This window comes from Rhyacophila brunnea, unplaced genomic scaffold (genome assembly GCF_057557595.1).
Source record: "Rhyacophila brunnea isolate RB1 unplaced genomic scaffold, BYU_Rbru_1.0 scaffold_1, whole genome shotgun sequence".
In the NCBI taxonomy this organism is placed as follows: Eukaryota; Metazoa; Arthropoda; class Insecta; order Trichoptera; family Rhyacophilidae; genus Rhyacophila; species Rhyacophila brunnea.
The window spans coordinates 24,881,380-25,025,558 of record NW_028232751.1 but is presented as its reverse complement, the minus strand read 5'-3'; the positions used below and the strand labels follow the sequence as shown (position 1 = coordinate 25,025,558).

Sequence of the window (144,179 nt, the reverse complement as noted above, 5' to 3'; positions counted from 1 at the left end):
CTTTTTTCAGAAATATAATTAAAGCTCGCGGGCTACAGAAATACTTGGCAGGCCGTAGTTTGCCCAGACCTGCTCTAATACCATGCAATTTTAAGACATCGCTCAACTTATCATTGTTATTCATATGTGTATCACTCACTTCGCAAAATACAACATATAGCATTATTATGAACCATAAGAATTGATGTCCCTCATATGTCATACTTGCGGAAAGTGACTCGGCCCCAAATGCGACTTTCAGGCATAGGTTTACACTAAGGTCATTGGTAGCCATTTTAATGGTGGTCTATGTTCCTGCACTGTTGTTTTGTGTACCATATTTACAATGGTTTCTGACAGGGCCGCCACTGATTTTATGTATCATCATTTAAAGTTAAATAAATGATCACACATTAATAAAAAAAAGTAAGTATTAGTGTTACTAGTAATATCTAGTTACGCAAATACGAGAATTGCAAATAAATACAATTTACTAAAATATTAGTAAATAAATATTTGTAATTCAAAATTGATTAGAAACAAGATTTAAGAATGTTTAATGTATTTTCAAAAAATTTGCTTTGAAAGTGTTTTAATTACCAACTATTAATATGTGGGTATCTAAAAACAGTAGGTTCAAAGAAAGAAATATTTTTGAATTCAAAGTTTTATAACGAGTTCAAGTTTGGATATATCTAATCAATGGTATTTTTTAGTGTTTGTTTGTTGAATTTTTTTTTTATATAATATGAGTTTCAAATAAATGTAATAAATAATAAAACCCCATTTGCTAAGGCTAGTCAAATAAAATGTAGTTTAGATCCTTTATTTTATAAGATTTAATTTTAAAACATTGTAACATTAGTAAATTGTATTTTCTCATAATTGTATCACTAAATGTCAGTAATAACCGCAACACTAAATCTTAAGATATAATAAAATTAATCAACACAACTGAATTTCAATGTACAAACAATGCTAAAATTACAATGTTAATAAATTTGGCCTACTTTAGACTCTTTGAAATAAGATATTGATATTAATTTTAGATGTTAATGGTACATATAATAATTGATGTAGACTCTCTTGTCTCTTTTAAACCAATTGAAATAACAGATTTCAAGAACCCTAAATTAGAGATTATAAATATAATATAATGCTCTTAATTTTAATCAATTAATTTTGTTTCTGCAATCACTGTACGCTTTTGTAAGATGTTCAAAATGGTATCCCTAATTATTAATATTGTTAAATCCAGTAAACACTCACAATATTTTTATGGTTACAAGGATAATTGAAGAATTATTAGGAGGATACAAGTTACAAGGATAATAATTGAAGAAAATAAGTCCCTAAAATTGATTACATCAGAGAATATTCTATATTATGAGTAGGTTCTGCTGACAAAATTCATACTTTTCTAATCTCACAGTCCTGAAGAATATTTAAGTTGAAAAAGAATGTTTAAGTTGTGAATGTTTTATTTTGTGAAAAACAATGGTTCTAAGACAATCTTTAATGTATCGTCTAAATTAATATGACGAAAATAGATAATGTCTATAACCCTTTAAATAAAAAAAATGTTATTAATTATAATAATCAACTAGTAAAATATAGAAAGGTGGACATAATGAATATTACCATATATTATGAGAAAAAACATGTATAATAATTGATTTATCATTAATAAAAAATTTCATGTATTTTTATGGTAATTTATTGAGAAACTACCAGATTTTTTTATTTGTATAGTTCATAAAAATGGGTAATTTAAAATTAAACCTCCACTTTATAGAGGCCCATATGATTTTATTGGGATTGAACATAGTCTAATTAAAAAAATATATTATAAAAGCTAATGATGACATCACAGAATTCCAGCATTTTTAACTGTAGGATTCAGGGATCAACAAATTGAGTGGTACCTATGATAGCAAACTCTAATAATTGGTACCTATTCTATAATATTCAATAAATGTGATCAAAAACGTTTCTATTTTAGAAGTAAATGCTGAATCAATCTATGTTTTTGTTTTAATTAATTTTTTTTTTTCGACCATGTCCGATTCTAATAGGATCATATGGGCCTCCACAGATTAGAGGTTTGTATTAACAGATTTTGTTTTTCTACGATAAATTGATGTCAGCCACTTGCTCAACCTATTAGGTCCATACCCTGACAGACACAAATTGAAAAAGAATATATGTACTTGCCAGACCCAGGATTCGATCCTGGGACCCACGGCGTTATAGTCTAACGCTTAAGCCACGCGTAGTTTATGTAGGTATGTAAAATTTATTGGTCCCTGGTGTGGTCCATATGGAATTCCACTCTCTATAGCAGTAATTCACAACGTCTTTTGAATGGCTGAACCCGCTTTGTAAAATTTCAGGGATTGTCTACTAACACATTGTCCAGCACCGCGATTTCCTAACTATCAACTCGAGTGGCACCAGATGACATGACGTAATTGTGACGTCAGCCAATACACGCTCGAGGCATGCCGCCCAGCGCACAGTGCTCACCGTAGATATTATTACGATGAAACACCTATATGTGTATGGTGACAATGAATAGCGCCACTGTCTGAGTAGCGTTATTTTCTCGAATGCTATTGTCACTCCGGCAGTACGTCACAATGATGTCATATGACGTCATGTCGACCGGGCAGCTGGCACTCGCAAGTTCTAACATAGGGCCCCAGAAGGGCAAATGACAAAATTTACATGTTAAACAGTATTCCTAAATAGCCGTAAACACACTCAAAATGGCGTCCCTTTATAAATTAATAGCGTAGCTTTAAATATTATACTGTGCTGTTTTAAAAGCTTTAAAAGGAATACAATTATTAATAAAGCATAGTAGGCGACAAGATCCATTACTGAAAACCGAAGTTCGTCATTTCTAGGAACTAGAAAAATTCCACTCCCTAGTATAACTCCTGCTACAGCAATAATATTTACAGCATGACATAATAAAATAACCATGCAATATTTTCAAAATGCTTCATTGCTTAAATAAGTATTAAACGTGTTTTTGTCTATTATCAAAAAGGTTTCATGTTTTCGTTTTTGAGAATTCTCGCATAACTCCTGATACAGCTCAAGCAACCTGAGGATTTTGTGGAACTCGGTTAGTAATCACTGCTCTACAGCACATATGGGCAAAATAAGATGTCTTGCAGTCCATATATTGAAATTTTGGTTTCCCTGCTGAATTCTAGGTACCTAAGTATTATAATTTAAAAAAAATACATATTTATCAAATCCAAATTATATAGAAATTACTTACTGATGAAAAAATATTAAAATCATGAACACTTATGTACCCTTAATCAAAATTATTTGATAGGCATAAAAAATGACGTAAGTAAAGTACTTTCATAATTGCTTTAATGGGTCTATTGCCTTCAGCGAGTTTTCTATAATAGAATGAAAATATCCAAAATGCTTATAAGCGACTGGGTTTCTATGTCTAGCGGCCATACATTTTGTTGTCATTCTTTCGTGGACACCCAATATTGGTTTCGAAGGGTGGAGGTAGGCTCTTAAGATCCGCCATAAATAGTGCACAATAAACTTTGTCAGTCATATGTACGTATTTGTTTTCATTGAAATTAGACTACAATTTACAGATGGTGTTGGTTAGTTTTTATAATTCAATTAAACACTGCTAAAACCAAGCCATAATAGATAACAGTTAAAAAATACTCATCGATCTATAAAAAATCTAAAATTATGCAATTAACTTTGAATATTGTATAGATAGAATAATATTTTTTTAATTTTATTATAGTTTGGTTAGGCAGGCCTTAATTTATTTATTTATTTAGAAAAAGAGTATTACGGCATTACAGCGATTGGAATCGAAATTAATGAATTGAAAAAAATGAACCCACAATATGTGTAATTCATATTATTAATCCAATGAAAACAAAATGGTGTGCATAATTTTGTCGTATCGCCCAAAGTATACTAGTGTGGTTTGGTTAAGCAGGATTCAATTGATTTCTAAAAACTAACCAACACCATCTGTAAATTATTGTAGTCTTAGTTCAATAAAAACAAATACAAATGACTTACAAAGCTTAATGTCCACTATTTACGACGGATTTTAACAGCCTACGTCCACACTTGGCTACTGTCCGATACCAACCACCAGGGTAGCTACAAAAATGACCTTGACCATTAGATACCTACGTGTCTGATGGATGTTTTCCTTATACTTAGTCAGTATGAATGAACTGTACCTAATCAATAAAATGTATCACTGCAGAGAGTAGTAATGAAGAGACCTCATAAATTTAACTGTAGGCAGATCGCGCGCTATTCCATGCATCCAGGCATATTCCATGGGGCGCAAATAAAGGAGAGGATGTGAACATCACAAAACTTCAGAGTAGCTCAAGTGGAAATAAAAAATTTTCACTTTCGATTCTAGTTCTAGTTGATTTAGGGTTCCTAGACATCCTATTTTACCTGGACATGTCCTTTTTTTTTAGGTCAATGTCTGTGTCCAGTATCTTTTTTCATTTTTATCGAATAATGAGTAATATGTCCTCTTTTTACACCACCTATGAACATTAAATGTTAAATTAGGTACAGTTCGGTTATGGGGAATACAGCGGAAAACACATTTTGAAAATACCCGATATACTGGATTATTTGTTAGGTTAACTAAAGAATTAAAGTTAACTAAAGAAAAAGGTTCCTAAAGAATTGTGGTAGGTAGGTACGTTATTACATTTTTTAAAATCAATATTTACTCGATATTTATTCTTGTTTGTTAATAAATGATAAATGAATAAAAATAAATCATATTATGATTTTGAGAAAAGGTACATGTTTGTAAAATTATTACCTACATTTCGGGATAAATTATCGAAATCTAGCAAATCATTTGCATACCACGATTTCAATTACAGTAGCAAAATACATCACAGAATCACTCAGAATTGAGAAATAACATGTACATATTGTGAGATCACCGGTAATCGAACCCAGAGACCCAAGGCATTGGACTTTGGGGCGGCTGCTGATTATGAAATATATCCTCTTTTTATCATCGTCAAATAATATGGGAACCATAAGTTGACGTGTAATCCGTATGATAGAATTTTAAGGATTCTCATTTCAGTGTACGTTCATTTCATCAACGAAAATGTTAAAATCGAGGGTTGTCGGTACAATCGGGTATCTTTAAATAATGTAATAAATTTATGAATAAAATACGTAAGTACTGCTTGTTTATCTGTCAAAAATTAACGTTTCAGACGTGTTGCCATCTTTTTCTCAAAAATTCTAATTGTCATAATTGAAAATATATTGGTTTTTTTCTGCGATAAAAAGATGTAAAGTTTTTATGTTTGTGAGTAGGTAGGTAAATTGGTTATGAAAATATTATTATTTATGTGACAGTAAACTGCTTGTAATTTTTAATTAGTAGGTAAATAAATGTTTTGTAATGTTCTGTTTTGTCTTGTTCTGTTTTGTCCGGTCACCGAAAGCACTTTAACAGACGAATTTTATAACTTATACAAGAAACTACGGGAACAACCAGACAAGTTTTTCGATTAAGAGTAACGTTATGAGAAAATATTTGATTAAATATATTCTAATTGATCTAAGTTTTTTACAAGCTGTCTTTCGTTCACCACGCCAAGACGGCCGTCTCTAAGGCCAATTCGGCCTATCAGAGAATGGCCTGAATGGCGGGCAGCAATTGGGGACTTAAGCCTAGAGCCCTTAAGGGTGCATACGGCGCAATTTTCATGAGAATTGCCGGTTACGCTTCCAGCATTTGGCGATCCCGAGTAAACTCCTTAACTCTCGTGAGACGCGCACTACTAAGCGGGCAGCGACTTACGCTGATCTCGCTTACCAAAGCCTACCGCACAACTTCTACTGACGCGCTTGCCGTACTCGCGGGGGTGCTACCCCTCGATCTGCACGTCCAAGTCAGAGGATCGATCACCCTCCTCTTGAGGGGGATCAGCACAACACTCGCCGGTGTCCATCTGACACAACCGCAGAGATCCGAGGACGTTCCTTACAGGAAGACTGTAAGTGACATTGTGTACAAGACCGCATTTGCGACATGGCAGGCGAGGTGGACCGCCTCCCCCAAGGGGCGGCACACTTACCGTTTTTTTCCAGACGTATTCTGCAGGCACCAAACTAGAAGACTCCAACCTTCGCACTGGATTAGCTAGTTCCTCACCGGCCATGGCAACTTCGCCGCCAGACTCCACGAGTTTGACTTGATAGTAGATGGGCCGGGTTGTACCTGCGGGCATGACCACCAAGATGTTGAACACATCCTCTGGGATTGCCCGCTTATGGAACTCACGAGCGGACTTGTTTCTCAGGGTCCGTCTTCACACGGGTCCAATTGGTCATGGGGATCTGATAGCAACCGAGGCCAACTTTGCGGCATTCGAGAAATTTGCAGCGTTGTACGGGGAGCGGGATAGTCCCGACTCTTCTGTAGACTCATCTATTTCAATTCGTGACACTCAGTATGCGGGTACACTAAGCGCTTAACGTCAGCGGACAGCAGAGCCAGTCCAAAAAACAAAAATTTTCTTTCTTAACTTTCTTCTTTAAGCACTCCGGTGCATGGTTGCAGCATCAGTCCCGTGCGGCTCCGTCTCGGGACGGAATGAGCACTTAAAATCACTTCTTTCAGACACGTTTAAAGCGTCATAGAAAGCGGCCGTGCATATCCACGGCTGTGCATATATGACGGGTGGTGGTGGGCACTATTTATATTCTTTTTGAGTCATTTTTTGCGATCCGACTATCTCTTTTCCGCATTTGCAAACACCACCAATGGTGAATACACACTGTCATGTAATACAATTAATTCCTGTGTATTTGGTAAATTTATATTTATGAATTTAAATTCCATCAAGTACCCTTGGTCGATTTTATATTTTGATTATATGTTGGATAATTTATATAAGTTAAAGTTTAAAAATGACTTTTCCGCTCATATGGTGTGAATGTAGGTGTAGAGTATACGCTTCATAACTTTGCACCCCAGCTCTAGGATGGAAATGATGTACCTACTTAATATATTCTAAAAATATTTTATTTTTATTATGTTTATATTTTTTTATTAATGAAAACAAACAGTTACGTAGATTACAAATATGTATAAAATAGACTAGAAAAAAGATATTGCAACCAGCAAAGTTCCCCAAATATATATACAGACAAAACAGAACACGACAAAACAGAACACGACAAAACAGAACATGATAAAACAGAACAAGACAAAACAGAACACGACAAAACAGAACATGACAAAACAGAACAAGACAAAACAGAACACGACAAAACAGAACACTACAAAACAGAACATGACAAAACAGAACACGACAAAACAGAACACTACAAAACAGAACATGACAAAACAGAACATGACAAAACAGAACATGACAAAACAGAACATGACAAAACAGAACACGACAAAACAGAACAGCCAGGGGAAAAATGAAACATTCATTTTTGTGGAATCTATTTATTAATTAAATTTTAAACGAAATATATATAAAATATATACAAATATTAATGGCAAAATATATTTGTTAACTTGCTACACTGATACCATTTTTCTCAGCTAACTTCATGTTCATTTACTAAAAGCCAAATAATATCACAGACATCACAGTGTGTATACTATAAGTCTATGGTATATTGGTATACTAAAGTATATTAGTCTATGGGTATACTAGTGTGTAAAAAGTAAACTGCCGCTTTGATATTGGTCTGCTCTTGTGTCAAAATTTTGATTATACATCTAAACTATGGGAGTCAGGTAAGTAAATGTTGAGTAGGTATATCGTAAAATATATAACTGAGATCACAATTACAATTAAATTATTGTATTTTTCGAAGGTATAGCCTATATTTTCTTTTTGGGCAATCTTACTAATAGTTCCAAAGCACTATGCTGGGCGACTTTTCAACAAAACTTTTTTTGACAAAGAACCACTGCGAAAACAAAGTCATAATAGATAATTGTCAAAAAATAATCGTATTATATATAATTGAATTTTATAATAAACATGTGTAATGTGTATTCTTAATTCAACGAAAACAAATATGTAAGTATGAATGAAAAAGTATGCACTATTTTGTCGAATCGCTCACAACAAACCATAATTATTATGGTTTGGTTTAGTTTAGTCAAGGTTTAATTGATTTTTAAAAACTAACTAAGACCCTATGTAAATTGTAGTCTTAGTTCAGTAAAAACAAATACGAATGACTGACGAAGTTTAATGTGCACTATTCATGTTGGAACTTGACAGCCTACTTCGGCACTGCTGCACATGCTTGTTCGAGTACATATAAAATTATGAGTATTGATACTTTGGGGCACTTGTAGAATTTCAAATGAATTTTGGTATGATATGATTCATATAAATCACGATGTAATAATTTATGAATATTGTTACAGGCCTTTGAAAAATATATGCGAGTCCAGAATGGCGACACATCTATCGGCAGTGTGAAGAATGTTGACAACACTCGTTCAAGAGATATGATGGAGTCTTTCTTCTTGGCCGAGACATTGAAGTATTTTTACCTGCTGTTCAGTGACAACTCTACACTCGACCTTACCAAATATGTTGTGAATTCAGAGGCTCATCCTTTTCCTATTCGAGAAGTATAGTCGGTAAGTTAACCAACTATTATGATCCTTTTAATACCTTTTGTAGTATTATTTTGGTTACAGATTACACATTTGAGGCGCCCAGTATCAAAGTGGGCGAAAGGTATGTTGATTTTTTTTACAGGAAGGGCGAAAAATTGTAGTTATACTTTTGACAATTAGGATTAGTCATGGAATGACTTCAGGACTTTGTTAGGAGTAGTTAGTAGGTAAACATACTAAAAGTCCCCGCCCCTGGAGGGCGATTCATGACTTTAGCACAAGTGACCAGTTGCACAACTATTACACAACTTGCTTCAACCGTAGCATTTTAAAAGTCGACCGCTGGGTGTCACTAGGCCAGGCTTTGGTAGTACACATGCTTTGACGGTAGAGGCGCTCGCAACTTTCCGTTTGACATAATAAACGTCAGATTTTCAATTCGTATCATACGTAATATTGGAGAAAGCTGTTAATAAATTGTTATACATTTACCATTTATTACTACATATTACCGCTAAAATTATTATTTCGTGTTTCAATTCTCATTTAAGGAGGTGTTTATTGTGATTTTGTAATAGTTTGTCTGTAAAATATTGTTGTATCTTGTATTGAATATTCTAATAATGGAGACGTTTCTTTCTTTTAATTATCTACGTACGTTTTATATCGCAACGTTGACGGGTAAATACTGATTAAATATGATGTTATTAACATATTTTAGGTTATTTTACGCCCCCAAAATGGAAGTCCCGCAGTCAGAATTCGGTAATCGAATGGATGCGTTCAAAATGACCGACAACTCGTTTGTAAAACGTTTTCGGTTATCGAAAAGATTAGCAGATCGACTTATTACCAGGTTGGAAGAATTGATGGCACCTCCACCCAGATCTTCGGCATTAAGCGTCGAAACTAAGGTGAGTGGTGAACTTTGATGTCTATTTATATAGGACATAGGTAATGAAAAAAATATTAAATGTTTGTCGCTTAACATTGTTTCTTGTGTATAGGTTTTAGCCACACTTCGGTTCTTGGCGACTGGAAATTATCAAACGGGTGTCGGCGATGAGCACACAGTTATGATAAGCCAAGCATCCGTCAGCAGAGCCGTTCAAGAAGTGACGATGGCCATTGATGACCATTTGTTGAACGAATGGGTGCTATTCCCTTCTGACAATTTGGAGCCTATGAAACAAGAGTGATATAAAATATTATATAAAATAATTAATAATCTACACGTAAATTATCATTTGTGCCAAATTTAAAAAAAATTTAATGTTTACTTGTTTTCAGATTTTACAACAAATACGGTTTCCCGGGTGTATCGGGGGCCATCGACTGCACACATGTGGCAATTGTTGCTCCACCTGCCAATGATCCTCTTCGCCCGGAGTATATCTACGTCAATAGAAAACTATATCACTCTATCAATGTGCAATTGGTAAGCTAACTATTCAAATTAATTAAAATATTATATACAGCAAAATATTGCATAAATTTGTCTAATCCTATTTAATCTCCTTTCTCGTTAGGTATGTGATGCAAAGTTGCGCATTCTTAACGTGAATGCACTGTTTCCGGGCAGCACCAACGACGCTCACATTTATAAAATGTCTGAAATTGGTACTGTCATGGAATTTGTCCATAGGCAAATCCTACGACATGGCTGCTCGGTAAGTAAAATAGGTACTCTATATTTATTGTAGAAGCCACAATAAAAAAAGATTTTTTGTGAGTTTGCTGACCCAATATTCAATTACCCATCTATTTGATCACCGGTTTTCACAAAACAGTCTCTTACGTTACCCTCCACATTAAGGGAGTTCATATGCTATGTTTGCACCGGAAAGTGAAAATCTCTAGATCTTCCTATTACATATTTCAGGAGACAGCGGCTACCCCCATCTGCCGTGGCTTATGACCCCGATATATAACCCGGCAACCCAAATCGAACGACACTACAATACAGTGCAAAGTTCAGCCAGATCTTGCGTGGAAAGGTGCAATGGAGTTCTCAAAGCAAGATGGAGGTGCTTGCTTAAACACCGAGTGCTTCATTACACCCCTGAAAAAGCGATTAGAATCATAAATAGTTGTGTTGTCTTGCATAATATGTGCATAGATCATTCAGTCGCTATGCCAGCACACACTATCTACGCAGACGACCATGAAGAGTCTCTGGGAATCCTGCCTGAGGAGATCCAAGGCGCATCAAGGAACCGCCTGCTGAATGAAGCGAGGACTATCAGAGGCCGGATAATGCACCACCTCATGCGCTAAGAATTGTACGTAAAATAATATTGTTTTTAATGAATCACTATACCAAACTTAATATCATTCAATGTTTCAATCAATATTACTTGCCAGATTCAACTTAATTGATACATCATAACTAGGCCCACGGTGGCCGCGCGGCATAAGCGTTGGACTATCACGCCGTGGGTCTCAGGTTCGAATCCTGGGTCTGGCAAGTACACATATTGTTTTTCAATTTGCGTATGAGTCAGGGTATGGACCTAATAGGCTGAGCAAGTAGCTGACATCCATTTCTCGTAAAAAAACAAATCTGTTAATACTCCTGTAATACTACTGTAGACGCCCATATGACCCTATTAGGATCGGACATGGTCGAAAAAAAAAAAAAACTAGGCTTTATTATTTTACTAATCATTATAAACTTACAGTTTACAGAGCTCGCTGATGTCCCAAGGCGTACAAAACCCACGTGATTCCGCAAGAAGATTGGCAAACTATGGGAGGAGGTGCCGTGTGGTGTTCATATGATGAACTTACGGAGTGTAAATGGTTAATGCATTTATGGTTTTAAAGTTATGTCATATTTTCAAACACAAAATTCATGGATACCGATGTAATTTTAGTCTTTGTGATTGATATATTATATTTAGATGAGAATACCTATTTTAGTATGTATAATGCCAAACATGTGTGTTCCCACGATTATTAACTAACTTTCAATTGTTAATGTTTATAATTATTAATTTGCATTTTATGTAAACATCGTATCGCAAACTCAGTGTAATGAGAGGCTGCATAGTGCACTCTCTTATCTCCTCGTTGCTCCTAAAGTCATACCATCGCACACCCAGTATCCATCGCAAACATCTGTTTTCAAAGCTCAGTATACGGTTGCTCTGAACCTTCGCAAGGACGTGCCATGATTCGGTACTGTAAAGCAGCACCGTCAGAATGGAAGCGTCGAAATAGTTATAATATATTATTATCTTTGAAAGATGGGGTTAAGTTGGACTGCAGAGGTAGTACCTTTGTTCTGAGTAAACCAGACACTGGTCCTCGCTGTCCTACAAGGCAAGTGGATGCGTAATATAGATGTAAAACAGATCATTAGCCTCTCCCTTACCGAGACCGTCTGTGCGTGGTGCCAGCACCACATCCTCCTAGAGGTGACCCTGGTATCGCAGAATACAGCGAATCTAGACTGGGAAGTCAATAAATATCCCTGGTATTGGACAGCAGCAATTACCAGTACTGATGTAAGGTGGAGAGGATGGACTTCGGTACAGCTTACATTTAGATAACTGAAGGCATGGTCGCAACGGCTTTAATGGCTTTGACACTGCGATGTGGAAAGCAACGGGAAACTACCACATTAACTATATCCCTAGGAATCATCATGGCTGGAAAATCAAATGAAGATGAAGAATATGAAGATTGCGACCTAGAATGTGCGATCTATGTTTAAAAGTGGAAAATTGCAAAACGTTATAATGGAAATGAATCGGTTAAAATCAGACATCCTTGGTATCAGCGAAGTGAAGTGGAAGGGAAACAGCAGATTTAAAACTGACAACGGTACCTTGTATTACTCGGGAAATGATGATAACCACCATCGAAATGGAGTGGGTATCATAGTGACCGATAAAATTAACAAATTAATAACATATGGAATGGCTTTTTTGATGATATCTCGAGAACTGATTGACTGATTTCGATGAATTATTTTTGTTCATCTCGGCCTCGAGAAGTTTCCTCGTGCATTGGAAAAGTATGAACTAATAATAAACTGCGTTCGGAGTAGTATATTCATTTACGCGATGCAATCAGCACCGAAGGAGATGCAGCTAATGTTGGTCGATTGTCTATTCTACCGGCGACGTACATGGGCAGCCCGCGTCATATGCATGAATATGCGCAAGATTCAATGACAATATTCGTCATTACGGTCGTCCAGATCTATTCATCACCTTTACGTGCAATCCGAAATGGATAGAAATTGTTCAACTGCTACTCCCCGGACAAACATCAAGTGATCGGCACGACATCACCGCACGTGTCTTCAAACAAAAAATCCTGTCGCTGATGAACTACATTGTTAAGCATCGCGTCTTTGGGAATACTCGATGCTGGATGTATTCGATTGAATGGCAAAAACGAGGCTTGCCGCATGCACACTTTCTTATTTGGTTAGTCGAAAGAATTCGACCAGACCAAATAGATGACATCATATGTGCCGAGATTCCTGATCCCGAAACCAATCCAGACCTGCATAATGTTGTAAGTACTAACATGATTCACGGACCGTGTGGCGCCATCAGCCCGGCAGCGTCGACGGCAAGTGTTCCAAGCGTTATCCACGAAATTTGACGGCGGAGACTATCACCGCCAACGATGGTTATCCACTGTATCGGCGTCGATCACCTGATGATAACGGTAGAACTATCACAACAAAAGTGAAAGGAAACGATATCGTGGTTGACAACACTTGGATTGTTCCGTATTCGCCACTTCTTTCCAAAACATTCAAGGCGCATTGCAACGTAGAGTTTTGCAATTCAGTGAAGTCCATCAAATACATCTGCAAATATGTCACCAATGGCAGCGATATTGTGGTTTTTGGCGTTCAAACTCCCAATACCAACGATGAAATCACGCACTATCAAGTTGGTCGATATATGAGCTGCAATGAAGTGATTTGGCGTATTTTCTCATTCCCCATTCCCCATTCATGAACGTCATCCCACTGCTGTACATTTGGCGAATGGTCAACGAGTTTATTTTAACGCATCGAATGTTGCTCAACATGCTGAAACACCTCCAGCGACAACATTGACCAGTTTCTTTTCGATTTGCCAAAGCGATAAACCGTTGCCATTAAACCTTCAAACGACTGAAAAACCGACATATTTACAACTGAAGGTTGGCTCGGTAATCATTATGCTTCGAAATCTGAACCAACCAAAACTATGTAATCTATTTCATTTTGATTTGATTTTGGCAAACTTATTGAACTTAATTCATTTTAACTTAATAAAAAACGGAATTTAATGCAGCTAATAAGTTAACACAAGATTATTGATTCTGAGGCGGTACGAAGTTCGCCGGGTCAGCTAGTGTTAATATAATACAGGTGTACGCTATAACTGCCGACAAAGATAATGATGTTATAGAAGAATAAAAACTTCAGTCATTACATCCTCTGACATAACAGACAAGTGGGACAGGATAAAAGATGTGTTCTCCTCCATATCTAATAATCAATTAGAATATAAAAGAACAGCTAAGAAGCAAAAATGGATGACAGATGAGATTCTGTCTTTAATGGACGAAAGAAGAAAATGGAAAAATAAAAATGAAACTCAATATAGGAGAATTCATAATACCATAAAAAGTAAAATTCGTACAGCTAAAGAAGAATGAATGTCCGACCAATGCAAAGAAATTGAAAATCTCCAACGAAAATATGATTCCTTTAATATGCACAAGAAGATAAAGGAAACATTGGGAATTACGAAAGGAACCTCATCAACTATCTTGAAAGACGAAAATGGGCGTATTATATTAGATATAAAAAAGAAGCTGACTCGTTGGAAGACATATATTGAAAATCTGTTTGATGATGATAGAGAACCTATTGGCTATACTCTTAATGAATGTGAACAAGCCCCATGCATAAATAGGGCCGAAAAAACCAATCGAACGTGTGACCAATAGTACCAAAATAAAACTTTCTAAATATATCTTTTTAAAAATGTATTTAAACGGATTCTGTTTCAATTCTGAGTGTGTGACGATATTCCCAATATACGCCGTTGTGTGTTCAACATATTTGTATGTTTAAAATAATTGATTTACATTAGTGAAATCCCGTTTAAAGCGGTACGTCCAAGGCGTTCTCGGAAAAGTGCGCGTCTTAAGACGTTCTTGGCAGCCATCTGGCTAAGCAAAATTGGATAAAAAATATCTATGTAAATAGCGAATCATAAATTCCATTGTAATCTTTATGGATAACTGGCTTCTAGGATTAAAGGTTAAATACAATCAACCACAAATTGTTAGGACAACTAGTTTATATGATTCATCAATGGTTTATGATTACGATTAAGGATGTAACAGTGAACCTTTTCTGTTATATTAACACATAGTTTTACTTGTTTGTTTGTAAAATGGCATCACATAGCGTCTTTGTCCAGCAGAATTTTGGAATTAATGTGGGAATATAAAAACAGTTTGTCGGATATTTCAACAATTATGAAAAAAGATGTTTGTATTTGTATAAAACCATTTATTTATCAAAAAATTTATTTATGAAAACCAAAATAGGTACATAAATGGTTAAATATTACAATTACAGGAATGTTCACATTATTTAAATCATGGCGATTTAATATCAGTGTACTTTATTAATACAAATAAAAAACAATTTTTTAGTACTAGTTCCACGACATACCAAACTATACACAGGCATTGTCTTAAACTTAAATGACCGCCCAATATGACTTGTTCAATGCGAACACGCGCCAATCTCTACTGGCAAATAATCTTTAGTTGACTTATCGTGTTTTGCCAGTATAGATATTGATTTACAAAAGCGTTATAGTTATTTATAGCGTTTTTCCAGTAATAATATATTCAATATCGACAATAACACGTAGTGATATCATAAAATTACAGAGGAATTATAATGAATTTGACGACGCTTGTTTTACCAGACGATAGAGCGTGTTGATATCTATCAAGTATCTTATCAGTTCCAGGTTGTTCTATGTCACTTCGAATCAATCAAAAAGCCATTTTGCTAAAAAATGTGATATAGAATAACCTGGAAATAAGGCAGCGAAGTATCTATCAGTAACTATAAATAAATACCACATGAGTTAAGACGCCTCAATAGCTCATCAAAAATAAAATAAGTAAAAAAACTGTGAAGTTATGAGGTTTTCATATCTTGACGACGATATGCATCAGACACATACTTAAAAATCAAAACTATGATTCTGTTACTCTATGTTAATATTAGAATATTTGAATATTCTTGTGAAATATGAAAGCAATAAAAAAAATGATTATTTCATATACTTCGGAATTTTATTTCATCCTGTCTCAAAAAATGATTTATGTACACAATCAATAGCACAATTCACTAAATTTAATATAGTTTTGCGTAAAATTTGCATTTTCAAGATACTTATTATAATATCAAACAAAATACACTATGCTGGCACACATAAACACTCTTTAAACAATTCCTTAGAAATATTTTATAGACTAATTATACATAGTAATTATACGCACAAAATATGAAATTTAATATAGGTTTGCATAAAATTTGCAAATTTTCAAGACACTTATTATAATAATAACAAACAATATAAGGCTGGAAAAATCACAGATGCAGACACACATAAATACTCATTAAACAATTCCATTTAAATAAATCACTGCATTGAAACAGACTAGACAAATTATTGGTTTTTCATAAGGATACTGACATGAATGTATACTTTGAAATGGATTTCTTTTGAGTATTTACATGAAAAAACTGTTTTGAGACAAATATAAAATAATGTTTCACAGTTGATTGTAAACAGGTGAAATCATACATCGTTTAAAATGTAACAAGGATCACTAATACTGATATACACGATGCTGTAAAATTTTATTTTATATTCGGCTCAACACGGTAATTATGATTCAGTGAAACCCCCGAAATAGCAACAACCACCCCAAAGAAGCGATTACGGTGCATAGCCGAGATTGTCAATTTTTGCACCTAGCATTAATATTAGTGCGCTCAACTCTGACTTGGCTGCACCGATCAGAGCCGCAGTCTCTGACTTGGCTGCACCGATCAGAGCCGCAGTCTCTGACTTGGCTGCAATGATCAGAGCCTGCGTGTCTGACCTGGTTGCAATGCCGAGAGCCACCATGTCAGACCTGAGCGCAGCAACGTTGATGGTCAGCAACTCTACGGCGGCATTCAACACGGGCACCGGACCCATTGTCTGCGTTGCCACAGAAGTTTGTGACAACGAGAGCCTGCGGGCTCTCACTGTTGCTGGGAAGACAGCACTGCCTTCACTTGTAGCAGCATGGGCTCTTGTGAAAGCAGCACTGTCTTCCAGTGCAACAGTTTGAGCCGTGAGCCGTGGTGTCGCAGAAATTGCACATTCGGGGGTTGTCATCATATCTGCATCTGATGATGATTCAGAATATGCTGTAGTAGGTACAGTAAGAGGGGTTGCGGTGAGTGCCACCTCCATGCTGCTGGTGCTGGGTTGGTTGATCCACCGCTGGGGCTCCGACGTTGACGCGACGTTGACACAGACGCGACCCAAAATTTTCTGTGGTACCTGTGAATTAAATGTTATCACCATAAGTAAACATGCGACGGGTGAACCCTTTTATACTGTTAATCAATATAGAATTTCATGAATGACCTACCCCCCCAGTGTAATTGCCCTGTCTACCTTGCTCCCCAGTAACTGTAAATGGCACTATTAGAGCCATAATTCGCTGATGGAGAGCAGACAGCCGGATTCTACAGGGCGGGCCGCCTCCTGTCTTCTTCTGGGAGATCAGGATTTTGGCCCGCGTGTCTTGCCATACCTGTAAACAATAATAATTAGAAATTTTCAATTTCAACAATATTACTAACGATCTAGTACTATTTACAGCAGTGACATTTGGGATGCTTTCAAAAGATGTGGTTTAATTTATGAAAACATTTCTTACTTGAACTTGCTATCTATAGCTACCTATGGTGGATTTATGTGGAGAGTAAGATATTTTGTAAAATAATATTGGATAGGTTGTTGACACAGTCTATTATATTTAAATAAATAATAATTTTTACCAATACTAGTAATAAATAGTAAATCACCTTTTTCCACCGTCTGTGGGATTTTGTAGCACCGCCCAAACAAGCATTTAATTGCTCCGACAGTTCTGTCCACAACCTCTCCATGTCGAGGCTGGTGAACTGCCCGGTGAGCCTTCCGGCGACGAGGTCTGGATGCACTACGGAAAATATGGTAATGTTATAGTATTCCATATCATTGCGGTTAAGCTGGTTTGAGTTACAGTAAGTTATGGTTTGGTTTTTAGTCTCATAAAACGAGGTCATTACACAATTATAAGTATGTCATAATAATGACACAGGCTATGTCTCGAACTGTGTTAATTCCACATGTTGGCATAACTTTAGTAGGCTACATTTCTTACGAGTATTGAATAAAAACGTGGTAGATACTGACATTCCATGAATTCTACCAATTGCTCCATCTGGTGGCTATTTGCCGCTGGCATTTTGTTAATTCTGTAAAGGAATAAATAAATACACTTTTAGTATGATTCCTACATATTATTTTATAAAATAAACAGTATATTTGAAATCAAATCTGACTTACCGACCCATCTGTTCTTATGAAAGTTTTTGAGCGCGAGAAATAGCTGTCAGATGTGGGCATAGACAAAAAAACTCTTAGGCAATCATAAATGTACGCCCGTTTTTGCCAATTATTAGGTTGCATTATTGGACACAGGAAGGAACAGTGTGCTTCTGTCGAAGCATCACTATCCAATTATGACTACTCTACTCACACTACTCACGTCGGCCATGCTTCAGTCATGAATCGCCCTCCTGGTAGTCAATTTTTGAATAAAGCACTATGAAGCCGTACTGAAAGTGAGAAGAAAACCTGCTTCACAACGAGATAGTGGCTTCCGTAGAAGCATACAGTGTTGCCAAGTCAAAATTTTAAATTTCAGTAGATTTTGACAAAAAATTCAGTAGATTTCATAAAATATCAGTAGATTTTGGAAAATCTAGGGAAAAGGATAAAAATAACTAATAATATTAATTAATTGTAAACAATGATGATATTAATGGGTAAAATGGCGCTCTTGGGTAGAGTTACAAAGCTTTCTTCGTCAATTTAGAAGTGTAACACATTAAAAAAGATCGTGCGTAAATCATTTCAAGTTTATTATTAAAATAATCATCAGTAAACTTACAATTATGGAGAAACACAACTATCAGTAGATTTCTTGAATTTCGAAAAAAAATCAAAAATTCAGTATATTGGCAAAAAATATCAGTAGATCTACTGAAATTTCAGTAGACATGGCAACACTGGAAGCATAGCGCTTCATCTGCTGTTCAACAATGCAATGAAATTATGCGTACAGTATTGCCAAATATTGGGTGTACATTTATGATCGCCTAAGAGTTTGCATTATATTTTTGTCTATGCCCACATGACAGCTAAATTTCGCGAGCGCAAAAACTTTTATAAGAACAGATACGTTGGTAAGTCAGATTTAATTTCAGATATACTGTTTCTTTTATAAAATAATATGTAGAAATCATACTAAAAGTGCATTTATTTATTCCTTTACAGAATTAACAAAATGCCAATGGCTAACAGGTATCAGATGGAGCTGTTGGTGGAATTCATGGAAAGTAAGTACATAAAGTTTTTATTCAATTTGGATATATTGTAAACATATCTCATATACTCGTAAGAAATGCACCCTACTAAAATTATGCCAACATGTGGAGTTAACAAAGTTCGCAGAGACGTAGCCTGTATCATTATTATGACATAATTATGTATATGGTTAAAAGTGTTTAATTTGTGATGGCGAATTATGTAATGACCTCATTTTTTGAGACTATAAACCAAACCATAACCTGACACAACCTACTGTAACTCAAACTGGCTTAACCGCAATGATGATATGGAATACTATAAAATTACCCTATTTTCCTTAGTGCATCCTGACCTCGTCGCAGGAAGGCTTACCGGGCAGTTCACCAGCCTCGACATGAAGAGGTTGTGGGCAGAAATTGCAGACCAGTTGAATTCTTGTGTGGGTGGTGCCACTAAAGCACACAAACAGTGGAAAAAGGTGATGTACTATTTATTACTAGAATCGGTAGAAATTATTATTGGTTTAAATATAATAGACTGTGTCAACAACCTACCCAATATTATTTTACAAAATATCTTACTCTCCACAAAAATCCACCATAGGTAGCTATAGATAGCAAGTTCAAGTAAGAAATATGTTTAACCTTTTCGTCGCGCCAATGGTCGCCCCAATGTATATCATTTGTCGGCGGCGTGATTTTTACAAATCATAAATTTTATCATAACTCGTTAAAAACTCTCATTAAAAATCCGAGAAGCGGTTCAACCGATAAATATACATTCCTAATAATTTTACGACATCTAAAAATAAACAAATACGACTTAAATGAGGCGACAGAGCTTGAACAAACACGTCCCATAGTAAAAAAACCATGCATATGTACATACCAGACGGCCATTGTCATACTTCAAGTGGCATGGACACTTGCGCCGATGACAAGTTTATTAGGGCACGATACGTGAGAACCCCACTTCAAACACAGAACACATAAATATTTTACAGAGCACATAAAAAATATTACGAAATCACTTTATTTATTATTGAGGGATTATTTCAAAACACTTAACATAAAATTTTATCGGACAAGAATTTAAAATTTAATAGTTTCATGGTAATCGTAAAAACAGGGCTGAGGGCACAAAGCTACATCACATTCTCGACACATAATATTTGTCATTTTTCTTTTTGTATTTTTAATGGTAGATTGGGAACATACCTGACACCGGCTAAATGCTTTGACTTTTTTCTCAGTTGGGGGAACTTGACGAGGCAAATGTTTTAAAAGTTCTGTTTTTAACATTCTTTTTGGATTATTACTGGAAGAAGGTACATTTAATGATGTTGAAGGTTTTGAGGCCCTACCATATTTTTCTATTAATTGACGAATTACTTTAATCTGAAAATCGGCCAAAGAAGTTTTTTTACCGGTTATGACTGTGTAAATAATACTAGCATTTAATAAAAATAAATCAATGATGTGGAAACCAACTTTTTTGTACTACTTAATTGTTTTTCGCATACACGACAGACTACTCAACATCATGTCAGCTTTATCGACAGAGCCCATGTTTTTGTTGTAATCGACAACGCACTTCGGTTTTATAATGGGTAGTCCCGTGGCTCTATTGGTTTAATGTGTGGGCACCATTGAGTCGTCGCGCATGGTAGTTATCATGTGTACCTCCCTTTTGTCATGCCATTTCAACACAAGCAAAGGGTGTCGGTTTAAAGATTTTATTTCACCCTTTTTTAATTTTTGAATTTTCGGCATTTGCTTCCGATTGCTGCGAACTGTCCCGTACGCATTTGTTTTTTGTTTAAACAAATGTTCAAATAATTCTGGGCTGCTGTACCAATTGTCGCAAAATAGTTTATGGCCTTTACCAAAATAGTCCCTCATCAATGTCGTCACAACAGCCCCAGACACACCCAACTTTTCACTATCGGTAATTTCCGTTTCGTCGCCACAATAAATTATAAAATCTAAAATATATCCAGTTTCAACATCACAAATAACTTAATCCCAAACCTATGTCTTTTTGAAGGTATAAACTGCTTAAATATAAGTCGTCCTTTAAATACTATTATACTTTCATCTATACAGAGGTTTTCATTCGGCAACATCGAGTCTTTGAACAAATTTCTGCAGTGGTCGAGAAGTGTTCTAATTTTGTAAAGTCTATCACCGGCAGGGGTTTCACTGTCAGAGTAGTGAAGCATTTGAAAAATTAGCTCATAACGATCTCTGACCATCGTTTGGCTAAAAATTTTTGCATTTAACAAAGGGTCGGTGCTCCAGTGTTCCTCTATTGTAAGACGGCGGTTTCTCATCATCAATAGGGTAACAGCGTAAAATATGTACAATTCGCTTATGGAAGTATCATACCAGTTATGAATTCGCGCGTTATGTGTGTTGGTCAGATGGTCGTGATAGCCGTTGGTAAAGTTCACTATTTTACCCATTATGTCTTCATTTAAAAAGTGTGTGAAAAACTCCATTTCACTTGAATTCTCATTCAAGCCTACACTCTGATTAACACCAGTGTTAAAACTGTCAAAGTCATACACAATTGGCACAAATGGTCCCACGGTCCACGATTGATGTGGAGCCTCTGGTGCTTCATGTCCAGAGGTGGAAGTGGAAGCCTCTCCCACATCATGGTCAACATCAGAAGAGTTGTCAATATTGTGTGGTTCTTCCAGCCCTCTTCTCCTTCATCATCAGTTTCCATTTCATAATCGGAATCCAAGTATTCAATGGATTCTTGGGCTTCCTCATCGGATACACTACCACGCGCGGACATTTTGATCGCAATGTACAAAAATTAACTTTAAATATTTCACTACACAATAAATTACCTACACGAACTTATTGTCACTATTACAAATGTATATAAAAATATATATGAAGAATCTGTGAACTCGAAATTATATTATTGAAATTTAAAATACTACTTGAATCACATATTACACTAATTTCAATGGATAAAATGCATAAAATTTCCAATATTATGATTAAAATAATAACACTTAATCACAGAATCGCGTATTCAAAGTAATTTTATAAAAACCAAAACTGAATGGTATCGATAACCGTACGAAACCAGACACACACTGTTGAAATACTATCACCGCACTATTCCAAACAAAGCCGAAGTCGGAAATGACATAACGCGCCTGCGCATATTGCGCAAACAACTAGCGGAGATATTTGAATCGACAAAACTGATTATTTGTATTTTGAAGGAAGTCGATATGGGTCGGGTCTTTGCTATATTACGAACTATTTCATAATGTTTGGATGACAGAAATCAACAGATGTCAGTAGAATAATAATGAAGCAAGTTCATAAAACAAATTTCGTCTCTGTTGCTTACCAAATAACGAAAATACAACAGTAGAAACTAACTGTCGCCTCTAGGCGACGCTCGCGGCTTACGTATACGGCGATCACCGGCATCTACATGACGCTCGCGAGGAATAGGTTAATAATCAATTCTTCAATTATCAGCTGTTTTCATAAATTAAACCACGTCTTTTGAAAGCATCCCAAATGTCACTGCCATGTATAGTAAATCATTAGTAATATTGTTGAAATTGAAAAATTTTAATTATTATTGTTTACAGGTATGGCAAGACACGAGGCGCAACACGCGGGCCAAAATCATGATCTCCCAGAGGAAGATGGGAGGCGGCTTGGCCCGCCCTCTAGAATCCGGCTGTCTGTTCTCCAAGAGCGAATTGAGCATAGTCATACACAAAGCAGCCAGTCCACACAAACCTCAAACAGAGATAGAAGCACTTTTATGTAAATTGTGTTTCTTTAAATCCACTAAGCCTCTGTATCTGTATACTGACGTTTTCTACGTCTGACCAGAAAACGTAGAAAACACCATCAGCCGTGTCATCACATTTACATACGGTGGAGTACTCTACATTTACATAAAATGGAGAGTAGTGATAGTACTTTGTATTCCAATTCATATCAATTAAACTGGAATTCTAACAAATAGCAATCCCGTTGCGCGATTGTAACATTTGGTGTGACACATCGACAGACAAACTTCGCCCATACATAGCAAAAATACTCCGGATAAAAATATTCAATACTATACATAACAACACATCACATTCAGGAATCAGGGCAACACGGAAATCCATTTTAAGCAAATACTCTTGGTCAAGCATGAATACAGACATATACTCCTGGGCAGAGGCATGCATAGGCTGTAAGACTGCGAAGATACATGGACCCCGATATCTACCTAAAGCAAAAGGATGTCGCCGATGAGAATTGTATAGATTATTAGGTATGATACTACTCGTACGTTGGTTGGGTACCAAGGGGGCTAGCAGACCATAATATGCCGCATACCTAGTTGCGGAAGTTACCAAAGGGCGGCACATTTGAGTACGAATCATTCCCCCATATTATCATACCAATATATTTATGGATTATCGATTCATTTCATTCGAAATAATTAGGTATGTTGCCGTCAGGACAAACGATGCATTTGGGCCATTTACAATTAGAAATGGTGACTGAAGTATTCACCTACCTACCGTTTAAGGATTTTTATCTCCCCAGTTATTCAATATAATAAGCTCGAGCATTTAATATTTTGCGTAAAAAATATCACCCAAGAAAATATAATTAAATTGTTAATGCATCAAAAAGACAAACTGATAACACTGCACATCCTTAGTCAAGAGAAATATGAGACAGGATATTCACATACATTTCAGAATATTTCGAATCTAAAGATTGAGGATTGCTCAAGGTTAACGGAGCCTGGAAAGACCGCATAGTTGAATTGAGGCGTAGAGTTACAAAACCCGCTCTAGAGACTTTTTTGAGTTTTGAGTAAATGACGAAAAACTGTTTTGGGTATATCATGATGATTTAAGTGTAATTTTAGATAATATATTTCTTCCGTTACATACGGAAAAGTATAATAAAATGTCAAATGCAATGTATAAGCTGTATTTATTCAAATAAATGCATTTTAATTATCCCAAGAGCGATGTTTGTCAGTCTCTACCTGACAGAGTGGCGTTCGACGCGGAATTTTTTAAAAAGAGCGGAGTTTGTCGCACAATGGTACATTGTCGACAGGAGATGATAGTTTAGTAGCGGTCCGTATTTATTTTAATTATGTAATATATTTTCGAATTTAATTTGTCTAGAAAATATTTTGTAGCCATTCTTACCTAATGGTAGCTGTATATTTTTCGTATTGTACCTATATATTTAGCTGTTATATTGGTATGTAATATTTTTTAAAAATAGTGGTATTTACTTTTCTTGAAAATATTTTTTTTAGATTTAAAAAAATAGTTATTTAGTTGAATATCGCCTACTTTTTACTATGTCAAATTGCCTTTGTGAAACATTTTAATATGTTAATGTCATGTACTTACTTTTATTCTATAATAAACAAAAAAAACCATTATCAAAAAATGTTACTTTTTCTGGAGACAATTAGTTATTACCTACATACCATGCAAATTATTTGTTTAATAGGTAACTAATCTTTTATCATTATATAAGTGCCCTAATAATTCTTAATAATTTTAATATTAATGACCATATTTTGAATCAGAAAGATATTTTTAAACCCTTAAAAGGTAATTATAAGATAATTTGAAATAACAATAACTATTTTTTTAATAATATCAATAGCATAAATAAAAAAACCCAGCGGACTTAAGTACCGGCCTTTACCTAGCTAATCCCTGTATTACCTGTGTCCCCAAATTCCATGTCTGTGGGAAACCCACCATTAACTACCAACCTATTTATTAAATTTAAAAATAAAATGATAATATTTTTAAGCTATATTATTCATAATCTACTTAGGTATATTAGATATTTTATATCATTTAATTCAGAAACCAAATCCGATAAATAAAAGTCGCGAAGTATGAGCTTACTTATTTTCCCACATAAATATTTATTACCTATATTCTGTTGTTCCTGCTACTTTTTATATACAAATAATAGTAAACGTGGAATTTCTGAAATTTATTGCAAAAACGTATTATAAAAGTAACGGTATTTCTACAAGATAGCACAGCATTGTTAACTATGTGTCGTTATTACAACTAAGCTAATCTAAAAATTAATAAACATATTTGAATTAAAATTCATTATCGTTCATATTAACGAATGATACAATTTTATGACGAAAAAAACTTGTCCCGTGGAGATAATGATAAGGAATGTCATTTTTTTATCAAGGAAGATGAAAAAACTAACCTAACGTAACATAACCTACTACATCTATCATTTGTATAGTACAAATTATCAAACAAAAAGCATTTCTCCGACAGAAAATAGTTTTCCTTTAATTATATTTTTGACACAAACCAAATAATGATAAAAACGTGTAAGAACCTTATGATATTTTATTATATCACACAGAATATTAAATATAAATGACAACAAAAAATATACGTAAAACTAGAAAATAATATGAGCCACCACTGGGTTATTCATGACAATACAGCAAAATATAGTCAATTTTTAAATACGTTTCTTGGCGTAACAGGCTACATTTCCAAGCAGCTGAATTTTTCAAACGCTTCCTTGATTGTTCTTGTTGAGATTCCGTCACACTAACTATTGAAACATTCATTATTAAAAGTAAAAAATAGTAAAATAATTGAAGCAAAATTATGACGCGCACGAGAAAACGGTTTGACGGTTTGTATGGAGATTAAAGGTTTCGTGAAGAGTCATTATTTAAATCGCGGCGTCTGATTGGCCGGTAACGCAGAGAGGGTTTTACCAGAACAAATTTATTTTAAGAGCGGGTTTAGTCAGTCTCCTCGATATTTATTTTGATTTTTTGGAAGGAATTTAAAACTCTCACCTAGAGCAGAAGATAGATCTTACGAAAGAGCTCCTGCGTACATTCATAACTATTTTTTTTGAAAAATCGCCCAGAGCGGGTTTTGTAACTCTACGCCTCAATTCAACTGTATGTCTGACAGGGTCGCAAGCGTGATAATCAAAATTAATGGCTAGGTACCGAATTCAGATTTTGCAAGCATATTCTCCGACACAGAGCCATCCTGATGAAAAAGTGTTTTACGAGGAAATAACATCTTTGAAAAATAAAAGTAAATGCCACTTCAACATCATAATGGGAGATTTCAATGTACGTATTGGATCATACCAGAGATGACGTAGCGGTCAGACATGGCTCAAGGGATGGTAGAGGGGACATGCTTGTGTAGGTTGCTAAAACCAACAATCTTCACATCTAGTTAAAGCCGAGGAGGATGATAACCGAAGGTACCACTCCGACAATCAATAAGCCATGAGGACAACATCCTAGAGGACCTCCCAAAATACCTCCAGCAGAATTAAAACCCCTCCCTAATCCCAAGCCGAAATAAAAGCGGCCGACATCCACCCCTAGCGGGGAGTAGCGACCACATGGGCAGTGATTCAAATATCTCTTCCACAACATGGATGCCGGACAGTCTTTAAATAAGCTTGCGCGAGTAAAGGAAGTCTCTTTTCCCCTTCGACGATCTCCAGACCAGACCTGGTCTACAGCACCTTCATCCGAAGGTCCCGAGGCAAGCAGCTCCGCCCTACAAAACCCTAAGTACTCTGTGCATTTATTTTTAATCATTTCTACTTCAAATTCCATTTAATTGTCGGTAATATTTCGATCTTAATTATTTCTCTCGTTTCATTGTATGTTTCTTGTTTAATCGATATTGTATTAACGACCTAAGCCACCGCCATTGTACTGTAGATATAACGCGATATTGCTGTAATGATTAATCACTATTTGTGTCTTTAAAAATAAGAGTCCCCTGATATCTGTATACTGTTTATACTTTTTGAATGATAGATATTATATATATATGATTTTGTGTAACTTTTAAAGATATACAAGCATAAAATCTATAAAATTTTGGTGTTTTAACGGTCCAGGCTGTATTGTTCAAAACTGTTTTTTTAGAATATTCATTCTAGAATGTAGTTAACCCTTATTTTTGTAAGAAAAATCTTTATAATTGCATTTATTTTCTTAAAAAAAACCTTCTAAGTTACTCAAGTATGGGAATTTCAAAGTTCTGAAAATAATTCTAAAAATATATATATCTATGACAGAAAGATGAATAGAGCGCTGTAGACGATGACCGCCGATAAAAACAAAAAAACATCTACCATTCATTTTCTCAATTCAAAATGAGTAATGATGTTCATAATGAATGAATTACCTGTGACAGGATCTCGTTGTTTAATGTTTATGCAATATCCGTCTTGTCCCTTCCAGAAAATTAGCGGATATTGGAGAGCGTCGTATGAACGGTGTGTGTCAGCGATGAACTCCAGATTATTGTTTCTTCTTCGAATCACGATTTCTCGCGTCGATGTGCGGTCGCCAACCATGATTCCAGCAATGTCGTCAACAACAGGCACATTGAATCGACGCACGTGCTCTCCAGCTGGTGTTTTATCAGTATTGATGACAATAGCGTGATTGTCACTTAGCAATTCGTGCATGTGTGCTTTGAAGAATTTCAATAATTCATTGTGCTCATTCAACAGGGCGATGCGCCTGGCATTAGGCGAATTGAGGCTATTGTAGCCGCAACGTGCATCCACATGATTGATGTCCTCACCGCCCATGAAGTAGATTTGTAAAAATTTATGTGGTTCGTTTGACATTGGCAGCAATGAGCCTACTTTGTGGTATACTTGGCCTTTGATTTTGAACGTAGAATGGAATTGTTGACCATTTGCCGCAGTATTGTGAACTATTTCTGTTGCTCCGAACGAAGTCATTTGAAAGCATGAATTGAATGTGCGAATGGACTTCAGGAACAGGTTTGAATCTGGAACCGTGCCGATGAGCAAGCCGTTCAATGGTTCTGGTGGTATCTCAATTTCTGCTAGTTGCACTTTTCCTGATGCGCAACACATCCCGGCTGACTCATGTTTGAATTTGAGCGCATGACAATGGGGACATTCTTTGTCCATAGCACCAATCAGCACTTTCGGATGAGCGGAATATTCAATATCTGGCTCGTACTCGAATGCGAGACGAAGGAACGAAGCGGATGTAAATGTTCGATGTACTTGTTGGCGTTGTCGGCCATTTGCTCTGCGTGTGTTAACTACGAACCGGCGCGCTTGGCTCCGTTCCAATTGTCGTTGTTGATTTCGTTCAGCTCGTGCCTCTTGTGATTGGGATGCACGCAATTGCGACACGCTTACACGCACGTTTTTGTTATCTTGTTGGATTTGTTCGTCTGTTCTTTCTGCTCTACTATTTCGCATGTTTGTTGCTTTATTCGTTCGACGGCCCAAATGGCCCCCCTTGCGTCTTGCTGGCATTGTGCACTGTAATACACGCACATAAAAATAGATAAATCAAAATAAATCGTACAAAATTTTGCACGCACTGCGTTGTGATATGCTGAATGAAATGTCAAAATGACGCGACGCTTCTCTTGAATTCTTCTCGGATGTAGCGCCATGTGTCATTCAACAACATAAATAATTTCGTTCTGTTTGAAATACGAACGACGAATAAATTTGTTCATACAAAAATAATAAAATCGCGATTAAAAAATGGGAGGGTGGGGGTAGGAGAATGAAAATTTGGGGTTATAGGTATTTTTTATGCCAAATAATAAAAAAAATACAAAAAAAAAAATTGTCAAAAAAATAAAAGAAAATTTTTCTGGATAGAGATACCCTAATCATCTAGCGGTATGAAATATACTTGTTGACCTATTCTCATACCTAACAAATATACATAAAAAAATTCATAAAAATCGGTCGAGCCATTTCGGAGGAGTTCGACCACAAACATCGTGACACGAGATTTTTATATATATAGAGATAAATTAATATTTAGCTTCCTGGCACTAATTTTTACATGAAAAATCTATATATTATATTTTATATTATAATACAATGAAAAACATATTATGTAATTGAGAAAATAATGTTTAATAATTGAATGTAGAAAAATACACCTTACAGTCAGGATTTTAATAATTAAGTACATAATATTATCATGTGGTTGCTTTATGCAGATTGAAAATGGCATATTTATATGCCGGCTAATCGCAGCGACCTGCCGCATATCGACTTTGCATACAAAAAACGATAGGCGGCAGGCCGCCGCGGCTAGCCGCAAGTGCGTATGGGCACTAAGTCTTTAAAATTTTCCATGGTGTATCTTGTGCGTTATTATAATAGTGTCTTGAAAATTTGCAAATTTTATGCAAACCTATATTAAATTTCATATTTTGTGTGTATAATTACTATGTATAATTAGTCTATATAATATTTATAAGGAATTGTTTAATGAGTGTTTATGTGTGCCAGCATAGTGTATTTTGTTTGATATTATAATAAATATCTTGAAAATTTGCAAATTTTATGCAAAACTATATTAAATTTAATGATTTTGTGCTATTGATTGTATGATCGGTGTATACAAATCATTTTTTGAGATACAAGATGAAATAAAATTCCTAAAGTATATTGAATTATTTTTTTATTGCTTTCATATTTCACAAGAATGTTCAAATATTTAAAAAACATGAAATGGCAACGAAAGTACAAGACACATTAATTTGAAACGCTACACACAATAATAGTTTTGATAAAATCCAGTCGGTGGCCAAATCCTTCTCTGTTTCTGAAATCATTTTGATGCCGTGGCTGATCATACAAATTCCACATGAAGTAACCACACAAACACAACACCAGAATAAATACCTAACAAGGGAAATCATATTGAAAGATATTTTAACGTTAACATAGAGTATCAGAATCATAGTTTTGTGAAGTATGTGTCCGATGCATATCGTCGTTAACATATTTAAATCCATGAACTTCAAATTTTACGATATTGAGTTTTTTTACTTGTTTTATAGCCATTTTGATGAGCTACTAAGGCGTCTAACTCATATTTGTTAATCATTTATAGTTACTGAGATATTTACAAAAATCATGAACTCGTATTAAAGCTCTACTAAAAAACAAAATTAAAACTGCTGCCAAAAAATATGCGTATACACTGTAGATGTGCAAGCAGTTCAGTTGGTTCCATACACAAAAGCTGATGCTCTTTATTTTAAACAATGACTCAGCACATATCATTTTACTTTTTATCATTTGGGTAGTGGAATTATATTATTATTATATATATTACATATCGTCGCCGTAGATGTCAAGGGAGCCAGTCCACAAAATCATATTGCTGAGAAACAGGCACTTAAAGATTTTGTGTGACAAAGAAAACTAACATTTTTTTATTGAACTTTTTTGTTTTTAAAGATATAACGGTGAAATTTTCAACAGAGAATATACTTTGTGGTGTTATCTTTTTATTATTTTGTAAAAATAACTATAAAAAATAGTATCTTAGAAGTTATGTGTGTTATATCTCTTGACCACTGAATATTGAAATGTACAAAAAATGTAGTCAAAAGAGTTTTGTGGCTTAAATCCATTGACCACTGCATCTTTGATGATTTTAAAATGCTTTTGTGTACTTTACTCATTTTCGCCAAATTTGTGGCTTGGCTCCCTTGACATCTACGGCGACGATATGTATCAGTGGGGAAGGGTGACTTTTGGAAAGAGGTAGGCTGTGGAGACAGCACACTTGTCAGATATACTTACGGAAGAATAATAAGATAATCCGATCTAGGTATTTCAAAACCTATTTATCGATACCGAAATACCGGTTTCAAAAATCCAAAATACCGGTATTTTCTTCTTTCGGCTTCAGATGAGACAACTAAGATCAACACATCAGGTAAGTCAGTTCCTGACTGGCCTTGGTGACTTCGCAGTCAAGCTGCATGGTTTTCGTTTGATAGGACATGGGCCGGAATGCACATGTGGGCACGACCATCAAAACGCTGAACACGTCCTCTGGGACTGCCCGTTGATGGGATCCGACCGAGCGGAGCTGTTTGCCAGGGTCCGTCCACACACGCCGACTTGATTTCAACCAAGACCAACTTTCAGGCATTTCGCTGTGTCATATGGAGGACGGAATAATTCCGAGCCCTCCTTCATCACTTTCAACTCCTGACTCCTGACTCAAACATTAAAATTGTAAGAATGATTTTAAACATTGAAATTGAAAGTTAATAAACTATACCTTGGGCTTGGGCAAATAAAAACATGGCAAAAAATGATTTGTAATTCTCCAGCACCCTTTTTAGAAAAATTTCTTAGATTTTTATTTCGTACACTAAAATTTGAAAACACCAATGTCGGGTTTTTTTAGAAACCCAATCCCTAATGGAACGGTCAAAAAATTCTCAGTGTCTACAAATTCCGGAGTGGTGTAGGTCATAGTTGGGGAGTGCTGACAGGGTTCTAGCCTGGGGGCCCGGCATGTTAGGTTGACCAGATAATTGAGATAAACACAAATCATAAATTAGCTTTAATAATAAAAAAGTCGCCTGCGGTATTTTGCTTCATGGCCATGAACATTATAAATTATATAATTGTGCAATATATTTTCTGATTATTATGTGTCGATACTCGACAGCTCCATTATTAAAGTAGGTGTATTAACAAACATCGCTAATTTGAAGTATTTGTGATTTGAGTACCCTTAATTTGAACTAAAACACAATTTGAAAAACGTTAATGTAGTGTTTCACACTGCCTTTAATCTTAGCGGTAGGTAGGGGGCCCGCCAAATATCCTAGCCTGGGGGCCCGTTTCAGGGTGTGGGGGCTATAATGTAGGTACACCGAGTGCAATAGACAAAAGACTGATAAATGAGAAATTAGGCTGTTTTGAGTAGGTTTGTGTATAAGTTAAATGCAATAATAGTGTTTTTTGTCCATTTTCAATTAATATTTTGGATTCTCTATATTAAAAAACCAAAAATCGACGATAAACATTCGGCGAAAAGAACGACTACACCCACTACAATCGGTTGTGGTGTAAATCAAAAGAACTTTTTTTTCAGTGGAATTCGGCATAAATATTGTAGTTCTCTAGAAAAAGCGGGTAGCACAGCCGATAATATTTGAGTAATGTTTTAGCATACTCGGCACACATGTCCAGTATGGTCGCTGTTAGTCACTTCCAATCCGCCAGTCGCTGATGACACGCTCAACGGTTACCGCCACTATGCCTCCAATTTAATAAAAACTAAGAAACTCTACAAATATGCCGCCGTGTATTGTGAAAATATCTAAAAATAATTATATGAAGAAGAAAAAGAGCCTATGGGACTAATTTTCCCCTCAATATTAAATCCTGAGTGCGCCACTGCAGCTGTGCAATCTTTATCCAAGATAATATCTGTACCTCAGAGGCAAACGGATGCAAGTGCCAAATACCCAATTGTTCAGGAGAGCCAAAAAACAATTTTTATTTTAAAGGAATACTCATGACTTCCAAGAAAATATACATAGAATGGTCATTATTTTTTGTATTCTAATTCAATTAAAGTACTTCTGGAATATGTAAGAAAGGAATAAATATAATACAATTTTATATCTAAAAAAAATAAAATAAAAAACGTAGTGTGGATTTGCATCCTTCTGCCTCTAAAGATATTTTGTTAATGTGGATTTGTATCTTATTTACCTAGCAAAAATAAAACAATTTATAACTTTAAAAAAATTATAGGTATGCAACAAAGCAAAACACATTTTTTTTAAAATTTTATTATGTTATCATCAGCATGAATCTATTCACTGCTGGATGAAGGCCTCGCTAATCTCCAAGCTGATTCCACTTCTCTCGTTCCTGTGCGTTGCGTTGCCAAGTACTTACGCAGAACTTTATCATTTCATCGATCCAGCGGCCTCTAGGTCTACCTTGCGGACGTTTTGTACCTCTTGGATACCACTGGACATGGCCCCCACAAAGGGGGGGCTGATAGGGCTCTAGCCTGGAGACCCGGGCTTAGGAGGGGCCCGGTGTGGCGAGTCAACCAGATAAGTGAGATATACATACATCACAAATTCTCTCTGATAGTAAAAAAAGTCGCCCGCTGCGCTATTTTTCTTCTATAATGTTATTGAAAATAATGTGGTTGTACGATACAAATTTAATTGTGTATCAATACTCGACAACTCCATAATTCAAAAGGATATACCTATTAAAGTATACAAAAAAACACTACAATATAAACATTAATTTTACCGCGTACACCATTTCGAAAACGCTACTGTCGAGCGTCACACTGCCTTTATCGTTAGCGATAGGTAGGGGGCCCGCCAAAGATCCTTGCCTGGGGAGCTATGTATCCAGCCCATTTCCATTTGAGGTTTTTAACAAACTCAATCACATCATAAATACTTGTCTGTTCCCTTATCCACTCATTCCTTTTTTTGTCCTTTTACGTTATGCCCAGCATGCACCTTTTCATATCACGTTGTGCTACTCTAAGTTTTTGGATCTCTCTTTTACTTAGGTTCAATGTTTCACACGCTTGTGATTATGGGAAGCACACACTGGTTGAACACTTTGCGCTTTAGGCACAGTGGGAGGTCATTTTTGAAGAAATTATTCAGGCGGCCAAAAGCACTCCAGCCGAGCTTTACTCTGCGAACAATTTCATCAAATATACATCCATATATAGACACTTGTTGTGTCAGATAGATGTAGTTTTTCACCTGTTCGAGCTGAATGCCATTGATGAGGATCTCTAGGCCCGCAAAGCAGTTGCACATGACTTTCTTCTTTGATACATTTATTTTCAAGCCTACTTTGTTGCTCACTTCAGCGAGTTCCTGCATTCTGCTTTGGAGGTCTTCTGAGTCTTGCAAACTACCATGTATTGTCATCGGCAAAGCGCAGATGACTCACGTATTCTCCATTTATGGGGACCCTTGTCATTCATTCATGTCATTCAAGTTGCCTGAATAAGTCTTCAAGGGTAGCTGTAAATAGTTTAGGTGAGATTGTATCACCTTGTCGGACTCCTTTGCTGATAGGAAATGCGCGATGGTTTATGGAGATGTTGAAATGATGCATCGAGTATTGAAAATTTCTTTATGGAATCGAACGCTTTCTCATAGTCTATAAAACCCATGGATAGCGGCAGCTTGTATTCCTGTTACCGCTCTGATTTCTCTGATGACTTGGATATGGTCCACAGTGCTGTATCCTCCTCTAAAGCTTGTTCTCCTGACTGGTTCTCGTCTAGTACATATTGCAGATGGTTTGAGAGAATTTTATCTTGGTGGATTATTGGATTTGCATCCTTCTGCTTCTAAGGTAGGTATGACATTTGCATTTTTATGCTACGCCTTATAGCAACTAGGACTGTCATCTCTCTGCCTCTAATAAATAAAGCCTTTAGCATGACGATTCTTAAAAAAACTCATTTTCCCCAAAAATGGAGTTGCATCCGTCTGCCTCTGAGGTACAGAATTATTAAAGCTGTAGACGGTACAGGTTATTAGAATGGATGTGCATGTTATGTTGGTTGGACACAGATAAGATAGCTTTGCCAACATTTCTGATCATTTATTATAGGTGGAGTTAAAAAAATAATAAGGGATTTATACCCAAAAACCATGTTCTTCCATTGCGCAGGTCACCGCATGTAAAATGTTTAAAATAAATTTGTTTTTTCTACTCTTAAAATGATTTTTTATATTGTATAGAACTTGCTTCAATAAATAATATTATATTATACAATAATTATCAAAAAAAGTTTTTGAGCCAAAGGTGGTACACTTGCACCACCTTGAACCGCCTTGCACCACGCCGCTGGCGCCCATGGTGGTGTTAATCCCTCTCAAGAGAAGGGTGATCGAAGCTCGTACTTGGACGCACAGGTTGAGGGGCAGCACGAATGCCAGAACAGAAAGTGCGTCTGATGATGTCGCCATGTCGACATATTTTTCATAATTTTTGACAAGTTTTAAATGTATAATTATCATTTGAAATATTCTTAACATATTCCACATAACAAATTTAATTTTTATTGTTGATGAAAAAATACCAAATCTTATCAGAGTTACATTCGAAGTTGATCATTATTTTTGGAGAATCTGTATGATTTTTTTTCCTATTTTAAACATGACTTCACACTACTGGACGTTGATTGGTCTTCATTAATCTGAGTGTAGAACAGTGTAGGAGCACCAAGAGAATATTTCCCTCTAATAAAAAATGTTGGTTTACTGCCATCTCTGAAAGTTCTGGTCAAACATATATTGTTGGAAAATTCACTCCCTGATTCTTGAACACAAAACAGATAATAAATAAAATTCTCTTAGGCTATACATACAGTACATTTTCACGCAGGGTTTTGAATGTGTGAGTGTCCTAGGTACGAAAATGAACCACGCATTATAGACGTGCAATAGTGTGTGTAATACACCAATATTAAATAAACGTCAATGCATAAACCGAGAGCAGTAAAGTTGTCAGTATTCGACATATGACATATTCTTGACATGTGTTTAAATTTATCCCGTATTCTTCCTTACTCGAGATCGGTTGCCTACTTCTCCTTACCCGTTAGGTATTCCGGTTCCCATTATTTCTGAGTTCCCTGTTCTTGAAGCTAGCTTTGATTATGAGCTTTGCCGGTGTAGTGACAACGACCCTTTCATTAACGGCTTTAAAAAATAATGATATAACTGTATTTAATTTCAAGATTTAATTAGCCACCACCCCCTTCCCCCCGCGAACATAGTAGTTAATGTTAATAGTGAGTAAGTATATTATTATAACTTGTTTTTCAAATGGATCGCACAATTATTAAAATGTAAAGTACGCCAGTGTATGCAGGTACGACTTTCAAAATTTGTATTATTTGATGACACTAACACATAAAAATGTAATAAACGATATTAAAAGAAACGTTTTGACAGGTTGGGACAAAATTGTGGAAAAGTACTTACTAATTTCCATATAATACGTGATTTCTGAAATGCAATGTCTGGTTATGTGTATTTCTTTGAAAATAGATATGGAATGCATGAATGACTCAAAATTATTTGAAATATATATGGTGTGTGTGGATGTATGCCATTGTATATTAATTATATGCTGTATTTATCTTTCCTAATTGCCTTCATAAATAATTCACGTTTATATCAATTCTAAATATTTAAAAAAATGTTTGCATCGGGTAATACTGATTTGAATTCGGCCAGGCATATTATGAGACCGCTTCACAAAAACTGCGGAAAAATCTTTGTAACGTAAGGCGGTCTACACGTAATTATAATAAATATTTTAGGTTCTACAATCTAGTATGGATCTCTTGGTCACCTTGCGAAGAGGTTTCGTGACATTTTTTTAATGAGCGATGGATGCTAGCCACTTGCTCAACCTATTCACACATTTAAAAACAACAATTATCGTGAATTTTGTTAGATGCAGGATTTGAACCCAATACCCTCGTTTTACTAAGCGGATACATTACCACTCTACCATCACGGGCGATTCCCAACTGGGTTCAGCCAAATTCGCACACACCTTAACGGCCCACATGCCCAACGTAGGACAGGTACAACGTATGTTGTAGCCTAACCACTGGGAAATGCCAATAGAAATGGCGTATTTAAAAAAAAAACCCTATTCTTAGGTCAATAATTATTATAAAACAATCATTATTCGTAGGATGTTTTATCACATTTGAATGGTCAAAGACATAGCTTATAATCAATATCTTTAGAATTATCTTCAAATGTGGTAATCTTGCTTATTTTTTAAATAATAAAGTGACTAATTCTTGTCAAATTTGGGATCACAGATATTATAAATATAATTTTTTATCGTAAATATTTCACTATAATAATGTCACCATAAATTTTACTAATGGTTTTGTAATTGCGTTTGATTATTAAAAAACTTAAAAATTTTAACACCACTGCACATGGATGTACTGAAATATGACTATATTCTAAAATAGATGGAGAGGTTTAAAAGAATACTGTTTTATGTAATAAAAGTACCGTAGTCATCAAATGCTTAAAATAAATATAAAGGATAATAAGGCTTCAAAATTATGTAGATAGATTATCTACAACGTTTAAGGAATGTTCTGCCTAATGTATTGAAAAAACCATAAAATTTCCATTTTGACCTTCGTTGGGCATGTGGGCACTAAAAGTAATAAAGTAAAAAAAGTACATGACAAAATACCGGAATTTTCAGTATTAAGAAGGCACATTCGTTTACGTTTCTGAAAATGAATTATAAGTTATGTGATGCCAACTAAAATGCAAATATATTGAGGTGAAAATAATAAAACAAATTTCATCAAATATATTTATAATAAGTAATTGTCGCGATGAACTGTCATAATATTATTTCGAAATAGAAAACATCCGTGACAAAAATGTTCAATTATTCTATAATTATTGATGACTGTACAAGCGTTGAATTTAAGAAGCTTTTCCTGCAGCCAGACTTATTTGCACTTGATGCATTTTTGAGGGCTTAGTTAAAATTATCAATAAATTCAAATTTTTTGTAAAAAATCACTAGTTCTACAATTATGATCAATACATAGTTTTAAATGTAGGTATGTAGGTTTTTGCTATAAAATAATATTGTAAAAAGATTTTAATAGCTATATTTATTGATAAGCACCTACTTCTGTTTTTTTAATGTTTAAGAAATACTGGTATTCAATAAGAAATACCGAAAAACTGGTATTGACATTTTAATTCGGTATTGCAATCCCTAATATTGTACCTAACTAAGAAGTAAGAAGTACTTCTTTAGCGAGTTTATACTTAGGAGAGGAAGTTTTGTGGTAAGAATATAATTATGAAGGTAGAAATTGTGTGCGCTGTTCGTTTTGTTTCTGTAAAAACTTTAAAAGTAATAATATGTACGCTCAAGTCATTACAGTTACAGCTACAGTTATAGTTAAGTATCGGTTTATGTTTATAATCTGAATGTCTCGCGTATCCGGAATGTAGGAAAATAATATTTGTTTTGCTAGTCACATATGAGTGGTTCATAAGCCAAGTGAACCAAGTCCATTCTGGTTAGTTTGAGTAAACTAGGTTCAAACATAATATTTGAGTATAAATAGTGAAATTATTTGTGGCAAAATTTCTAGCCACTTTCTGGGCATAATAAATAATTTGTCTACGCTTGATTGAATAGTTCAAATCATAACAAAGATACTTCGGTTTGTAGGTAACTTAATTGAACAGTTACAGAAACTTTTCGAAAGTTGTATCAATTTGTTTCCAAAGATTTACGTACCTACGCTTCGAAACATTCATTGATATGCTCTACATAATATCTGTAATATATTATATTACTATTATTTTCAGACGTGGTTGGAAAACATTGTTCATATTATATAAATGTTTTTGGTCTGGATTATTTTTTTATTATCAAATTATTATATTTATATATCAATTTAATTATCAAGGTGGGTGTGGTGTGATTGTAGTTGAAAATTCAACTTAAAGTAAGATGCTGTAGGTGTAGAATGTAGATTCAATTTTTCTGGCCGTAATGAGCATTTCATAATACCGTCTGCGGAGGAGAAAATGTGGTGTGGCATGAGATTTGCTATTTGATAATGAAAATAAAATTGGCGTAGGGGAAATTTCAAAATTTGGTTTTAATATTACATAACAGTGGAATAATATATAATATATATATTATATACGTATATTTATACAAATAATCTGTAAATAAGTGATATCTTTTAGCTGCATTACATCTGATGTATGAATGTGGCTCTTTGTTTAATATCTCCAGCTGTCTTGTTGTTCAACAGTTTTGCAGGGCTATTCTAAATAATGAACACGGTAACACGTTTCCGTTATTTTTATTGCTTCAAAGTAACATGGATATCACTCAGAGTAATTCCATGAACAATGTGGTCATCTATAATAATTATACCCGCAGGCCAAGTGTATATAGCTAAAATCAAAGTACCTACGGTAGGTTTTATACGTTTATCCTGGATAGAGCAGCAAACGCATTTTGAAAATAGCCGATATACTGGATTATTATTTAGTTTGTGTTAGTTTAGGTTAGGTTAAGTTAGGTTAGGTTAGGTTATCCTAACAAATAATCCAGTATATCGGCTATTTTCAAAATGTGTTTGCCGCTGTATCCAGGATAACCGACCAGTACCGTACGGTGTGTTTGGGTATGGGGAATGTACCTAGAAAGTGGTATTTTGCTGTTGAAGCAACGAAAAGCTGTGAGTAGTTGGCGTCAAAAGTCAGTGGCACCTGCTGGATTTTTTAAAACCCGCCTCCTCCGCGTCCACTGTGGATTTTTTTTCCATCTTTTCGGAAGGAAAGCTTAGAAAGTCTTGACTTTGATTCTGAAGATTATGATCGAAGCTAAAAAGATGCTGTTCTTTTCACTTAATTATTACATTATTACCCTCCATAAAGGGTTATTCTTTGCTAGTACGAATAGTTTACTTGAAAAACTACTATTTCTTCGCTGACAATTTTATTACCTTGCAATTGGTCACCTTACCAATACTATTTTGTGTTGCGTCTCACCAATACCAACGAGCCCATTTTCTTGAATATTAATCAGGCAAATGTTTATGAAGAGGGCTACATACGCATTGGCCAGTCAGTGTTTGCTTTATCAACTTGGTATCAGTCTTTCAACGCGTATCAAAGGGCGCCAACATTTGCCTGATATGGCCCATTGTGATAAGAGCTTTAAAATTCAATTTTTCTAAGAATTTTACGATTATACTGCACAAGGACTTTGTGTTTAAAATGGTTTAAAATCAAATAATTAAGTAAATTTATTAACATTTTTTTCTTGCGATGATCGAAGTCATTCAGGACGCGAAGACCCATTGAGCTAAAGGTCTGATTGGGTCCTATCGCTCCAATCACCCTAACACCGGGATGTCAATCATAGCGGCAAAAAAACAACACTTTTACAAAATACAGTAGAACCTCGATAATTCGAATTTCGCCGTTTCTCGAATTTTTCGTCAATTTTAACCCCCAAAAATCATTTTTCATACAAAAAGTTCGTTATAAATCGAAATTTTCGTTATTTCGTAATTCGAAATGGAATTTGGTCCCAAAGGCCATTTTTATCCATATAAATCGAAATAAATAATAGTAGGTTTAAGTAGGCAAACACCTGCAAATTTACTGATGGGAGGCAAAACCCAAAGTTTAAGTTGTGGAAAAACCCATAAACCCCTAATATACTATGACACAAATTACTTATCCAAGCATCAATATTATTATTGCAGGGGATGTCAATCAAGGTACATTTACTTGTCATTCATGTAAATTCAGAATCCATTATTTTATTAATGTGAAAAAAATGTTGTTTGTGAAAATGTTTCATAAACAAGTTGTAACTTGTTTATGGAACATTAGTTAAATGTAAGTTGTAGCATATTTTATTTCTTCCTTCTTTGGAATCTAACTACTGGCAATTTTCAATTGAATATAAAGTTTAACTTAGCAGAATAAAGTATCTTATTATAAAGAGTGAGTAATATATTATATATATACTAGCTGACTCGGCAAACGTTGTTCTGCCATATAAATTATTTATAGTGAATATTTTGGTTGTGAAATAAAAAATAACGAATGTATCGTAAGTGTGTGGGGATGGGATCTATGACAGAAAGAGGAATGGAGCGCTGTAGACGATGACCGCCGATAAAAACAAAAAAACACCAACCATTCATTTTCTCAATTCAAAATGAGTAATGATGTTCATAATGAATGAATTACCTGTGATAGGATCTCGTTGTTTAATGTTTATGCAATATCCGTCTTGTCCCTTCCAGAAAATTAGCGGATATTAGAGAGCGTCGTATGAACGGCGTGTGTCAGTGATGAACTCCAGATTATTGTTTCTTCTTCGAATCACGATTTCTCGCATCGATGTGCGGTCGCCAACCATGATTCCAGCAATGTCGTTAACAACAGGCGCATTGAATCGACGCACGTGCTCTCCAGCTAGTGTTTTATCAGGATTGATGACAATAGCGTGACTGTCACTTTGCAATTCGTGCATGTGTGCTTTGAAGAATTTCAATAATTCATTGTGCTCATTCAATAGGGCGTCAAGTTCGCCGACGATGCGCTTGGCATTAGGCGAATTGAGGTTATTGTAGCCGCAACGTGCATCCACACGATTGATGTCCTCACCGCCCATGAAGTAGATTTGTAAAAATTTATGTGGTTCGTTTGGCATTGGCAGCAATGAGCCTACATTGCGGTATATTTGGCCTTTGATTTTGAACGTAGAATGGAATTGTTGACCATTGTCACACTTTTGTGAACTATTTCTGTTGCTCCGAACGAAGTCATTTGGAAGCATGAATTGAATGTGCGAATGGACTTCAGGAACAGGTTTGAATCTGGAACCGTGCCGATAAGCAAGCCGTTTAATGGTTCTGGTTGTATCTCAATTTCTGGTAGTTGCACTTTTCCTGACGCGCAACACATCCCGGCTGACTATGTTTGAATTTGAGCGCATGACAATGGACATTCTTTGTCCATTGCACCAATCAGCACTTTCGGATGAGCGGAATGTTCAATATCTGGCTCGTACTCGAATGCGAGACGAAGGAACGAAGCGGATGTAAATGCTCGATGTACTTGTTGGCGTTGTCAGTCATTTGCTCCGCGTGTATTAACTACGAACCGGCGCGCTTGGCTCCATTCCAATTGTCGTTGTTGATTTCGTTCAGCTCGTGCCTCTTGTGATTGAGATGCACGCAATTGCGACATGCTCACACGCACGTTTTGTTATCTTGTTGGATTTGTTCGTCTGTTCTTTCTGCTCTACTATTTCACATGTTTGTTGCTTTATTTGTTCGACGGCCCAAATGGCCCCCCTTGCGTCTTGCTGGCATTGTGCACTGTAATACACGCACACAAAAATAGATAAATTAAAATAAATCGTACAAAATTTTGCACGCACTGCGTTGTGATATGCCAAATGAAATGTCAAAGTGACGCAACGCTTCTCTTGAATTCTTCTCGGACGTAGCGCTATCTGTCATTCAACAACATAATTAATTTCGTTCTGTTTGAAATACGAACGACGGTTAAATTTGTTCATACAAAAATAATAAAATCGCGATTAAAAAATAGGAGGGTGGGGGTAGGAAGGTGAAAATTTGGGATTATAAGTATTTTTTGATGCCAAATAATAAAAAAATACAAAAAAAAATGTCAAAAAAATAAAAGAAAAATTTTTCTGGATAGAGATACCTTAATCACCTAGCGGTATGAAATATACTTGTTGACCTATTCTCATACCTAACAAATATACATAAAAAAAATCATAAAAATCGGTCGAGCCATTTCGGAGGAGTGCGACCACAAACATCGTGACACGAGATTTTTATGTATATAGAGATTTCAGAGTATATAAATTAATATCAAATAAATTTTTTGGTGATATATAATTAATAGAAAAATATTTATTACACAATGATAAACTGGGAGAAGACTAGACACGGTTTTTATTTAATTATAGCAATCATTATTATAATATATTTAGACCAGATTTTTTATGGCTGTTTTATTAAAGAAAGAAATAGCTTTCTATTCATTATTCAGTTTCTTTCTTCTTGTGCTAAACAATTTCTTAGCAAAGAAAATTCTGTAACGAATGACTTTTTCTTATAACTATTCATAAATAAAGGTCCAATTGACTCTAATTAAACATAGGAATGTTGTAGTAGTAATAAACAATATTATAAAAATGAAACATAACATCGACGAAAGATTACAAATTATAAATTTTGATAATGAAATAATAAATTCGTGAAAGTAGTAATTTGGTTGCTTATTGATCAAACAGAGATCATGACCAGGCAACAGTAATGAATATCAGAAACATATTAATTATGTCTTCAGTCTCTAAAATTTTATAGTCTCTTGTACATTATGACAACTACATATGTCTCCGTCGGCATATATTAGCTGAATCATGAACGTTTCTTTTTAAACCGATTACAAAATATAGAATGTTATACCATATTCCATCACAATTATTGAACTTAACTAAAAAATCGATAATTATTGATTGAACAAACCAGACGATAATAATAATTATTTACCATTCTTCGTTTATAGACACCTGCTTGTCATTGATTACCACTACGCCATCGTTTTTCGGTTGTTCAAAGCGCTGAGAAAATAATCTACAATTGACTTTCTTATAATTATAATATGTTTTAGTAATTTATTATTCTATTTACTAGCTTTGAAAAGAAACTGGATATTAATTTTTTTCATTTAGTAACTAAATGTGTTAATAATAATTATAATATTGTAAACTACATATTTTCCAATCAAAGATGTATAGAAGAACATAGGGAAATCGCAATATTCGTTGCTTATTCATTGGCCAATTGATATAATTTGGTCGATATACATATTTTATACAACTTTTGTAACATAAAATATACTTATTTATTCGAAGTATCAAAAAGCTCTACGTTTCAAAATATCCTGGGTTGTACCATGGTGACTATAAACAATATCCTTAAACAACACTAACTCCAACCAAACGTCCTATATTTTTGGTATAATAAATAATTTTGTTAATTGACAAATAGAAAACAAGCCACAATTTCAAAAATAGTCAAACATATTTTCTATACTTGCCTTTTAATCTAGTAGCAGACTAGGAGGGTGTTACAATGAAGATCCTTTCACTAACATGACCTAAATATTATGTGATGTATTTTTATATTATATACAGACTAAAGCCAGTTTCAGACGGGACACCGGTGTCGCGCTCGATATAATATAGGAGGCCATTGTATTCGAATAAAGGGTCCTTTACACTTTTCCGTCAGCCGTTACATTCTCAAGCCGCCGATACACTTGTTTTTATTTCTATTTTTACTATTAACATGTTGTAGTTCCAGTAAAATTCGGGTTTCTATAGAAGTTTTATTCGTTGATTGCATTAAAGTTAATTTTATTTTAACTTTTATTTGAATTATCTAAATATTTAATAGACTTGATCTATGGCGGTGTTCAACAGTAAATCATGGTATACGTAATACTTAAAGTGAACGACCTACATATTTAGTGATTCTATAATGATAAATTGACTATTTTTTAAATACCTACATAATATATTTCATAATTTTCCACTGAAAATAATAGGTTTACGAAAATAAGAGGTGTCTATTTACAAATACCTACATGTGTACTATTTAATATTTGTGGTAAACTAAGTTTTTGTGTTTCAATCGTAAACGGGTGGATTTAACGTTAGTTTCTTTTTTATATTGTATAGTAGTATAGTCATTTTAGAACAATATGACCATAAATGAAGATTTGACATATTGAAATAAGTTAATTTTTAAATTTATTGATTTCTGTAGATCAATATATTTATAATTTATTTTTGTATGATTTTGTTCGATAGATATAATAGATCATTACGTATACTATATATTATTTTTTGTTGGATTTGATCATATAATGTGGACATATCGGTTTTTTGAAATATACTACTTTGCATAATATGCTACTGATATGTTATGAAAAGGCAAGTACAGAAATTAAACGTTCAATATAATTGAAAAGATTTTACTCTTAAATGTGATTTTTAAAAATTGTTTGCTACCGTATAACTATAAATACATTTTTAATAATTGTAAGAATAAATTGCCATTGTCTGTTTGTATCCGATATTCACCGTTTTCATCTAAGCTCCATCTAAATCCAACTAATTCTAACCAAGCATTGCTTAATAATCATAACCTAGTGTGCTAACTTTTAGTATTGCTTTTTATTGCCGAAACATTTCCCGTGAGACCATGTCCTAAATATTAATTTTAGCATTTACATATCAATAATGTAAAATATGCTCACGCTCAGACTTTTAATTTTGAATAAGGGTTGACGTCGATCATAAGAGGTTATGCCACTTCGATGTCATCGGAGTCTTCTTCGGTTTCCCCGTCCCTGAAGCAGGCGGACTTCTGAGACATATGCTGTTTGAGGTAGCCCTTCAACGCGAAGGACTTGTGGCACCTCGGGCACTCAAAGTTCTTGTCCTGCGAGTGCATCTGCATGTGCCTGCGACAGTGCGACTGGTCTGCGAATGCTTTACCGCAGTGTGGACAACCGTAAGGTTTCTCCCCTGTGTGTGTTCTCAGGTGGCGCTGCAGTGGCCACATTCTCGAGAATAGTTTTCCACACACATCGCAGATGTGTGACGGTTTATGGGTTAGTTTAAACGTAGCTAACGCATGCCTAGATACGTACGCCTTTCCAAACGTGACACATATTTTTGCTTCCACCGAATCAAGGCTGCGATGTGTATGTTTGTGACTGGAAAGATTGCTGGATGTCGTGTATTGCTGGCCGCGTTCGCTACAGGAGTATCTGCGTGAGGGGCCTCCGCTTTCATTGCACATTTCGCCAGCCCCGGCTTGCATTTCATCGCTTTCCGAATCGTCTAAGGTAGCTTTCTTGGATTCCTTTTTAGAGATAGTTTGCAGTTGGTTGGTGTCGGTAATTTCATGGATTTCTGAGAGGTGTGGGTTGCAGTACGATATCGGGTTGAGTATTGTTAGAACGCTGGGGGCGTTGATGTTGGGGGTGCTCTGTGAGAGCGATAGTAGATTGTGTGCAGCTTCAGTTTCTTCTGGCGTGCGCTCGCCCATGTTTAAGCGAGACAGAGGTATGTTTTCGTGTTCCCTCTGCACTTGTGGTACGAACTCCTCCATGTTATCTGAAATGTAAAATATATTTTTTAAAGTAGCATTCAGACTTGTGTATTATACAGTAAAGCGTCAATTACATTGAGCTTTTTTACGAGCTGATTATTGGCAAATTTATAATCTGCCTGTAAATTCGCCCAGTGTAATCATCGAACAAGCTAATAAGCAGGTTGTAAACACTCCACCGAGAAAAGTTGAAAGCCGGTCAACTTTATAAGCTACACGCCGGCTTGTGGGCGTATCGCGTCTGCGCAGTAGAGCGTGGTGGTGGAAAAACGAACTACTCATTTTGAAATTTACCTTTTTGACGTTTAATGGAAACATTATTATGGAGCGTAGCGACCTCCCGGCAAAAAAACGAACTACGTTCCGTCAAAATCGCTCGCTGGCTTGTGGCTTATCAGCGAATGGAAAATTTTGTGTGTAATCATGAAATCGCAGTAGCTGAACCGCCCGCTTTTAAATTTGCCAATAATCAGCTCGTAAAAAAGCTCAATGTAATTGACGCTTAACGCAACTTTAAATTCTGCCCCCTCCGTAATACGTAAAAGTAATATCACGAAAGCCCAACCATTTTAAATGTATATGACTACTAAAAGAAATTTCCTCGCAGGTGAATTATATTACTATAGGCACATGGAACAAAGTTATAAGAAAGTTGTAAGAAATTGCGACTTTTAACCGAATTTAGAAGATTTAACAGAAATATAATCACATTAACAAGGTCCATTTTGCCAAGTTAGTGACGCGCACTTGGGTGTATGCGATTATTATGTTGCCCAGAGTATCACGGTTATAAACATACATTTAAAATATTGTTTAGAAATATTCACAAAAGTGTGACAATTGGTTTTATAGAAATATCACTTAGAATTTAAAAAAAGGACTCCCATGGACACTGGTTCCCGGTATTACGGTAGCCGACTCTAAATAAATAAATTGATAACTAATTACATCCTTACTGGAAATAATGTAATAACTTTGTGAATTTGACCATAGAAAATGATATGAAGAATAATATAATTGAAAATTTCAAACAGAACAATATTGTGAAATATTTTAACATAAAAAGTAAATTTATTTATTATGGGTTCCTATTTTTCATCTATTACAACTTCACCATCTATGTGATTTTCAATCAACTAATACTCTTTGTTATAAATGGAACAAGTAATTCCATCTATGAATGATAAACTGACAATGATCGAATATGAAACCTATTCTGTCAAGGCCTGAACAAAAATGATGCATAAGTGCGAGTGAGAAAGTATTCGGCACCCTTATAATCTCTGCGACACGCGCTAGAGTAAGATAAAAGGTTAACGGATGTGTAAGATGATTTGCTATGGTGTCGCCGCCAAATCTTAGTTTGTTGCTTAACTAAGCGTCGATCACCTGCGAGCGCGCGTGTTGCTAAAATTGATATTTTTTATGTTAAACATAAAAGTCAGTGGTAAATACTTTTAGTTAATTAAGTAGAAAAGATGGTTCTGTGTAGGTATCGTATTAAAATGTGGTAGCCGTACTGATAAGCGAGAAGATGGTATTACGTTTCATAGGTAAGTTGATACATGTTCGTGATAATTTATTTGTAAGTATATTATTATATATTTTAATATCAGTGACCTAGTGTTTCTTTAAAATAACTTAAATTATGGATATCTTTACCTAATGGTTGCATTTTGACCGCTTAGAAATACTATATAACGTAAAAAAATAGAAAATTATATTTAAATTCTGAGCGTCTAGTGCGAGCACTTTGGGCGAGCACTAGCGAAATGGTCTATGGTCTCAAACATTTGTATACGAATGTGTTCGCTCGCCCACAAACCAAGCATTGCTTAATAATCATAACCTAGTGTGCTAAATTTTAGTATTGCTTTTTATTGCCAAAACATTTCCCGTGAGACCATGTCCTAAATATTAATTTTAGCATTTACATATCAATAAAGTACAATATGCTCACGCTCAGACTTTTAATTTGTGATAATGTGATTGGTGAAGCCCATACATAGACTTCAAAATGAGATGTTGAATAAACAATTGGCTTTTCAATCTTAGCAGATTGTTTTGAAAATGGTTAATAATACCGATGGGTATCTAGGTACTACATCTAAAATAGTCTATCCTTTATCAACGTTCTAATTTTAGCAAATGAAACTATGTAAATACAATTAATAAACATGTTTGGGTATTAATAATCGCTGTATCATGAAAATATTTAATGCACATAATTTAAAATACCTCAAAAACTTATTATACTTATATATTATATTATATATTATTATACTTATATATTATACTTATTATTATTATTATGTAAATTATTTATACTAAGTGCTTAAACCTGGTTCCAAATTTATGAGAAAGTGATTAATACTTTACAAATTACTTTCTTCTAACAGAGGTCCGCCACCATTAGGGCAATCTTCAATGTATCATCTGCTACCCAAAACCGTTTGGTGGAGCTATGCTACACTCATACCTGTCATGGATGTTCTTAACCGTTAAAACCTGGTTAACACCGGACGCTAACTCTAATTAAGATAGTAATATCATTTATCATATTTAAATTTAAACCCCCTCAGATATAGTCGTGATTAATAGTTATTCACACTAATCATCTATATTGCAAAGAATAATAGCGCCTGTACACGTGCATGGATTTTCTAGCACCAATAGTGTGCAGTTTAAACTATCGCAATAATACTCCGTTTACAGATGCATGGATTTACTGATGACAGTACGTATCATCGTGGCCATAACAAGAAAATGCATGAGCAAACAAACATGTATTATCCTGCAGTTGCAAGATTGCATGCATGAATTAAAATAGTTCGGAAGCTTCTGAATTTTCATGCAACATCTGAGAATTTTTCAATCTGCGGTTGTGCAGTAGAACGATAGTAGCGAATGGGCCAGAAAAAAACGAACTACAGACCTACAAACTTATCCGGAGAATGAGATGGGAGAGCCACTGTCGAAAACTACCCAATCACGACTCGTAACTGGCTAAATTTGATATTCAAATGACGTTTTTCAATATGGCGTCATATGGTAGTTCGTAGTTTTATTTTTGGCCATTCTCCAGATAAGTTTCTAGGTCTGTATGAACAAATTTTGAGGTTAACCGATTTTCACTACCTGTCGAATGGTACCATAAAATGATAACATCGCGTCTCGCTCACTCTTGAAAAATGAGATTGGAGAGGCAGTCAGGACTTTTACGTGTAAACAGTTATTGTCACGATAGTTTAAAATACATACCATTGTTGCCAGTAAATTCATGTATGTGTACAGGCGCTATAATAATTGTTTACACATAGAAATGCTGAATGTCTCGACAATCTCATTCTTCAAGAATAAGCGAGCCGTGATATAGTCTTTGTATGGTGCTTTTTGATAGGTCGTGAACATTGATAGACGTCAAAATGAGTCTCTGCGAAGTGTAGTTTATTTTTTTCGACAGTCACCACTACCATTCTACTGCGCGGTCGCAGACATCGCACAGTCCAAATGTTGCATGAAATTCAGAAGCTTCTGAACTTTGATTCATGCATGCAATCTTGCAACTTGCACGATAATGCGTGTTTATGCGTGCATTTTTTTGTTATGGCCGTGATAATATGTACTGTCAGCAGTAAATCTATGCACAATACATCTAAACGGGGTATTAGGTAACTCATCCGGACAATGAAAGATGTGAGCTCATTTTCCACTTAGATGAACTTTTCATCTAGAATTATTTATAATATGCATGTTTGAGGTTTTTCAAAATGATGTATTCTGAACAACAAATAGGTTAATAAAGTGATACGCAGGTCATGTATTGCTTAGGAATGGCAAGTCAAGAGAGAAAAGAGAATAACACAACACTGTCGATACTACTGAATAATATGTACATCAGTAGGTTGCATGTCGGGGATTTAAATATTTTCATTTATTTTTTTATTTTATGAATACTATCCGATACTAAGTAATAAAGAATGATTTAAAATGACACATCCAAAGATGTTGAATCTTCTTCCAAGCGGAGCCCTTTGTGATTTCCTAATTAAAATCGCTGCAGCAAGAAACATTTTAACGCAAGTCAGTTTTCGTATGCCAAAAATGTAAGAAAGGTAATTTCATATCAGTTTATCTGAAAATTAGTGATACTTTTTGCAATAACTTTCATATATTTAGGCACTATCTCTACACGAGATGATTTTTTCAACATCTACAGCTATAATATAGTATAGTAATAATATATTGTTTGGAATTTAAATAATTAGTCAAATTTTCATATTTGGGATATGTTATTATACCTAGATCCAGGGGGATTTGAATAGATAAATATATTTTCTATTTCAATCACAATGTAAAATTATTGAAGCCAGTACTTACGTTTCCTGAGATTCCCAAGCATTTCCATTTTTTTCTGTAAATGAGACAAAGTAATATATGAAATTATGACAATATAGAATAAAGCCATCAAAGTCCATTTGTAGAATACCGGCATTTAATGTTAATGTATCAACATTGTTTGAAAGTAGAAACTCAATCAATTCTTAGGTTCATTTGGATAAATTAAAATAATTAAATAAACCATATGTATGTGAATAGTTTTTCAGACAGATCAAAGTTGCATTATCATGTGGTTGTGTTCTGTGAATAATGTCCATAGAAAAAAACTAATTACACGGAAATCGTTCATGAAAAATTATACATATGAATATTTTTTACCTTCAGCTTCTTTTTTGGATCAGGTTTATCCATTTCAATCTCGAATATTAATCCCAGATTAAATACAAAGTAAATTGAAAGGTGGAGGTGTTCATTTATAAATTGTGAACGAGTCCCGCTCAAAGCGATAGGGTGGCAAGTAGTAAAATATAATATATTTGGGCTAATGGCCTCTATCTAACGAAATTGTAAAATTACGATTCAAAAATATTGTTATTTATGATTCAGACAAAATAAAGTATTAATCAAATGTTGTATTACATCTTCCCACTATTTTTTTATATTGCCTTTACTAATATCCGATATAATTAAGATATTATTTATTTTTAGAAAACTCGATGTTTGGAAAATGAAGCTAAAATTAAAACTAGGATTCAGAAATATATTCTATACGTTAGTTAAGACTTAAAAAAGTACTTGCATAATAATATTTTATGGGAAAAATGCAAAGAAATTGTAAAAATGCTGGCTAACAATTTTAGGTAGGTAGGTATAATGTTTATTATTTAAAGGTAGGTAAGTACCTCAAAAAGATTGGTAGACATAAATCAAAAATTTAACCGTGTTCTAACTTTTTTGAAGAAACGTTTTATTGCATATAATTTAAACGTAGTTTTTAGATGAGAAATTGCGTTAAAAGACATTATTTTTCATTGATTTACTATTGTTATAAAATTGGGAATTTTACTAATCGTATCTGGCAGCACTGAAAGTTTTCAACGCCATCGTGCGGCGCGGCAGTAGTTGTCACAGTGCTGCCATGTCTACTGAAATTTTGTTCAGGAAAAGAAGAAATTATGATATTTGTGCTGAATAAAAGTCATTTTTACATGATTTTTTAAAAGACACTTGTGAGATTATGTCAATATGCACGCTTTCATCAAACACATTCGTTGAATTTCATACATTTTTGTCAATTTACTGATATTTCAAAGAAAAAATAAAAAAATCTACTGAATTTTGAAAAATTTTGTTGGCAACACTAAGTTGTCACTTGTCAGTTTAATAGTTTGTTTTCACTCGATTCTTCGTTTGATATTGTGTTGACTGGTGATAAGAATATCTCATTGTAAACAGTTGAGTTGTCAAATTTATGACAGTTAAGCTGTACTGTTATTATCACAACACTGCCAGCTTTTATCAGTGAAGAATTATTTAAAGGTAAAAATATACATTTATTTTGTGATTTAGCGCGGTTAATAAATAATTTCATTAGACAGGTGTTGGAATTCTTCGATATCTGAACATTAGAAAAATCCCGCTTGTTGAAAGTTAAATTTCTTTGAAGTGTCAAAACTTTTATAAACTTTTTATTTTGTACCAAACTGTTAAACAGTTCATGTTGAATGCTGTCATATAATAATACAATATTAAAACACCTACGCGAAAAGGGTTTCAGGTTCCTGTCTACTTGAATACTATATTTTTTCGCGAAGAGTGTCTAAATAAACAATATGGATTCTACATTATTTTAATGTCTGGCAAATTTTATTTTGTTTTGACATAATGTGTACCTACTTACCATACCTAGTCTTTTCAGAGAAAATGTCTTGCCCGGACACCCGGTATTATTGAGGCCCATTTGCAAAAACTATGGGAAGGAAAATATACAATTCTCGTTTTAGTTACATAATATTATGGTACCTGCGTATTTCATATTATTATTTATTTATATTGTTTATATATACGTCTTATGACTCTGGATGCGGTGTCAGAAAACCTGGCAGCGAAATTGGGATGCTTTCGTGGCCAGCAGTAAAATATATACATGTTAAAAACTGCTGATGCTTCACAACCAAACGTACAGCCTCTTGATACGCTCGATTAAGACCGAGTGTGGTGCGGTATGGGTTGGTTTGGAAGGGTCTATGTATGTGTTGGTAAACACCACAAATAATAACATCACTCAGTTGCCATTCCGATATTTTTATTAACATTAAATGACTAATATGATTTTTTAACTAAATAATAACCAAATCCTCTTCACTCTCAGCGTGATGAGAGGCTGCGTGGTCATAATACATATTACTTATATGAAAATCGTCGACTTTATGAACCGGACGACTAGCAAAGCAGTTTATGATAGCATAGGCGTAAAGTAAAAAATTCACAAACCCCATGTAATGCTGTGATTATATTATGATCACGTCACATGCTGGCGTGGTGACAAATTTAGTCTATGGTTTCAACATTTCGCAGAATATTTTGAATTATTATTCATTATTTATGGTAATTTCAGTTAATTTTACATTAAAATTATTTGTGATATTGCATCCGTAGATAATATTTTGAACAGAATCGAACCAGCAGACCATAGATAATGGACGTAAACACCGGACATAGATAATAATTTGATAGAAAATCTATAGAGGAAAAATAAAAACAAAGAGCACGCGTTTTGAAGTCGAAAATGTGTAGGCATGTAGAAAATAATAAAAAAACCTTCATTGATTCATGTGGTTGCCGATGTAGCGCGGTACGCGGGAGGTGACCTCATTGTTGTTCTGGCGATTTCGGCAGATTTTGCTGGCTGACAATGTTCGTTTAAAGGATCAACATATGGGATGGGAGCATCAGTCTGATAACATTTTAAATACCAAGAAAAACAACATTACACATGTTTTTCCTATAGCGGCAGCTTACTGTGACAGCGCATAACGTGATGATAGTGTATTTGACGCTTAAGCGACAACGCTCACACGCGTTGCTTTCAGAAGGGATAAATTATTATATTCTCAATACAATATTAATACTGAATTTACAAATCCGCATGTTTAGACGTTCAGTGTGATGTTCCACTATTCTAATACTTTAGATAATACTTTTTATTGCTAGCGTTACCTTTTGCATTTGCCGAGCGCTTATTTAATTAATGATTGCTATTGATTTATGGCGAACTATCAAAATAGGTATAATAGCCGATATCCACATATCGTATCACCATTGCATATCACATGAGACGGCTAAACCTTGTATAATTAATTACGTCTCAAAATGTGATACAAATATTATTTATACCTATGTAATACACACATTTTGTAAGTGTTTCGTCATGACATCAAATTGGTTATACGCCATTCTGCTACATCAGTGTGGTAATCAGCCACGGTTCCTGGATGATACGATACGCGAATATTTAACAAGAGGATAGAACATAAAATAGCTGTCCAAATCAGGGCTTTGAACCGAATACCGAAAAAACTGTTTTTTTGGCTGAACAAAAAATAGGACCGAAAAAAATCAGTTTTTTCAGTTCGGCACATGTTCAAACACGCGTCGATCTTACTCGTCACTTCAGTTGTCATTCAGTTCTTGTAGACTCATAAACACAACACATCTTACGTCTTAGGTCTTGAAACATTTAAAAATTAATCACTCGGAGTTGTCAGCGGAGGAGCAGTCAAAGGCTCCCGAAAAGGATGACATTTCATCTCAACAATTTCACTACCGTCGCAAAAGAAGTATAACATGAAAAAACCTGAGATAAACGCAAAGGCACTGCCCATATAAACTCCTGTTGACTTATTATTTTAATTAATTCAAAATATTTTTAAGCGAATTAATCAACCATTTTTATTGTATTGCAGGAGTACGCAGACGGAAACTGTTCTTCGGAATTTCTCACAAATGTTGATTTACACGTTGATGTGGAAGATGCGATAAATACAACCACAATTCAACCTGAAACTTCCGCTTCGGAAATTGTATTTACCAGAAATGAAGGACATACAAAAACACCAAACACTTTTCTTCAAATCGCAAAAGAGACCATTTTTTCCAGTGATGAGGTTGTGATCGATTTTATGAGACTATCTTTACATTATCTAAATAAATTAAATTTAAAAATAAAGTTAACTAAATTTATTAAAATCAATCATAATCACTGAAAATGAATTAATTATATATTTTTATATTTCAGAATACGAAAAACGCAAATGTCCGCAGAAAAATGCTTTATCTCCTGTGCCAGTGAAAATGTATGATTTTGATGAAAAAGATGAAAACACAACATAATTACGTAACGCAAAGGAAGCTGTTACGATATTAAGTCTCGATTCGGGAAAAATACTACTACAAGATTGCCCAATTACTTCGAATACCTCATTTCCAGATGCAGCGAAGATATCAACTTCACTTGATAACGATAACGTGAGTCAAATACTGAATATTATAGCTAATAATATGTATTTGTTTCTATGTGTAATATGTAATTGACAGTTTTATTTTTCCAATTCAGCAAGCGCTGAATTTAGTTATAGGTTATAGTCATTATTCAATCTGATTGGATTTACATATTTTAGTTTTTAAACTATTTCACTATTTTTATAGGTAATTTCATCTGCGGAGTCTTCTTTTGATTTCGGCAGTGATTATATACCAGAAAGCAGCTGGACTGAAGTAAGTAGTATATTATCAAATATTGGCACCCATGAACACTCAATAAAAGACAATAATATTGATAGTTATAGTAAAATATAATTCATATTATGTATTACATCAATATAGCTAAATTTACGTACTGATTGATAAATATTCGAAAATAATTACAGTTGAGACTCGATTATGGAGGGGGGTAGGTTGGTAAGGACAATTTTTAAAAAACACTGGAAAATCTCAATAAAAAAATGTAAAAAACTTTGGGTTTTAAAACATAAATTATAAACTCCTAAGAAGTTCAATGATACCGCTACCCAAAAGCAATTATTTTTATTAAACATTTAGTGCGATTTGTCCTTTGTGTTATAAGTAAACAGCTGATGTCGCGACTTCTATTCGACGACGTATTCGTAATTTTCCAGTTTCAATTTCGTTATTGTGTGTACAAAATTTTGAAAATCAAACAATAGTCATGCCGTAATGTTTATATTCTTTTAATGATTAGTAATTTTGGTAACTAAACAACAAAATTCTATGGTAATGTATGGAAACTTTAATTAATATTCATAGGTCATGAACGAAATCACGTCGTAAGCTGAAAATATTTGTGTTAACTTAAAAATAACCAAAAAATCTTCAATGCAATGTCATATCCGTTAATGAGTTTTTAGTGAGACAGATTATTAACACACCAATAAACTTTAAAATATACGGTATAGATATGTTGAAATGTTAATCCAAAATTCAGTCAATGTGACCCTGGATAATAAATTTAGAGTTTACTGTATTTCAAAATTTTTACGTAAAAATAACAACACACCAGTAAAAATATAAATGCTTAAAACCTACAGACTAGTCATACAAATTTCATTCGAAAAACTGACTTTACCGAAAGAGTGTACTTCAAAGAGTGCATTGTAAGAAAACTTCTATTTTCGTAAAAAACAACTATTTATTAGCAGCCAGATATTATGAAATTTAAAAAAAAAATGCGTCATGCGTCACAATCTACTTTTACAATATTTTTATTAGCTCGTATTCTTATTTGTCCGGTGGTTGTTTATCCAGTACAAATCTTGCGATCGATTTTTAACTAACGTCCCAACTAGCTAGACATTTTAAACTTTTAGAATATATCATAACACAATGCCAATGCATTCTTTTAATACTTTTAGCCATCTTTAAGTAGAATTGAATTCATTTTCAGTTAATTCTGTTTTGTATGTAAAGTTATTTCGGAAGAAATCCGTAATCCAATCCACTATTATTGGTTGCTAAGTGGGTAGTCCTAGCAACTAAATTATTAATATATACGTGCGTTACTATGGAAATCAAAATGAAATGTCAAAATGACATTTCAGTATTCTATATTTGTTTGTTTGTTTGTTTTTTATTTACTTCATATCGAGTACAAGTTTGAGCATATTGAGCATAATAATTCAACAGAAAATTTTAAAACGTTGTATATAAAAAGTTCTTTTTATCTAAAATCATCTTATTTTTTAGTGGAAAAAATTCTGATAAAATATTTTATTTTTAGGAGACTTTACCAGAACAATCAATATCAGCTGAAATCGAAGATGTTTGATTGGTATCTCCGATAAGAGACCAAACTGATGATCAACAACGAGACGATGAAACACGATCGTCATCAAAAAGCCTCCACTTAGCAACTGCTAATAGACTAAATGAATTCTCAGACAAAATTTCTCACCAAAAGATTTCTGTTTTTTCTGTGAAACATCAGTGCTAAATTTTTCCAGACACATCAAAAGAAATCACCCCATGATTGTCGAAGTCCAAAAAATATACACACTTTCGGTTAATTCAAAAGAAAGGAAACATCTGATAACTTTATTGAGGAAAAAAGGAAATTTCACTACGAACTCAGAATTACATCCCAAATATTGATTTGTTTATTGAAGCAACCAAAATAATTGCAAAGTATGACTCCATTAAAGATGTTTACATTAGTCCTACATTTGCAATGAACATATCAAACTCTTTGAAAGAATGCTGCGATATCGCGATTTCATATGCAACCATTCAATCTGCGGAAGCAGAATCTATTTTAAAATTTATGATACATCTTTTGATAGCTAATTAGGATTTGATATTTCTAATCAAGCTGCAACTGATTTAAATTATGCAAAAGTGGAATAAAATTACACTCGTGTAGGAATGTGGTTGATGTGGAGGAGTGAAGAACTGAAGTATGAAGGTTGATAGAGATGGCGAGTTTATTTGACAGATACAGTTTACAATTATACAATGGTACAATATAACAGAGAGGTAGATATTATTTTTCGAGGCACTAAGCGCAAGATACAAGTTTATCGAGTGAATATTACGGAGAGACTGGCTTGTTTCCTCCCGACAGCGTTTTATTGAACCTGTCACGATGGAAAATGCTTACCTCAGTATCTCGGCAATTTGGTGAGAAAATATAATAAACGTTTAATAAATATAGGTGAAGTAAACAAAGTGCTTACTGAATAGTAGTAATTCGACTGTGTGAAAATATATACAAAGAAGTTGCAATATGTACTTAACAATAATTTAATAAATAACATTAATTTGAAAGCGATTCATATGTCATGGATTCTGCTGACACTGCTTGGTTCTCACAGAAACATTGATAGCTACACTCGTACCTTTGGCCAGTGATCTTGGATTATTAAAAAAATATTTAACAAAAAAGGCCAACGAAGCTGTATTGCAACTTTAAGTATCAAAAACTATTGAAACGGCATATTACGAATTACGTGAAACTGTATTTTGCCATGTGCTTCTATTATGTAAATAGAAGGCGTCCGGGAGAACAGGAAAGATTGCCAATACACATCCATGAAAAATCTGAGGTGGATAACCAAACTAACTATGAAGAATTGAGCGACGTTATATCACCGACCAGAAAAAATTCTAATTAAGGTTCAAACGTATAGTGATACGAAGAAAGAGGGGTCGAGGTATTCTGGTCCTATTCGGTCTGGACGTTCAAGATCATATTAATTTACTTTCAGTCTAAGGACTAATTTTATTTCAGAACGAAACACTTTTTAAAACATGTATTTTTGGATATAAAGTCTTACAAAAGTTAGCAAAACATCCCGAAGCTTTAACATCAACTAATCCAAGAAAGCATTTGGCTACATTGACATAAATTTTCAACATGAACGAAAATGATATAGAGCAGTTGGCTACATCTATCGGTCATACCACGGGAGTGCATAGTCGATCAATATCAACTGCCAGATGACGTATACCAAACGGTCAAAATCTCTAAGCTTTTATTGTTCAGGCTTCACGGCTTCAGAATTTAAAGGAAAAGCTATGAATGACATCGAAATTGACTTAGAAGATTTGTTAGACGGTCCGACGGATTCCAAAATCTCAAAAAAAATATTAAATCATTTTTCAAAAATCACATAGCGAACAAGAAACCTCCAAAAAAAATGAGTGCAATACACTAAAACAAAAACATCCAAAAATCGTTCGCAATAAGTTGCGGTTAAAAATAAAAGTTTTCATACAAAATACTTATTCAAAAAAATAGTAAGTAGTGTGTATACTGCAATATTAATTACATGTTGGCTTAGGTGTAACATGAAAACAATGTATGTGTTTTGTACTCCTCTTTATATGTAGCGCAGTGTACCTTATGTACAGTTTATATTATTATACATATTTCAACTACCTAAAAATTTTATTAATCTATGTCCATTTATGGAAATTACATACGTCTTCTATTTTGCATTTTCGTTTATAAGTCGAGTGTGTCAAACTCATTTTAAATTAAATTAATTTTTAATAATAAGCTTTGTATTTTATTTTCCTTCACATATTAATCATTAATTGAGCCCATATACGGAAAACGAGCGTTATCCTGAAAACAGCTTTCAGAGATATTGGCAGTTAAACATTTTAGTTGGTTGTTGTGGATATACCCGTTATCGAAAATATTTAATTCTGATGAATAAAAGTAGTTTGAGTAATTCAAAACACGGCTTATTAAACAAAAAAACTTTATTGGATAAACCACCATGTTTATAATAAAATATATGGTAACAAATTTAATGCTGTTTTTCCGTATAACATAAAATAATCGTACAACTCTGATTTTTATGGTAAAATTCTTTAACTTCAGTTTTAAAGTGAGTCACTTGAAGTGATGTCTTGATTAGGAGGTCCATTTCCAACATAATTGGGATAAATTCCAATATATTTCTTAACCAATCGGCACTTTCTTGCCTTCACAAAAGGCAAACAAGAGAAAATGTCATCCATTTACTTAGCATCCCGTTGGATTTTATTTCTCATTTCCCAAAACTTGGAAAATAAATTATTTTGTTCAACTGCTGAAAAAAATGTATTACACAACTTCTGACAGCACTTACCCACATACATCAAAGTATATTTTCTTGATTAATCTTTCCGATAAAAGTTTTATAATTCTTACCACTATTCGTTTTTGACGTAATAATTAGTTTCATCAATGACACGTCTTTTTTAGAACAAATTAATTCAGATTTTATACTCTGAAGAGTAAAAAAATATTTTTCTCAACAACAAATGGAAATGCCGCGAACGTCTGTAAGAACGATTTGTGTACAGTGCCGCAAACTTATCTGAAGAATTTATGGGGGAACCACAGTCGAAAACTACCCAATCAAGGCTCGCAACTGGACAGAATCTGATATTGGAATGGTGTATTCAATATGGGTTCTAGTAGTTCCATTTTTGACCATTATTCAGATAAGTTGGTTGGACTGTATGTCATGTACATCATAGTTATGATATACGGATAAACAGCGTGTAACGCGTGGTCAGTTTGGACTGTCTACTGCCACCTATTGTTAGAATATCAAAGTAATATTTGGTGAGTGCATGCATAAGTGTATCCGCGTAATTTAAATTATTTACGAAAAAACAACGTTATCGCGATAATGCTGTTTTTATAACAAATATGTATGACTAACAAAGTTTAGTGTGCACTAGTTATGTCGGATCTTAACAGCCTACCTCCATCCTTTTACCACTGCTATATTATTATCATACTTTCACCAATTTTAACGGTTTACATATACAGTATAACCTCGTTTTTACGTGCCCGGAATTCACGTTTTCCCGGCAATTGCGTGTATTTTTTTCAGTCCCGATGTATTTCTGTACATTTAATACCCGCATTTACGTTTTTCTTTTCCGCGATTTCCTAACCTGCTGACACTGCTGACTGACAAGAAAGACTGACAAGAACAACTGACAAGAATCGTGTTTTATTTAGAGATGAATTTTATGTCACTACTATAGGACCCAAAGAAGTTAGATGGTCTTTAATATATGGCCATATATTTCCGATACAACATTTCACGGTGAAGTGTGATACGGCGAACTGCATACGTATAAGTTTCTGGACACGAGCCAACATTGGGTGGCACGTATGTGATGAAGGATCAGTTCCAACTTCTGGCGGAGCGCGAAACACTTAAAATCTCACATCGACATTACTATCTCATCACCAAACACAACACACAAAATCACTTTTACTTGGAACAATACAACTAGCACACTATCACTCGAGAATGACTCAACACGCATTTAAATGAGAAAACAGACTGGAGAAAAAAAAATAACTGAATTGACAAGGCAAAACATGAGCGAACTCAACATAGCTAAACAGTACCTTGAAAACATACACACAACTTCTGAACTCGACACTGCAGTGGAATAGGTAGATAACCTCAGCAATCTCAATCACATGCCATAAAATACTCTCAAAAAAAACGCCACATGTAATAAGGAAAAATCCAATCTGGTGGAACGCTGAATTAACAAAAACGAAAAGAATGACTCAGATCAAAACGGAAGTTACAGAACTCAAGCGACATCATGCGCCCACAAAAGCTCACCGACAATATTGACTAAAGAGAAGCATATAAAACAACCGTTGAGGAAGCAAAAATTATAAGCGCCAAATTATTTTATGAATTTCGGACGCCGATGACAGTATGGTCTTCTGTTACATCCCTATTTTAGAGAGGCTTCCCCTTGTACTGAATTACTATTAAATACAAGTGAGCTGAACTGTAACCCTGATCTCTATAAACGGTTTAATAAAACACCTCATCAAATTCCTTGCTCAACTGCCTTAATGTTTTATCCCCAGGTAAAGTCCTTCGTCCGGTATGTGGAAGTAACATGCTGGACGAAGATGAAAAGTAAACACAAAGGTAACATTAAAGTACGAAAGACGCTGTATGCAATCAATAGTTTAAGAAGATAATAAATTGCTTTGTTTTATATAAAATATGTACTAGTGTAAGAAATAAAATGTTTAGGTATAAGATTTAATAAAGAAACTGGTTATAAATATGTGTTTAGTACCTAGTAAAGTATGTAAGAGACGAATGGATCGTGCTGAGCAATTGAGATGTAAGCTATAAGGGAATTATTATTAAGAGTGTATAGTATGTAAATTCAAATATTATAATTTTGCCGCGCATTACGTAATTCTAAACTCGTCGGAGGAATTGTCGAAGAACCCTGTAGCCGGGAGTCAGCGTCCTTTTGTGAAACCAAACAGACCTTGCTCTGTATTAATTATAAATAAGAATAAAATAAATTTAGAGATAATTTAAACAAATTGAAATTAATTATAACCCTAAAAATAATTTGTAAGACAAATAACGAAGTAAATAAATACCAACCTACCAGTCAATACACCCAAATAAAAATTAGGAGTTTTATTTAGATACTACCTGTCCCGCACATACCTACCGGATTAAATTACCTAAAATAACTAATATATATATTCCAAAATTAAACTCCACTTTCTTCACAACGAAAAAACAATTCTAACACCACTCCAAAAGTACCGCAACCCGAGCTAGTCGAGATAAAAAGAATATTGACCGAGGTGAGGTCAATATCCGGTTACTGCGCTTACTGGAGGTGTTACTTCACTATATAAAATAACAAAAAGAACAAATGCCAGCAACATACAATCAACACTTACCACAGGGGGAGTAAAGCACTCAACCGCAAGACTCTGCAAAAGCCCTAATGGAAAAATTCTTCCCGTACGATGATCCAGCTACAGATACAACATATCGGACAACCATATTCCGGGCAGTTAGGACGATATCCAATTCACACTCACTGAGATACAGTCCGTTTTTCAGAACATGACCCCAAAAAAGGCACCCGGACACGACAACCTCACATTAGATATCTGCTGAAATTTCTTAAAAAACTTCCCAGAAGAAATACTGTTACTATAAATTAAATGTCTGACATTCGTTCCCAAAAATTCTGTAAAATAGCCATCATTAAGGCCGTTCTTAAGCTTGGAAAAGATGCTATGGACACAAAATCATACAGGCCCATCGGCCTCCTTCCCGTTTTCGGAATAGTGTTTGAAAAACTATCCATTCAAATAGTGCACTGGCATCTTGCAAAAGACAAACTAAGTGCGAAACAGTTTGGCTTTACCCCTCAGACACCAACAGAATACGCACTAAACAAAGCCGTACATATAATCACAACGCATCTCGAATTGAAAGATTCGCATTTGATAATGGATGGTGGCCACATGTAAAAAACGCCTTCGCAATAAATTCAACACCACCTAATTTATACAAACTGTTCAGGAGTTATCTACAAGAAAGGGAAGTATTACTTAAGTATGCAGGCGAAGAAATAAAACAGGATCAAACCCAAGGTTGCATCCAAGGCTCAACTTGTGGCCCAACACTATGGAACATTGCTTTAGACAGTCTACTAACAATAATCTTACCACAGAATACACACATGCAAGCCTTTGCTGACGATACAGAAAAAGACACAGAGGAACTGGAATCAAAAACCAACAGTGTGCTCCAAAAAGTAAACTCGTGGGGAGAAGATGCAAAACTAACCTTCTCAGATATGAAGCGCTTACTTTCAAATGCGGCTAAAACGGTTTTATGCAATATTTATTATTTCAATTTATCTATCTTTTACTACCATTTTAGCCGATTTTGAAACTAAGGTAGATTTTTAATAATCAATATCAACGTATTTAGCCGAGTTTTGAAATTAAAACTCAGACCATACTGTGGTAGACAAATATATTTATCAAAATATATATCCAACTCAAAATGCTTGAAAAACCGTTTTAGCCGCTTTTGAAAGTAAGCGCATCATATTAAGACGAAAATAATGTTTATCAAGAAAAAGAAAATACGGACACCACAAATGGAGAGTGTCGGCGCGTGATCGTCCAGAATGGAGGAAGTTTTTAAAGGAGGCCAAAACCCGCCAAAGGTTGTAGTGATGATACTTACCCTGCAACTAAGGTTCCTCGACAGCCGAATCATCTGGACCATGACTCTCAGTCATGAAGCCTGACGAAGAAGAAAAATTCACCAAAATTTTTTTGTTCCAGACTCTAAGAAACTGTGTGGCATGCCTGCCAGTATTCGATATTTTGTTATTTAGTATTCCGTGAGGTTTATGAAAGGCTCTCAGAGCCCTTTTTAATATCGGGCAACCGTTAATAACATGCCTCCCTAATTAAGAAGTGTTCACACATGGAGAGCAGTCGTCATCTCTCAGTTTGAATCTTTTTAAATAGGCTCCCAAGGCCGGTTCAGACTGGTCGAGTAACTTAGTCGAGTGGCGAGTGATTCAGTTACCACTAAATTATTTAGTAAATGAAAAGTGTCCGAACACAGTACATCAGTGAGTGACGTGTCAAAATGAACAAAGCACAACGTAACAAAGCAAAAATAAATAATGAATTCAACGAAATACTCACAAAGTTTAGGAATAAATATTCTATTTATTGAAATTTGTATAATTAAAAAAAAAAAAAGTTAATAACTTCATATATTAGAAGAATGGGAGGAAGAAATTCTACCACAACTAATGAATCTTACTAAAGATAATGTGTTCAGGCTTGTCTCGTATTCTTTACTCGACCGAAAAAATGGATCGACTCGACTAGATGATTTTACTAAATTACTTGACCACATTTGTCTGTTTATACATTTTTAGTTACTAAATTACTTGACCAGTTCAAACCGGCCTTCAGTGCTCTGTGGACTCTTGTCATGTAATGATGTATTTGTTTTGGTGAATATTGTATACTTAGTAATTAAAATAAAGCACAATAATATTATGCGATACTGATTTCCCATAATTTAATAATCGTGATGACCGGTTTCATTTATGTTAAATTGTATGGTTCGAATATTGTGTTTTATTTCAATTAAGTACTACAATGTTTTTTCATCAAGAAATCAGGCGTCTAATAACAAAAACCGATAAGTCACACGTCATACCGATTAAAACCTAACAAAACATGTGCAAATTCACATTATGAAAAAATATTTAAAAACGATTTATAGAAACCAATTACTTAAAATGATATAAATATATTTGTCATGTATTTATTGCAAAAAGGCTTTCATCAGTTAATAGAAATGGGCGTACTGTCCTAGTTTGAAAATAAAAGAAAAAACTAATATTAAAACCAATCAGTTACACTTGACACAGAAAAACATCATTTACCACTATTATTGATCATAATAGATTTGAGTTTCCACCGCATGTTCGTCCTCCTTCTTTTACCGACGTTTTGGGCTCGTTGAAGAGCCCATTCTCAAGAGAGGAGGAAGAACACGCAGCGGAGACCCAAAAATTCATTACGATAACAAAAAACCGTGAATATCTGTTATTGAATTATCGGTTTTTATAATCAGACGCCACAATTGACAGTCAATATTTAAAGAATATGTATATCAAAGGGGAAATGGAATGTGAAATAAAAAGGCAGAAAATAATTGCAAAAGTTTATTAGAGTTTTTAATATAACAACAATATAACAGATAAGGCATCATTCTAGGAATTGGTAATTGATTGGATACATAATAAGAAAATACTTTATTAGGTGTTTGTACTTCATAAACAATGTCTACTAAAACGGGACATTCAATCACAGTAAATAAGTTTCATACTATATATTTATTTATCTACCATCGACAGTCAAGATTTTGTCACATATTAAATGGCAAGGTAATTCAAAATTGACTAAAAAAACTAGATATCTAATACTATATTAATATCACATGAATAGTAAGTACGTAGTAGTAAATTGTAAGTTTTGAAATATAATAAAATAAATAAATTATGACAACAGGCAGGTGCATCCATAGATAACAGACGTATATATATATATATATATATAGATTCGTAAGTTCCATACAAGATGATGCCCCTTATAATTAGTACCATCTATTGGCGTGACTCGAAGTTTTGACTATGACAGAACCATAGATCCGAACCCAAAAAAGTCTTTATAATTATAATTTTAAAGTATTAATTCGGATCAAAAAATAAAACGCGCAGTTTTCAATCAGATACAATTTATTGTAATTATATTACTTAATAATAATGAAACCAAGACATTTTGTAATAAAGGTAAGTAATACAATTTTATAATAATAGGTAAGTATGTATATCAACTTTTTGACAATAGTGATTCTTCTAACAAAATAAATCAATTAAATGTTAATAACACTTTGATGGTATTGAAAAATATAACATGAAATTTCACCAAGCAAACGTGAATTATGTATTTTTATCTATCATAACAGACAACGAATTAAATAAAAAATATAACCAAAAAATCATAATAAGAATAAAATAAAGTTTGATTAACAATAAACATTGATTTTTATAAAAATATAAATGTGTATAACTTGAAATCCTTTTTATTTATATCAACTCGAGCTTCACTATTGTGACCATGCCTAAAATAAAATTTGATATAAATAAAAAGGATTTCAAGTTATACACATTTATATATATTTTAAAATCGATGTTTTTAAAAATATATATAAAAAATATTAAAACGATGAATTAGTCAAAAATCTACACCACATAAAATCTAAAACTTAATAAACTAAATTTTAATAATAAATATGGCCATAAAATATAATGTAATAATAAGATTTGACCCTGCAACGAATTCACATTTTATTATATTTTTTTACAATTGCCAGTTTATCTTTAAATTAAAAAAAAAATAAAAAATCTTTTTAGTGTTGTCAGATACATATTTATTAATTACTACAGTTGAAATTGTAAATTATCAAAAAAAATCTCAAATTGCAAGCTTCGTATTTTTCTGTTAGGTGCCTCTTTTCGCCTCTGATAGTATAAGCATCCCCCTCAAATCACCAATACTAATTATTATTATGATACCATTTGTAAAAAGGCGCTAAAGATGTTGGGCTTTGTCTTGCGTACTTCCCGGGTCTTTTCGGATGTTACGGTACTAAAAATTCTCTATAACTCCTTAGTTAGAAGCAGACTTGAGAGTCGGTCTGTCGTTTGGGCCCCACATCAGTTGAAGTACGGCCTTATGGTGGAGAGAGTCCAAAAGAAATTTTTAAGACTCCTTTACTTTCGGCTGTATGGATATTATCCGTGGCTCTATCCGACTGATTTTCTCTTAGGGATGCTTACATACTGTAGCTTAAAATTTAGAAGGGATCTTTATTTAGCTACATATTTTTTCAGACTTATACACGGCGTAAATGTGAACTCTACCATTCTTGGTGGTGTTGGCTTGTGTGTCTCTGATAATTACCTTAGGAATCGAGGGCATCCGTTGTTTGTTCTCCCACGGTGCAGAACTAACCTGCCATTAGTAATGCCAATTGGGAGGGCAATAACCATGTTTAATGAAATCGCTTCGGATATTGATATATTCTACTTACGTGAGGGTGAATTTAGGTGGACGTTGTTTTTTAAATTCTTAAAATAGGGTCTGCTTAACTCATGCAGTGTACTTCCTTGTACCTATATACTTAATATTTTTTGTATTTACACATTTATACTGTAGAATAACTTAATACTGATCTATCTGTTGTGTTATGTACATAAAATTGTTTTAATAATATTTCTTTGTTTCTAAATGTCATGTTGTGAACGTCTTAAACTTATAATTTGTAATGTCCACAATATGTAAAATAAATAAATTGAAATTGAAATTGAAATTAAATTGAAATAACGTATTGATAAAAAATTGATATTTTTTATCCGATTGGCATCTCTAGTCTTTGGTGTCATCTATTCGAATCGACATGATATTAGTAACAAAACAGTATTTGACAGCTCGCATGCTTATTGGATGAGCCATGGGTGAGCTCTGATTGGTCATTGAAATGGCCTTGTGTCATGCGACTTCGTGTGTGACCGTGCTGCCATCTATTCTGAAAACTGAGTATTTCTGATGTATTAGGTGGTCACGTTGGCTGTATTTAACTTTCACCCCCCTGGGTACATCTCAGCATTCAATCGGAGAGAATCCCCCCGATTTCTTTTCACCCATCCCTGGGTTTCAAATACCTGAAAAAAAAAGAAATAGGAACATTAGACTTTTAGCTTTAAAATACTAAAGAATGTATACAACAGCACAACACACAATTATTGATCCCTAATTATTGATGACTAATTTCGACAACAAATGGCATTAGGAGTATTAGAGTTTAAATCATTAATATCTCAAAATTAAGAATAAGGATAATGCTATTTTTCCAGAGAAGGGCTCAATTATTACTCGTGTGCCATGATATTTGACAAGATAATCAGAAATGTCAAAAACATCTCCGCAAGACAATGCTGATCGAAGATTTATACTTGTAAAATTAGCTAGGTATCAAATATTTTTGTTAGTCATTACAGCCATGCACTTAATGATTTTCAAAAACAATTAAGCTTGTCTAGTCAACTTTATATGATTCAACGGAAAATTTAAAAACGTTGTAAGTATATAAAAAGTTCTTTTTATCTTGTAATTATTTAAATATTATATAAGTAGCTACCTCTATGTAGGTACACGTAGTAGGAAAGATCATTATTACCATGTTTTTATTAGCTCCTATTCTTGTTTGTCCCGTACAGATTTTTTCTTGTTTGTCCAAGATTTATAACTAACTTCCCGACTAGGTAGCTAGAGTCTAGACATTTGAAACTTTTAGAATACATCAGAACACGACGACAATGTATTCTTTTAATACTTTTGGCCATCTTTAAGCAGAATTGAATTCATCTTCAGTTAGTTCTGTTTTGTATGTTTCGGAAAAAAATCGTTAAAAGTAATATTTACTACTCACTATTATTGTTTGCTAAGTGGGTCCTAGCAACTAAATTATTAATATATACTTACGTGCGTTCATGGCCCCCACAAAAGGGGGCTGACAGGGCTCTAACCTGGGGGCTCGGGATCAGAAAGGGCCCAGCGTGAACAGTCGACCAGATAAGTGAGATAAACACAGATCACAAATTTGCTCTAATAGTAAAAAAGTCGCCTGCGGCCCTATTTTGCTTCAATAATATTAATAATTTAAAAAAAATTGGATTTACGATGCAATTTTTAACTGTGTGCCAATACTTGACAACTACATAATTCTAATGGATATAGGTACATATAAAAACTACAAAAAATCGCTAAAAATACACTTACCGCGTACGCCATTTGGAAATCGCTGCCACTGAAAACACACTGCCTTAATCCTTAGCGATAGGTAGGGAGGCCTGGGGGGCCGCTTCAGGATGTAGGGTCCATGCGTGCGTTACTGTAGAAATCAATATGTTCGGAATGGTAATAGGTATATGTAATATTATAATATATGAATAGTAATATAAAAATCGACAGCTTCTGTTGTTTGTTCTCCCAATGTGCAGAACTAACCTGCCATTAGTAATTTCAAACTCAAATTTTATTTATTTTTTACATAAAGTGAACAATATTACATATTATTAATTTAAGACGTTCACAACATGACATTTAGAAACAAAAAAATATTATTAAAACAGTATTAGGTATATAAAAAAGAGATAGACCAGTATTAAGTTATTAAACAGTTGAGAGGTGTACTTAAATACAAAAAATATTAATTAGATAAGTACGAGGAAGTACACCGTATGAGTTAAGCAGACCCTATTTTAAGAATATATAAAACAACGTCCACCTATAGTCCTGTACTCATCTTCACGCCGGTGGAAAATATCAATATCCGAAGCGATTTTATTAAACATGGTTATTGTCCTCCCAATTCACATCACTAACGGCAGGTTAGTTCTGCATCTTGGGAGAACAAACAACGGATGCCCTCGATTCCTAAGGTAATTATCAGAGCCAACACCACCAAGAAAGGAAGAGTTCACATTTACGCCGCGTATAAGTCGGAAAAAACATGTAGCTAAATAAAGATCCCTTCTAAATTTTAAGCTACAGTATGTAAGCATACCTAAAAGAAAGTAATGCCAATTGGGAGGGCAATAACTATGTTTAATCAAATCGCTTCGAATATTGATATATCTAGGTACTTACTACTCCACTTACGTGAGGTGAATTTAGGTGGACGTTATTTAATATGTTTGATAGGGTCTATCAACCTAGTTCACTATGTGTGCTTCCATGTACTTTTATTGATTTTACTTATTTTATTGTTGTATTATTTAGATACCTACTCACATTACCCTGTATTTTAATTTGAAGAATTGTTAACACTTAATGCCGTGTCTTGAACGCTTTGAATTTATAATTTGTTCATTAAGTATAGGTAGGTAGGTACTTATATAAATTAAATTTGGTTTTGAATTCAATGAAAACAAATAGGTATGACTGACAAAGTTTCTTCTTTCTTTCTTTTACCCTGTCACGACCCAGCAAGGGGGCATAGGACAAGCACAAGTTCGCGCCACTTCCATCGATCCATCGCCAACTCTTGCGCCTCCCACCATTCTAGACCTGTAGTGCGTAAATTGCTTTTGTAGCACTGCTGCAGGGTGAGGGAGGACTGGCCACGACTACGGAACCCTTGAGGCTGTGCCACAAGGATACGAAGTGTCGCACTCTTTGGCGGCATCCAGATCACAATATGGTCCAAGACACGTAGGTAAGTTTAGCTTGCAATATTTAATGTCGAATGTTAACAGCCCACCTCAAGCCCTTTTGATTATTTTTATAGGTACCTACTTCCCTACCTATATTATTATAAGTAAGTACATAGTATTTATTGTATAAAAACATCATTTGTTTATACTTAATTACTTATTGAAAAATAGCATACGGATTAGGTATAATACTTAAGTATTCATTTTATAAGTTTATCTATAACATACAAAACAATGCTCAACAATTATTTATTACCTACTGCATTTGCTACTAGTACGTAACTTGCATTGTACCTATTAATGTTCATTATTTTCAAAATCGAACACCTACCTACCTACCTAGGTAATTATTTTAGTTTCATTTATTAGAATGAACAGTGGGCGATGTCACAATATAATTATTGTTTCATGCTCGCCATCGACCACACCGAGACGTGCTAAAAATAGACATTCTCTAACAGTATTAGTGTGCAGGGTTCAAAAATTAGCGAAAAATCACGCCGATAAGCAAAAATCAAACCTTTCTTCGCGTTGGATTGTTATGTTTTATGTTGTTTGCTCGCTATGCAGTCGGCAGCTCTGCTGTCTTACCGATTATTATATTTACATACGCCATCAAAATAATGACCTGATAAGGATTCTATTATGGCTATACTTCAGATGAGGCATGGTCTCTAAATCTAAAAAGATCGTGGCTAGGCGATGCGCGGATTGTGTAAATGACGCGTGCCGAATGAAATATAATTTGGGTACTGTTCGGTTATGAGGAATACAGCGGAAAACACATTTTTAAAATACCCGATATACTGGATTATTTGATAATCAAGGGTAATCAAGGGATAATCAGGGGTGTTACCACCGAGAGTAGATAACAAGCCTCGTGATGAGAAGTAGGATGTTATCAATCCCTCAGAAGTATCCACCAATAGGTGGTCCCCTGTTATTCGACTTGCTCAGTCTTGAAGAGGAGTTTCATCCAGTGAGGATTTGGAGTGGGAGGTGGATGCACTCGAGAATGGTGATCCACTAAAGGCACTTTATTATCGATAACTCGCTTTTAAAATAATTATATTTTTTTATTGTCTATGGCACAATCCTTTACAGAGGTCAAGGCACAGAATATTGTTCATAATATAAAGTTATTAAAGTATTTATAATTCTAATTTATTTTTAATAAATGTTTTCTTGTATATATAGTCTTTTAGTTACACATTCAGGTTATGGATTTAAAATTAGAAAACTTATTATTTATTTATTTAATTATTTATATAAAATCTTAATTTATTTAACACATATTTATAATTTATAAAATATTCTTATATTTAGTTATTATCAAAACTAAATCTTAAAAACACTATTTAGTTCGAGCGGTAAACGTTTAATTAAGTTTAAAGATTATTCACGTATTTATTTTGAGTTCGTTTAGAACTGACGTTTATAAAATTTAGTACGTGTTTCGCGTTACTGTGAAAGTGACGTCATGTACGTATGACGTCAGCGTTGCGTGAGTGGGATTTCCACTGTAAACTATTAGAGAGCGCGTATTTGATTTGAATATGTTAACAAAGTGTGCGAAATAGACCAAAGGGCCTCACACGTCCTCCGGAGAATATCACTTGGACGGAACTAACTTGATGAAAGAGATTACGCTCTTTTATAGAGGTCCAAAAGGACATCGGAGAGGGGGTTTTGCCAAAGAGGGAAAAACCTGCTATTTCGTTCTCGTAAGAAAGAAAATATGAGGTTGTAGGTAAATACATGAGGATTTACTCAGAAAATGTATACATAAGGTAGAATTGATTAATAGATAGTAAATTGGATACTTTTAAGAAAGCTAGAATAATCGGAAATAGAATATTTCGGCCTTCTTAGTTCTTCATACAATTCATCTCGTGAGGCGACATGTTGTATGAATTATTGTCTTTACCGCTAAAACCATTACAATATGTTAATAAAGTTTATAAAAATACTTAATTAATACAGTCTAATAACATAAACAATATTCATTCTTTCATTTAAGTTATATAAATCAACAATCTCATCTAAAAAGTTTGGTACAAAAGATTTCCCTTAGGAATTGGTTATGTTTTAAGTTTGTGAATTTGTCTCGCTCACACGTACGAGATCTCACTATAGAGAATCAGTCTTAGAGTGTTCTCTTTCTTACTCACTAGGCTTTATACAACAAGGTGTGAGTTAAAATACATGAATAGCGCTATCTCTATTTAACACAAAGGGTTATACAGCATTTATTTGAGAAAGAAGATATCTGACATCATTCATACAAATTACAAAGGGAAATTCCATTTCACGCGAACGTGTGGCTCGCAGTGTAATCCCATACACTGGAAATAACATTTTAAATTTGATCAGCGATTTTAATTTAATAACATTATAGAAATAATTCAAATACATATTGACTCGCAGCATGCGAGTGGCACAAAAATCACACTTATGTGATACCTTTTCATATTACTTACATATAATTATTCATGACCCTTTTTGGTCGACTTCTATCATCCACAGCTCACTCTGAGGAGTCGGCGGACCGATCAGGGCGAACTGCGGGACTTAATATGAGGATTTTATATCGGTTTTGTTGTGGGAAGTTAACGTTATTTCAAACTAAGAAAAGGATTGACTACAAGGCAGAAAACCTTGCAGTTTTGTCGTCATAATTTTACTACTAAAAACATCAACTGAAGAACAATACATTTATGTTGATGTCATTAACCTAACCAAACCTAACCTAACCTAACCTAACCCAAACTAACAAATAATCCAGTATATCGGGTATTTTAAAAATGTGTTTCCCGCTGTATTCCTCATAACCGAACAGTACCATAATTTGTCATAAAAATCCAACATGCGTCCATTTAATGTTATGTTTGTTGTTATATTACTAATAATAATAGTACATTGATTGACATGTTTTCTTTTTTAGGTACATACGTAAAGTTTTTTAGTCATCTTTACACGATTTAAGAATAATTGAGCTCTCCGACTGGCAACGCATGCAAAATTACGTCGCACCCATTAATTTATTCTATTGCTGAAAATTTTGTCAGTTTTTATTTTTAAAAAAAATGTATTCAGTTGAAAATGTCCCTTTGAGGCGGACGAAACCGGTCCTAATTTATTGATTAAATGTGGAATAACTACTTAAAAAATGCGTTTTATTAAATTAAACAATACAATGCAGTTCCACCATGACAGTTAACAAAATATAATAGTTCAGACTAGATTGTTTGATCTGCATGGTCTTCTTCTTCTTCTTTTTTCACCCTGTCACGTCCCAACGTTGGGGCATAGGGCAAGCACAAGTTGGCGCCACTTCCCTCGGTCCATCCCCAACTCCTGCGCCTCCCGGCTTGTCAGACCTGCAGCACGTAGGTCGCTTTTGTAACATCGCTGCAGGGTGAGGGAGGGCTGGCCATGGCGACGGAACCGTTGAGGCTGTGCCACAAGGGTACGAAGTGCCGCACTCTTTGGCGGCATCCGGAATACATGTCCCAGCCACGTAAATCGTCTCTTCGTGATGACTTCAATCACCGAAGGCTGTTGTGTCTGCTCACGAACTCGGGTGTTTGTAACGCGGTCGTACCAATGTACCCCTCAGATTCGGTGGAGACATCGATTCTCAAAGCTCAAAAGCCGAGACTCTTGAAGCTTAGTAAGATGCCATGTCTCACAGCCATACAGGACCACAGGTAGCACGCACGCGTTAAAAAAACGACATTTGGTCCTCACAGAATACAGCCTTGACCTCCATGCGACTCCAAGCTGGTTGAACGCAGAGCCCGCCACACCCATGCGGATTCCAAGCTCACTAGAAATACCACCATCATCGGCAACCGTGGCACCCAAGTATTTGAATCTGGACACCAGCTCGACGGGCAGACCAGAAACCCGCAGAGGAGTGTCGGCGTCAATGCATGCAGCACTGCACATTGATTTGGTCTTAGCGGCATTCAGATGAAGACCTACACGCATCGAGTTTGCAGCTAGCCTGTTTACGGTTACCTCCAACCTTTCGATCGTCGAGTCAAACACGACTGCGTCGTCTGCATACTCCAAGTCGCACAGTCTTTTTTCGCATGGTGGTAAGGGTTAAAACTATTTATTAGTGTAGTATTATCAAGAAAGTTTTGTGGTTGTTTTGATATTTTGCACTTTTATGTATTTTGGGGTGCTCTTTTCGAATTTTCGAACTTTGCCATCTTGGAGGTTTCCGCCTCGCGACGGTAGGTGGGCACTCACTAAAAAGTCGGGAAAAAATACTTTAAATTAGTTTTCCTATTATAACTCTTTCTGGTGTACCTATCTACTTTATGAGAACAATAGTTGGAATAAATAGACTAGAGAAATTTTAGTGTAAGTATTTTTTATTTAAACATATTTTTTATTAGGATCACGACACGTCATATTCTTCTTCTTCGATGGCGCTACAGCTGAAGTCGAGCCCTGGCCTCCTCCACCGCCGTCCTCCAACCGGAACGGTCCTCCGCACGTCTTTTCCAGTTCATGGTTTTTAGCAGCTGGTTGGCATCTTTTGTAATGTTGTCACTCCATCGTGTGCGTGGCTTTCCATCTGGCCTTTTCCCCCTGGGTTTCCTTAGAGGATCTTCTTCGGTATCCGTGACTCAGGCATGCGCTGGACATGGCCTGCCCAGTTTAGCCTCTGGAGTTTTATGAAGTTGGAGAGTTTTGAATCTTGGTATAAGCGGTATAGGTTCCGTGTTGTACCTAATTCTCACTCCCCACCATCATTCATGGGTCCGTATATCCGTCTAAGAATCTTTCTCTCAAAGCAATCCACCATTTCAACTGCTCGACACGTCATATTCGACACCATTTTGGTTCTTTGTTTGACTGACAGATTTTGCCTGCAATATTATAAATTATTAATATAGATTGTATGCCATTAATAAAAATTTTTACCCATATAAACACTATTAGATTGTATTAAAATAATGACATTGTTAGTAGATCGTTCATCTGCAAAGGCATAATGAGTTTGAATCTCACATTGTTATTTTTTTTAAATAAATATGTGTGTAATAAAATATATAAGTACTTACATGAGATTGATCGGGTGGGTACATAGCTAACAACATATTGTTATGTTATCTTAAAAATATTTTTAACAACAGAATGTTATCTATATCATCTATATATATAAAACAAAGTCGGGTTAGTTACACCATTTATAACTCAAGAACGGCATAAATAAAAGAAAATCACAAAAAAAATTAAATCCATATACAACGCCATCTCTGATACATGACAGAAACAATAAACAAGAAACAAACAAACAAAAGAAAGAATGATGGTCGAAATGTGTAACTGTCAATGGTGTAGTGTGCCCAACATTTCGTGCTTCATGTCAACAGCTCAATTTTCTTGAAAACGATACTCATTGGGATATGACAATCGCTGAAGCAATTGTTTCTACATCTCCAAATCAGATACGCACATTATATGCTATCATTATTTCGACATGCTTCCCATCGAATCCACCTGAACTGTGAAACAAGTACAAGGATGACATGTCAGAAGACATTTTACATCGAATTCGTGTCAGTTCAGGGAATCCCGATCTCAAGGTGAATGAGGAGATACATAACCAGGCTTTGCTTTTGATCGAATATAATATGTATTACCTCATGTGCGGCAGTTTGTTAGTCAAGTTAGGAATGCCAACGCCACATCGTGGAATGAACGACGCTTTCAATCGAGAATTGGAACGTGAACGTGAATATGATCGAGATGCATTGAACCAATCAGTTCGAACGAATGTACCACTGTTGAACCCCCAACATAAAGAAGTGTATGATACATTAATGAAGTCAATTAATGATGGAAATGGTGGCTTATTTTTCCTCGACACGCCCGGTGGAACTGGGAAGACATTCCTCATGTCATTGATTTTGGCGTACGAGATCCGAAAATGCTGAAGCAGTTGCTTCTTCTGGGATAGCGGCCACGTTGCTAGAAGGATGCCGAACGCCTCATTCAAAGTTGAAATTGCCCTTAAACGTGCCAACGACTGAAAAACCGACATGCAACATTGCGAAACACTCAGTAATGGCCAAAGTTTTGTTAGCAAGTAAAATCATCACCTGCGATGAATGCACAATAGCGCACAAATGCGCATTGAAAGCACTCAATCGAACTATGCAAGATCCGCGCAATGACTCAAGAAGTTTTGGAGGCGCAGTGATTCTACTATCTGGCGATTTCCGCCAAACACTACCAGTCATTCCAAGATCGACCGCTGCCGATGAAATAAATGCTTGCCTCAAATCATCGACTCTGTGGTGCTATGTGAAGAAACTTTAGCTGACGACAAACATGCAAGTTGTATTGCTAAACGATCCATCTGCCGGAAGATTTCTCCAAGTAATTGCTGACTATCGGTAACGGCCGTGTTCCTGTTGATGAATCGAACGGATTGATTTCATTTCCGCTGAATTTTTGCAATTTCGTCTCAACTAAGGACGAACTCATCAACAAAGTGTTACCGAACATCATTGCTAACCACAAAAATCACAATTGGTTGAGTGAACGAGCAGTCTTGCGGCAAAGAACAAAGATGTGGATCACTTAAACTTCACAATTCAAAATGAAATCGTTGGTCCACTGCATTCCTTAAAATCTATCGACTGTGTAACAAACGAAGACGAAGCAACCAACTATCCAACTGAATTTTTAAACTCATTGGATCTGCCTGGCTTGCCACCGCACAATTAACAACTGAAGGTTGGCTCGGTAGTCATCATCCTTTGAAATCTGAACCAACCAAAACTATGTAACGGAACGCGTTTGGTGGTGAGAAAACTCATAGGCAATTTGATTCACGCGACGATAATCAAAGGAATGTTCAAAGATGAGGAAGTTCTCATTCCGAGAATTTCGATGATCCCAACCTATATGCCATTAAACGAATTCAATTTCCAATTCGTCTTGCATTCGGCATGACGATCAACAAATTAAAAGGCCAATCCTTGAGTGTTTATGGCCTGAATCTATAAAATGAATGTTTCTCTCATGGTCAATTGTACGTAGCATGTTCATGTGTCGGCAGACCATCTGCTTTGTTCGTTTTTGCACCTGACAACAAAACAAAAAATGTCGCATATCACAAGGTACTTCAATGAAGGGAATCTACCCAAGTGCAACCCATCCAGCAAATAGTTTAACAGAAAGTAGTGCAACAATGCTACGCGAATTATTTCGATTCGCTTCAATAAAGCAAATGCCTTGCTGCCACGTGAATTACATTCATTTCAATGTAATTAAAATACTTTTCATTTTGATTTGATTTTTGCACGTTTATTGAACTTAATTAATTTTGAGTAGATATTCATAAAAACTGAATTAAATTATTCAGCTAATAAGTTAACACAATATTTCTTGATTCTGAGGCGGTACGAAGTTCGCCGGGTCAGCTAGTTAAAAATATTTTTAAGATATTATTATGCATAATTACTTTCTGGACTTAATTATTATTAAAAACAAAATATGAATTGCAGTTTTTAAATAGGTACATAATTTGTATTATGTATCTATGTACCAAAACCATTTGAATCCTGTCCGAAAAAATATGGAGGCTTAGGCATAAAGTCCACTAAAGCAGGCTTACGGGGGCGCTCGCGCATTTTCTATGTGAATCATCGAAAATACAACATAATCAAATACGCCACCGCACACTGGATTTGACGACGCTTTGTGCCCGCCTGCCCCATGAGTCACCGTTTTTGGCTACTCAGCGATACGAATTAACGAAAATACAACATAGTCCATTCATTGAACACGGCAAGCAAAATCACGCTCCTCGAAGCATCGTCGATCGACGGACGAGAAGCCATTATTTAAGAACAATGAACTCTTTGTTTAGTTATTGCGTGTCCGATATTAATTACAAGCCCCGAGAAATTTAATAATATTTTTATTGTTTTGTTATGAGAGACGCTGATAATAATAATTATTTTGTGCTCCTTGAGCCCCTTATTACATAGGTGAAGGGTAATGCGCGGGTGAGAGGGGGCCTACTCAGTAGTGAGCGCACCGAACGCTTTTTTGGTGGGCTTTATGCCTTAGAATATAAAAATAATACTACAGACGTCATTTTTTAAATATTCCTTGACGTAATATTTAATAATTATCATGGTGGCAACTCACACAATCTGCTTGGAGTGCGGCAGCGTTGCGGACCGTACTATAATTATAGTATTTTGTACTATACGCGATTTTCAAACTGGGAGTCGCGTAAAGTAATGTATCGTGCGTAGTTTCTAATTCGGCCGCTAGTTGTAAACTACATATAAACAGTCCTTCAAAATTTAGGTTGTTTGCAAAGCTGTGTGAAGATATGAAGCTAATTTATTACACATCACTTTTATATACTGGCATTTCTTATTTTATTTTTTATACTGGCAAATATTAATTTTCATATTCCCACCAATATCACTCGTATCTCTACGGTCTTCAAGATACCTCGTCGCAGGACAGATGTTATGTTTCATGATGCTGTGTATCGTGCGATTAACTTATTGATGGCACCATAAAGGTTTATTTATTTTTATTAACTATAAATATAATGTTTGTGGACGTGTTAAATAGGTTAAATTTATAATTGTATATAATATTATCATGTTTCTTTAATATTTACATAAACACATGCTGTCTTTTCTACTTTCTTGTTATATTAGTTGTTATTTGTAATTCAGTTATTTTTATAATTTTGTATTTATTATGTATTATGGCGCATTGGCCAATCGCTGTAATGCCGTAATACTCTTTTTCTAAATAAATAAATTAATAAATATTATTTCCGTTCAAAAGCGATTGATTCAAATGAGGTACGTTTCCCCCTTTTTATGTATTAAATACATTTTTACTATTTAAAAATGTGTCTGTAATAAATAAAGGGGGAGGGACCAAGATTAGGGTTTTTAAAGGGGGGCGTAGTGATATAAAGCTTGGAAGCCACTGATTCTAGCGCATCCAATGTTTGCTTTTATATTCCGATCTAAAAGACACGATAGCGAAGATGTGCATTTTATAATCACTTATGGATGCGAAAGCTCGCAATAACACGTAGGTGTGCACCCTTAGTTAAACCTGCAGGCAATGTGTCGGTCACTTGACAATTGTGGAGTATCCAGGTATGTATAATGTACCTGGATAAGGGCGTTATTTGGGGTAGTGTAGTAGGCGGAGGAAATGTGTAGTCAGTGACACCTGATAATTTTTGTTAATCCCACCCCCTTACCGCCGCTTTCAAAATATAGTAAAAATATAACTATAAAAAAGTATAGTACACCCAACACACCTTAGTTTTGAAAATCGCAAAAAATAGTACTTATTGTTATCAGATGTCATTTCGACGTCAAAAATATACATCTCAAGTACTAAAATTTAAATTTACTATAAATTGGTGAAAAGTACCTACTAGTTATAATTTCGTAATAAAAGAAAATTTGGTGAGTCGACAAAAAAAGTTTCTCAAAAGAGGTATAAATAAACAGCCATTGACTTTATTAATATGAAATTTCTTGAATTTTAGTCGCCGGTAAGCATTTTGGTCAGAATGCCTCGGAATTTCTAAATTTTCTGTTATTTTTTTGTGAGTAACAAAAAATCTATATATTTTAAACAACCTACTTAAATTATTTATTACTTGTATAGACCAATGTATACATCATATTTTACTAAGGCTGTTATGAAAATAATGATGCATACACGTGTCTATATAAATAAAAAAAATAACTTAAATAGGATGATTTAAAGAGCACTCTGTAGAATAGTTCTACATTTAGCTGAATTACAACACGTAATAAAATTTTTGCCGAAATACGATAATTTCTCGGTTGCGTACTATAATTCTGTGAGAAACGCTGCCTGAGCTAAGGCCTAAACTTTTTGTCACGGTCGAATAGTGTTGCCAACCGTACTGTAATTATAGTATTTGTACTATAATTTTGTTCCGCGTACTATGTACGATATAAAACAGGTATAGTACGCCCAAAATACTATAATTTTAAATTTCGGAAAAAATATGTAAAAAGTACTAAAATTTCGATATTTCCATTATTTGATAAATTGGTGCAAATCACTATAATTTCGCAGTATAAGAAGATTTGGAGAATTTGGAAAAAATTGCTCGAAAACCGTAAAAAAATCCCTTGACGTTGACTTAAAATGAAATTTCTTGAATTCTTCGGTAAGCATTTTTATCGGAAGTAGTACCTAAATAAAAAGGGGTCTCGGAGTTTCTCAAAATACCTGTTATTTTTTTCTGAGAAACAAAAATTCTATACATTTTTAACATATGACAACGCGTACTATACTTTTCCCCCAAATACTATAATTTTGGAGGCTCTGTACCAGTGTTGCGATGTCTACTGAAATTTCAGTAGATCGACTGATATTTTTTGCCAATATACTGATTTTTTGATTTTTTTTTCGAAATTCAAGAAATCTAGTGATATTTGTGTTTCTCCATAATTGTTAATTAACTGATGATTCTTTTAATAATAAACTTGAAATGATTTACGCATGACCTTTTTTGATGTTATACACTTCTAAATTGACATAAAAAAGCATTGTAAAGGCCGGTCCGGTCTGGGCGAGTGATTTAGTAGAGTGGCGAGTGATTTAGTGAATTAGTGACTGAAAAGTGTGCGAACACAGTTCATTAGTGAGTGACGTGTCAAAATGAACAGAGCACAACGTAACAAAGCAAAAATAAACAAGTTAATAACTTCAGTTGTAATGGCTATAACAGAAGAATTGTAGGAAGAAATTTGCGAGAAAAAAGAACTCTCTGCGTTGTAATTTGTAGTTAGAAATAAGTGAATAAGGTAAACTGAGCTTATTCCGTGATACTGAGGTTTTATAGGGGTTTCAATAGAAATAGTGTACTTTTTTGTACATCTTTGACAACAATCTTGCTGTTAATGATATTCATTATTGGCAAAGATAACAATGAAATTTAAAATGTCATTAGCAAAAGTATTATTGAGATATAAAAATGGAGAATAAATATTGAGTTGAGTAAAGTGAAAAAAATAAAATAAATTTAATACAATATAAAACATATTGAAACTCTAATGATGAAAATTATGCTAATTATTATTATGTTTGATGCCGACAAAAAAAAATCAATGAAAAATAAATATTTATTTATATTTCGATTTTTTATGAAAATCTCACTATTTTCGGTGTTTTTATGAATTATTTTGATTTCAACTTATTAATACAGCAATAATATTATCTAATATCTAATATTATTCTAAAATTAATATATCGATTATTCAATCTAATAGTTTTTCTACTAAGTGAAAAATAAATAAATATTGTAATTTTTAATTTAAAAACTAGGTATTTTTATAATATTTTACTGACAAGCTCATAAAAAATATGTGTTTAATTGATAATATTAGTATTATACAAAAAAAATATAGTGAATAAATAAAAACCTATACATAAGGTCCAATAAGGTATAGGTTTTTATTTATTACAACATATTTTATTTTTATTACAATTTAATAATTTTGTCAGAATATGTAGTTAATGCCTACTAAGTAGCCATTAATATTTCTTTTTAATTTTTATATCTACCTACTCGCAAGAATTGAAAAAAATAAAAGAATCAAAAAAATCTGGTGCCGGGACTGACACAATGTACGTTCCGTCTATAAAATGGTTTTATTTGTTGGATGATATCCTGCGAAACATGGATGCAGAAGTCACGAAAAGTTAAAGCAATATGGTGTAGTATTATATAGACCTTATGTTTTTAATTTTTCACTTAATCTCCTTCTCACCAAATCCAGAAATATTCATTGTAACTTCTAAGTCATTATGAGCATTGCCTAGCCTGTTTATCTTTATATAATGGAGATCTGAAATTCCATAGGCACTCATGGCTTAAATATTCCAAAACGAATTTATAAGTAGTGTCTTCGCTCCAGCGCTGTGCCATTCTTACGGCAGCCGACAACTAATGCACTCGCCTGTTCAGATTTGTTTCGTGGCTTGTTTAGTATATAGTGAGAGGTGGTGGGGGTCGCTACTCGCCCAAAATAATAGAATAAAATGGATCGTATTGACTGACCATTTTACTAAACTACACGACTAAATTTGTCTGTTCAGACACGGTTTTTTACCAAATCACTCGCTACTTTACTTAATCACTGGCACAGTCCGAACAAGGCATAACTCTACCCGAGAGCGCCATTTTACCCATTTATATCATCATTGTTTACAATAAATTAATATTATTAGTTAATGTTATTCTTATTAGCTTTAAATCATATCTAATATACCACATTTTTCAAAATCTACGGATATTTTATGAAATCTACTGAATTTTTTGTCAAAATCTACTGAAATTTTAAATTTTAACTAGGCAACACTTTTCTGGACAACAATTTCACTTTGAAAAGATGGCAACACTGCTGTCGATTGTCGAGCGAAAAATAGTAATGCGTAAGAGTCGTCCGTCGTCGGGATAACGAGTTCAGTGTCGTGACATACTTACATTAAAGCAGAAAACCGGTGAGTAACTATTTATATTTTATTATTTACAATAATTACATCTAATTGTCGAGCTTTTTTCAGTACAGTATTCAATTTACGAATGGAAAATTCGCGAACGGAAGCATTTTTTCCCGTGTCGGTGTTTCCAATATTAAACGAAAATAATTATATCTAATAATAACGACTTATATATTATTATTATAAAGATATTGTATCTGTAGAATAATTTTTACAAATTATTTTAGGTAGGTAGTATGTATCAAGTACATAACACCGAGTAATAGATTTTCCTGCATGGCGCATGTAGAAAACGGCCGGATAAATAAGTTTGCTTTTTTTGTATGTTGTGCAAGGCAATGAATTATTTACTTGTGAAATAAATTAGGTAAAAATATTCAGTTCCAAAGGAAAGCCGCCATAAAAGTGAGTTTTCCATTTTGCATGATGCAATTTGTATCCGAATAGAGTCACCATTTTGATTTAAAAAAAAATCACGCCACCGATATACCTGTAATAATAAAATTGTCGATTGTAGATCGTAGCTTACGAAAAATTTACAAATTAATAATATATAATTGTGAAGAAATCTTATAATAAAAGAAACCTTTCTTATTGGTATCGAATTGTTTTTATATTTTTTAATGTAATGACTATTTAGGGAGCTATATTTTAGAATATACATAAATTATATATTTATGGTAAAGCTATAAGTACTCCATATCGTTTTTGTGATCGAGCCAAAACCTAATTCAACCTACAGAAAAATAACCTTTAGCTGTCCTAACTAGATATGACTAAACCCAAATATAAAGTTAATTGTGTTATTATCTGTTCCAGGAAACTGGCGAATGATACTATTGTTCGTTTCAAACCCACGAACAAATCCTACATAGGAGCAGTGATTTTGGGATACAAAATCAAACGTGAGCATCAATATCAAGTGAGTGCACATTAACTATTAATAGGTATGCATTAATGCATTGCCAATATACTGAATTTTTAATTTTTTTTTCGAAATTCAAGAAATCTACTGATATTTGTGTTTCTCCATAATTGTAAATTAACTGATGATTCTTTTAATACTAAACTTGAAATGATTTACGCGCGACCTTTTTTGATATGTTACACTTCTAAATTGACGTAGGAAGCATTGTAACTCTACCCAAGAGCGCCATTTTACCCATGAATATCATCATTGTTTACAATACATTAATATTATTAATTATTGTTATTCTTATTAGTTTTAAATCATATCTAATATACTACATTTTCCAAAATCTACTGAAATTTAAAATTTTGACTTGGCAACACTGGGCTGCAGACACACGGCATTGCAATGGACGTGCGTCAACGCAGGTCTTATTTGATTCCAATTACATCCGATTAGAATCACCAATAAAATAAAACAAATCCGACTGGTGATTGTAATCGGATGTAATTGGAATCAAATAAGACCTGCGTCGACGCACGTCAACTGCAATGCCGTGTGTCTGCAGCCTTAGACCTACATCCATGCACTCAAACTGCAATGAATGTTCTCGGGTACACATGTTTGGAAATTTTATTAATCGGACCCAAATTCAATTTTTTTATAATATTATAACAAGTACTTAGGTACTTGAATTAGAATAATCTCATTGGAATGTTGTGTATGTGTGTGTCTGTGTGCGCTGCGGTATGTTTGCGTTACAGAAGGACAGTTAGATACAAACAAATAAATGAAGGCGTCCTTATAAAAAGTGTCATAATACATTGGTGTCGAAAGTGATTTTATTGTATTTAAAGGGTCGCTATTATTTAGTATTTAATCGCTTCGGATATTGATACACTTGTGTGAGATTGAGTTTAGATAGATGCTATTTTATAAACTCTAGTTAGCTCATTCGGCATACTTGCACTTTATAAATTCTACAGTTTATCTAATTCTACTTATTACCACGTTTTTATTATCTCGTTTTCTTGCTTGTCCAGTACAAATCTTGCAATCGATTTTTAACCAACTTCCCGACTAGCTAGACATTTGAAACTTTTAGAATATATCAGAACACGATGGCAATGCGTCTTTTAATACCTAGCCATCTTTAAAAGCAGAATTGAAATCATTTTCAGTTAATTCTGTTTTGTTTGGAAAGTTAGTTCTGAAAAAAATCGGCAAGTTGGCGCTTCGACGAATTCAATGCTTGCACTTTTGCGTAACGGCGTTCGACGAGTTTGAAAAAAGAATTAACTCGCTTTCTTGTTTGTTTGTTTTTTTACTTGATAAGATGAATAATATATGTACTTGATATAATCAAGTACAAGTTTTAAAAATCTCATATGTTGCTCAATTAATAAATGTTTGAAAATTTCTTAAAATTGCTCTCTTTATTACGCATTTGATCATTTTTTTAAAAGTTGGTGGGATAATTCATCAAAAAAATTAAAAAAAAGTATTTATTTATACATAGCATTGTCAAGTTTATATGATTCAGCAGAATTTAAAAACGTGGTTTATGAAAAGTTCTTTTTATATATTACTTAATTATATTTATTCATTTTTGAATGTCATGGCAGGGCTCGAAATGGACCGGAACGCACCGGAGTGCCGTTCCGGTTCACACAATCCACAAAATTATCGCTCCGTCTCGTGTAAATATTAATTTGACCGTCTGAGCGAGATATGTCATATAATAAAAAAATCTAACACAATCGTTTTTTTTTAAACATATATGTATAGAATTAGATAAGTAACAGTGTTATTATTTTCGTAAAATTATCAAGCGCTCCGGTTCGTAAAATTTTCCATTTCGAGCGCTGTGTCATGTTGCGAACGTCTTGAATTAGTAATTTATAAAGTTTACTTATATATAAATAAATTTGAATTTTGTGCCTTCTGTATTCTACCGATAACATAAAAGCTAGCTACAATAGACAAATTTCATGCCTGTATTCATTTTTGCGTGTATGACTTATGTGTTGGCTGGGAAACAATACATTTTTCTTCAACGTTTGTTCTCATGTAGGCTGATAATTGAGGCGCTGAGTCACTAAACTAGCTCCTGGCGATTTTTGAATGTACACAGGTGCTCTATCGGTGGATATATCAACTTTTCCAGTTGAGAATTTCAAATTCCTTCCAAATTCGTCAAAAATTCAAAATGAATATTGAAGTGAGTTGCTCTTTGAAAAAATAACGAGTCGCTAAATTGTCTCTTCATAACCGATTAATCAGACGCCGCCATTCAAATACTGATTTTAAACGTACCTACTTGAAATTCTGTATACCAGGGGCCAGCTACGCGGCGCCCGCGGGCGAATATTTCATGAATTTGATGGAGAATATTTGATACGCCCTCAAAATACCATCAAATTATTACAAATATTACACTCGACGCACGTAGGTAGTTTTTTTTATCCTCGTAATGATTCGTAATTATAAAGGACATGACTATATATTATATATAAAATACATCATATATAAAGATTATGGATACTCTCATAGAATAGTTTTCTTCTAGATTTGAGGAATTTGTGTTATTAGAACCAGTGGTGAGAATTTTTATAAATCTATTTACTTACATAATATTACTGAAAATGATATTTCTTCCCAGTATAATTAGAACATATTTTGAAATTTGAAATTAGTAATACCGAAGACCTAGAATTGGAAATAATAAATGTACAAAATGTTACCACTTTATTAAAAGTACATTAGGTATTATGATGAAATGTTTTGGAAGTTTGTCGAAGTGGATAGTGATCCTAATTTACGACAATGTGCATTAAGGATATCTTCATACTGTGCTACGACATATTCTTGCGGGTCTCTGTTTTCTAACATGAAATACTTACTTAAATTAATTAAAATGTCGATCAAGACTCACAGACCCTCACTATGATAATTGCTTAAGGCCAGGTAATTCTAATTATGTAGCTGACTATAATGAGATAAGTTACTTAGCTGAAGATTTACGGTGCCAAAAATGTCGCATTGATTTTTTTGCATAGCATGTATTCGTATATAAATATATGTACGTACATAAATGAATATAAGAACACCCATTTTAAAATATATATTGGCAATTTAAATTTATACTAATCTTTAAAATTTGAATCTTGGTTTATTGTTTAACTTTTTTAGTATTTGTATTTTTTATTTTATAGCTTGATATATTAGTTATATATTTTTTATGTCGATTTATGTCGATATGTATGTATCTTCTCTTAAATAAATATTGATTGATTAATATGGTGCTTAATTTATAGAACTCCATATTATTAATAATGCACATTTCTGTGATTTTCGTGGTTATATCAAGATTTTAAGTTCTTATGGAATTTTAATAGTTATCAGCTTTAAAGAAAAGTGTATATAAATATATATATGTATCTATATATTATGGGCCCCGGCTATGGTCAAAATTTGTATTGCGCCCTTTCTGGCAACAAGGTTGCCGACCCCTGACTAAACAATCGTGTCAAACTAATCACATGTGTGTAGTGAGAAAGTCCTGATTTTGCTTCATCTATTTGATTGTTTTTATTAATTATTAATAGATGTTTATTATGTATATTTATGAAAGTCAATTCAACCAGGAGAATCAGAATCAAGGAAGCGTTTGAGAAATCCAGATGGCTGGAAATGTAATGCGTTACGCCAAGAAAAGTATTTGAAAATGGGAATTCCAAACATAAATTTTTGTTATAGTTCAGCGGTTCTCAAACTTTTCTAAATTTCCTGCGTGGCGGTCCCTTTAAAAATTGTTTGATGGCTCGCGGACCCCTTTAATAAAAAAATTAAATCATGCGTTAACATGTTTTTACTCCCTGCTTCATTTATCGTTTGTCAATTTATGGCTACGGCTATATGTTGTAGCTTAACCACTAGGAAATGCCAATAGAAATGGCGTATTTCAAAAAAATACTACCCATGTGGGTAGGCAGATTGAGCGTCGCTTGGGGGCGGCAGTTACTCGAAGGGCGGCAAATCGAGGAGAATCATTATGTATATTATATAAAAATATGTACCTAAACTTAGTTATAACTGAAATATATTCTATCCATTAAAAAAATCAGCTGACTGGTTGGAAACGGAATGTATTAATTAACATAAAAGGTTTAACAGGACTGTAATTTTAATGTCGGTTTCGCGATGTAGAGTTTACTTCCGTTGTCCTTGGACGTCACGTCCTTGATTACCAGCAATGACACGTGCAGATTTGCGAATTATATCTGAATTATAGGTAAGTATGTACCCACCTAATTAATTTATTCAAATATATTTGCCAGTTACTCATTTTTAAATGTAGGTATCTGAAACCGTGGACTCGCAATATTGTAAATTAGTATAGAGTGGTATATATTTTGTTAGTAATGTATCCCATTCAACACATTTCTCAGATATTTGAGTCATAAAAAGATGATAGAACGATATAAAGAAATGGGGCGGCATTTTGGCGCTGCCTAAGGGCGGAATTTTGTGTAGGGACGTCACTGAGTCAACATGCTGAGATTTTTGTCGTATACCTACATAATATGAGAGACGTAGTCTCTTTGGACATTCGTCTACATGGGACGGTAATAAACAATAAATTATACCTAATACATGGTAGTACTGGGAAGTGGTTGTGGTACCACTCCTCACCTCCGTAACTTGGTATTGGATTACACCTCGCGCGCGCCTCGAACTCGTCTGCATAATATGATAGACGCAGTTTATTTCATGATTCATTTAAGTACTTGAAACGATATTATATACATACAGCAATCAAGCATGATGCTAGGCCAGGAAGTAGACGTCTTCATCTCCGTAACTTGGTACTTGATGCGCACCGTGCTCGCCTAGGATTAATCTACAAGCTACATAATATAATGTGATAAATGCAGCTTCTTCGGTGATTGGTCAACATGAGACGATACTTAGTATATACGAAAAGTTTTGGTGCTAGGCAAGCTAGGTGTCGTGGCTCCCACTCTTCGCCTTCATAACTTGATACTAGATGAGCACCGCTAGAATTCGTCTGTAGGTATAATAGGAAATTTATTATCTACACAGCTTATTTTGTGATTTGTTTATCCGAGACGATAGTAGCTATGAAAAATCATGGTGTCACCTGGTAGTGTTTATATGGGCTTAAATTTCTGGTAAATGTAAATGCCCACGATGGCCGCGCGGCTGAAGCGTCGCGGATCCCAGGTTCGAATCCTGGGCTTGGCAATCACACGTCATATTGTTTTTCAATCTGTGTACAAGTCAGAGTATGATGGTCCTAATAGGTTTAGCAAGTGGCTGACATCCATTTCTCGTAAAAAGAAATTCTGTTAGTACAAACCTCCACTCTGTGGAGGCCCATAGGTATTGTGATCTTATTAGGATCTGACATGGCCGAAAAAACAATGTACATGTAAAATAATATTATTTAATTTAATATTTAAATTAAAGTAAGATATTTAATGAAATATAAAATAGTTAAAACTAAGTTTTTGCAGGTACAGTTTTGATATTTTGTAAAATCCTTTAATTAAAATGAAAGCAATTCTTAAAATTGACTGTACTTTCTCCGGACTTACAGACTGCAGAACATTGTCAACATAAACCAATGCACGTACCCATGACCCCACATCCTGAAGCGGCCCCCGAGGCTAGGATCTTTGGCGGGTCCCCCTACCTATAGCTAAAGATAAAGGCAGTGTGAAGCTCTATAGTAGCGTTTTCCAAATGGTACCTATACTCGGTAAAATTAATGTGCATTGTTTTTTTGTACATTTTAATGCACCAATTTGAATTATGGAATTGTCGAGTATCGATACACAATTAAAAATTATATCGTACGACCACATAATTTTAAATAATAACATTACTGAAGGAAAATAGCGCCCTTTTACCACGTTTTTCTTAGCTCGTATTCTTGTTTGTCCGGTGGTTGTATATCCAATATTAATCTTGCAATCGATTTTTAACTAACTTCCCGACTACCTAGACATTTGAAATTTTAAGAATATATCAGAACACGATGCCAATGCATTCTTTTAATACTTTTAGCCATCTTTAAGTATAATTGAATTCATTTTCAGTTAATTCTATTTTGTATGATAACTCGTCTGTTGCAAAAGGGGGTCCTAGCAACTAAATTATTAATATATATGTGCGTAGACTATGGAAATCAATATGACATGTCAAAATGACATTTCAGTATTCTATATTTATTCAGTATTTCTTTCAAGTACAGTAAAAAGTTTTTATTAATACAATAAGTAATACTAAAAGTCCTTTTTATCTTGTAATTATTTTCATATAATTTAAGGCTACGTGTATACTAGGGAAGTCTGTCTCTCACGTCTTAACGTTTTTTACACGCTCTATCATAATTTACACGCCACAGTTGTTTTTTATTTTCGATGAGATCGTGGAAAGATAAAACTAACACTAACACAATTCCAAATATTGTAGTTTTGAGTAAGTACCTACCTCATGGCCCCCACAAAGAGGGGCTGACAGGGCTCTTGCCTGAGGGCCCAGGCTCAGAAGGGCCCGACGTGGCGAGTCGACCAGATAAGTGATATGAATACACATCAAAAATTCTCTCTAATAGTAAAAAAAGGCGCTATTTTCCTTCAATAATGTTATTATTTAAAATTATTTCTTTGTACGATACAATTTTTATTTCTCTATCCGATATTCGACAATTCCATATTTCAAATAGATGTATTACAATATAAAAACAACACTAAAAATATACCAGTTAATTAATTTTACCGCGTACACCATTTGGAAAACGCTACTGTGGAGAGTCACACTGCCTTTAGCCTTAGCGATAGGTAGGGGGGCCGTCAAAGATCCTAGCCCGAGGGCCCGCTTCAGGATGTGGGGGCCATGACCTACCTATTATTAATCAAATAAGTAACATAAACAGTGATTGAATTATTTCATTGCAAGAACTCCTCCATATAAAAATCGTGACAATCACCGACATAGCGAAGTACCTATACAATAATATAACAATTAGACCAGTGGTCTTTAAACTCAATAAGGATGTGAGCTATTTTCAGTACTTAATTGAATATGTCTGACGAGCTACTTATACCTACGTCATATTCCTTCTTTATAATTTTGTATTATCACGTTTATCGTATCATACATAATATTATTATATTACTTAAAATAAATTAGGACATCGGACTTTCAATAAATCATAAAATGCGTACTTTAATTATGTATTTATAAACAAAATAATAATTGAAAAAATCTTGAAATAAGTGTGAGTAAAAGTAAAAATAATTAGTGAAAAGAATGGCATTCACTTTCCTCCACATTTTTTTCAATTCTTAGGTGAGTACATTATTACCACATTTGAATGCAATTATCAAGATGTACCTACATCTGTGAGTCTGTTTCTATATTTACTTTTAACCACCTTCATAGTGGAAAACTTTGATTCACATAATTAGGTAGAACAAAACAATGCCTTAATTTTGAGCGCAATTCGAACTAAAATTGGATAGGTACATACTTTTTTGTTGAGACGAAATGACGTAATAATATGATAAAAATAATATCCTACGCGAGCTAGGTACCTGTAGCTCGCGAGCGACCGTTTGGCGATCACTGAATTAGACAATCAATTACATGGCATTAGTTTGGATTTCGCTGGAGATCGAGCTCAGAATTTTCTTCACACTAGTTAGGTTAGGTAATTTATCTCCCTGATAATGCAGTTTTCATGAAGTCGAAAAACCCTTAATGGTGATTATCAGAGGGTAATCCATTTTGTGACGACCTTTAACCTGTCCGAATTGTTGCTTTTCTTTGGGCGCCTCATGGTTTTTGTGCACTTTTGGATACCAAACAACATCGCATTTATATCATCCTGAGATTCCTCAGTGCAGTGACTTCCCGTGGGGATAGGCAGATTGAGCGTCGCTTGGGGGCGGCAGTTACTGGCGACAAATCGAGTAAAATCATTTGGAATATATAGATATAGCTACCTAAACTTAGTATGTAACAACGAAAATATATTTACATTAAAAAATTGAACTCACTGGTTTTGTCGGGTTCGCGATATCTAGTTTACTTTTGTTGCCTTTCGACGTCCTTGGTGACCAGAAACGACACGTGCAGATTTGCGGATAATTAGTTTGATATTTTGTTAGTAATGTAACCATACAACACATTTCTTAGATATTGGACTCATGAAAGGTTGATAAAAATAATGTATAAAAAAATGAGGCGGCATTTTGGCGCTGCCTAGGGGAAGAATTTTATTTAGGGACGTCACTGCCTGAGTGTTTTGATTAGCCGTTTTTATTTATAAAAATGGCTAACTAACTAACGTTGTACCAGAGGATAGGTACGCCGAGAAAATGATTTTTGAATCTGTGAAAATTTCAAATAAAGAACACGTTTATGCATTGTTCATAAAGACAATTTACTTACTTTTAAACGTCAAATTATTGAAAAATTCATACAACATATTTTTTTTCCATTATTAAACAAGTTTAAAATAAAAATAATAGGTAATATAATAGAATCATTAATATTTACGGTAGCACATGTTTAATATTGTGATTTTTTGACAACCTAATAATCTAACCATAACAACAATATTGCACAAACGCATAGGGACCATTATAAAATATAAAATGTCACTGGAAATTTCTTCCAGAAAACCATGAGTTCCATTGAGTTCACGAAATATTTTAATGCCTCCAATAAAACAGGGCGCGTGTCTGGTTTATTGGAAATTATTGATCAAACATACTACATAATATTGTTGCTAATCATATGCGATATGCAAAATCAGTGAGCAGGAGAATGAAAGATTTTAATATTACTAACATTGACATGCGATTTTCAATTCAAAGTGGATAGAAAGGTAACATCATGGCCCCCACAAGGGGGGGGGGGCTGACAGGGCTCTAGCCTGGGGGCCCGGCGTGGCAAGTCGACCAAGTAAGTGAGATAAACACACATCTCAAATTTGCTCTAATAGTGAAAAAAGTAGCCTGCCTTGCTGTTTTCTTTCAATAATGTTATTACTTAAAATTAGGTGGTTGGACGACGCAATTTTTAATTGTGTATCGATACCCGACAACTCCATAATTCAAATGGATGTATTAAAATATACAAGAAAAAACACAAAATATATTAATTTTACCGCGTACACCATTTTTGGAAAACGCTACTGTAGAGCGTCACACTGCCTTTATCCTTAACCATAGGTAAGGAGGTCCGCCAAAGATCCTATACTGAGGGCCCGCTTCAGGATGTGGGGGCCATGGGTATCATGACAACATACACAAAATGTCAGTTTTGTAATGGTATTGAAAATGAAAACAATTTAGCTGTTGCTAAGCAACGCATAAACTAATTTTGTACCTAAATGTGTTTATTGTAATATAATTAAGCTACTTACACTTCTTAGTAATAAGCATATCGCGATTTTTAAATTAAAATATCTACCACGATAATTTTTGATTCACCCGAAAGCTAAGTCCTGGATATTGAAAACGTTAGTTTGAATAGAGATATTTCTGAGATGGAGTTTTATGACAAAATATAGCCATTTTATTCCCAATGTAGTTAAGTATTATTTTCATAGCAACCGTAGGTAATTTGAATGTTTTGACTTGCCCCAGTCACTAAATACATTAATGTTACACACAGAAATATCAATATTTAATACATATTATTATATAATACCTAATACAGATTATCTAAGAATGAGGCTTCGATTAGTTTAGATCTTGTCCAGATGACGCGTGTCTCGCTTAGAGTGCACGTGGACAGCTCAATGAGGTCACCTGTACCTCGACCGCGCGCGAAAAGTGACACTGTGATTACATATTATGCACGGCCCAATGAGGTCACATGTAATACTAATGTGCGCGAGTTTTTACGTGCGAGTCCAAAGGCCTTACAGGTTTATATAAGTACCTAGGTACTTAATGTTGAAAACAGTTAAAATGCAGAATTTACAATCGTATAATATTATTGAAGTAGATTTATACAATTTCGTATCAGTGTAATTGTATTACTTCAGTCCTCCAATATTATATTTCTATTACGGACACCTAGCGACATCAAACATTCAAAAGAATAATAAATAATATACTTTTTATATAATTCGATTTAATTTTAATTTACGGTAAGTAGGTATAATCTTAAACATGTGCGTTCGTTGAATTCTCTTTTATTTACATAGGTACCTACTTATCTGAATCTGACAATAAAATTTTATTTTCTACGTTAGTCATTCAACAACCTACTAATATAAACTTCGAATATTGCAATATGTGTTTCTGGTTAGAAGTCCGACTGAACCGTTGTTTTTTATTTGTCGTATAGGCAGGCACTATGCAGGAACATTGAGATGCAAGAAACCAAAACAATGAATCATTGTTCCAGTCAGCATTGACGTCAACAATAACGTTGACTCACTTGGTTTGGCGTAAATTGAGAACTTTATAAACATTCAACGGAATGGAAATTTTATATTATTGCATATGTACCTACCTATGTAAAAATGCAGCTGCCAACTGCAGACGCCATAATAATAATTATGACGGATTAGACACTGTCAAAGAATAAATATGGCTGGTGTACTGTAGTATTGTAGGTAGTAGGTAGTAGTGTACTCGTGTAGTAGTGTAGCTAATAAATAGGTAATATATGATTCTACATTTCCTTCTCTACAAAATGATAACATTGATAACACTAGGTAAGTACTTAAGTCAAAAGTTAATGGGATTAATTTTGAGTTTGAAAATATTAGATAACTTTAAAACCATAAATGCATTAAATAAATAAATTAATATACTTATCTACAATATTTATTCATACAATTGAGCATTATTTAATTGTTCCCAATTAGCACAGTTTTCTTTTTTTATTTTAAATAATAATTATAGCATAGATTTATTTTAAGTAATACAGTTTACAGGAAGCCGGCAACAAACAAATTTGGAAATAGCCGATATACTATACTGGATTATTTGTTAGGTTAGATTTTCATTCTTGAATTCATTAATTTTGCCAATCAGCTATGAAAATGAATTAATATTCATGAATTGAATCTAATAAAATTGGAGACTGTATTGTATACGGTCATCTCTTTCCGATAAGAAAGCACACGGCAAACTGTGCCACGGTGAAATGTTTTACGTACAATTTACATGGAACCATAGTATTGAGGTGACGATAGGTTTACTCATTTATCTGTATGAAGGGTTTCTCCAATATATCGTCTCTGTTCTGGCAGAAAACACTAATTCGAGAATACTAGTTTCGAGTAATTTGACTTTGAAGTTTTTAAAATGTTTGAAATGGTCTATCATGTGAGTTTATTAAGTAATCGTAAAAATGATGACTAAAATAAAGACTGTTTATTTATTAAGAATGTTAAAGTTTAAAAAAAAGTAAAATTTTCTTTTTTTATGTTTATTTTCTTATTTGTTTAGAAAAAAACGAATTAGTGTTTTTTGCCAGAACACATTTTGTCTTTTTAAGCGGTACTGATTACACTAAGTGTTATTTAGTGTTTTCTGCCAGGAGAAAAATGCAGAATATTCTCAAGCCATTGTCATAGTTTTAGGGAAAAATTTTAGTACTTACGTAAAATTATCTAGGTATTTTTATAAAAAAAATGAGATAGACACATACTGCAATAGTATATTCTTATAGAGCGTAGAGATTATAAGTAGGTACATGTGTAAATAGTGACTTGCAGAAGACATATTAATTAAGGGAATTTCAGAGTAACTATCATTGGTGGAAAAGTAGCATCGTTAGAGTCATCATCATCAGTCTGAATAAATACACTGCTGGATGAAGCCCTCTCCAAGCTGATTCCACTTCTCTCTGTCCTGTGCGTTGCGTTGCCACGTACTTCCGCAGTACTTAACCATTTCATCGATCCAGCGGCCTCTAGGTCTATTTTGCGGACGTTTTGTACCTCTTGGGTACCACTGGACGACTACATTTGTCCATCGGTTGTCCCTTTTTCGAGCTATGTATCCATCCCATTTCCATTTGTGGTTTTTAGAGAACACTATTACATCGCAAACCCTTGTCTGTTCTCTTATACAATCATTCCGCTTTTTGGTCATTTCGCGTTATGCACTTGGCGAACAATTTCATCGAAAATACATCCACCTACAGAGACCTTGTTGTTCCAGAAAATATCAATTGAGTTACTGCATATGCAGTGACGTTCCAAGACAAAATGCCGCCCCTAAGCAGTGCCGAAATGCCGCCTCATTTTTTTTATACCTACCGTATTTTTTATCATCCTTTCCTGACACCAATATCTAAGAAATGTGTTGTATGGATACATTACTAACAATACCTATACCACTAAATACATGTCTACTTCAATAGACAAAAAATATTGTGAGTCCACGGTTTCAGATACATTTTAAAATACACGTAACAACTTCCAAAGCTCGCGAATGACTGGCAAAAATATTTGATTTTTTTAAAATTAGGGTATGTAAGTATGTAGGTACCTACCTATAATTCAAATGCAATTCGCTAATCTGCGCATGTACGCAAGGACGTGACGTCCAAGGACAACGGAAGTAAACTAGACATCGCGAACCCGGCAAAAAATTACAGTCCTATTAAACCTTTTTAGTAATTATGAATACACTTTGTTTCCAACCAGTGAGCTGATTTTTTTAGGGAAAGATATTTCCGTTATAACTAAGTTTAGGTAGCTATTTCTATATATACCTAATGATTGTCCTCGATTGTCCGCTCTTCGGGTAACTGCCGCCCCCAAGCGACGCTCAATCTGCCTACCCCTATGGGACGTCACTGTGCATATGGCTCTTGCAGACGAATCATAAAATAAATTGCATCTCTCATAATTATTACGAAAAAGTGTTTCAGCAGTGGCTTAATAGAAAATCAACGATGTGCATGTAGTCAAGTTACGTGGTGATTCGTGAAAGGCATGACCACTTCTACGACTGGAAACATGACTTTCCTGGTTTCCTATTGCCTCGGGTAGATATATCACAAATGAAACAATTGCGTCTTTCATGTTAGAAGAGTCACGTGAGCTTTGTTAGTAGAAGCACATATTAAATTCGTAGTTAATTTGAACACGAAGTTGGGTGTACAGAGGGGTGGCGCCCATATGAGTCAAGACCTTCGGCCATGAGGTTCCTACTATGAAGAAGAAGAATGATGCTAACACCAAAGTAACCAATACACTGGCTGGATACAATGGCACCATGCCTATATTCTTGACAATGGCCAGCGTTAAATAATATACAAAGTCATACTGCATCTCTCATATACATACGAAACTAAGATGCTCACTCAGTGTAATTGTAGTTCCAAGTTAAGTAGTGAGGAGTTGGATTCACGACTACTTCCGATGCTGCTACCGTGACTTTTCGTGTATTACTTGCTATCGTCTTAGGTAGACGAATTACAAAATAGACCGTGTAGGTATATCATATTGTGCAGGTGAATCAGAGGTGCGTTCGCGGTGCCCATCGAGGATGTGAGGAGTGAGAGCCACGTCGACTCCTTGGCATGGTGCTATATCTTTTCGTGTATATGTACTATCGTCTCAGGTAGACAAATTGCAAAACAAACTTTATATGATTCCGACGAATCCGATGTACGCGCGGGATTCTCATCAAGTACCAAGTTACGGAGGTGAGGATTGGGAGTCACGACCACTTCCCGACCTGGTACCATAACCTTTCGTGTATACTATCATTTCAAGTAGACAAATCACAAAAGAATGTCTCTATGATTATATATACGGTTTGTTAGGTAACGCACCTGGACTACATGTAAATAATCTTTTTAATGTATTTTATACATCAGTGGCTTGTTGTCGATTTTGATTATAAAATAATAAATGTATAAATAAAAGCACTATGATGATTAAAAGCAATATTTATAATTGCTAATCAGGCTCTGTCAATCTCTCAGATCATAATATTGTTGTAGAATTGTAGAGAATATAGACACTAAGTCGCTTGCCAGTATAAGGTGAAAAGCAAAAATGGTCCTGGCAGAAAACACTAACTCAATTAGTTGTTATTTCCAGGCAACATTTCGTAATTTTTCATTTAGTGCGTTTGCAGAAAACTGTTTTTAGGTAAATGTATATTTTATAAAAATTAGTGTGTTTTTCCAGACGGTAAAGTTTGAAATAAGGAACATTTTGGTATAACTAACTCAATATGTCATTTTGTCGAATTAGTGTCTTCTGCCAGAACAGTGACGATATCTGGTAGGTACCTACTATTATTATTTATAAAAGTTAATAATAGCTAAATATTATAAAAAAATATTTAAATATTCATAGCTTTCATTTTATCTAATAGTATGTCTCCATCCCTGGTGAACAACTAGGTAACCTGGTAACAGAACAGAGTTTATTATTTTATTTATTGTGATGTGCAGCATTCGTTAACGAATGCATAATCTTTTATTATGCGTCCGATTAAAAAATATTCATGGATTTGCAGTTACAATAACTACTAACTCAATTTAACAACTACATGAGAGAACAAAAGATCATAATTATCTTGTAAATCAAAATAATGTATACTAGGTAAGTATAATACATAAAATCATTTGAAATTTCAACTATATATATTATAATATATGATTTTTGAGTAACTTTATCACGTTGTTTTTATAATTTGTGTATGTTGCATACTGGAACATTCTATTGGCAATGAAATTAAATAACAGATACATAGGAGTGATTGCAAGTTATTTTCCTCTTGAAATTCTAAGAAAAATTAAAGTGTTGCCATGCATTAATTTTTCTCTGCACATGGATTACTTACATACTCACACTAGTATAATTTATATTTTTGAAAACTATGGTGACCATTACGTAGTGTTATTTGGGAATATATTAATTTCGATGGAGATTTTCTAGTAAGTTTGTCAACTACTGTCTCGGTTTGGCCAGGAACGTTGCTGATTTGGTGATCTTGTCCAGGATTCCGACACACACTAACACGGATTTTTAGAATAAAACACCAATAAACGGAAACCCTTTATTTAATTTCCAATGAAAAAATCAATTCTCATCGTAGATGTAAACATTTAAACACCCCATAAAATATATTTTGGCCGGAATAGCTAAAAAAAGCTCTTGACTCTCATCTTGACGGGAATTTTTTGAAAATAATATTCTTTATAATTCTTTTTAACACTACAAGAGGCTATGCGGCCCAACGACAGTGTAATTATTAGTAATAAAAAGAAACAATCACAAATACTCAGGCTTTGAGAAAATCACATAAATATGTTGTGACCTCACCGAGTCGAACCTGGAGCCCCCGGATGAAAGCCCATCGCCTTACTGGACTGGACTACGAAATCAAGTCTATTTGCTAGTCCATACCAAGCCTACATCTGTGCATGAACAATAATTAATGAAGAGTTTAAGAACGTTTTATGTTGTTTTGAATTTCGTTGACAGATGGAAAATATGTCCAAAAACATACTGCAAGCGTAGTCATGTTTGGTGTTTTTTTTTAGTATTTCATCGGAAGTAGCGACCTTATGAAAACCGTATAAGTATTATGTAGTTTAATTTGAAAACAATGCTTGGAGGGAAGTGTGTTGATTGTCAAAATTGAAGGGTTATCGCAAGACAATGATTATATTATGCGACATAATTATGAATTTGTTGATTTTGAATATAACCAATTCCCACGACACAAACTCAAGTTTTATTAGACACTAACAATTACACAAATGTCTCAACATGATCTATATATAGTTCTTGCAGATTGAACTTTTTCTCTAAAAATGATTATAACATGATAATATGCAACACCAGTCAAAATGGACACCGGTCAGTCATCCACGCCTTCTTGCTAAAAACAAAATAATTATTTGTGCGATATATTAGAATATATCAGAACACGACGACAATGCATTCTTTTGATACTTTTGGCCATCTTTAAGCAGAATTGAATTCATTTTCAGTTAATTCTATTTTTTATGGAAAGGTATTTCGGAAAAAAATCGTAAAAAGTAAAAACACTATTATTGGTTGCCAGGGGGGTCCTAGCAACTAAATTATTAATATATACGTGCGTTACTATGGAAATCAATATGAAATGTCGAAATGACATTTCAGTATTCTATATCTATCTATTCAGTATTTCTATCAAGTACAATTAATACATAGAATTGTCAAGTTTATATGATTCAACAGAAAATTTAAAAACGTGGTAGGATAAGAAAAGTTTTTTTTATCTTGTAATTATTTCCTGTTCCAATAGTGATGTTGATCAAGAATATGTAAACATACAAGAACATTGAATTTCTAATGTCTCCAAACTATGTACTATGTTTCTGTGGCATATCATTGTCTTGCAATAACACCTTCAATTATCAAACAGAATACTGACCATTGTTGCCATATTTTCAAAGTGGAATTATAGTATTTCGGCAAAAAATATAGTACGCGTTGAATGACGAATACTTTTCTGCATTTTCCAAAAATTTCGCGTAAAGTAATTAACGTCACCTTTTTTTAGACAAAAATTCAAATGTAAAGTAATAACGTCTCGTTTTTTAGACAAAAATTCAACTGTAAGGTGATTAACATCTCGTTTTTTTAGACAAAAAATGAAATGTAAGGTGATTAACGTCTCCTTTTTTTAGACTAAAATTCAAATAGAAGGTGATTAACGTCTCGTTTTTTAGACAAAAGTTAAAAAGTTAGGTATTTTAGTTCTCCCGAACAGCTTTAGCGCTATTTTTTAACTATTTTTCCGAATTTTCAAAATTATAGTATTTTGGGCGTACTAGACCTGTTTTATATCGTACATGGTACGCGGGCCAAAATGATAGTACAAATACTATAAATATAGTACGGTTGGCATCACTATGTTCGACCAAATTGCTTCGGGTGTTGATATATTCCACTTGCGTGATGGTGAGTTTAGTTGGGCGCTGTTTTATAAATTCTTAAAATAGGGTCTCCTTAGCAAACTCGGTGTAGGTACTTCTTTGAACTACTATAGATGTATAATAGTATTTTCACTGCGTTTGTATGTTTATATTATGTTCTCTTTTTATATTTCGCGTCTGTCGTGTTCACTTGTCGGATTATTCTTAATTTCAGATTTCTTTCAGAATATTTAAACGTATCTAGGAGACCTTGGAGTTCATCTGATTTAGTGGTTCTGTGTTATTAATAATTGGAAGTGACGGTCAACGTAAGCAAACTTCTTCTGTGTATAATAATATCATAATACACTAGGACGTTGTTTGTCAATGTGACAGTCGATTCTAAACGACAATAACTACCTAATAACATATATATATATTCTTCAGTCATTATAGAATACGAAACTATGCTTGCAAGTTTTTTTTCCATTTATTTATCAATAAATAGTATGGCAGTGGACCACTCGTGGCTTGTGCAAAAAGTTATGCTCAGGCTCTATTAATCTAAAGATGGCGATGGAACACCTCATGAAAAAAAAAAACAAGTCCCTTCGCTGAAGACTGAAATTGAAAAAATCACATAAAACCCTCTGTATTAAAGACAAGGGTCAATTTACGCTTTTCATAAATATATACAATTTTACATGAGTTTTGTATTAAACTTTAATAAAAAATATGTAAAGTAAATGAATTTAATTATTTTTTTAACATTAAGTGGACGAACCGGAACCCAATTTTCAAATTTTCCGCTACGGTCCATTTCAAATTCTGAAGAAAAATGTCGAATTATTCCAAGGGTTGTTTATTTGTACATTTTCATTTCGCTTTGGTACTGACTAATTTAGATCATACCTCATATCGGAGTATTATTTTGAACTCATTAAATCCATATAATGTGTGAGACTTTCATCATTGTTTTTTTTATCGTAATGGATGCTTGGGTTTCCACCGCGTGTACTTCTTCCTTCTTTCCTCGACGTTTCGGGTTCGTTACAGAGGCCATTATCGAGAGAGATCAAGAAAGATCTTCAAGACAGATCATCTCTTGATAATGACCTCTGCAACGAGCCGGAGACGTCGAGGAAAGAAGGAATAAGTACACGCGGTGGAAACCATCATCATCGTCAACCAGGATCATTAAGGCCATTGTGTTAAACAACTTAATTTTTTTTGGTTACATGTAAATTGTACCTACGTAAAATATTTCACCGTGGCACAGTTTGTTGTGTGCTTTCTTATCGGAAAGAGATGGCCGTAAACCATACGGTCACAAATTTTATTAGATTTAATATAAATATTAAATCAATTTTCATGGTTGATATTGGCAAAATTCATGAATTCAAGAATGAAAACCTAACCTAACAAATAATCCAATATATCGGCTATTTTGAAAATTAGTTTGCTGCTGGCTTCCTGTAAACTGAAGTGTAAACCGACAAGAACCGTGTTTTATTTAGACATGAATTTTATGTCAGTACTATACGACCCAAAAAAGCTTGGACGGTCATATATTTTCGATACAACATTTCACGGTGAAGTGTGTGATACGGCGAGCTGCATACGTACAAGTTTCCGGATACGATATTTTTTATACCATATTATTCAATCAATATTAAGAATGGGTATAACAGGAGCCAGTGTGATTCATATTTCAGTTGAAGAGAGTCCCCTGAGCGAGTACCACGTCATTTTAAATCAAATTTACAACAAAATCCCTGGTCATCGAAGATTTTATTTTAAAAACATAATAATTTTTGTCAGTAGAGCAATTCATTGCAATGATTTATTAGATTCCGTCACCGCTGTTTGCCGGCCGGCCGAATGTAAAACAATGTGAAAAATAATAAAAGTGCATGGGGTGCCTGCACGATAATGTTTATTTTTAGGCGTTATAAATTATTTCGTGCATTGGCTTTTTACTCAACCAACAAAATCCAACCATCAAACAAACCAACAAACCATCTAAGTTCTACTGCAGGGGTCGTCAACCTTTTTATGCTTACCGCCCACTTTTGCTTATTTTTCATGGTTAAAATTTCCTTACCGCCCACCAACCACTATATTTCATTCCAGTATATGGGTGAAAGAAGAGAACTTGAGCCTGATGTTGTGTGACTACATATTTTTTGTCTGGTTCAATTTTCGTTAAAAACAAACATTGGTCTCTTTCAGTGATTTATTTGTTTTGTCATGATAATGTTATTCACCACACTGAAACCTGATTCAACAAGATAAGATGTGGGAAAGGGTATTAAAATATTTTTCATTGTTTCCCACATTTTTGGATACAAACCAGGCATTTTTTTTATTTTGCCAAAGCGTTTGGCTTCCAGAAATATTGAAAATATTTTTGCTCTCATATTTCAGTTCCAACAACTCTTCCTGATAAATTATATTGACCTCATCCAAATTTACAGTGAAAGGATTTATCATCCAATTAAATGTCTAAATTTAAAATGTCTTTAAATTTCATTTTCATATCAATTTAAAGCCTTTCGATTTCTTCTGGTGTTATATCTTCTTTTATAGATAATAATTCGGGAAATTGATACAATTCTCTCTTCAGAAGGTTACTATGGAGAAGATCAAGTTTTTCGATGAATAAGGGCACAGTATTTTTACAACTAATAAGTGTTTTAGTGGCACCATGAAGCTAGAGGTTGATTTCATTAAATCGTTTGAAAATATCTGCCAAATAAAAAATCACCATGCTTAACTGTTTTCAATTGTTGGTAGATACGAGGGTGGGTCAATAATTCCTTAGAAAAAAGCATTAAAACAGTTTTTATTTTTGTATTTTTTTTTTATTTCTCAACATAATCTCCTTGGAGCTCAATACACTTGGTTAGACGTTTCTCAATTTTTTTTAAACCGTCAGAAAAATAAGTTTTCGGAAGGTCCTCAAAATAAGCATTTGTCCGATCGATGACTTCTTCATTTGAAAAAAAACGTTGTCCACTTAGCCATTTTTTTAAGTTTGGGAAAAGGAAAAAGTCACGTGAGAAAAATACGGTGGGTGGTCGACCAATTCGAACTTCAATTCTTCAATTTTAGCCATTGATCGTAAACATGTGTGAACACGGGCATTGTCCTGATGAAAGAGGATTTTTTTCCTGTTTAAATGAGGCCGTTTTTCTTCAATTTTGTTTTTTAGCTGGTCCAATAAAGATGCATAATAATCCCCTGTTATTGTTTTTCCTTTTTCCAAATAGTCAACGAAAATAATTTCACGTGCATCCCAAAATACAGTAGCCATAACCTTACCAGCTGATTTTACGGTTTTCGCCTTCTTTGGACATGGTTTGCCTTCGCAATCCACTGCTTTGACTGTTCTTTCGTCTCGGGAGTATAGTGGTGTATCCATGTTTCATCTACAGTCACAAAGCGACGAAAAAATTCATCCGGATTGCGTTGCATGAGCGACAACAGGGCTTTAGAGGCCACCACCCTATTGCGTTTATTGTCGACTGTGAGCAAACGCGGCACCCATCTTGCAGAAATATTTTTCATGCCCAATTTGTCATGTAAAATAGAAATGACGCTACCTTTTGAGATCCCTGTAACCTCAATTATCTCACTCAACTTTAATCTTCGGTCACTTAACACCATATCGTGGATTTTATTGATCATTTCTGGTGTAGTCACCTCTACAGGACGTCCTGAGCGTGGTTCAACCTTTGTTGATGTACGACCACGTTTAAATTCATTTAACCAGTTATAAATAGTTGCAAGTTAAGGAGCAGATATGCCGTGAACTAAATCCAACTCATTTTTTATTTCCTTTGCTGTTAACCCTTTTATATTAAAATGTTTAATAACAGCTCTAAACTCAATTTTCTCCATTTTCCATTTTTCCATTTTCCACAAGCAAATTTTTTTTTTAAATGTACGAGAAACACACAACAACCCGACCAATCTGATTAAAACTTCGCAGCATACTAAATCGGTAGTGCCGCTGCATGAAAACAAACCGCTTACAGTACTAGTCGCGCCACCTGTCGGCTTTTCTAAGGACTTATTGACCCACCCTCGTATCTCCCTCGTGATTTTCCTGTAAAACTGCACGATACTGTCATATAATGCTACAAAGCGAGACAGGCATGTACCTACCTTTAGAGAGCCAACGAACTTCTGTGTGTAAAAGTAGCCTGATTAATTGCTCATCATTGTCCTCGCACAAAAGTCAAAATAGCATTAGATTTAATCTTATTAACCGCCTTAATTATTATATTTAACGATGAGTGTAGACTTCCACTTAAATTCTTAGCCACAAGATGTTGTCTGTGGACCACACAATGAACACATAAAACGTTTGTCACTTCTTTCTTCTTTATCGTCGTATTGAATTAAGGAAGAGGACAACAAATATTGCCTGGTCGAAAACAGCTGCACATCTGTGAGCATTATCTTACCACTTTTCGCAAAGATAAAGCATCATTTCAGCCTGCCTTTGGTTCCCAGAATGATATTCTAAGAATTTGCAATTAGGCACATGTTACTTTCTAAATGCAGCAATGAAAAAAGTTAATCTGATCACAATGTGTTTAAAACTATGCCGAAAAACAAAAATTGTGAAGCCAAATTTTCAAAGAAAGCAAAAATCACCCACCGCCCACCACGGAAGCTTTACCGCCCACTAGTGGGCGGTACGGACCCGGTTGACAACCCGTGCTACTGTATAATAAAAAATAGTTACAGCAAACTCCCGATTATAAGGCTTGCGGATTATCGGTGCATGAATTTTATTTTTAAAAAAACACTCGCTTTCGTTAAGATGATTATTGGTTCAGGCTCGAAATTCAAACTGGTATTAGAAAATCATTAAAAGAATCCGGTAAACAAACTAAAATCACATATTTTCTTTATAAATCATCATCTATCAGCCTGAATCTATCCACTGCTGGATAAAGGCCTCCTCAAGCTGCATCCACTTCTCTCGGTCCTGTGCGTTGCGTTGCCATGAACTTCCGCAGAACTTTTATCATTTCATTGATCCAGCGGCCTCTAGGTCTACCTTGCGGACGTTTTGTACTTCTTTGATGCCACTGGATGGCTAGATTTGTCCAACGATTGTCTCTTCTTCGAGCTATGTGTCCAGCCCATCTCCATTTAAGGCTTTTAATAAACTCTATTACATCGCAAACTCTTGTCTGCTTCCTTATCCACTCATTCTTCTTTTTGTCCTTTCGCGTTGTGCCCAGCATTGAGATCCTCCATACCACGTTGTGCTACTCTAAGTTTCTGGATCTCTCTTTTACTTAGGGTCTATGTTTCACACGCATACGTGATCACGGGAAGCACACACTGGTTGAACACTTTGCGCTTTAGGCACAGTGGAAGGTCACTTTTGAAGACATTATTCAGGCGGCCAAAAGCACTCCAGCCTAGTTTGACTCTGCGAACAATTTCATCAAATATACATCCATATGTAGACACTTTTTGTCCCAGATAGATGTAGCTTTTCACCTGTTCGAGCTGAGTGGCATTGATGAGGATCTCTTTTTGGCACGCAAATCAGTTGAACATGACTTTCGTCTTTGTTAAATTTATTTTCAAACATTCTTTGTTACTTCAGCGAGTTCCTGCATTCTGCTTTGGAAGTCTTCCGAGTCTTGCGAGAAAATTACTATGTCATCGGCAAAGCGCAGATGACTCAGGTATTCTCCATTTCCAAAAAATATGTAGCATTGATCTATGCATTACATTATTGTAGAAGGTGTGTTTATGCTAGTGTATTATGTATCATGTATCACTTATCTATTCAAATCAAACCATTCCCTGTGTGAACATGACAGACACGTCAGGATGAGTACTCTATACAACAATGACAGGCAATGACAGTTCATACATAGACAACGGGAGGGGCTGAAAAAGTAGGACCGGTCATTGTAAATGTATCGGCTTTCTACTTGAGTCGGCAATGGTCTGACCCATATCCTATTTCTGAGATCAAAGAATGTTTCAATGAGAGTAAATATAACTCATACTTTATCATATTTAGAAGTATTTTTATTAACATGAAAAGAAGGCTTTGAATTTAAAACTTATCTAATGTGAAGATTGAATCTGATACGTTTCAACAAGTTTGTTAATATCAGGCTCGAATTAACATTAAAACAGCAAAACAGCCATAAGTCGCCACATTCAGTAACTTGCAGCCGATTTCTCTTTTTAGTTAGCAACGTTGCTACAACACTAAATCCACGTTCACACAAATACGACGATGGGAATGCTATCAGAAATAGTTGAACAACCGACCATAACCCAGGGTACAGAGAGATTCTCTTCTGCAGCCAAAATTCTTGGTAGCCATTCTTGAATTTAATTTTCAATTCTTCGTTTGTTGTCAGTTCTATAAATTCTTCTAACTGGGATGATCCTGCTGTGTTGACATTTGAAAAAGGATCCAACATCCAGTCTGGTATGTATCTCAAGTGGAGTCGTGTCTAGATTCCGTCGGATTTTTATAGATAGAATTTGTTTGGCGTCGCCCCCCTGAAAGCCTCCAGCGCCCACTTTGAGAAAGAATAGTCTAAAACGTAAATTATTATATATATTATATAATATATCTGTGTGCGAAAGGAAAAGCGCGATAAGTCGAAAATCGATACTTTTCAAGAGAGGCAAAACAAAATTTGCGTTTTTGAGAATATTCTTAAAATTATTGTAATTAAACGGAAAATATTAAATTTGTTTTGCACTTGTCTATTAAAATTGATATACTATGGTATAAATATATGAGATTTTCAATAGTTATGGATTTTACTATATTTTTTTGACATATCCCTTTCTTCCTTTCGTATTTTTTTAACAAAGAATATAAATTGAAGACTTATCTCTTTTGACATGTGGGTACAAAATGTGTGATTTTATTATTGTTTTATCATTTAGTGACGGTTTAAATTATTTTCCCCCTCCAGACGGAGCATATGGATTATTATAATGTCAATCGTGTAATCTAGCATTTATTATTTCAGGTGTAAGATGTAATAGTTTAGTACTTTCATAGGGTATAGGTGCTGGTTATTATTTAATAAAAATATAGTTTTATTTTAATACATTTATATTTGACACAATAATATGTACATATTTGATCGATAGTTAAAAAATAAAACCAAAGGACATTTTATTTTAATACACAGTTTTACATAGTAAATCTTTTTCTTCTTCTTTCACCCTGTCACGACCCAGCGTTGGGGCATAGGGCAAGCACAAGTTCGCGCCACTTCCCTCGATCCATCGCCAACTCTTGCGGCGTTAGGTACATATTTGACAGCAGTTAGAAATAATACCTAGAACATATGATTATATTTTATTACGTTTATATAGTAAAAAATAGTAACATATTTGACACAGTTTGTCAAGTCTTTCATGAAAATTATCCGGATTCATACCTATACGGTACATTTATCTGGGATTGACAAGCAAAACTCATGACAGTCTTTATCGATTAAATAATATGTAGAATACCGAGATTTTTTTTCTTCTCCTTATTAATTTGCACTGGACCACTGTAACATTTAGGAGGTTCAAGGACAGCATTATTTGCCATACCTCGGCGACTAAAAGATATTGACTGGAATTGCTGCAAATCATCAAGGCTATTTTTAAAGAGGATGTTATTAGCTTCAGCACCTTTTTTTTAAATTGAAACCACTTCACCTGCTGGATGGACACTTCAAGAGACTGGCAAAATCTAAAAACATGTTGTACATTACTTTGACTACAATATTATTATCTTTTTTCGTACAATTTCTAACTAGATTGTACCAGTCTCTCGGTCTCTCGAACTTTCATTAAGTAGAAGTGCTTGTGTATTGGTCCATGTACTCGCAGCATGTCTGCAATCAAAAAACGGTTTAGTTATTAAAAATATACTACAAAATCTTTTGTCTATCGATTGCTAATACAACGCCTCGCATCATAAAGAACTGAATAAACGTTATGTAGATCTACATTTATCTAAAATTAATACCCTGATTGTTTAATGTGTGTCATCAAATTTACCTTCATTATCATCTTCTGAACTGTAATCATGTACAAGGGCTCGTGTCGGGTCAATATGTTTGCTGCTTGAATAACTGCAATCATAAAAAGGTTTTGTTATAATAAACACACTAAGAAATCTTTTATCTATTGATAGTGAATACAAATCTTAGCTACTTAAACAATTGAATAATCCTCGAGTAGTCTTGATATTTCTGTAAAATAGCATAGTTGTTGAATACCATTTTATCTTCATTATTATCTTCTAAATCAGAAAATGGCATCATGGCTTCAATTTCTTCATGCATCATGAAGCATTCATTATATCATAATTAGTAGTCAATTCAGTACCTGCAATAACACATACACAATCAATAGTAAATAAAGATATATAAAGCTATCTTCCCCGAAATACTATTACATAAGTACTTAAAAATTCAATTCCTTTCACCCATTGCATGTCGTTTACTACTAATGGAATATAAGAATGTAAAGCGGGCGATTCAGCTACTGCGATTTGATGATTACACACAAAACTTTCCATTCGCTGAGAAGCCACAAACCAGCGACTATTTTGACAGAACCTAGTTCGTTTTTTTACCGGGATGTTGCTACTGCGCAGACGCAGTAGGCTCACACGCCGGCGTGTAGCGTGTAAAGTTGACCGGCTTTCAATTTTTCTCGGTAGAGTGTTTACAACCTGCTTGTTAGCTTGTTCGATGATTACACTGGGCGACTTTACAGGCAGATTGTAAAGTCGCCAGCAAACAGCTCGTAAAGAAGCTCAATGTAATTGACGCTTAAGACTACTGATCCAGGAAGCATTCAGTATATCATAATTAGTAGCCAATTCAGTACCTGCAATAACACAAACATCCTTGTAATACTATCACTTCAAATATCAATTCATTACTATTTACTGTACTAATGGAAGATGATAATGTAATTTGAAACCATAAAATAATGCTAATGATAATATGTGCAGCACTGTTGAGTAAATTGAAATATTCGTTGAAATTGTTGTTTAATTAATTATCATCACTTTAATGATTGCAATAATATTGAGGTTATGTTATGACATTTACTTGCTTGTATTATTTTGAGACAATTCCTTCGCACGCCTCATGATTAATTCGATTCTTTCACGAGACATAGTAATAATAAATTGAATTATAGCTTATAAAGTAGACAACGGGATGGGCTACCTAAAAACGCGACGTATGGTCACTTAGGTAGGTAGGTATATCAAGAAATTTCAAGCAGCAAAGATTGGTTTGACAAATTTATACTGAGGCATTCTTTACAGGTATAAGTAATATTAAATTCCGAGTAAACTGCCAGTGCAGATAAAGATGATGCAATCGAATTTATTTTTTCATATTCTTTTGTATATTCAACATTCTTTCATATTTTCTGGAAACAAATTATGTACTATGTAGGTAGGACTGCTTGTATATTTTTTATTCAAAAATCATTCAAATTGGTTTGGAGCATATTAATATGTTTAGGTATGTAGGTACATGTTCTGTCACTCTTTTTCGAGAATGTTCTTATTTTATTTTGAACAAACAATGCTTTTCTCTGCTGAGAACATTCCAATGGGTATAAGTAAAAAAAAACAGCAAACTTTAGTCTGAGACTGCATAACATCTATAAATAGAGCATATTGTTTGGAATTCATTTCAATGATGTCATGCCATTGTTTAAAATGAATTTGTTTCAATACAATATAGGGTAAATGCACTGGTATCCAGACAGTTACCTATTTGCTCACCTTATTTTCGATTATCTTTTCCATTTTTAGAAGAAAACAAAATATGTTATGATTTATAAATGTTTACATATATATTCTTTTGGTTTATAAATATTTTAAAAATCTATATTTAGGTAAATTACTATCATATTTCTCATGTTAAGAAAAATGGTTGGTTTTTTTAGTCTCCGGACACACAATCTTAGTTTCCGGACGTACTATTTTTAGTGATCGGACAGATTATTTCGTATAGAAAATAAGACAAGTATTGGTGTTAAAAAAATATTTTTTCACGTTTAAACAATTTTAGTTAATACAGTGATGCAATAAAAGCAGAAATAGTTCACAATGAGCACTCGAGCAACTGCTAACTTGAAAAAAAAACATATTTTTATTTATTCTATGTGTTTCTTTCATATAGTTCTGTCGAAGTAATTTTGAGTGCAAATTGAGCAAAGCAAAATGAAATAAAAAACTGAACTTCATAAATCAAATGGTAAAACTAATAAACATCTCAAGTGAGTTGACCAAATTTTGACATTAATTTTTATTACATCCAAAAAATCTTAAACTGTGTAACTTTTGTTTGTGTTCTATAATATGCAAAGCAGGCTTACAAAAAAAAAACATACTTGAGAACTGCTGGCAACTAAATTATTGCCATTGATAATTTTAAAAAGGTTCAACACTTCAGTCACCATAATTATATTTCCAAACACACTAAAATAAATTTCAATACTAATCCTAATCCCTTCTCTGACGAAAAATAAATGTTTTCAAGTGCTATTTTCAATCATAAATATAAAAGAGAACTAAGTGTAAAAAATCCATGCTTGAATCAAGCACTCTTCAGTAGTTTTACAGAGAAAAAAATGCTTCAGTGCTATACCCCCAACCCAATAGCCTGGATATGTGACTTTTTACAACATATTAATTTAGGTCTAAGTTTAAACAAAAATTACATACAAAATCTTTTAGTGATGCTTCACTATAAGATAACATAGACATTGACCTGAATTTAAGGTGAAACCAACAAACACATCCATCACAGCCAATGTTCTTTAATAAACCATCCTCAACATCACTTTCTAATTCATCAGAACAATTTTGGCAAATCGCCTTTTTCGCTTTCCTTTTTTTTATTTTATTATTTGTCTTCTCTTTTCTAAGGAAGACCTTTCATCTTTTATGAATTGCTGTACTTTTGTCATCCTTCACTTTTTCTTCTATGATCTTCCTCCACGCTTCCGAAGAAATGGCGCTTGGTGCTTTGACAGTGTCTTATTATTCTATTTTTACTCCCAAATTGAGTAGGTTTGGGGTAAAAAGATGAGATTTTAATGTTAAATTGCTCACACTTGATGAACTGGTGCTTGCATTTGACGTACTCGTACCAGCTATTGGAGATAATTGTGTAAATACATAATAATTAATTAGAAAATAGCTTTGTCCGGTCATTCAATATTGAATTTTAGTCGCCGGACAGCAGGATCAAAATTATAAAATCGTGTCCGAAAACTAAAAATATTTACAATTCTATGTTTGTCCTTTTCTAACTTGTATAAAACCAAGCAAGCCTCGATGTGATACTGTACATACACAAATACTCAATGTCTCTTATAAATTCAGTGCCCGGACACTGCGTCCGACAACTAGAAAAAGATAAAATTTTGCATTTTAGTTGCCGGACACCAAATATTTAACTAAATTTTACAAAATACATTATTTTTATCATTGAATAATATACAAGAACATATTACTGAATAATATGAAACATCTTTGAAGCGAATACATGAAATAATCATAGTTTTAACGTACTTTTTGTATCCTTCGTTCACTAATTATATTTTAAGAAATCGAATATTTTTTTTGTGAGTCAGCATGTGCACCACTACTAATGTAATACTATAGAATGAATTTCTTTGTGCGTGAAAAATATAATTTTATTGGTCAAGGAACAATACAGGCACAATATGTGAGTCATCCTATATATGAAACTCTCATACTTTGCTTATTTCCGTTATATTTGTACAAAACTGTCCGTATACTGAAGCTGTCCGGGGACTAATGCAGTTACCCTAGGTGCCTATTGGGTTTTTAAAATAATTCTAGTACCTAATCTGTATTATATTATAAACTGGCATCACACAGAAAGCATTGTGCCATCACCTTTAACTGTTGCGAGTTTTCAATGGGAGGGAACGAGATGGATGCTGAAGCGGGGGGGGGGGGGGGGGGGGAGAACCGCACGATGGACTCTTAAGAATTTCTAATGCAAATACCACAATCAAAATTATTCCACTGTTTACAAATTCTAGAGTTTAGGATTAGGTACATGTAAATTGTATACATTACATTTCGCCAGAGCACAGTTCACTGTGAGCTGTCTTACCAGAAAGTGATGGAATTGAGACTTTTATGCATTCTTCTTATGAGTATTGCACAGTTGCGATTTTATTAGATTCAATAAGAACATTAATTTATTATTGATTTGTAGGTAGGTAGCAAATATATTCTGATGCATTGTCATTATCAGATATTTGGTACTCGAGTATGACAATACTTATGAGCACCTACCAGAATTTTATATAAATTTATAATATTATTGTATATACTCTCTCAGTAATCAGCCACCTAAAAAACCAGACAAGTGTCCAATTAGTGAAAGCAGCGGATTATAGGGCATACATACAAAATATGGTAAAAATTAAAACAGGTAGCTATTTCGTAAAAATAGTTGTTTTTTTGAGAAATTTCTACTGGCAAATTACGGTTTTATTTATAATCACAATCAAGTATTTACTAAATTATACATATTTATAAACCAAGTTTATTTAAATATTAAAACAGTAAATCACTTGACACAACCAGTTGTTCAGTGTGGCAGATATTCTTGAATGGCTTTGGATTCCTGGCTTTCCCTATGGCCAAAAGCTTCATTTTGTGTGTCCAGCTTGCACTGGAGCACGGCATAATTTTTGTAATGCGGTACTTGGGCACTTTCCAACCTGGTACATTACTTTCTTCGCGATGAACATACATTTTACAAAGGAGAAGTTTCCAAAATAAACCCGTCTCATCTGCGTTGTATACTTGTACGTGGCGGACTACTGAATTTGACAATCGAATACCGGCGAATTATAGAGCTTGATTTTTCCTTTCAACTAGTAAAAATAACGGCGGATTACAGTAGTTGTCGGATAATCGAGCGGCGGATTACTGAGAGTGTACTGTAATTCGACCTCTACTTATCTACCTATTTTCTTCTGTTTTTCCATTTTATTACAGTTTTGATCTTTACTATACAGTCATCTATTTCCGATATAATGCCGGGTCCACACTGGCAACATGTCGCGTGACAACCTCGTTAAATTTTACAATAATTATCATAGTTGCTTAAGAAATTTTACGATAATTATCATACTTATCGTAAAATTTAACGAGGTTGTCGCGCGACATGTTGCCAGTGTGGACCCGGCATAATATCTCACAGTGAGTTGTGATACGGCCAACTGCATACATACAAATTTCCCAATGGTGTGTAGGTGTGTAGAAGCTAATTTAAAAATAAAATCTTGTCAAATTTTTTATAAAACTTATCAAGTAATTTGGATTTGTTTCATTTTTTTTCAGTATCATCTGATGACGATGTCCTTCTGTTCGATTCAATATTCGCAAGCATATTTGAACGCGCGTGCGAGATCATCGATAGACCCGACGCAATCACTGTTTATTCGCTAGAAGACAGCCTACGTATTGCTGCCGAAATCAAGGGACACTCGGAACAACTGTCCGTGTCCCGCGCTTCAATACAACGTGTTGACGTCTCTGCTCGCCTCGAGTATTTCGCGGGTGCTTGGGAAGTGCGTGGAGCAGAGCGTTACGCAGATCCAGTACGGTACCATAACGAATTCTATATATGCAATAATTGATGATTTGCTTCAGAATTAAATAAAACACTGATATTATAAAAATGATTAATTTATAAAACATCAAGATGGTGTTTGATACGCACTATGAATTCCTGGGAAGTCCTGAATACATTTTAACTGCGCTTCTCAACAATGTGAAGATGCTCTGCTCTGTTCTGAAGGCCATCAATTTTCAAGAGGTCAGTAAATATTCAATATTATATTACAGTCGAACTTGGTTATTACGAGGAAGATGGGACTGACAGAATTTGCTCATTGTAAGCGTTACTCGTTATATTAGAGAATAGTTATTTTTAAATGAGGGGTCACATTACACAAAAAGTAAAAAAAAGTCGAAAATAAAAAATCTGAAAACCATTGTAAAAATCCCCGAAACAAGCATGGCATTCATAAACTACAAAAGAAGTTTATTGTACCTACTGACTTCACAAACCTTGGATTTTTTACTTATTTCAACAATTTTGTCAGCGATAACACCAATTAGGTAGGTAATTAGACACTAATGTCATAAACGTAATGCGATCCCGGCGGCATCCTGTCAGGTCATATTTTATTGCTTAGGGTCGAAATGTTTTTAAACGATTGGCACATCACAGTTTGAAAAAAAATTTTGACGATATTTTAGCTCGGTATAAGCTCCGATAAGTTGCTCATTATAACAGTGAACCAAAATGTCAAAATATTTCCTCATTACATCCGAGATCTTGCGATGTCCGATTTCGTAATAACCGAGTTCGACTATATATTAAATGGGCAGTTTTCATGTGTGTATTGATCAGGATTCAAACATTAAACTGCTTTGTATGAAAGGATATAGGTTACTTAGGCATTTGAGCTACCTTGGAGTATATCCTATGGACCGTGTATTAAATGTCATTATTATTTTCATAAAAACAAAGGTTGGACTAATTAATGGGTATAAATTATTGTTCCTCATAGAAAAAGTTTTAGTACAATCTCCAACCTGTGGAGGACCATTTGCTCCGCTTAGGATCTATCATGGCAATTTATTTTTACTGTCCTTTGAACAAAACTTTTCAATAATTTGTTCGGGAATAGAAATAAATGATCATTTGTGAATGAAACCTCATCTGCCAAATGTTGAATATAAGGGAGGTAGGCTTCTGCGTGTGACTGTAAGTAGAGTGTGGAGAAATTTAAATACGCGTTAGAGAATATCATGTTATTTATTTTCAACGCATTAAAGTCGTGTCACGTAAATGAAACTGTATGTTAGTAATATTTGAGGACATTCGCGTTTTATGGCCGGATTGTCATAAAATAATAAACCGAAATCTGGCTTCAAACCGTTTCACATTTCTGTCATATTTAAGTTGAAATTTTACTCAACTTGGTCACCAATGCCCTCGTATTTGTTCAATTTTCAACACTCATTTTAAAGATAAATTTGGTATTTAGTGAAGAATTAGGACTATCATGGAAGGTTGGCCGTTCAGCAAAATGCACTAGAACCTCGTTTTTATTATTATGAACTTAACTATGTAACGTTATACCATTGTGTTGCTTCTCAGTACGACTACCAAATTTAAACACATCATAGTCAACCATATTTTGTACTAAAATAACTAAAAATGTATACCACCAACTTTATTTTTAACACAAAAACAATAAATTTCAGCAACAAATGCTCGCAGTTTTTAAATGAATGTAATCAGTTAAATCTATATTTACTGGCGACGTTTACAAAGAATATAATTCAGCCGTAGAAATTCTACCTTACTCTAAAGCATTCTTTCATCAGGATCAATTTTAAGTAGGATGTTCATTGCTTTGAAATATTCGGTTGTATTTTTTACATTTTTCCATTACATCCCATTACAAAAATAAATTTATTTCTCTGATGCCAGAATACTGTTCAGTGGTTTCCAAACTTTTATGTTACTACGCCTCCCTTTAAAAAAAACTAATCTCCTCCGGCGCCTCCCCCCCCTTTATTTCATTAAATAATACAGACACCTTTTTAAATAGTCAAGAATGTACTAATACAAAAATGAAATAATTACAAGATAAAAAGAACTTTTTATAAACAACGTTTTTAAATTTTCTGTGGAATCATATAAACTTGACTTGACTAGCTTAAACGATCAAAAAATTTGTACTTGATAGAAATAATACTGAAATGTCATTTGACATTTCATATTGATTTCCATAGTAACGCACGTATATATAATATTTTAGTTGCTAGGACCCCAGACCCCTAGCAACCAATAATAGTGGATTGGATTACGGATTTCTTCCGAAATAACTTTTCATTCAAAACAGAATTAACTGAAAATGAATTCAATTCTTCGTAAAGATGGCTAAAAGTATTAAAAGAATGCATTGGCATCGTGTTCTGATATATTCTAAAAGTTTCAAATGTCTAGCTAGTCGGGAAGTTAGTTAAAAATCGATTGCAAGATTTGTACTAAATAAACAACCACCAGACCAGTGGCGGCCGGTGATTTTTTGGATTGTAATTTTTGGGGGTGCGCTGGAAACCTACCTTATTGAAAAATGAAATCAATTCGGCGTTATTTTTGATTTGACAAAATGTTATTGACATTTGGGAAATTACCTCTATATTTTATATTTATAATGAAACATGTTGCGAGTTACTTAAATCTTTATTAACTTATCACTAGAATTCATGCATTAATAATTTTCTATACCTATTATAAATAACCGACATCATTTCGCGTTCAGTCAATACACAGGATAATGAAATATTAATTTTCCAGAAATGCGGTAGGTACCAAAATTATTTTTATCTTCACTGATTTAATTTGCAGTACACATAAATCAAAATAGCTTACCGATATTCTATTATAATTATTTCTTACCCATTTTAAATTTAGAAAATAATGAATTCTATTGTATTTAGTTTAACAGGCATTTTACATACGAGATTGCCAAATATGATACTAAACATAATTTGAGCGTGAACAAAAGTCGCAGCGTCTATAATAACAAACCATAATTCAAATATGTAATTGCTCTCTACTCAGAACAATATGATGTCATTTTACCCGGTCGGCGCACAATATTCTGGAAGTTACGCATGGCATAAACGATTAGCACGGTTTAAGTTATTTTATAATGGCTTTAGTTAATATTAAGCTTTAGGTTCATTTTAAGTAAACAAAATATAATGCCGGAGCGCGAACGATTTCAGTGAGGATGACGTATACGGCGCATAGTGCCTGTATTATCGCCGATTGGGAATGTGGGCACATCGGTTTATGGTTTGCATTACAATAAGTGAGCGATAATATTAAAAACCTATGAAGGAAAAATATGATTTACGATGTTGAACGATGTTTCATAGCAATGCAGGCAGTGCAGTGCACTTGTATGATGTTAGACCAGCCGCCACTGCACCAGACATATATGAATACGACCTAATAAAAACGTAAAAACAAATATTATAAAAATAAACACGGTTTTACTACTTATATTATATTAATTTTTAAATTAATTTGTTTTTCAAGCGATAAATGTGCTTGTTCATTAGTACAATCAATTTCAATAGTAGTCAATCAAATTCATCATCGTTCATTGACAAATGGATTCTATCATGGGCCCCGCAGGCCACCAGGATCTTTAGCGGGCCCACCTACCTATCGCTGAGGATAAGGGCAGTGTGGTGCACTTATGTAGTGTTTCCTAAATTATACATGGGAGTTATCATTTAAGTATATCATTAGAAAACTAACCAAGAACTCGGTTGCGACTGAACTGTCGAGCCGTGCGGACGTGTTTTTGCATCGCTATTATTTCGCTTTCGTTATCTTCAATTTTGACCCTGCTATTCACAAGTTTTTGATCCCGTTTCTATACTAATACCTTCGCCTGCCCTTGGAATACGATTTGTGAAACTTTTGTGTGTTTTCCCCTTGGACTTTCCCGGGAATTGTGACTTTTAATTCGTTTAATAATAGTTACGTAATTATTGTAACAATAATATTTATTGTGCGATAAATTGTGGTTGAGTGAGTGACGTGTGACGAGTGTTACCTAGCGCCATGGTCAACCACAAAGGGGACCCCATGCAAGTGGAAGGAATGTCCACTAGGAAGCGGAAGTCGGACGTGGCTGAGGGTATTATAGGTGACCCAAAGCAGGCCCCCAAGGTCAAGGATAAAAGGCCTGAGAAAGAAAAAGAGAAAGACAAGCAGAGCGCTTCCACCACTTCAAAGGGCAAGGGCGTTAAGTCAAGGGCTGGTTCAACCTCAGCATCTTGCGAGGAGATCAGTCCCGTGGCTTTGAGTATTCTCTCTGAGTCTCAGGAGAGTGCGTCCAAGGCGACGATTGCCATCAAAAGGGCGCTTGCCACCCTCGAGAAGGACAGTCGTATTGCCAGAGCAACTGTGAACGCAGTTGCCGAGGAGCTTGAGATGGCAATCACTGAAACGTGGGCCATGGCGATAGAGCTGGAGGCACACAAGGCAATTGTGAAGGATCGTGCCTCCTTAACGAGAGCCATCATCCAGGCTCCTTCTAATGCTCCTCCCAGGGCTCTTTGGAGTGACGTAACCCGTAGAGAGGCTCAACCAACTAGAGTCTCCGAATGGCCACCAGTTCCTCCGAAAACTGTCGCCAGGCCGGGGGTGATGTTTTATCCGACTAAGGAGGGCCAAGAATCGACTGCCACAAAGGAAGCGGTCATGAAAACTATTGTGCCTGAAACTTTGGGAGTGCACATCACCCGGGTACGCAAGATCCGGGGAGGCGGGATCATCGTGCATCCCAAAAGTGACGACGAGGCTAAGCGGCTCATGGCTGCCCCTGGGCTGACTGAGGCCGGCTTAAAGGCCCAAGTCGCGGGGAGAAAGCTTCCCCGCGTCATAATTTTTAATGTACCCATTGAGACGACAGAAGATCAGCTCAAGGAGGCAATCATAAACAATACCCAGGAGGGGTCTGGCCTTGCATCTGAGGGTTACGCTGGAACTAAACTGAGCCACAAGGCGGTACCGAAGACCGAACGTTGTCATATGATAATGTCGATCCCTGGAAAGGCTCGAGAGGCGCTGCTTAATGATGGCAGACTTTTCATGGGGTGGAATTCGTTCCCTGTGCGTGACTTTTGCGGAGTTGTCAAGTGTGCAAAGTGCCACTTATACGGACACATGGCTAAGGGTTGCAACGCTAAGGTTACAACGTGCGGCCACTGCACTAAAGAAGGGCATGACAGAGCAGACTGCCCCACCGCTGACGAACCGGGCAAGTGCCCTGCGTGCACGCGCTACAAGAAGCCGAACGGCCACTTGGCCACCGATCCCGACTGTCCTGCGCGCCTACACGCTATTGAGGAGGAAAGAAGCCGCACTGATTACTGTCCGCAATGATCTCCTTCGCTCAGATAAACGTGGGCAGAGGTCGAGCCACATCTGCCGAGTTGCTTGAGGTTGCTCGGGATCAGAATACGGACATAATTATGATATCGGGGCCTAAGCGGTGGCCGTATCATACAAGCTACCCCGAAATCTTTAGCTTGCATATTTGTAATTGACACCGCACTGACTGTGTTGCATCTCTCGCATCTATCCAATGAGCTCTTCGCGGTGGCGGAGATTGCTAATAACAGGGGGCTCTCCATTGTAGTTATATCTGCGTATTTTCAGTACAGTTCTTCTACCCTGTATTGCACAAAACAACTGGAGAAAATCTTATATGCTTGCAGAGGCAAGCAGATAATTGTTGGGGCGGACTTTAACGTCCAGTCCTTGCTCTGGGCCCCCTCTGGGCCCAGACGTAACAAGGACAAACCTGAGCCACTCGAGGAGCTCTTGGCCGCCTTTGATTTGACGGTGCTAAATGACCCTAACGGGCCGGCCACTTTCTCCACCAGAAATGGTGAGTCACATATTGATGTCACTCTGACATCCAGTGGCGTTGCCAGACGCGCCGTGGACTGGCAGGTCCACACGGACGCGGTGGCTAGCGATCACCGTCTGATCACATTTTCGTTCAGAGTTGTGGGAGATGCGGCCCCATTGAGCCAAACCGAGAGCCTACTACTTCCCAGGCGCTTTCGGACGAGCGGTGTCAATTGGGATGCTTTTGACGTCAAAATTGGTGGACTGGCCTCTGCCATGTCGGCTGACGATCTCCACCAAAGAGCCAATGACTTGACTGCGTTCATTACTCAAACTGCGGAGTCCACGCTGGGTAGAACCTCTCTGAGGCCACCCAACCTTGCGCCATGGTGGATACCAAAATTGACGTCTTTGAGAAGGACCATGAGACTTGCCCAAAGAAAATTGCAAAGAGCTAGAAGATCTCAGAACGACTTACCCAGAAATGACGAACCTACGGAGATTGCTTATAAATCCGCAAGGGCAAAATTCAAAAAAGAGTTAAATAAAGCCAAGAAAAAGCACTGGCGGGATTTTGTCTCTGAAATGGGGGACTATGATCCGTGGGGACCGCCTTTCCGCGTGATAAAGCTGGGCTCAAGGCCTTGTAAAGTCATGGCGGCTATGCGGCGCCCCGATGGCACCTTTGCGATGGACAGCGCAGAGTCTGCATCCATACTGCTGGAAGCTCTAATTCCACAGGACATACCTACGGCACATGAAGATGACAGAACCTGTCAACTAAGACTATCTGCAATCTTGCCGTTGGAAACTCACCATTCTCCTGAGCTTACCCAGTCGGAGGTGGGATTAATTTTTGATGGCCTCAGGGCGGGCAAAGCCCCCGGACCTGATGGGATCAGCAATGTGATTGCCAGAAGGGCGTGGCTTCGAGCACCTCATGAGATAGTCGGGCTGTATGCTGACTGCATGAGCAGGGGCATCTTCCCGGACTGTTGGAAGAAGGGTCTCCTTAGGATTATACCTAAGATGAGCACACGACCACCGCATGACCCAAAAGCGTACCGTCCAATCATTCTTCTGCCAGTGCTGGGTAAGATATTGGAGCGGTTAATCAGCAGAAGACTGGAGGACCACCTTGAGAGAATCTACCCTATCTCGGAGAGGCAATTTGGCTTTAGACCCGGCAAGTCTACTGAGGACACTATCAGATTTGCACAGAAATTTGTTGAGGACTCAGAAGGAGATATTGTGGCAGGCTTCTTTTTGGACATAGCCGGTGCCTTCGACACCGCATGGTGGCCATTAATTCTATCTAAGCTTCGGCTCCGACAGATCCCGGGGGACCTCTTTGCCCTAGTGCAAAGCTATTTTAATAAAAGGGAAGTTATATACGACTCTAGCACTGAATTGATTTACAGGGAGACCACCATGGGGTGTTCGCAGGGTTCCGTGCTTGGCCCCTTGCTATGGAATATACTTTTTGACGATGTTTTGACGTTACCTCTGCCACCGGGCTGCGCGCTCGTCGCGTACGCTGATGACCTTCTTTTACTAGTTGGCTCGTCGAGCCGTCCGACACTCGAGCGCGTAGCTAGGGACGCATTATCGAGAATCCTTAACTGGGGTAAGCTTAATAAGCTTGCATTTGCACCTGGCAAAACGGAAGCTATCCTAAAGGGCAGCTCAAGGATAAACATAAATAAGCGATCACCCGCAGTGCGCTTCGGCGACTCTGCTATAAGGCTTTCTCGAGAGGTGACCTACTTGGGGGTCGTTCTGGACGAGAAGCAGACCTTTTTGAAGCATGCTAAAGTAATTGTGGCTAAGGCCAACTCAGCCTATCAGAAGGTTGCTCGCCTGGCGGGCAACAATTGGGGCCTAAAGCCTCGGGCCCTGAGAATCGCCTACGAGGCTATATTCATGGGCATCGCTGGCTATGCCTCCAGCGTGTGGCACACCAAAGCCTCGCTGACAATTGTGAAGAGGGCTCTGCTTAGCGGACAGAGGGCTGCTCTGATTGGCCTTACTAAGGCCTATAGGACCACATCTTCGGATGCCCTGGCGGTCCTTGCGGGGGTCTTTCCCCTCGACTTGCACGTTCAAATTAGAGGATCGATCACTCTCCTTATGAGGAGGATCAATACAACTCTCGCCGGTGTCCCTCTGACACCGCCATCGAGAGTGGAGGGCGTGAGCTACAGAAAAACTGTATCTGAGCTGGTCTACAAGACCGCATATGCGGCATGGCAGGCGAGATGGGTGGCCTCCTCTAAGGGCCGCCAGACTTTTCTATACTTTCCAGATGTCTCGGTGAGACACATGACGAGGAGACTGGTGCCTACCCACTGGACTGGTCAATTCATGACTGGCCATGGAAACTTTGCGGCCAAACTGCAGGGGTTTGGTTTGGCAGGACATGGGTCGGGTTGCTCATGTGGACACGACCAGCAGGACGCAGAGCACGTCCTGTGGGACTGTCCACTTATGGGCCCCGAACGAGCGGAGTTGTTTGCCCGGGTCCGACCCCATTCGGGCCCAATAGGACACGCGGACATGGTGGCAACCGAGGCCAATTTTGCGGCCTTTACTAAATTCGCCAGAGCGTACGGGGGGCGGGACACTCTCGACTCCCCTTGCGACTCTTCAAACTAAAGTCACTCTGATAGTTGCCATATAAATTAACATCATGCATTCGCACTTCGGTGCAAGGTTGCATCACCAGTCCCGTGCGGCTCTGCTCGGGACAAAATGAGGGCTTAAATTCTTTGATCTGGCACACGTAAGGGTTATGTTAGCCGGCCGCGTATGACGTGGCTGCATATACCTAACGGGAGCGGAGGTGGGAATTTTACACACCATGTAACCAAGAACTCGGTAAATAGATTTTTGTTTGCTTCAATATATCTGGCGCAGAAATCATTTAAAAGTGGAAACATGGCGAACTTATTTTTTCCAAAGCTCCATTTTTTTATGAATACCTTCACTTTGTCTTTTTAAATCAGTGAAAGCATTAGTGGTCCTTGCATTGATTTATATTTATAACAAATTTGCCTCAAATTTCAACATTACGATTTGACCCTTTTATTTCATTTTATCACGAGATAGCCAGCGCGCTTCACAATAGTATTGAAGTGAGCTATTATAAAATTAGTCTCCATATTTTCAGACAGGTTTGCAAACAACCTTTTATAGGACTGTTTTTTATGTAGTTTATGACTAGCGGCCGTTTTATAAACTATGTATTTGCAAACTGCAAGCCTATGGCTACATTAATTGTGTTAAACTTTTCGCGCCTCCCATTGCTACCCTCCGCGCCTCCCAGTTTGGAAATCGCTGGTTTATGCCATTAACACTACAATAATTATTTTTTTAATTCTCTACAGTGGGCCACGTTCTGAGCTTTGCAACAAGGCCTCAAGTTCACGGTCGAGCAGAGCAAGTGCGTGGAGGCCTCCGCGTACATCTCTGTGGCCAACTTCAGCCAGTACCGAGTGCCCGAGAAGTACAATGAACTTCAAAGTCAACCTGACAGTGCTAACGGAATGTCTTAACATCTTCGGATCGTCCGAGGACTGCAGTCTCAACATGTACTACAAGGGCAACGGGGGAACTCTTTTCTTCCTTTCTTCCTTTTGTAAGTCTTCTTCACCGATTCTTTGGCATATGATTTAAATAAGAAAGATTTCAATTTATTTACATGTGTGAACATATCAAGATAGAAGTTTTAAACATTCGACATTATATGAAACAATATACTTAACTGAATATAAGTTATCTTACATTGGTGCAATTAGTGAGGTTATACGGAAAGTATACAATCCAAAATTTGGGCAAAAATGAATCATGTTTGGCGATATTTTTGATTGGACTCTATTATTTGAGGAAGCTGTAGTTTTGTGGAGCATAGAGAACACAAGGATGTATTCTAGGCACTAATATTTTTATGATTCACTGCTGGGTTACTGGAGCGCTCCCGCTGGATACCGGATCACGCACTCGTACGTTTGGTTTGATTTTTGTTATGTTTATCGCTCTCGCGACGAGTCACCCTGCACTTGTTTCTGCTAATTGTTAATGAGTTTATCTTCTTCGTCGTGTCGGGTTTTCACTAGCTACAATGTGTCGCTCCAGAAGTTACCAAAGGCAACACCATTTTTCTTGGCTTGTAGGATCTCGTCGAAGTTGTAGCTTACTGGGCAAGCCTTGCATGAAAATAGGTGCTCCATGCTTTGCATTTCACCTCACTCGCTGGTTTGGTCATCAAAGAACCCCCATTTCACCATGTTTAGAGTGCGCTTTACCATGGTTCTCAGTCTGTTCTGAGACTGGCTCCAGGTGGGAGATGATGCTCTGCTGGCTTTACCCAATTTTTGAGGCCCTCAGTTGCCAGATTCGCCTCCCATGCGGATAGTCTATCATCTACGGGTGGGACCATGGCCCCCATAAGGGGGTGGACTGACAGGGCTCTAGCCTGGGGGCCCGGGCTTTGGGAGGGCCCGGCCTGGCGGATTGATCAAATAAGTGAGATAAATATACATTATAAATTAGAGTTAATAGTTTTTAAAAAAGTCTCTATTATCGTTCATGGACATTAACATTTTAATTTATATAATTGTGCGATGTAATTTTTAATTAGTGTGTGTCGATACTCGACAACTCCAGATTAAAGTAGATGTAATAAAAATCGCTAATAATACACTGTAAAAGTACCTTTAATTTGACCTAAAACACAATCTAAAAATGTTAATATAATGCGTGACACTGCTTTTAACTTAACCGATAGGTAGGGGGGCCACCAAAGATCTTAGCCTGAGGGCCCGCTTTAAGATGTGGCTGCCATGGGTGGGACAGTCAATAGATGTCGCCATAAAGTTTTTTCTGGAAAAAACATGCAATGAGTTTATGATTGAAAACTGTTGACGCGGCGGCGGTTGAATTGTAACTAAACAATTATTGGTGATGTGTCTTTTGACATTAACAATTGGAGGGGTATATGGTCGGGAATGTTTGGTAAAAGTTTTATAACAATATTGGCGCAAACAATGTTTATTTTAAATTTTGCATAAATAGTCGAAAGTCCCTTTTCAAAAAAAAGAATATAAATGTCATCTACATGCTAAGTAAATCTTGTTTGTTTAGGTTGGAACCTCTGACCGGTGACGATGTGGTGACAGACTGTGAAATAAAAACGCAAGAAGCGGATGAGTTGATGTACTTCAAAGGGGACGAGGACGTGTCAGAGCAAGCCACTCAGCTGGTGAAGGGACCACAGCTGCTGGCTGTGTTAAGCGACCTGGAGAAGTCTTCCGAGGTCATCCAGATGCGAATATCTTCTGACTATCCGCATTTCACCTTTACCACAGTTGGGCCTCAGGTAAGAGATATTTTAATTCATCTAATTCAGGAATCGGGGAATGAGGTAGAAATTTGATTGCCCAAAATAATGCAAATTGACGTCTACTATATATTGGAAATATGTATCTGTCCAACTTTTAAAGTTGTACGTGTCATGTGAAAATGACTGAGATGCTGCTGCCTTTTGCAAATAACCTACCTACTTCTGTGTACAATATCTTTTCCCTTTGAAAACAAAGAACAGAAATCGCTAGATCTCGAAGACAGCATCCGAGTTGCAACACATAAAAACCAAAAACTATACATATTAATATTACTGTATCAATGTAGTTATTATCAGACACTATTCTTCAAAAGCCTGGAGTGAGATGTTTCTGGAGTTAAATATCTAGTTTTGTGACCTCAACTTAAAATTGATGACGCCCTATAGAATATTATATTAGTATTAACATTTATGAAAATTTTGTCTCGTTTCCGACATTGGACACGTTGCACAGTTTTTTCTGCGATGTCGGCGAAGTCGTCAACCTTCGTTATCAGTTCTCTCACCTCCAGGTCATCATGAGGGCCCATGATGGCTTCCCAGGTTTGTAATTGTACTTTTTATACGGAAAATTTTTATACGGGAACAACGATGAACAGCATGCGCCGTACAGCATTGTTCTTGTGCATGATTAATCAACTAAGAATATTAGTCTAAGAAAATATGTCAAGTATTTGTGACATTCATCATTATTCTACTCTACTTTTGGCGGCTGTTTCCCTGGAATTATGACTTCTTTCTTAGAAGTATCTTGGTACAATATATCTTAGTAAGTATCCTAGGTATAGTCTTTGAGCTTTTTGTTTACTTTCAGGTGGCTATGAAGTGTGACTCTCGAGGAGTGTTGCTGGTGCAGGAGATGATTGAAAAGGAAGGGCAGCATCAGATGTTCATCGAGTACCACATAATCCCACTCGTGCTGGACGACGATGACGACAAAGAGGAAGCAGAACCAGACTAATGCATCTATTCATACAAGTTTGTGAAATAAATGTGGATTTAATGTCTGACTGACGATATTGTGTCACTGCTTTGGAATAACAAGGTTGTATGGTACCTACCCATGTCATGTTGGTTCAAAAGGTTATGTTAGGTTCTTTAGGCGATAAGATTAGTAATATTGCTCATTACAATACAATGTAATAATGCTGATTACAATGATACAAGCTGATTGCATTCCTCTCGGTTGTGTACGTTAGACTGGCGCTTAATTAAGCGAACTATCTTGTTGATCGTTACGTCTAGCTTTCGAAGAAGTTGATTTGTCTAATGTTTCTTCTTCCTGTCCTGCATTTATGATTATTAGTAAATTTACATCACACATTCTTGTTTGCCGCCTTGTCCACTTATTTCGTTTTTTTGTCCTCTACGGGCTATGCCCACCATGCACCTCTCCATACCGTGGTGTGTTATCTCAAGTGTCTGGACTTCTTGTTTACTGAGAGTCAATATTATTTTTAATGACTAGATCCTTTCATTTATGTTCATATGATAACGCCAAGAAAAATGGGAGGTCACTAATGAGAATTGGTTCATACAATCTTGTGATATATTCCTTGCAGTGAAACTAGTCTAAAGTTAATGAACACCTTGTGTGCCTAACATGTTTATAATATATGTTTTTGTCATATTTTCTTATGTTATCTATATATATATATATTTATGTAAACCAGGGGTTGACAAATGTTTTAATAATTGTGTGTTAAGCTCTAATGAATAATTGCGTTGTCGTATTTACAGGTTGTTTTACATTCAGAAAGACATACTTCTTTTAAGTAAGTCAAGCCTACCAATTATGTACCATCAATCTCTGTTTTCATTATTATCCGAAAAATGAAAGCATCGCAATATCAACAAAAATGGATTCCTTGACATTATTTGTCCAATGAATATTGGAATACTGAACAATCGATAAGTTTTCCAGTAATCCTGTAATCTGGTGAGTTGAATTGTGCCAGTATGTAAAAGATATCATTATCAGTATGTAAAAGAAATGGTAATGAATAGAATTTACTTTGTATGGCTGTCTAGGCCGAGCTAAATGCATTCTCGCAATGTAATCGGAAGGTGAGAAAATCGGCGGCTTAAAGTAATGTTCTAAAGTTTATTATTTTTTATTATTGGGTGAAATTACAAGTTAAGGAAGTTGCCTCATTTACAACGGCAACATTAGTTAGAACAATAATAATTCTCCTTAAACAATATATTCATTATTTGGTCAAGTCCAAGTCAAGTTGAATGCACAGCGTCTGCCTCTATCATTGTGTGCCATTTTTCTAGATACAACTGTTTTATCACTTTATTGTAGGATTTTGCGAAATCGCTCAATGCACTCCCGAGAACCTTGTTCCTATTTTGATAGTTACAACCGTCCGATATCATTACAATTTCTTTGTATTCGTTGGACAATTTTCTTAAATAGTCAATAATGCAAGATGTGAATTCATTGGCCGTTATATTACCATCTGCTTCATGCCAAGCATAAAGAATTACATCTGCATCATTTAACTGATGGATGGTAAAGTTGTGAAGTTGAAGTTTTTGTTTGTAATATGCGGATGACGCTAATATCTTCGGACATAGTAAAACACTTGATCCATGGTGGACACAAAATCCATGGTGATGACCATTCTTTTGCTGTTGGCACTTTCTTTGGCTTCACCCTTGGCAATACGACCTTCTTCCTTTTTATTTATGTGTAATTCATAATCTTCTTCGTTTACATTGTCGAGCTTTCATCCGAACACCATACTTTCTATTGGAGGAAGCTCTAAAATAGTGGCTGGGTACTAAAGGTATTGGATTGAGCCATTTCCTGACGTCCTTGATTTTATCTTGTCGATGTCTCATGGTAAATGATACTTCATGTACACTGCTTGGAGTGCTGTTTTCTATATAGTTATTTGGAAGTGTCCAAATTGTCCATTTGTTTTGTCCATCGTTTATAAATATCTTCTTTTATGCCAAATGCGTTAAGGAAAAAAATCCGACACTCTTTGTATTTTTCTCCTTTTTCAAAGATGATGACGTAACCCTTCGTTTTCTTATATTTCAAGTGCATACAAGATCTTGGACATACTACTTCTTCTCGGGCCCATGATCTAATAGCCCAAAAGAATTTAAATATTTTTTTACACTGTTCGTCAGAAATATTTCCGCAAAGTAAAGAATATTTACTTTTAGGTGCGGTCATAATAAGACCACACCTAAATATGTCGCTAGAATACTGGACAATATCCTGCGATGAAGATTTTATTGTGACTCTAATGTCCGATTTTGCCCATTGGTATGCGTCCGTCCAGTGTTTTAGCCCAATTGTTGTGCTGGAGTGGAATATTTTTGTTCCCAGCAAATGATGGCGATCTGGATCTCCCTGCTGGTGATGGTGGAGCGCTTGTTGCAGTGGGCGAGGCACGAGCATTTTCGACCCTAAGCAATAAAATCCGACCGGTTAGTTAACTAGACCGATGCCGCCAGGATCGGATTACGTTTATGACACTAGTTAAGTGTTTAAGTACCTAATTGGTGTTTTTGCCGACAACATTGAAAAAGTATCCATGCATATGATTGAAATTTAGTGTAAAAAATCCACGCTGAAGCCAGTAGGTACCTACCAGTGTTCATTACAATAAACAACTTCTTTTGTAGTTTATGAATGCCATGCTTGTTTCGGGGAATAATTCTAATTGTGTATTTTTGTTTGAATTGCGACATTTTGTGACCACTCATTTAAAAATACCTATTCTCTGATATAATGAGTAACGCTTATAACAAGCAAATTCAGTCGGTCCCATCTTCTTCGTAATAACCAAGTTCGACTGTATATTATTATTAAAAAAGTGATCCAACGATATTAGTCATTTAATTAAGAAGCGCCAGTCACGTAGTGGAGGGGGCGGTATCCGCATAACAAATTTAGACGCGGTTTGGTCCACACATTGAACATCCCAATACAGTGAAACGATTCAACGGTTTTCAAGGGACCCTAAAAAAATGATAAATGCAGGATATATAATTTTTTTTTTAAAAAACTCTTTCTCCTGGATTTTTTTTGACCTCTTGAATTATTTACAGTTTCAGCTAGAGTTCTAGTTTTCTTCATGGGGGGCATTTTAGTTGTGACTTATAAAAAATCGTGATATGTTGCTTTTTTGAGGGTCTGCCAGTTTTCTTGGGAGTTAAAGAATATTCATCAGAATCAGTCGATTTGCTGAAGTGTTCAAATGAACCCAATGAACTTAAACACACGCCTTCATTCAATTCTCATTCTTCACATTCATTATGAGATGTCATAGGTTTATCTGTAAACAATATATTAATTAACAAAATATGAGTAATACTATACTTAACTGCCAGATAGGAAAATAAAAGTACCCAAACCCTCAACATTGATTATAAATTATAATACCTATTATATAGGTATACTTAGGTAGGTAAGGTAAGCCACGGACATAATGAAACTACTCCAATGATTTTAATGCAGCAAAATGATCTAACTATAATCTATATATTATATCTGCAAAATAAATAATTAACTTGTATTACTTCTAGTTGCATAGGTATCTTGTAGTTAAAATGTAATTAACCTTACTTTTTTCGACATCAATGACACTTAAAGAATATTCCATATTATTCAATAATGCCGCTTCCATTATAGCGCATGTACACATGCATGGAATTACTGTCGGCAATGCTGCATTAATCGTTTATTTCTTTGTTTTAAAAAAGCTGTCTATTGTCGATGTTAAAAGTTCCGTGAAAATACTCTTACTTCAAACACAATCACCTTGCGTGTTGTATAATGTTAAAAAATTACGTGTGACAGTTAATGGCGGGGCGCAAGGGCGGAGAACCAGTCAGTAGTGCCAGTAATTTCGATTAAGCCACGAAATACAGCATCTTCCTCTGCTACGAATACCCTTTCTTTGAATATTAAGCTAGGACTGTAGGTGTGTAAGATACTTTAGTCTGAAAGTCTTTTTCCATTAGACTGTCACCTGTCAGTCCAAGGAGTATATATATGCACACAACAATCAGTATTGATTAAAAATCAATTTAATATAACAACTTTGATATTTTGTTCAAATATTTTCTGTCTTTCGAATATTGTTCAGATTTACCGAGGACATACATGATGCATATCAACAGTTTTTTACCACCAGAAATATTAATTGAAATATTTACCTATCGTAAAGAGTATGTAAGCGATGGAAAGACGTCATTCTGAGTCACAGGATTTCGGATCGTATGCCGATGAGTGTTTGGTGTTTGGGTCCAATAAAATATAATTTTATTTTAGTTACCTAATTTTGTTTTACAAAACACCTATTAAAACAATAAGTTTATTACTTATTATTACTTAACATTGCTGATAATGTTCACTTTCAAAGTGTGTACTATGTATTTGTATTGTTGCCAGAAAAAATGGTAAAACTCTTGCCCGGTTGCTGGGCAATGTGTAACCCGACAATTCAGTGTCAGGGAGTGATGCCAACCGTACTATAATTATAGTATTTATACTATAATTTTGGTCCGCGTACTATGTACGATATAAAACTACTATATAGAAAATACTATAATTTTGAATATCATGTTTATGGATCTCCATTTACTCGCGGACTGAAGTAGTAGTTTGCAATCTCGACGGCAATCTTTCCTCTTGCAATTTACCTTTCGTCACTAATATTGAATTGGGGTTGGAAGGTTTTTGCGAGATAGCTAACATAAGTTTTGGATTGTTGACATTCGTAGCCGGGACAAAGACGTACTTCTTCTTCTGTTCCGGTTCGTTAATTTTATTATTACTCTTCAATCCGTCGATGGGAAAATTTTCTATCGCAGGTCTATTAACCGCCGAAGGCCTGTTAATTATTCCGGAACTCGGAATCTCCGGAAGCATATTACATCCGATCGATACTTTTGATTTCACCACCTCATCCGTGCCAGAAGTGACGTTGAATAATGTATTACTAGATGGTATATTTTGTCCTTCGATCCCTTGAGGCTGGATGTCATTTTCTTTAATGGTTTTTTCAGTAATATACAAACCCAACATGTTTGTGTTTATTTTAGAATCATTATCAATAATTAATTTGACCTTACCTGCGACCATCTCCGGTGAAGAGCCATGTAGAAATACCTGCTGCTTTGGGTCAATTTTTATTTACAATAGATTGAAATTCAGGAACAGCTTTCTCATTAATTTGAATAACTTATGGGTATATTGCCATGGCTGAAACGCTGAAAATCCTGGTATTGAATACAAATACGAACCGTACGGCTGGAAAGGACCTTCATTTTTTTTAAATCGACTGCTTCGCTGATACCGAAGGACTAGGAATCGACGACGGAGAGATTAGATTTATTGACGGTAGACTTCTGTAGATATTCTGCTGGTGATTGATCAAATCACGGTGTGCCAACCAAAATCGTCGGAGCATATGGAGGTCCCGGGTTCCGCATTTAATTTTTTATTACGTACCTTCTTCATTGGATTTGGGGATCGATTTTCTTTTAAATAGTCGTACCAGAGCTGTATCAACTCCAAAAGAAGTTCGTTCCGTGTGAGTCAGCAGTTTTTTCAAAACCTTTTCAGGGCGAAATGGGCAAATTCCAGTTCTGGAAAAAGCACTGATAATATTTTCCCTTTTTTGAGTAATATTCTTCGCCACTGTTTCTTCATCGGTCCAAAATAGATAGCTTTGTATAATAGCAGCATATTGTGCTACTAAGCAAGAATCTGCTGAGGTATCTAGAGGGATTGGAATGTCTCGAGTATATAGATCCTTGTGGAACTCCGGCACTTGTAGGTCTGATAGAGGATTTGGCTCCGAACAGTTTGGCTGGGAAGCGTCTGTCGGTGATAAACGAGTGTACGATTTTAATGAATCGTTGTTCAATTTCGGCCTCTGAAAGTTTAACTGTGCGTCCTTCGACCCAAACTTTATCGAAAGCTTTTGCAATGTCTAATAAGAGTGATTTAAAGTCTAGAAGTTTGCTCATCGTAGGGAGGAGACTGATCGGCCTGTGGTTTGATTTCATGCTCTCTCTGATAGGCCCTTGGAGAGTCTTAATTGTTTATCGACATGTCCAGTGTGGAACATGCCCCCTTTCTTACCGGTAGGCTATTGTAGGTAATAATATTAAGTCCAATTGTTTATCATCATGTCCAGTGTGGACTTTCGTAAAGGTTTGCTGGGCGCCACCTTTGGGCAAGGCTCTGGATGTGTCTCTCTCGCCATTTCCTATTCCGGTGTTTTGGATCTTCAGCTATGAAACCCTCCGGAATGACCGAATGAAACTTTGCGACAACTTTAGTGAATCATTCTTTTTTACCTGGCTGATTGGTATATTTTTAGTACACAATTTTTTAAATTTCTGCTGGTCGATTTGAGTTCTTTCCCCTTCCATACAATAGGATTTGTTTATATTGGCCTATGTGCACATACTTGTAGTGGAATATTCCAGGTTCATCCTTCAAATGGAATTACTGTCGGCAATGCTGCATTAATCGTTTATTTCTTTGTTTTAAAAAAGCTGTCTATTGTCGATGTTAAAAGTTCCGTGAAAATACTCTTACTTCAATCACAATCACCTTGCGTGTTGTATAATGTTAAAAAATTACGTGTGACAGTTAATGGCGGGGCGCAAGGGCGGAGAACCAGTCAGTAGTGCCAGTAATTTCGATTAAGCCACGAAATACAGCATCTTCCTCTGCTACGAATACCCTTTCTTTGAATATTAAGCTAGGACTGTAGGTGTGTAAGATACTTTAGTCTGAAAGTCTTTTTCCATTAGACTGTCACCTGTCAGTCCAAGGAGTATATATATGCACACAATAATCAGTATTGATTAAAAATCAATTTAATATAACAACTTTGATATTTTGTTCAAATATTTTCTGTCTTTCGAATATTGTTCAGATTAACCGAGGACATACATGATGCATATCAACAGTTTTTTACCACCAGAAATATTAATTGAAATATTTACCTATCGTAAAGAGTATGTAAGCGATGGAAAGACGTCATTCTGAGTCACAGGATTTCGGATCGTATGCCGATGAGTGTTTGGTGTTTGGGTCCAATAAAATATAATTTTATTTTAGTTACCTAATTTTGTTTTACAAAACACCTATTAAAACAATAAGTTTATTACTTATTATTACTTAACATTGCTGATAATGTTCACTTTCAAAGTGTGTACTATGTATTTGTATTGTTGCCAGAAAAAATGGTAAAACTCTTGCCCGGTTGCTGGGCAATGTGTAACCCGACAATTCAGTGTCAGGGAGTGATGCCAACCGTACTATAATTATAGTATTTATACTATAATTTTGGTCCGCGTACTATGTACGATATAAAACTACTATATAGAAAATACTATAATTTTGAATATCATGTTTATGGATCTCCATTTACTCGCGGACTGAAGTAGTAGTTTGCAATCTCGACGGCAATCTTTCCTCTTGCAATTTACCTTTCGTGACTAATATTGAATTGGGGTTGGAAGGTTTTTGCGAGATAGCTAACATAAGTTTTGGATTGTTGACATTCGTAGCCGGGACAAAGACGTACTTCTTCTTCTGTTCCGGTTCGTTAATTTTATTATTACTCTTCAATCCGTCGATGGGAAAATTTTCTATCGCAGGTCTATTAACCGCCGAAGGCCTGTTAATTATTCCGGAACTCGGAATCTCCGGAAGCATATTACATCCGATCGATACTTTTGATTTCACCACCTCATCCGTGCCAGAAGTGACGTTGAATAATGTATTACTAGATGGTATATTTTGTCCTTCGATCCCTTGAGGCAGGATGTCATTTTCTTTAATGGTTTTTTCAGTAATATACAAACCCAACATGTTTGTGTTTATTTTAGAATCATTATCAATAATTAATTTGACCTTACCTGCGACCATCTCCGGTGAAGAGCCATGTAGAAATACCTGCTGCTTTGGGTCAATTTTTATTTACAATAGATTGAAATTCAGGAACAGCTTTCTCATTAATTTGAATAATTTATGGGTATATTGCCATGGCTGAAACGCTGAAAATCCTGGTATTGAATACAAATACGAACCGTACGGCTGGAAAGGACCTTAATTTTTTTTAAATCGACTGCTTCGCTGATACCGAAGGACTAGGAATCGACGACGGAGAGATTAGATTTATTGACGGTAGACTTCTGTAGATATTCTGCTGGTGATTGATCAAATCACGGTGTGCCAACCAAAATCGTCGGAGCATATGGAGGTCCCGGGTTCCGAATTTAATTTTTTATTACGTACCTTCTTCATTGGATTTGGGGATCGATTTTCTTTTAAATAGTCGTACCAGAGCTGTATCAACTCCAAAAGATTTTCGTTCCGTGTGAGTCAGCAGTTTTTTCAAAACCTTTTCAGGGCGAAATGGGCAAATTCCAGTTCTGGAAAAAGCACTGATAATATTTTCCCTTTTTTGAGTAATATTCTTCGCCACTGTTTCTTCATCGGTCCAAAAAAGATAGCTTTGTATAATAGCAGCATATTGTGCTACTATGCAAGAATCTGCTGAGGTATCTAGAGGGATTGGAATGTCTCGAGTATATAGATCCTTGTGGAACTCCGGCACTTGTAGGTCTGATAGAGGATTTGGCTCCGAACAGTTTGGCTGGGAAGCGTCTGTCGGTGATAAACGAGTGTACGATTTTAATGATAAATGATAATGAAAATGACGTGTGACAGTTAATGGCGGGGCGCAAGGGCGGAGAACCAGTCAGTAGTGCCAGTAATTTCGATTAAGCCACGAAATACAGCATCTTCCTCTGCTACGAATACCCTTTCTTTGAATATTAAGCTAGGACTGTAGGTGTGTAAGATACTTTAGTCTGAAAGTCTTTTTCCATTAGACTGTCACCTGTCAGTCCAAGGAGTATATATATGCACACAATAATCAGTATTGATTAAAAATCAATTTAATATAACAACTTTGATATTTTGTTCAAATATTTTCTGTCTTTCGAATATTGTTCAGATTAACCGAGGACATACATGATGCATATCAACAGTTTTTTACCACCAGAAATATTAATTGAAATATTTACCTATCGTAAAGAGTATGTAAGCGATGGAAAGACGTCATTCTGAGTCACAGGATTTCGGATCGTATGCCGATGAGTGTTTGGTGTTTGGGTCCAATAAAATATAATTTTATTTTAGTTACCTAATTTTGTTTTACAAAACACCTATTAAAACAATAAGTTTATTACTTATTATTACTTAACATTGCTGATAATGTTCACTTTCAAAGTGTGTACTATGTATTTGTATTGTTGCCAGAAAAAATGGTAAAACTCTTGCCCGGTTGCTGGGCAATGTGTAACCCGACAATTCAGTGTCAGGGAGTGATGCCAACCGTACTATAATTATAGTATTTATACTATAATTTTGGTCCGCGTACTATGTACGATATAAAACTACTATATAGAAAATACTATAATTTTGAATATCATGTTTATGGATCTCCATTTACTCGCGGACTGAAGTAGTAGTTTGCAATCTCGACGGCAATCTTTCCTCTTGCAATTTACCTTTCGTCACTAATATTGAATTGGGGTTGGAAGGTTTTTGCGAGATAGCTAACATAAGTTTTGGATTGTTGACATTCGTAGCCGGGACAAAGACGTACTTCTTCTTCTGTTCCGGTTCGTTAATTTTATTATTACTCTTCAATCCGTCGATGGGAAAATTTTCTATCGCAGGTCTATTAACCGCCGAAGGCCTGTTAATTATTCCGGAACTCGGAATCTCCGGAAGCATATTACATCCGATCGATACTTTTGATTTCACCACCTCATCCGTGCCAGAAGTGACGTTGAATAATGTATTACTAGATGGTATATTTTGTCCTTCGATCCCTTGAGGCAGGATGTCATTTTCTTTAATGGTTTTTTCAGTAATATACAAACCCAACATGTTTGTGTTTATTTTAGAATCATTATCAATAATTAATTTGACCTTACCTGCGACCATCTCCGGTGAAGAGCCATGTAGAAATACCTGCTGCTTTGGGTCAATTTTTATTTACAATAGATTGAAATTCAGGAACAGCTTTCTCATTAATTTGAATAACTTATGGGTATATTGCCATGGCTGAAACGCTGAAAATCCTGGTATTGAATACAAATACGAACCGTACGGCTGGAAAGGACCTTCATTTTTTTTAAATCGACTGCTTCGCTGATACCGAAGGACTAGGAATCGACGACGGAGAGATTAGATTTATTGACGGTAGACTTCTGTAGATATTCTGCTGGTGATTGATCAAATCACGGTGTGCCAACCAAAATCGTCGGAGCATATGGAGGTCCCGGGTTCCGCATTTAATTTTTTATTACGTACCTTCTTCATTGGATTTGGGGATCGATTTTCTTTTAAATAGTCGTACCAGAGCTGTATCAACTCCAAAAGAAGTTCGTTCCGTGTGAGTCAGCAGTTTTTCAAAACCTTTTCAGGGCGAAATGGGCAAATTCCAGTACTGGAAAAAGCACTGATAATATTTTCCCTTTTTTGAGTAATATTCTTCGCCACTGTTTCTTCATCGGTCCAAAATAGATAGCTTTGTATAATAGCAGCATATTGTGCTACTATGCAAGAATCTGCTGAGGTATCTAGAGGGATTGGAATGTCTCGAGTATATAGATCCTTGTGGAACTCCGGCACTTGTAGGTCTGATAGAGGATTTGGCTATCATGTTCAATCACATTTTCTGGGAACCGAGACACTTTTAATGCGGACAGCATTCACCTTGGCCGAGTGGTAATTTTAGACATCCAAGCCAGCTTGTTTTCTGTAAAGTGGGGAATCATCTCACCTCTAGCTTGTATTCCTTGAAGAGATCACAGCTCTAGGCGATCAGTTCAGGGAGAAGGGCCATCCCAGAAGTCTTCCAGTGGCGGTACACCCGCAACACTATCGGTACCACTGTCTCCACCATGTTCAATCGCATTTTCTGGGAACCGAGACACTTTCAATGCGGACAGCATTCACCTTGGCGGAGTGGTAATTTTAGTCATCCAAGCCAGCTTGTTTTCTGTAAAGTGGGGAATCATCTCACCTCTAGCTTGTATTCCTTGAAGAGATCACAGCTGTAGGTGATTAGTTCAGGGAGGAGGGCCATCCCAGAAGTCTTCCAGTGGCGGTACACCCGCAACACAATTGGTACCACTGTCTCCACCATGTTCAATCGCATTTTCTGGGAACCGAGACACTTTTAATGCGGACAGCATTCACCTTGGCCGAGTGGTAATCTTAGACATCCAAGCCAGCTTGTTTTCTGTAAAGTGAGGAATCATCTGACCTCTAGCTTGTATTCCTTGAAGAGATCACAGCTGTAGGTGATCAGTTCAGGGAGGAGGGCCATCCCAGAAGTCTTCCAGTGGCGGTACACCTGCAACACTGTCGGTACCACTGTCTCCACCATGTTCAATCGCATTTTCTGGAAACCGAGACACTTTTAATGCGGACAGCATTCACCTTGGCGGAGTGGTAATTTTAGTCATCCAAGCCAGCTTGTTTTCTGTAAAGTGAGGAATCATCTGACCTCTAGCTTGTATTCCTTGGAGAGATCACAGCTCTAGGCGATCAGTTCAGGGAGAAGGGCCATCCCAGAAGTCTTCCAGTGGCGGTACACCCGCAACACTATCGGTACCACTGTTTCCACCATGTTCAATCACATTTTCTGGAAACCGAGACACTTTTAATGCGGACAGCATTCACTTTGGCCGAGTGGTAATTTTAGACATCCAAGCCAGCTTGTTTTCTGTAAAGTGGGGAATCATCTCACCTCTAGCTTGTATTCCTTGAAGAGATCACAGCTCTAGGCGATCAGTTCAGGGAGAAGGGCCATCCCAGAAGTCTTCCAGTGGCGGTACACCCGCAACACTATCGGTACCACTGTCTCCACCATGTTCAATCGCATTTTCTGGGAACCGAGACACTTTCAATGCGGACAGCATTCACCTTGGCGGAGTGGTAATTTTAGTCATCCAAGCCAGCTTGTTTTCTGTAAAGTGGGGAATCATCTCACCTCTAGCTTGTATTCCTTGAAGAGATCACAGCTCTAGGCGATCAGTTCAGGGAGAAGGGCCATCCCAGAAGTCTTCCAGTGGCGGTACACCCGCAACACTATCGGTACCACTGTTTCCACCATGTTCAATCACATTTTCTGGAAACCGAGACACTTTTAATGCAGACAGCATTCACTTTGGCCGAGTGGTAATTTTAGACATCCAAGCCAGCTTGTTTTCTGTAAAGTGGGGAATCATCTCACCTCTAGCTTGTATTCCTTGAAGAGATCACAGCTCTAGGCGATCAGTTCAGGGAGAAGGGCCATCCCAGAAGTCTTCCAGTGGCGGTACACCCGCAACACTATCGGTACCACTGTCTCCACCATGTTCAATCGCATTTTCTGGGAACCGAGACACTTTCAATGCGGACAGCATTCACCTTGGCGGAGTGGTAATTTTAGTCATCCAAGCCAGCTTGTTTTCTGTAAAGTGGGGAATCATCTCACCTCTAGCTTGTATTCCTTGAAGAGATCACAGCTGTAGGTGATTAGTTCAGGGAGGAGGGCCATCCCAGAAGTCTTCCAGTGGCGGTACACCCGCAACACTATCGGTACCACTGTCTCCACCATGTTCAATCGCATTTTCTGGGAACCGAGACACTTTTAATGCGGACAGCATTCACCTTGGCGGAGTGGTAATTTTAGTCATCCAAGCCAGCTTGTTTTCTGTAAAGTGAGGAATCATCTGACCTCTAGCTTGTATTCCTTGAAGAGATCACAGCTCTAGGCGATCAGTTCAGGGAGAAGGGCCATCCCAGAAGTCTTCCAGTGGCGGTACACCCGCAACACTATCGGTACCACTGTTTCCACCATGTTCAATCGCATTTTCTGGGAACCGAGACACTTTTTATGCGGACAGCATTCACTTTGGCCGATTGGTAATTTTAGACATCCAAGCCAGCTTGTTTTCTGTAAAGTGGGGAATCATCTCACCTCTAGCTTGTATTCCTTGAAGAGATCACAGCTCTAGGCGATCAGTTCAGGGAGAAGGGCCATCCCAGAAGTCTTCCAGTGGCGGTACACCCGCAACACTATCGGTACCACTGTCTCCACCATGTTCAATCGCATTTTCTGGGAACCGAGACACTTTCAATGCGGACAGCATTCACCTTGGCGGAGTGGTAATTTTAGTCATCCAAGCCAGCTTGTTTTCTGTAAAGTGGGGAATCATCTCACCTCTAGCTTGTATTCCTTGAAGAGATCACAGCTCTAGGCGATCAGTTCAGGGAGAAGGGCCATCCCAGAAGTCTTCCAGTGGCGGTACACCCGCAACACTATCAGTACCACTGTTTCCACCATGTTCAATCACATTTTCTGGAAACCGAGACACTTTTAATGCGGACAGCATTCACTTTGGCCGAGTGGTAATTTTAGACATCCAAGCCAGCTTGTTTTCTGTAAAGTGGGGAATCATCTCACCTCTAGCTTGTATTCCTTGAAGAGATCACAGCTCTAGGCGATCAGTTCAGGGAGAAGGGCCATCCCAGAAGTCTTCCAGTGGCGGTACACCCGCAACACTATCGGTACCACTGTCTCCACCATGTTCAATCGCATTTTCTGGGAACCGAGACACTTTCAATGCGGACAGCATTCACCTTGGCGGAGTGGTAATTTTAGTCATCCAAGCCAGCTTGTTTTCTGTAAAGTGGGGAATCATCTCACCTCTAGCTTGTATTCCTTGAAGAGATCACAGCTGTAGGTGATTAGTTCAGGGAGGAGGGCCATCCCAGAAGTCTTCCAGTGGCGGTACACCCGCAACACTATCGGTACCACTGTCTCCACCATGTTCAATCGCATTTTCTGGGAACCGAGACACTTTTAATGCGGACAGCATTCACCTTGGCGGAGTGGTAATTTTAGTCATCCAAGCCAGCTTGTTTTCTGTAAAGTGAGGAATCATCTGACCTCTAGCTTGTATTCCTTGAAGAGATCACAGCTCTAGGCGATCAGTTCAGGGAGAAGGGCCATCCCAGAAGTCTTCCAGTGGCGGTACACCCGCAACACTATCGGTACCACTGTTTCCACCATGTTCAATCGCATTTTCTGGGAACCGAGACACTTTTTATGCGGACAGCATTCACTTTGGCCGATTGGTAATTTTAGACATCCAAGCCAGCTTGTTTTCTGTAAAGTGGGGAATCATCTCACCTCTAGCTTGTATTCCTTGAAGAGATCACAGCTCTAGGCGATCAGTTCAGGGAGAAGGGCCATCCCAGAAGTCTTCCAGTGGCGGTACACCCGCAACACTATCGGTACCACTGTCTCCACCATGTTCAATCGCATTTTCTGGGAACCGAGACACTTTCAATGCGGACAGCATTCACCTTGGCGGAGTGGTAATTTTAGTCATCCAAGCCAGCTTGTTTTCTGTAAAGTGGGGAATCATCTCACCTCTAGCTTGTATTCCTTGAAGAGATCACAGCTCTAGGCGATCAGTTCAGGGAGAAGGGCCATCCCAGAAGTCTTCCAGTGGCGGTACACCCGCAACACTATCAGTACCACTGTTTCCACCATGTTCAATCACATTTTCTGGAAACCGAGACACTTTTAATGCGGACAGCATTCACTTTGGCCGAGTGGTAATTTTAGACATCCAAGCCAGCTTGTTTTCTGTAAAGTGGGGAATCATCTCACCTCTAGCTTGTATTCCTTGAAGAGATCACAGCTCTAGGCGATCAGTTCAGGGAGAAGGGCCATCCCAGAAGTCTTCCAGTGGCGGTACACCCGCAACACTATCGGTACCACTGTCTCCACCATGTTCAATCGCATTTTCTGGGAACCGAGACACTTTCAATGCGGACAGCATTCACCTTGGCGGAGTGGTAATTTTAGTCATCCAAGCCAGCTTGTTTTCTGTAAAGTGGGGAATCATCTCACCTCTAGCTTGTATTCCTTGAAGAGATCACAGCTGTAGGTGATTAGTTCAGGGAGGAGGGCCATCCCAGAAGTCTTCCAGTGGCGGTACACCCGCAACACTATCGGTACCACTGTCTCCACCATGTTCAATCGCATTTTCTGGGAACCGAGACACTTTTAATGCGGACAGCATTCACCTTGGCGGAGTGGTAATTTTAGTCATCCAAGCCAGCTTGTTTTCTGTAAAGTGAGGAATCATCTGACCTCTAGCTTGTATTCCTTGAAGAGATCACAGCTCTAGGCGATCAGTTCAGGGAGAAGGGCCATCCCAGAAGTCTTCCAGTGGCGGTACACCCGCAACACTATCGGTACCACTGTTTCCACCATGTTCAATCGCATTTTCTGGGAACCGAGACACTTTTAATGCGGACAGCATTCACTTTGGCCGAGTGGTAATTTTAGACATCCAAGCCAGCTTGTTTTCTGTAAAGTGGGGAATCATCTCACCTCTAGCTTGTATTCCTTGAAGAGATCACAGCTCTAGGCGATCAGTTCAGGGAGAAGGGCCATCCCAGAAGTCTTCCAGTGGCGGTACACCCGCAACACTATCGGTACCACTGTCTCCACCATGTTCAATCGCATTTTCTGGGAACCGAGACACTTTCAATGCGGACAGCATTCACCTTGGCGGAGTGGTAATTTTAGTCATCCAAGCCAGCTTGTTTTCTGTAAAGTGGGGAATCATCTCACCTCTAGCTTGTATTCCTTGAAGAGATCACAGCTGTAGGTGATTATTTCAGGGAGGAGGGCCATCCCAGAAGTCTTCCAGTGGCGGTACACCCGCAACACTATCGGTACCACTGTCTCCACCATGTTCAATCGCATTTTCTGGGAACCGAGACACTTTTAATGCGGACAGCATTCACCTTGGCCGAGTGGTAATTTTAGACATCCAAGCCAGCTTGTTTTCTGTCAAGTGGGGAATCATCTCACCTCTAGCTTGTATTCCTTGAAGAGATCACAGCTGTAGGTGATCAGTTCAGGGAGGAGGGCCATCCCAGAAGTCTTCCAGTGGCGGTACACCCGCAACACTATCGGTACCACTGTCTCCACCATGTTCAATCGCATTTTCTGGGAACCGAGACACTTTTAATGCGGACAGCATTCACCTTGGCCGAGTGGTAATTTTAGACATCCAATCAAACATATAATGATAGAGGTCACATGTCGTCCGCATTCAATTATTACCACTAGACTCATACCAATTTGCTATTTATGAACCTAATGCAATGATTCTACATATTATGATTTTATATTCCTATTGTGTAAGTGTGGCTGTAAGAAGGTACAATCTAGTATGCACCACCAGGAGGGAGGGGCGGGGGGCAATTTGAATGTTTTGGGGAGCAATGTGCAAATCGTTATATTTGTTACATTTTTTTGTGGAAAAACGCATTTTCGATGTATTTTTTTTTGATATTGCAACCCTGACTTTTTGAACAATTTGATATTTGAGGGTTACGCCAATTGGCCTGTACAGTGACGATATTATAGTTATTCAATACTGATTTCACCAGGACACACCATTGTCATTGGAGGCCGTATCGTCCCATTATCGTGGGGCCAAGCACCGGGTCTGCTCTTACTCTAGCATTATAATCCCCCATTACAATCACGCGGTCTCTTTGGGGGATGGCAAAGACTGCCGCATGGAGAGAATCATAGAAGGCATCGTTTGTCCGCGCGTCGGCATCCTCAGTGGGGGCGTAGCACTGAAAGACGGTCAAGGAGCTACTAGGCGTCTTGAAGGAAGCACGTATCATTCTCTCCGAGATTGGACGAGGGAACGGGCCGCTCTCTTTGATATCAATACTGCCACTCCCTGGCGATGATATTGCTCCTGACCTGAGTAGACAATAGATTAACCCTCAAACTTTCTCCCGGCTCCTTTCCAGCACACTTCGCTCAGCCCTATGATGTCCACACAGTAGGTGTCCATGATGCGTGTGGCGTGCAGGTCTTTTCCGGAGGTACGCAGGGTGCAAACATAATAAGTTCCACATCTACTAACGTCAATGTGTCCACTTAAGGCCGACCAGGCGTTGGCCACCATTCTCCTCATTAATACTTTGTTCATTTCTGAAAATCGAGCATTGCGATACTTTTCATCTTCACTAGTTTTCGGAATTATATCGCCATCGTTTCTTGTAAAAGACATGGAAATAGACGGAGTCAATTTATATTGCGATCAGGAAAAAAGTATTCATCTCTTGGTCAGTACCATCATAATCATCATTGGTGAAGTTCTCTGCGACAATTGGTGTTGGGACATCATCGTTACTTCTTAAACTAGTTTCTGTAATTAAAAAAATACGATTATTTAGATAAAACATTTTAACATCCTCAACAATAAAACAAGACATGTAAGAAAACATATAATAGCACCTATTTGTTATGATATCAGGCCTTCAGTATTACCTATAGCTAGGCAAAGGTATAATGCAAGTAAAGAAAAAAGCTTAAGAAAACAACTTTTAGAGTGACTAGATTAAAAACTAGTATCAAAAGGGTAACCTAAAAAAGCCGTGAGGTAAATAAAAATAAGGAATTAATGACGTACCTTTCATAATTTCATTGTGTTTGCTGTTAAATTTGTGTTCTGGTAGACATTATTCACCTTTATTTACTTTTTCATAAAATAATATATTATAAAAATACGGTGAGACTTTGCACAGTAGAATAAATTTAGACAGTATTTGACAGCTGCCAATTTCGCTTAAGTACCCAGGCAT

The 144,179-nt window shown here is 35.7% G+C and overlaps 4 protein-coding genes, 1 long non-coding RNA gene and 1 pseudogene across 7 annotated transcripts; 4 read left to right on the top strand and 2 right to left on the bottom strand.

The window, feature by feature from the left end:
* Positions 1–15,170: 15,170 nt before the first annotated feature.
* Positions 15,171–18,360, bottom strand: LOC147079617 (uncharacterized). 2 transcript variants are annotated; one of them, XM_085942448.1, is made up of 5 exons: positions 18,307–18,360; positions 18,154–18,215; positions 17,781–17,917; positions 17,342–17,506; positions 15,171–17,250 (listed from the first exon to the last, which is right to left on the bottom strand). In XM_085942448.1, the coding sequence occupies exons 1-5, from the start codon at positions 18,312–18,314 to the stop codon at positions 16,636–16,638; spliced, it is 987 nt and encodes a 328-aa protein (XP_085798574.1). In that variant the 5' UTR covers positions 18,315–18,360; the 3' UTR covers positions 15,171–16,635. The 2 variants fall into 2 exon arrangements, with proteins under 2 accessions (XP_085798574.1, XP_085798568.1); XM_085942442.1 differs by lacking the exon at positions 18,307–18,360 and having other exon boundaries at positions 17,781–18,172.
* A 790-nt stretch (positions 18,361–19,150) lies between these two features.
* Positions 19,151–24,765, top strand: LOC147079616 (uncharacterized). Its single transcript, XM_085942860.1, has 4 exons — positions 19,151–19,208; positions 19,300–19,361; positions 19,674–19,810; positions 22,961–24,765. Exons 2-4 carry the CDS (start codon positions 19,310–19,312, stop codon positions 23,204–23,206), a joined length of 435 nt encoding a protein of 144 aa, XP_085798986.1. The 5' UTR covers positions 19,151–19,208; positions 19,300–19,309; the 3' UTR covers positions 23,207–24,765.
* A 20,433-nt stretch (positions 24,766–45,198) lies between these two features.
* LOC147079615 (uncharacterized) lies at positions 45,199–46,011 on the bottom strand. The gene has a single exon (XM_085961149.1). It carries the CDS (start codon positions 46,009–46,011, stop codon positions 45,199–45,201), a length of 813 nt encoding a protein of 270 aa, XP_085817275.1.
* Positions 46,012–51,706: 5,695 nt separating this feature from the next.
* LOC147079614 (uncharacterized) lies at positions 51,707–58,578 on the top strand. The gene is made up of 5 exons (XR_015070040.1): positions 51,707–51,891; positions 54,318–54,518; positions 54,650–54,879; positions 55,060–55,128; positions 56,648–58,578. It is a non-coding gene; the product is annotated as an uncharacterized LOC147079614 (long non-coding RNA).
* Positions 58,579–82,560: 23,982 nt separating this feature from the next.
* On the top strand, positions 82,561–125,107 carry LOC147079613 (cell cycle checkpoint protein RAD1-like; annotated as a pseudogene). The gene is made up of 4 exons (XR_015070012.1): positions 82,561–82,623; positions 83,443–83,545; positions 113,904–114,381; positions 123,411–125,107. The product of XR_015070012.1 is annotated as a cell cycle checkpoint protein RAD1-like (transcript).
* Positions 125,108–125,140: 33 nt separating this feature from the next.
* On the top strand, positions 125,141–128,773 carry LOC147079612 (DNA repair protein Rad1-like). The gene is made up of 2 exons (XM_085961136.1): positions 125,141–125,401; positions 126,240–128,773. The coding sequence occupies exons 1-2, from the start codon at positions 125,141–125,143 to the stop codon at positions 126,384–126,386; spliced, it is 408 nt and encodes a 135-aa protein (XP_085817262.1). The 3' UTR covers positions 126,387–128,773.
* The last annotated feature ends 15,406 nt before the right edge of the window (positions 128,774–144,179 follow it).

What these genes read in the sequence shown, in the direction of transcription:
- LOC147079612 (XM_085961136.1), top strand. Translation starts at nt 125,141, where the DNA reads ATGCTAAGTAAATCTTGTTTGTTTAGGTTGGAACCTCTGACCGGTGAC. An exon ending in TTACCACAGTTGGGCCTCAG is followed by an intron (nt 125,402 to 126,239) that starts GTAAGAGATATT and finishes GTTTACTTTCAG; the next exon opens with GTGGCTATGAAGTGTGACTC.
- LOC147079616 (XM_085942860.1), top strand. Translation starts at nt 19,310, where the DNA reads ATGCCAATGGCTAACAGGTATCAGATGGAGCTGTTGGTGGAATTCATG. An exon ending in GTTGGTGGAATTCATGGAAA is followed by an intron (nt 19,362 to 19,673) that starts GTAAGTACATAA and finishes TATTTTCCTTAG; the next exon opens with TGCATCCTGACCTCGTCGCA. An exon ending in CACACAAACAGTGGAAAAAG is followed by an intron (nt 19,811 to 22,960) that starts GTGATGTACTAT and finishes TATTGTTTACAG; the next exon opens with GTATGGCAAGACACGAGGCG.
- LOC147079617 (XM_085942442.1), bottom strand. Translation starts at nt 18,023, where the DNA reads ATGACCTCGTTTTATGAGACTAAAAACCAAACCATAACTTACTGTAAC. An exon ending in CCCACAGACGGTGGAAAAAG is followed by an intron (nt 17,507 to 17,780) that starts GTGATTTACTAT and finishes TATTGTTTACAG; the next exon opens with GTATGGCAAGACACGCGGGC. An exon ending in AGGGCAATTACACTGGGGGG is followed by an intron (nt 17,251 to 17,341) that starts GTAGGTCATTCA and finishes TTTAATTCACAG; the next exon opens with GTACCACAGAAAATTTTGGG.
- LOC147079615 (XM_085961149.1), bottom strand. Translation starts at nt 46,011, where the DNA reads ATGGAGGAGTTCGTACCACAAGTGCAGAGGGAACACGAAAACATACCT.